General features: G+C 42.1%; 1 protein-coding gene across 2 annotated transcripts; it reads left to right on the top strand.

Moving 5' to 3' along the window:
* The first annotated feature begins 78,102 nt into the window (after window positions 1–78,102).
* On the top strand, window positions 78,103–143,316 carry PRICKLE1 (prickle planar cell polarity protein 1). Of its 2 annotated transcripts, none has more exons than XM_030480225.1 (8): window positions 78,103–78,493; window positions 133,828–134,007; window positions 136,267–136,380; window positions 137,218–137,355; window positions 137,855–138,058; window positions 138,614–138,800; window positions 138,941–139,804; window positions 141,047–143,316. In XM_030480225.1, the coding sequence occupies exons 2-8, from the start codon at window positions 133,876–133,878 to the stop codon at window positions 141,901–141,903; spliced, it is 2,496 nt and encodes an 831-aa protein (XP_030336085.1). In that variant the 5' UTR covers window positions 78,103–78,493; window positions 133,828–133,875; the 3' UTR covers window positions 141,904–143,316. The 2 variants fall into 2 exon arrangements, with proteins under 2 accessions (XP_030336085.1, XP_030336087.1); XM_030480227.1 differs by lacking the exon at window positions 78,103–78,493 and adding an exon at window positions 79,875–79,965.
* Window positions 143,317–144,179: the final 863 nt, after the last annotated feature.

The raw sequence follows: 144,179 nt of genomic DNA, 5'->3' as shown, positions 1-144,179 counted from the left end.
ACCCGCAGGAATACCTGGGCAACGTTTCTACCAAACCCTGAAAACCAAGCTAAGGGGCAGGCAGAGGGGAACAGGGCAGCAAGCCTGAACACCAGGATTCATCAGGGCTGTTTGCTTTTGTGTAGGTTGAGGACTGCCAGCCCCTGCCCAGCTGAGCTCTTCAAGCTGTAGCTAGGGGACTGCCTCCAACACACTAAAAATACATCCCCTGCACCGGTCAGTGACAGCTTGTTTGCAAGTGAAGGAGGAGACCCTGGATGCTGCTGGACCCTGGCTTCAGCAGAGGGGGAGGTGGCCAGCAGCAGAGCCTGCATGCCCAGCACGAGTACACATGGCTGCACCCATCATCCTGCCTTGTCCAGGGCTGCCAAGGCCAGTCCCACTCCAGCCTCATGCACTGCTGCCCTCACACAGGTGCTGCTGACCCAATCACCACCAGCAGATCAGTGGCAGTCTGCTGACCTCCAGCCAAGCAGGGCAGAGGAGACCATGCAGAGCAGGAGGGACATGGGGCAGGACCTCAGGGCTCTTCCTCATGGGAAAAACTCACCTGGTGCCAACCAGCTTTTCCTTAGACCACCAGCTTTGGCCGTCATGAAGCCCAGCTCTCTTTTCTGTACACCAGGTCAGGAGGATTGAGCATCTGAAAACTAGAGGGGACATCCACCCCTGCCTTCACCACTGCTATCAGGCTGCAGGCGATGCAGGGATTCTGTCCCTCCATCAGTAGGCTGGAAAGAGAGCCCTACGGAGCCTTGGGGCAGCCACACATCCCATTTCCAGCCAAGTATACAGACAATCGAAGCTGATTTTTTGCCTCCACACTAACCAGCGCAATGCAATACGGTACTGGGAGCTGGACTGTTTGTGGTCAGAAGTGGGAGGATGGGTTCATTTGGGTCATCAGCCAGTGAGATGCGCTTTGCTCACACTGAAAACACAACTCTGATTTAGCATGAAAATCATGCTAAAATGTATGCCAGAAGACAGAGGAAATTTTTTACCAATTATTCCCTATTAGTGCTGCCGTGCATATGGTGCCAAGCTAAAGGTAAGACCCACAGTAACCAGTCATAGGGTTCTGCACAGAGATTTCACTGTCTCAAATTTCTGCAGATATCTGCGGCTATTTCTAAATTCCCATCCACATACCAAGCACACACCTTTGCAACACAGCAGTATTTGGTTTTGGGAACTGTGCTTTCATAGTACAGCAGGAGCCTTGGGCAGAGGAGCTACGAGGAGCTGTATGTGCCATAACCACAAAGATACCTTTGATGAACTGGATCTCTTGCATATGCACATTTATGGTTAAACTTAGTTGGGAAAAAATGTAATTTTCTGTAACTAGAAAAATCTATACCTCCCGTGTAACATTAGTATCCATGGAGATACAGCACCAAAAGCTATTCTAGTGTTGGTTTATGACAACTTTGTTCAAAACAGCAGAGAAGCACAAGCACTAATACTAGTTTAGTTGCCTTGAAATGAATAATGTACCACGCCATTCTGTGCACATGGATGCATACAGCCACAAAGGCATCTTAGCCTCCTTCTCCCTCTGTCCTCAGGACTTTGTTCTATATTTCATTTTCAGTATTAGTATCAATAATTCTTAATATATCATCTTACAGTAATCAATGGAAGTTTAACATCAATCAGTTTCAGCATTTCAGCTATTGTTACATGCTGGAATGAGCCTGGCAGCATTTGGATGGGATCTGGGTTTGCAAGAGCACAAAAACAGGTTTGCAAAGAGGGAGTAGCTAATGGAACACAAAAGATCACAGATTGCATACATTTATTTGAGACACAGTACTGAAGCAAGGGAGGGGCCTACTTAGTGTTGTCTTTCCCTTTGTATTTCCTGTAATATCCTGATCCCTTCAAGCTGTTAGTCATAAGAAGAGCTTTATTAAAGTTACTGAAGATATTATAAAGGAAAAACAAATAGAGTGACCTGATAGAGCAGGAACTGGCAGAAGTTTGGAAAGCCTGCCTGTTGTTTTCCCTTTGAAATCTTGGCAGGCATGCAGAGTGCTCAAACCTGCTCCTGCAGCCTAGTTGTCATTCCCCATCCTGTGCCGGCTACCTTTATGATACACCAGGTATGGTCCAGAGATTTTTATGACTTTCACAAAACGTGTTGCACAACCTGGAGACAAAACATAGAAAGAATACATTAGCTCTCGTAGACAGTCTTGCAGACAGCGGCTCCCCCAGACAACCACATGACTGTTTACAGTAAACGGTATCGCCTCTTAATCAGGTATTCATCTGAATCAAGACTGGAGGCTGCTTCCTGAGGTCCCTTGGCAGTGCAGAACCTTCTGCCTGCACCAGTTTTGTGGCTGGCTTTGCTATTGATAACCAGCTGTTTTAATGTTGTTTTCTAAAGTACTGAAAGGCTCTATCTACCTCAGGCAAAGCTGTGTTTGAAAACACCTTTACTTTTCTCAAAGACTAGATGTGTCCTTGATCCTTCATCCTTAAATGGATAATTAAAAATTTTTCTTTGATTCTTTGTGTTTGGGGTTAACTGAGAAGGAGTCTAAAAAGCACATTTGAATTTTATGTATAAGTCTAACTGGTTGGCATTTTCAGCCAGACTTGCCAGGGTGACAGTAATATCTCCTTTACCCTTACTGTCAGTGTTGAACTCAGTAGTCCTGCTTGTGTGGTGAGGTCGACCAAGTTCAGCACCCATTATAGAAACTGGTTGTCAGCTCTTTGTTTGTACAGCTGCTTGAGGTTTCTTCTCCAGTGTTCTGGGGGTCAGGTGCTTTTTGCTGATGACCTGTGACTGCTAGCACCTTGTCTTCATTGGGAGTGTGAAAGGATGCTAGCTGCACACTCCTGCAGATGCCCTAGCCCAATGGGCAGCATGGAGCTGCCTGCTACACTGGTGTTGCCATTGGTATAGTTATGAGATATCATAAAACCTGAAGGATCACCTAGGACACTTGCGGAAGTCTAACTGGGGAACACAGATGCAGAACAGTAGCTTCTTCAAATATTCAGATGATGTTTCTAGCAACACCCTCCTGTACTCTTTTGTAGACTTCATAGTTGAACCTGTGTACACATGAAAGTGTACTTTAATGCATAATGTTTAATAATATTCTTGGAATAAGTATCACCAAGACACATTAATTTATGGAAAATATAGTTTTCCACATGTTGCTGACTCCTCCACTTTCTCACTTGAAATTATGCATATATATGTGTATATAAATATATATGTTTCTCACAGTCTTTTCTCTACTTTTTAATTTGAGCCCTTCCCATGCTGATGTCCCTCCTGTTTTCAATTTCCCTTTCAGTACTGTTCTTGGTATACAGCTGTAACACGAATCATCCTCTTCCCAAATCCTTTCAGAACACTTCGTATTGTGGGCAGGTTTGGGGTTTTGGTTGGTTTCCTTTTTTCTTTAACATGGTCATGAGGAAGCCTGAGTACTTTCTGAGCTTCCTTGGTATGATTATAAAAATCTCTGAAGCTGGTTAAGGTGGGCCCATCCCAAGCCTTTCCCCTCACTCAGAGCTTGAAAACCTTATATGAATTGCGAAGGTAGTGACCCTTTCTGCAGCTGTATACCCATAAGCAATATCTGCTTAAAGAAGCAAAGGCGACTGGGCAATGCATTCTTGGTGAGTGCAGGGTTTGCACACCCCTGGTAAATCACACTAATGTCTCCTGTTCAAACACTGTCCTTGCAACATTAAACACAGGAACAGTTTTCCTTTAAAAAAGAGCACGTACTTGTAATTTCTGAAATATACAGTCATCCATGCCTCAGAGTAAGACTAAGGAATCTTTGCAGGAGAAAACATTTGAGAAGATAATTATTATAAATAAAGTGACTAGCATATCTTCCACACACTCAAAACAAAACAAAAACAATCAAACAAAAAAAACCCACAAACCAAACGAAATTGAAAACAAGCAATCAAAAAAGCCCCAAACAAAAGGTAAACCAAAACAGCCCTCTTGGGATGGGTGAGAGTCCAGATGATGCTTTTTTGCCCATCTTAGATAACACAATTATGCAACAGCTGCAGCCATCTCACCAGCCGTATTCTAGACAGCAAATAAATACCTTGAAGTGCTGGTCCCCATGAGGCCAACCATGTCTGTCCTAGCAAGAAAGACCCCACACCTATGACATGGGGATGTGTTGGAGAGAGGGATATATTACACACTATGACAGCCACAGTGAAGTGGTGTTGGCCATGACTGATTTGGAAAGGAACTGTGTCATTCCTTATCTTGAATAACTTGTCTTATCTCATGTATATTTTGTTTTACCCCTATAAGAAAACAGTGGAGGTTTGCAGATGGCGTGGAGCACAGTTGGCTATCCTACTTCAAGCAGCTGCGATTTCTCGTGGTCTAATTTTAACTGAATCACAATATGCATTTGTAATTGAAACCAGTCATTTTACTTTTAGGATATCCTACCCTATCAGGGCTGCACGTCTGTTTTAATAACCCTCAAAATGATCTTCACATCTATGTAAAACCACCTTTTCCTGTGCCTTTTTACTGTTTTTACTGTGTCTTCCCAGCAAAAAACACTGGTTTCAAATCCGCAGACTTAACTCAAAAATATCTTAAACTATATGTAGGTTTTTGATTCGTGTGGCTCTACTTCTTACTAAATATTTTTATTCTAAATCCATACCATTTCAATAAAGGAATATGACTAATACATACAGGTTATCTCCAACATCTGTCATGCAAAAAATGAATTTATGAACTCACCCATAGTTTTTATGCTTTTCTAATACACAAGCCAAGTTTCAACTATCAAACTAAGCAGACATGTGCCAAACATCATTTAAGTCTGTTCAGCAGCATGTGTTACACACCTTTTTTGGTTTTAATCCCAGAATCCATCTATCTGTGATGTTAATGATTGACTTACTTAGAAGCCCCATTCATTGAAGCTCAGTTTTCTCACCTGCTGCTTATGAAGAGACTCACTTTGGCTTTCAAATTCTCAGCCTGGACCAAAGGTTGCAGATGGCTCTGCTCATGTTTATAAAACACTAGTGCCTGATTTGGATATTCTTGGAAGTAACATGACCCAAATCATCGCCAGCTTTTGCTGACATAACTAGATTTTAAAAAATCAATCCTTCATTTATTTTTTATAGCAAAATCCAGAAAAAACCTTAAAATGCAGAAGTTAAGACTTGCAAGCTTAGCTGATTAGTGAGTACCTTCTCCTGTCAATGTGCAATTTAGGGCAAAGCATGGATATTTGCATACTCAGTCCATGACAGTTTATATATCCTTAAAAATAGTATTATATTTCAGTATAATATTTCAGTATTATAATTTATTTCTCAGGTACCAAATTTGCAAAGAGAGCTAGGAAAAAGTCTTAGAAAAGTAGCAAAGGAATAAACAGACAACTATGAGATAATTTTAATTTCTGTTCAAAATATTAATGTCAATTATATAAAACTAATTTAAAATTGTGATAAAGACATTTCACTGGCAAAAAGAGTATTGCATATTGTTGCATACTATATTTCTGGACAGATATGTTTTCAAATAAAGCTAACAGGATTTAAATTATGAACTTGTAGAAGCAGCAGGGAGTTTACGAAAAACAAATTGTTGAATCATATTTTCAATTTGCACTTTTAATCACAGATTTTAGCAGAGTTCTTGTAGTGACAATGATGTTACCCTGAGAAATTCTTATTAGAATTTAGAAAACCAGCAGTGCTTCAGTCAAAACACTGCAGAAGCACCAAAATTGAAAAAGAGTTTTACTTTGTTCACCACTGCAAGAAAGGGTTGGAAAAGCCCCAAGGAAAATATATGTTTATTCATAAATCCAAAATTTTATGAAATGAAACAATTAAGTGGTAGTTTAGAAGCACTAACTCAAAGTGCTACAATGGTGTTTCAGTGCAGATTCATTAGTTGGCACTAAGCTTCGATTAATCGTGTTGAGGGACCAGCCTTCATCGTTAAAAATGATGTATGTCCTTTATCTGAATTACTGCTTGTTCTAGGGACAGTCCATCCATCCAGATGGAAACTTATCCATCTAGCTTTTGACAAGTAATTCGTTTAAAAGTTCTCTGATTGGTCAACATCAGGCAGGAAGGTTCAATAATTGAATGTGTATTGATTAGTGGTATGAATGGGAGTGGGAAAGCCTTCCTATTGTCCATTTGGATTTCTTTCACTCCCCGGGAGAGTGCTCTAACATCCTCTGCTATCTACTCATTGCTTGATAATCGAAATTGTCAAGTACCTGCATGCTACAATTAATTCTAAGTTTTTTCAGCAGGTGCTGGAAATTCGGGATTAAAAAGTCTATCCAAAAGTTTCCGTCTTTTCACATGTTCATGTGAAGGGAAGGAAAGACAGATATACAGGTCTGAATGCCACAGAACAGGCAGTGACACAAAAACAAATGGAGCATGAAATTAAATTTTAGAACTTGTGCAGTGTTTTCTACCGCAATGATAGTCAGGTAATGAAACTCCCCAGGTTCAAGGTATCAAATGATTTCTAGAACCCCACACACTTAATCCTGGAACTCAACCAGGTAATGATTAAACCTTCCAAAGATCCAGGAGAATGTACATATATTTGACAAGTCAGGAGTTTGAAGACATTTCAGACATTGAAATAGCCTGGACACGTCTGGTCCCCAAGCAAAGGAGTGTCATTCTTTTCCAAAGAGACAGGAACACTGTTTACTGATCAGGGAAAACATCCGTTGAACACCATCACTGGAGGAGCCCGAACAGGGCTTTCAGGAAAAAAGGAAAGGGCAGTCATTTCAAAGTTCACATTTTCAAATTCTGGTTGGCATAAGCAAGACTGAAGCAGGGTTTCTTTTTTCTTTCATTCTTAAAATACTACTTCTGTGAACTTTTACTCAGCTCTTGTTTTTACTCTGTCTTCATTCTCCTGTCAGGATGGTTGCATACCAGGGGCAGAAAGTTTTTAGGGTTTAAGTAGTCTTCCATGAGAAGATTCAATAAAGCTGGAACTTTTCTGCTTTATTCAGTTTCAGGTCAGGTAGTTTTCTGCAGGAAAAGCTTCTAGCTACATGATCCAGCCAGTCAGACATCTTTCTGCACACACAGCTTTCACTCTGTCTTGAACTTCTAATTTGTCTTATTTACTTTTTACTAACAAGAAACAGAAACCTTTAATGCATCTTTATCAAATAAATTTTGAGAGAAATGTGACAAATGTAAAAGCAAGAAATCATAGCATAGCTGATCCAGGATAAAGCAAGGGTTTCTTGAAATAGTCATCTTTTTCATATAAAAGTTCAGGCTTTATTTGTTCATTTCATTTGGACCATCTTTTCCTCAAATAGCTGAAATGTTACTCCAGCAGATAATAAATCAGTGCATTTCTCTTGATTCTCTTGTCTGGTCAATCACGTTCTTAGTCTGGTATTTATTCCTGCAACTATAGTGATTAAATAAAATCATTGCCCAGAATCACGAAACTGAAATTTCATCCTTGTTTGTCGTTACTGAAAAATGCAGCATTTAGAATTGGGCTTTTTAAATAGTGACTTTTTCTCTTCCTGCAGTTTGCAAAGCATACCCAGCAAGCTTGGGGTGATGTAAAGTGATGCACAAATAACTTCTGATCTGGAGTCTCTCATATGCCGTGTTTACTGTCACCAAGGGATTAGGTTCCAAAAAAAAACCCACAGTGAAATTTGTAGCATTTCAACAGCACATAGCATGCATGTCAGTGAAATGAAATGCCAGTGCATCCAGCAGTGACATGCCCCAGCTGAAAACACCTTCCGTGACATGCATTTCACTTCTCTGAAAGCCATGCCAAATGTTATAACATGCTGAAACTCTTTTGTCATGTGAACCCAAGCCATTCCTTCTCAGCAGTGGTTTTGACACAGGACACTGTGAAAAAGAACAAAACAAAATGCAGAAAGGTTTTTACTCTATGCAAGTGAGGCACTTTTGCTGCTTGTGTTTCTTTGGTATCTCTCCTGACTTACTTCACATGTTAAATGTATTGGTGCTGCCCTGGATCTCTGAGTAGGTGTAATGCAGACATTGATCTGAAAAACTACAATTTGACAAGAAGGTCAAACCGCAAAATGCTCCCAAGTGTTAGAATTTACATTTAGTCACGAGCTAGCTGGAGCAGGGGTTCAATGGTATCTATCTCCTTGTTAATACGAATCTGAGGAAGCAAATGAACCATCTGAATGGAGTAAAATGCACTTGCAAAATCTGCTCCCTTGTTCAAGGACACTTCTTTTGTTTGTCTGGGTACATGTTCGTAGGTGCATTTCTCACAGCTCTTTCCCCTCTAGGCTCAGCAGGGAATAAATGAAACATGGACTTCAGAGTCTGTGCTCTCGGAGGAGGAACCGTGACAACCTGAGGGTTTGTAGCGTGGTCTCCTCAAGCAAAAGCCTCCAACTGAAAGGATCAGGCTTCTGTAATAACATTTTTTAAAAGCAATAAAAGAAAATTTACTGCAGTGACATGATTTAGGAGTTCATTGGGAAAGGCGTAGCTCTGCATGCCAGGAAGTGCAGGCCAGGTCTGCATGGCACAGCACGGCGGGGCTTTGCAGCAAGGATAAGCCAGGAGAAAGGAAGGGCGGTATCTCCCAGATGTACTTTAAAATAAGATCCTTGGAGCTGCAGATTTGTTACGGGAAGAAGGAGGTTTTGATTGTATCGCATCCAAGTCTGTTATTGGTTTAATCCCTCACTGTCAGGATACCGGCTCCAGCCATCCTTTCCTGGTGTTTCTCGCCACTGCCACGCTGCTCACAGAACAAGGAATGGGATTCAGCCTCACACTGTAAATCACAGCCCCAGGCAGCTCCCTTCACAGGCGTGCCTTGGGAGATAACAGAGCCTGGCAGCCACGCCGGCTTCCGGGAGCTCGCCAGCTGCCCGCCCCAGCCCCGCTGCTGCTGAAAGCACGGCGTTAGCGGCGATTAGCAGGGAAAGGGCTAGGCAAGGCTGGCAGTGTCTGAATCAAGGTCAGCGGCAGCACTCGCTTCAGCCTTTGCTGAAGGCCCAGGGAGCTGCACTAGTGGCAGAGGGACCCCTCAGGTGTAAGAGAGAGGAGATTTGGGTTCTAGGACATTGCAGTAGCCTGTGTCCTCAGAGCAGGCTCTTGCTTCACTCTGATGCAAGTTTTGTGTCTGTTTTCCCTTTGCTCACTTAAAGGGAGTGTTTCCTGTTGTGGTGTTGCTTCAGACAGGAATTCCCTTATTCTGCCTTATCTGCCTCCAAACTATATGGAGGTGGCAGAAAAGGTCAGCCTGACATTTTTCAGCATAAGGCTTCTTGTTTTGATGACCTGCTTGCGTTCTCTGCAGATACTTTGCTACTGGGACAATCATCCATGGCACGTACAGAATACATCCCCTCTGCAGAGACCAGCAGACTTCACAAGTGCTTCTGAATTAAGCGTCCCAATACCCTTGCTAAGCACTGTTGTCCTGTGTCTCCGGAGGAGCTTTAGGACAGAAAGATAACTTCTTCAAGGTCACATAGCAAGTGTGTGACAAAGCTGGGAAAAGAACGTAAATTACAGCAACTCACCATCCTTTGTCTCCGTTAGCTTCCGCCTTTTGTTGTTATTGCTATTAATAAACACAGACAGTATTACAGCAGGCATGGTTTCCAATGAGGAGCAGAGAGCATTGCTCCAAGCATTGTAAAAATACAGATAAAAGGATAGCCTTTGTCTTGAAGAGGTTGAAATCCAAAAATAAGCCTTTCGGTTCCTCACATTGCTGGGACGATCCTGTCCAATGTTGGAATTTTCACTGGCCAGTCACTCCGCGTTTTACAAAGGCAGCTGTCTCTATGAGAAAAAACACATAGCCCTCCTGTGCAGGGGAGGCAGGGTGCCAGGAACAAGAGGGGCACTGAATTTCAGATTACCTTTACTTACGTCTTGTATTGAAAAGCACTCAAAGCAAGACTGGGTTTTTGCTCATTTCCTGTGAACAGAGCTGAGAGGGAAAGTTACTGATAGCACTGACTGACCTACAAGAAGCACACACACAGCTATGCAGGGCTGTGCTCAAAATTTAACTCAATAGCAAGCCCTATACTAACCAAGCCTGATCTAACACCAATATTACAATGTGCAGTGTTGCCAGATTCAGGCCTGGCTGACTTAACAGATTGGTCACAGGTTTCTCTTTAGTTATGAAACAGCTTCCAAACTTCAGACGTGAGCGCAGTGTGCTGACTCACTGCCAGGTATGTCATGCACAGGACAATATGTCTACGAAGTGCAAGAATCTGGATTTATTTTTAAACTTATTTTTATTTAACAACTTCTTAAACACAATAGCAGTAAGTTTCTGTTTTTTCAATTCCTCCTTTTTCCTGAGCTACAGGCTAGGTGATCAGGCAATAAGTAACTCCAGGCACTAAATTTACAGGGAAATTGTTGCACTTTTCAGGTGGTTAAAGTCATTAACTCATACCTTATTACAGCAACTGAGGCGTGCAATAATAAGCCCCAAAAGTACTGCTCTTTAGGTCTAAATGCTCAATTAATTTTCTGGAATCCACATCAAGAAACAAAGGAATGAAACCACAATAAGAAGAACCAGGGGAAGAGTTATTGTGTTTCCTTTATTCTTTAATTTCAGTCTTGGTTTATCAGAATTATAAATACTTCAACAAAAAGCCATGTAGGTCAAGCCTTCCTGCCAGTCCAAATTGTGCTTCTATTTTTGTTGACTCAAACAGGATTAATTGCAGAGAGCAGCCATGCGGGTCAGACCAAAAGTCTGTCTGCCCCAGCATAAGTCTCCAAAAATGCCCAACAGTGGATGCCCGGGAAACAGCATATGCATGGGACAAGCAGAAAGTGATGTTTCTTGGGATGTCCTCAGTGTTCAGTGTCTCTGTGAATCAGAGGTGGTGTCTTTCCATCTAATATCCCACAATGGACTTTTATTCCCTGAACCCATCAAATCCTTTCTTGAACGGGTCTATAATGTTAGCATCCACAGCATGCTGTGACATGAAGACCTATGAATAGGTCTTCAAGATACCAAGAGGTGAGTCCTTCCATTGGTTCTGCACTTGACAACCTCCAGTTTTCTTTGACGCCATCACTTTCTCCTCAACTGTGTGTTGCTGGGGCATAGCTGAGAAAAACTATTTAGTGGTTATCCAGCCTCACAAGATCAGTGGTGTTCCTTTTTGAAAGTTAGCAAATGTTGTTTTCAGTGTAAGAGTATTACAAATATTTATGTGCATAAGAAAAAGGGATAAAATTAAGGACAAAATGCACTTGTGCATTTTGCACAGGCCTGCAGAAGAGGTTTTATGTCTGAAACACTTAACAGAAAGCCTTTACCAATAAGACACACTTCAAAGTAGTGCAGGCAGGCAAGTTTCTGGACCAGGCTCAGCCTCCTTTACTAGAACAGCTGCAGAGAAATGTTATCAATGCAAGCTCAGAAAACAAATATGCAACTCTATATTCATAGATTCTATGAACTCTATATTCAGTACTTCTGATTTTTCCTACTGCTTACAAGGCCAGAGACTGCCTTTCTGATTCTCTAGTCTGATCACATGGTGATGAATCTTAAAACAGGACTTCTGTCACCAGACCCATTTTGTTTTAGAGATAAAAATTACTCATGCTAATTGGGAATTTAAAAACACTCTCTTGGGTGCCAAAATCCGCAGTTGAGAGAGACAATGTTCTGCATTGTTTTAAAAAAATAAAAACAACTTAGGAGGAAAATGTAATAAAGAAAGTCACGAAATTATTAAAACAAATGGAAAAGTGAGAAAGTTGACAGAATCAAATATCATGGAACAGTGGGAAGTGAATAAGGCAGGAAACAGGACACAAGATAAAATCTATAGCAAAAAAAAGATTAAGGACAAAACAAAATTTTAGTATAAGTAAAATAAAAGAAATCTTAACAATGGTTTTAATACAAGAGGGCAGAAGTACCTAATAAATATTTCTGGCCTTGTGGTTGGGAACAAGACAGATTTATATATACGATAAAATACTTTGCATACCAATTATAACCATTTCTAAAGAAGATGCTAAGCAGCAGATTCCAAATGAAGATTTAGTATCAACAAAATCAGATAATTTCCATGTATGAATTTTAAAAGAGCCAGACAGGGATCTCTTTAATATTCGCCATCATTTCTAGTAAGTTTTGGAACACTCAGTAATTGCAGAGGATTAAAGGAAAGCTGACTTTGTGACAATACCTTAAAAGTGTAAGCAGACATCCTGAGCAATCACTCCCAGCCGCCTGTTATCAAAGGCAGTGGAACAGCTACTGTTGGTTTCTATTAATAACAAATTTTAAAAGGTAATAAAAGAAATGCCAATCAACATGCATTTATGCAAACTACCTTTTGCCAAATTAACGTGGTAAACATTTTCACAGGGTTACAGGTTTGGGTTATTCTTTATACATTTATACATTGCTTAATATCAGTGCTGGAGGCAGACAGCACGAGGATGTCTCCCCCAAGTGAAAATGGAGGGCACTGGGGGAAGACACTGCGGGAGCAGGCACCAGGCACAGCGTGCAGAGGGACAAGGGGCTCCTCAAACCCTATCCTATCAGAATCAGAGGGATGTGTAAACGGCCTACAAAGGCCATTTAAAGGCAATTAATTAAGCAAAAGGCCACTATCACAGTATCAGAGTTTCAGGCAGAAGAAAGGTCCATCTAGCACAATACCAAGTCCTAATGTGCCCATCCCAGGCTGGGCACACTCTTAAACGCAGCTTTGCAGAGTATTGAGGGAAACCAATATGAAGACTGTACTTGCAAATATTGTACTTGTTACTTTAAGGTTTGTTTATTTCTTGCTTCTCTTTTTATGGATTTTATATGTGCTTTGGGTCATGAACATATGACAATGTAGTTTGTTCAGGGTTATGCTCTTTTGCTAATTTAGTTCAACACTTATTGTTTTATAGCTGATCTTTGCACATGGTTAACAAATACTGCATAAAACTATAAACTCTTCTTTTGACCAGCTGTGAGAACGTGCTGCAGTTTGTGTATCCCAGAATGAACAGAGAGCAAGACTGTTTAATTAGATCCAATCCATGCAGTTTCTGAAAAATTAATTTAGCAGTTACATTCCCAAGTAAATGTTGATTAGCAACTATTGCATGCATTATGTGTGTGAAATGTGTATAAACTGTGTTTATGTTGCAAAATTGAAAACTTAGCTTACTTTTAATTTTCTACTCACTACCAGATGACCATTTTTAGCAAATTAATCACTTAATATGTTCTAAAGCATTCCTTTGCTTTATTTATTTATTCAGGCCTTTGTTCATTGTTAGTTTTCTAATAAAATACAGTCTTTCAAGTCTGGTTTTAAAATAAACCTAATTTCTCTAAGTTATGAAAAGCCTTTAAGTTTTGCAGTGAATTAACCCATGGATATACTGTCACCATTTCACTTTTGTCATTTTTGATCTTTATGAAATAATCATATATGAGAGAAGGAAAATAAAATCTCAGCTGGCCAGTGCTTGTTATAAACAGGTCTGATTTTAGCAAATACTTGAATTTTCTAGATGTCACTTAGTGAAGCAAATGTTTCTCCTCCTTTAGTCCCTGAATGTTTTTACATCCCCATTATAGAGTAACCAGGATTTTCGACTGTTTAAGGCATGCAGAAGGAATGTAAGGGCAGAGTCACCAGGCAGCGCCTGTCAGATACCCAGAGTGGAGGTCTAAGATGCAAGGCAATGTAGCCTCAGCCGTTGATACCAATGAAGGAAGCATTACCCTAAGAAAATGCAAGTCAATGAATCTATCAGCTGCTTCTGACACTCAGTTCCTCCCTCCATTTCCTGCTCACTCCCACTCTGCTGACCTCCAAATCCCCTTGTTTCCTATCTTGCTGACTTCTTTTTCAGCATCCTCATCACTGTTATCTTGAAGCGTTCCGCTGCTGGCCCTCCGTCCTTATTTTCTGCATGTCGTTTCTAAGAGACCATTTCTCAGTGAGAGCCTAATAACCATTATGTAAAGTGGGAGGCAGCAAGGGGTGAATGAGTATAAGATATTATCAATAAAAAAAATCATTAAAAACATGTTGGACTGATTCGTGTAAATCCCCAAAGGTGAGAATATCTTTACAACAACTTAGAAAGAACTTTGCGGGAACAGCATTCTAGCAGGGACTGAAGAAATAAGCTGTGTTTAAAAATGCAGACGGCTGAATTAATTTCTTCAATTCTTTTAATAGCTAAAACAACTACTGAAAAAGTTCAGATTTCTGGCAGCTTTTGTAAAGTCAGATCTTATTCCATGGATATTTTGAATGAGTAAAAATGGAAATGGCAAAAATGCTTTACATTTTAAAATTTGGGCTTTTTGAAGGATACCATTTTAAAGGCAGAAGTAACTTAGAAATGAAATATCTAGTGAAATCTTCAAACAATCTAAAACAAAGCTTAAGCTGGACACTGCTCAGCTACAAAACAAAGTATGTCCAATGTATGCCTGGCACTAACTATAAACTTGCTCTGTGTTGCTGAAACACAAAAGAATTCTGCAGATTTAAAAAGGGCACAATTTGAAATAGTTTCCTCTAGTGCTATAGCAACTGGTACCTAAACCTAATACAAATGGAAGAGACAGGCTGAACTGTTTAGTCCTTTTCTTTCGAACACTTGCTGTCAGGGTTTGCCCCATTGCAATGACTTGATCGGGGTGGGATGTTTCCCATCTTTACACTTCTTTTATGAAGCAGCAGCACAGAAAGACACTGCTCCGAATGGAGCAAATGTGCTTGCAAAGCCCAGAAATGTCCAACGGGAGTGTGAAATGGTGGTTGCTTTGCAGTATTCTGGAACTGACACTGCTAGAGAGAAGTACTGTTTTATTAGATGCATTTTGAGACCATTTAACAGAGAAGTTTATCCCAAGCTCTAGATAATCCTTTTTGAACTCCTAAAAATAAAAATCCATCATGTACAACCCACTTCCATCCATCATCAGTGTGCATGTAGGGAAGAAACCAGTCTGTCCCCAAACCTCGGCTACAATCACCCCATCCTCCTACATCCTCCTTCTTCCCCTCCCCTGCCAAAGCCTAGGGAGAAGCTTTGCAGCGTGCCCAGGTTACAAATGTGGGCTCCAGGGCAATGCGCAGTCCAGACATGATGGGCTGACAGGGAAAGCTTCCCTTCAGCAGCCCCTCTGCTGAGGCAGCCAGACAAATGTTGTGGCTGGGGAGTATGAGAAGAAAAGCTGTCTCCTAGGCATATGAAAAGGTGACTCCAACTTTTTTTGAGCTTTCCTAGAAACAGAAAGATAAAACCGTTTGCAGCTGAAACCGTGGCTACAGCAACATGGTTGGTATGTGTTTCTTCAGTCTCATAGTATCAGCAAGTATTCACATTGATGCATCACTTTTTACCTTTTTTCCCACTTATTTGTTTCAGTTAAATGGCATTAACTTACTCTGAATTTTAGCAGACATCACCATGCAAAACTAAGACGTGCCATCCTCGCACTGATTGGCAACCTTTTTAATCTGCGATCCAGCCTCTGAAGGGGGAGAATAACAAAAAAAAAAAGAAAAGAGAGAAAAGTGAAAGAACATTTTCTGTTTCACCAAGCCCTATTTTCTCTGAAAGACTATCATTTTAAGTCTCTCTACAAATTTCCCCACTATTAAGTTCTGCTAGTACCATTTCTGTCCTTTTAGCATCAGAGTGCTAACAGCGTGGTACAGCTGTGTCCACAAATTCATTCCCTCTCGTGAAAAAGTGCAGCCTTTTCTCAGCTTTAAACTTCTTGCTGCCTCCTCATGAAGTGTCCTAATTACCTTGCCTGCTGCAGTCAGTATTTCATACACAGCAGCCACATTCCCTGCCATCCCCTTTCTGAGCTAAATATAGAACAGGCCATTCTGCAGCACTAAGGGCAGCACAGCTACACTAACAGCAGCTCCTTGGCCACCTGCAGTGTCCGAGATGTCTGCTGTGCTACTGCAATATCTCTTCAGGAAGAGATGTCTTTAAAATTTCCTCAAGATCCATTTTCTCAACAGAATCCAATCATTGGATGCATACATCAGCCAGAAAACAGCTAAGCAGGCCAGCGGAAAGCAGGAATTCAGCCTGTCCCCAGAAGAGAGGAAAAGGTAGCACTCTGCGGCGTGTGGGGCCCTGGGCCAAGCCTCTGAAACAGCCACTTCCAGTGAACCCAGTGATTCTGGGTTCACACAGAACAGTCCAATAAGAAGTATCCTAGAATCCTAGAATGGTTAGGTTTGGGAAGGAGCTTAAAGATTGTCTCATTCCAAACCCCCTGCCATAGGCAGGAACACTTTCCACTAGACTAATGCTCAATGCCTTATCCAGCCTGGCCTTGAACACTTCCAGGGATGGGGTAGCCACTTCCAGGGATGAGGCAGAGTAAGATCGCATTGAGAAAAGCATCTGACGATGAGTATTTAAAAAAAATCAAAAAAACAAAAAACAAAAAAACACAAACAAAACAAAACAAAACCAAAACCACCAACTTTTGCTAAGAATTCACTGCTCATTTCTCTAAACTGTACCAGTATAATTTTAACCTGTTTGAATGCTGGACCATATCGTGGCTGAGAATCAGAAGTGTGTGAATTGCGTAAGAAAGTTTTACAAGTTTTTAACCTTGGATTTAATGAGAACTCCAAAATTGTACCTCTGTGACTGATGGCACTGGTAACTCGATTTAAATTTATGCATGAAGATAGATAATCTGAGGGCTTTCTAAACTGAATCAGATAAACTTTAAAGAGATTTTACCTGACTTTCACTTCCATTTTGGAAAGCATTAACAGAAAAAGTTGGTTTATTCACGTCCCCTGGCTGACTCTGTCAATTGTTCTTCTTTTAAAAAGTAAGATACTTTCCATAAATAAAGTATTTCTCAAGCCAGTGACAACAGCAAGGAAGTGAAACAAGTTCAGCTAGCTGGCACTCGCTGCCGGCTGTTTGCTATGCATGCCAACTGGTCACATTGAGTATCGACTATCAAAAGCTTTAAACCATGTGTAGACAAATCCAGGATTTTGAACTCTAGCATAAATGTATTCCCAAAGCCCAACTGTGTGAATTTGAACACTCATAAAATCATCCTTGAGGGGAGAGATGGTAGGAAAAAGTATATTCACTTTTGCTTTCTTGTTTATTTTAACCTCTGATCTGTTCCTCTGTGTGTGCTATAATGACTCTAAACAGCAGGTTAAATCAGGTTTGCATAGAAAGGAGGAGAATCTCAATAAAAATGTTTGTACATCCTTCATTTATCTCATAAAGGTGTTTTTTAAGATGGATTCAGAAATAACCATCTTCATAAATCTACCAGCTCCTACTTCTGGGAAACCACTGTTGCCTACATGTCAGTCATGTGAACTAGGACCAGTATTAAGGAAGTTTCCAGAATTTTTCAGTTTGGTCCACAAATTTATGCCGCAAACTGGGCAAACTGTGACTGGATCCCAATCTCAGTCACAGTCCGTGTAGAAATTGTGTCTCCTCACTATGGGAAGAGCTTGAAGAACCACTATGCTAAGAATGCACTTAATATAACTCTTGGTTCTTGTGGCTGTAATTTAGTGGCTGGAAACAACAAAACAAAGAGGTGCAGTTAGCATGTGATCAGCCAGCTCTCCAGAGGCTGTTGTCAAATGCTCTGGGAACCACAGCCTGGCAACCCTGTGACCCCCACTAAACCCCAAATTCACGGCTTTCCCAACAAACCTCATTCCAGAGCACAGCAAGGAGCTACGCGTAATTATTTTTTATATATATTTATATATTAATTTATCATTATGTTTATATAATTGTGCAATGCTATGGAAATGATGCTGTTTAGCTAGCAGTGCTGGCTGTGGCTGTTGATATTTCTTAGTTGCTGAGGTCAAGGTAGCCAGTCCCTAGAGTTCTTCAATGAAGACCTGTGTTCTTTTTCCCCTGTCTGTCCTCACTTGTCATTCTATCCCATCCTATCCTATCCTATCCTATCCTATCCTATCCTATCCTATCCTATCCTATCTTACCCTATCCTATTCCACTCTACTCTACTCTACCCTACTCTAATTAATCATGGAGCCAAATGCACACCTACCCGCTGTGACTACACAGGTTTGCCAGGAATGCCCTCTCTTGCCCTAAGACTGCCGCATGCACTTCACAGGAACTCAGGCCACCATCTGGGGCTGGGGCAAGACAGATGAATCAGCCAGAGACATCTTCCTAACTGGGTCTCAGGTGTGCAGCAGTGCCCGTGGGATGAGCCTCCTGCCTGATCTCCACTGTCCTAGCAATGGCATGGAACCTCAGCTCCTGCGGTGCTGGTGCCCTCAAGCTGGCAATGTGAGCGCATGAAATATGAGCTTTAAAAGCATTTCCCTTGGCCAAGATGTTTTAGAAAGCTATCTGCAGGCAACAAGGTGAAGGAAGGTTTAAACTGTCATCCAGTCTCCTTAAGTTTTTGAGTCTCTGCTCATTAGCTGGAGACCTCAAGCAAAAGCTTGGGGTCTTTCTGGCAAAAACTGCGGGAATCCTGGTTCCCAAGCATGCGTGCTGACCAGCAAGAAGGAACACTGCTACATCAGTTGGAAGTAGAAGATCCAAAGTACCAAACCTGAAGGCTGTAGACACTTAGGAGGATATTTTGGGGGAGCAAAACTACATGCTTACCCTTTTTTTCTGTCTTCCCAAGCACACATTTTCAGCTGATATCAGAGACAGACAAGGGCTACATGGATCTCTGGTTGAACATGGTATGGCCACTCTTATGTGGCCAGGAGGGCATGCCAGCTGTGGGAAGGTGTGCTGGGCAGCCCCCTTGGCACTCCTTCTCCTTTGCTCTCCCAGCAGGTCACCCTGCAGCTCCCTGTGCCGCCTGCATGCTTGGGTTTTGTTTGAAGGGACCCCAGCTCTGGAGGGGCATGGCGTGCAGCCCCGTCTCCTTCCAGCATGGAGTCAGGACACAGAAAGGGGGTCCCTGGGAGTGGGTCCATGAGGCACGTCACAAAGAAGCCGTAGTATAGACACAGCCTGCGTGAGCTGCACAACTGATGTCAATAAGAGAAAGATCAGACCCTGGTGCCTAAAATTACTTGCTTTAAGTTAATGTTAAACATATTGCCAAAGCATCTTACACAATTTCAATTATGCACCAAAAGAATCTGCATTGTGGAGTTCAAGTTTAATTATATTGTCATTTACTCCAAGGGATGCTTGCAGTTTAATCACTGTTTATATTTATTATCTTTTGGTTTACATTTTTTCCCAGATTAATAGATCATAAGATACCACTGCATCAAGATTTCACATTAAGGCAAGATGCTATTTTAACATTATGTGGTAACTCTTTAAAAAACAAACAATTGTCAACCTCATCCCGCTGAAATAACGCTTTGTTCCAAGTTCATGTCCCTGGAAGCACTGGAATGTCCTCATGGCAAAGTGGCCTGCCAAATCGCTGAGTAAGGGCTGGGGTCAGCTCCCCTGCTGGTGTAACACTAATGACTCCATGGAGCCATGCCAAAGGGGCCCTCCATATAACCCCCCTCCCCCAGGATGTTAATTGTTTGATTATATGAAACATACGCATGCTGTGAACATGCAATGTCAATGTCCTTAAAATAAGCCACCCCAGCAAAGCAACTTTGGGAGGCTGGTTAATACACAGAAATGAAGAACCTGAACTGTACATTAACCCCATGAACGTGGTCCCAAGTGGCTGCAGAACCCGTCTCTGTAACCAGTAATTTCCATCACAAACCAGCCATGTAATTACAGACTAACCGCAGAACTAATGCTCATCTCACAGCAGTTCAGTTGTGCTCTGGATCCTGATCGTGCTGTCAGATACCAGGTGCTTTCCTATACTATCCAAAGGTCGGCTCTGACCTATAAATGCTGGCCTGGGAATGGAAGGCGCTTGCACATGCTGGCATTCATAGGTAGGTGCATAGACAAGGGCTGTCCAGAAGGAATTGCATCACCAGGTAGGAGAGTGCTGCATTATAAGAGCAAGACTTGGTTTATGCAATTTATCAGTAACATCAGTATCAATAATATCATTATGGTAACTGTAAGAAAATAACAGAACTGAAGGTATCATGTAAAAAAAATTAGTCACAACACTTCAAGCTTCCAGATGGTGAGTAAATATTATAAAAGAGAGGAAGAGAATGAAGCCATTTCTTCCACTCTTTCCTACCTAGTTTTTTTGGGGAAAGACATTTGTCCACATGTCATACATATTCATTAATACACATGAATACAGAAGCACATGTATGGGGCTGTTTTTACCTTTTCTCATACCAAAAAAACCATAGATGAAGTGAGCTTTAATATACACTGTGCATTTGTGAGGACTGCAGAATCTGGTCATATTAGCAGTAGTAGTAATGTCAGAGTTTGTTCACATTCCTCAGCTACGTTACATACTAGAGCAACGTACAGAGGGCTGTCACCTGTACTAATATCTTACTAAAATACACATGGCTTGATCAAATCTATATACCTAATTCATATTTCCTTTTTTTAATTAAATGACGGATGTGCCCCATACAAACCATGAATGTGCGTGGAGACTGTTAAACTGCTCATTATAAATGCAGACATTTCTGAAGTCAGTGAATCACTTGCAAATAAATTCTGATTTCATTCTAATGCATTCTGCATACTCAAGGATTCACCAAATACTTTCAGTGACAAACTTTCAGCTGATGGGTGCTACTCAACATTCACTGAGCACAGTTAGTAACCCACTGTGTAGTCCTTGCCTTGATTGGATGAGAAGGAAGACTTTGTCAACAAGAAAATAAGGAAGAATGATTAATTCACTTCCCATCTGATATTTCAGGCATTCAGATTCATTCATACTGAAATTCATGAGACTTTGGGGATTAATTCATACCAGGAAATTCATTTCAACTCATTTATACAGAGACTGTCTTAGTGAATCACAGACCAGTGACCAGCTCAATTCTTTCACAATTTTTTTCATTCACCATTTGTTCCTGGCTTTTTTTGCTCCTTTGTTTTCTGCATTTGACCAGGTCCAAAAATACATTTGTATGGTTTTATATATATATAAATACAAGAAATACCTTAGTAGCACCATGGCCAGGAAAAAACATGGTGGCACCATGGCCAGGGAAAAAAACATGGTGGGGATAGGAAGCACTGGGGTGGGCACCTCCTTGGAAATCTGTAATGAGGGGATGCTTTTTTGGCCATCCCCTGGTGGTCAAAAGTCTTCCCAGGCACTCTGCTCCCCTGAACTTTCTTAAATGGAAAGCTGAACTTAGAGGAGAATGAATCTCCCATCTGTGGGAAGATGGGACTGTGGGGAAAACTTAGGCAAATGGCTTAATGAGAAACTTAAGTTTTATATAGTTCAACATGTCTGATGAATCTCACCCTTTTTCTGAAGTTGGGAAAACAACCAAGGAAAATAAGGAAGTCATAAGAGATTCAGTCTTTTTTTATTACGCTCTACCAAGCTTTGTGTAAATGCTGGCTAAGGAATTTCTGTATCTAGAATAATAACATGAACTGACATTGCTGGCTACGATTTTCTCCCCCTTTCATTCTGAGGGGGCTGAACACGGAAAACAAGTCACTGGAGGGAGGGAAGCATGAAAAATGTGTCTCTGTCTGCAACTGCAACCTTTCCCTTATTAATTCTCAAAGGACTTAAGACAGAATCTCGTGGAAGTTTAAAATCTGACAAAGCTTAAGAAAGAAGAGGCGAGTCCTAAAACTTTTAAGGTAATAAATCATAGATTTCAGCTTGCCCATATCTTAGAATGTCAGTTACGATGAAAGAGCCCGAGAAGGAATAAAGTACCTTATCCTCTTTAGTTATTCTTCTTCCATGTCATCATTCCTGTGTTTCTTTTTAATTTACCTAGAGAAGATCCATTTCTCTCTGTGCAACTTAGCTTATTTGCCAGGGTCACCCTTTCCATGGCTTTTTTTGCAAAGAATGTAGAACAATATCTGTGACAGACTGTCACGAAATAATATCCTAATGTACCATACTGAAAAATTATCTCAACGTTATCTCCTATTAGACAGAAGAAAGATACATCAGATCACACATCTATTACTCAAATCAGTCGGACACTGTATCACTCTATTACATATGCCCCTAAAATTGTGGAAAAAGACCATTGAAGTTGCAAAGTACAGCATACAGATGCTAGAAAATCCCCAAATTAAGGATGTCTAAACTGCAGTGTCACTGGGACTTCATTACACGTCGGTACTAAAGAGCAATTTAATGTTCCCATGCTGTGCACAGAACTACCTAGATGTGGCCAACAGAAATGTGAGGCATAGTGATTTTCCTCCACAGCTGACACAATTAAGACTGCACACATATATTTTTGCCCATGTGGGATCTCAAATTCAGAGTTTACTCTAGACAGGAGCTACCTACCTGTGCACGGTAGGGGAGAAAGGTTTGTTACCATGACTTGTGATGGGAAAACAAACGAATAGGTGAAGCACTTGACCAGGATGAAAAAAGAGCTTAATTAATTCTGAAGCAGCATTTGAACTGAATGTCGACCAGGAGACTCTGCTGACCACTGAGAGGGTCAGTTGGAGGTGGAGGGGCAAAGTGATGCCCTCCCCTTTGGAAAGCACACTGCGCTGCTGAACGTGCAAGCACCATGCTGCCAAGAAGACCGAGAGCGAGAAGTGCTGAAGGGACCAGGTGCTTTGGGCAGGCCTGGCAGACTGGCCTTTCCAGGGACTTAGGTGACATTTAGGGATGTGTCCACTCATTTCTCTGGATCTGTCCTGCCTCCAGCAGTAGGGCAGTAGCCTTCAGCAGATGTCCAAGGAGGATTTGGAGAACAGGGCAAGCCACACAGCCATGCTTCCCTGGCACCATGCAGTGTAATTGCTGATGTCTTTGTGTCTGATACCTCTTGATGGCTTTTCCTTCTGTGATCTCCCCTCTAATGTCATGAACAAAGCCCATCTCCTGCAGTCACGGGGATATTTGTGCCCTCACAGGGACCTGCAGGTCCAGAGTGAGGGGCCAGCCTGCAGCAGCGGGGGACAGGCTTTCCAAACAGTTCCCCACCATCCAGGTGCCTCGGCTCCACTCCAGCCTGCCAGAGGTGCCGAAAATAGCTAGACTCAGTCTGGCCTCAGGAGTTTAATGTTCCTTTTATTGTTGAAGCAATAGCATAAACCATCTGAACAACAGTTCCAGAATGTAATCTAACACATTGTTTTGTTTGCATCTTTTTAAAATAAAATTACTAGGGTATGAAAGACATTCTGTGAATTATGCGGGCTTTCATGTGCACTGGAATAGGATGTTTGAAGCCATTCAGAATAAAAGTCTGCTGTGGCAGATACTGTGTTCACACAGTAAATAGAGTGTTATCTTAGGATCTGAGAGAGGACATTCCCAGAGCTTTTTTTTTTTAATTGAGGTCCTGAACTCCATGCTATGATGTGGGCACTAGAGATACATCAGGGCTGCTCCTCCATCCTCCCTGCTTCAGACATCCTGCAGGGTGCTCAGAACCCCCCTTCAGCAGCCATCTTCACAGGTCACCGGTGTCTGACTTGTTCCCCCTCATCACCCCTCAGGAGCTCAAAGCAGACAGCGCAGATACCCCAGGGGAAGCTGTATGTTTCAATAGGCTTCAGCGCCTTCGAGCAGGGCCAGGTTTCTAAATCCACCCGGCATCTACGAGCTCCCGTGAAAGCTCAGAGCATTTCAAGTTTCATCACTTCATTTAGCTGCCTACATGGGAACTGGTGGGTGCTGAACTCTGTGGAAACGCTTGCCCTGTGAAACTGGCCTCCAAGCATTTTACATCACAGCTGACGGTGTCAGTGTCGACTTCGACATGTTAAGTAAGGTCCTGACATAATATGCTGTAACGACTCCCCATGCAGCCCTTTAAGGCTTTTATGTAAAGACACACTTAGACGTCTTAATAGCTCGGAGTTGTTACTTTTACTGCTCGTAGCTGTCTTACACATACGGGTTTATGTATCGATTCATGTTGGTGTAACTGCTAGGCAAACATATTCACTCAAGCCTTGGAACTTTTCTTGGAAAATGCACCAAAGCTTTCCCCCCTTCCCATAAAATAAATTACATCCATTTGATGGTGTGCTTTCTCTGATATTTAAAAAGGCCATTGCCACAGGAGTTAACCAATTATCTGCTAAGAAATCAGTTGTAAAGGTATGCCTGTCTGTATACTCACTAAGTGTTTTTCAGTCTAGTAATTTAAAAACAAGTCAGCATTTAAGTCTCAGGTTTTTAAATTAATCAATCTTTGTTTTTTCATCTAACAGCTGAATTCCTGAAAAAAATAAGTTTTTGTCTAGATCTCTGTTGTAATAAGAGAAGCAAGCCTTTAGATTGCATGTATGCTTTAGACTACACATGTATTTTACAAACCTGCTCCGTGTGTCTATGTTTATCAAGCTAAAGTATATCGCAATGAATGAATATTTAAAAGTAATCATGTAAAGGACAAGGGAGATCTGGATTAATCACTGCAGCTTTTGGGTGGTCCAGGATACGCTTGTAAAATTTTATGCTGAGCAAATTTAATATCATGTAGAAAAATCATCTTTGCAGTGTATTTCACCTCTGCATTCCTACGACTGCCTTTCTCCCTACCAGAGCCAATGTGGGTTCAGGCACTAACAGGGGCTCAACCCCTGGGAGTGGAAATGTTGTGCAGACCCTTCACGGCTGTAGGACTGACTGTGCAGGCATGTATTTGTTGGTAGATGATGGACTTTTCCACTGGTACTTGCCGGACTGACAAACCAGACCAACTCCTTTCAAATGCATTCCTGATGCTGCCAAGACTTTGAGAAGGCCTGTACATTAATGTGTTTGGCTTTATTTTTGGCAAAGCAGACTCTCTGAACTCAACTCAGGATGAATGCTTTTTCCCCCTTAGCCTTTAGCAATATGTAAATAGGTGAAATCATCTCTTACATTTAAAATATAATTAAAAAGTTAGAATACTATCTAGCTAAATTCACCTTTTCAGCTCTGGCATTTATTGCTTTTGCTGTTTATAAAAACTAGGTTACGGTGTGTGTTCATTTTAAAGAAAAAAATTTCAATACACCTTTCAAGCACAAATTAAAGGCTTCCCAGTTATATCCTTTTATTGTGTTTAAAAAAAAAAAAAAAAAAAAAGTTGTTTAAAAAAATAAAAAATCTAGCATGGAAGTAATGAAAAAATTTTATTAAATAAGGAAGGCTATCATAAATTTACCAAAGCTTTAAAGTTATCAGTTCCTGTAAAAAGAGTGATAAGCCTAGTAGCACAACTCAAAGGATCAAAGGATAGTTTTATTGATTATGATTGTAATTATTACATAATTCTCAAACAGTATTGTGGTTTTGTGCAAACATGGAGCTATTAAAGCAATAATAACTAAAAAACTGCCCAGTGAACAAAGAATGAATGGGTCGGAAAGAATAATCCTTTCCTATAGAAGGATATGTTAACTGTCCTTGCTATAGGTGGCTCTCAAAACTATTCAAGGAGGAGAACAATCCAAAAGCAAACAAGCTCATCTAGCACTGATATGAAATCTTCCAGGATCTTCTTCAGCTGTGATGGCAAGTGAGCTAAAAAGAGAGCGGGCAGGGATGCTTCCCAGATATCAGGAACTGCACATACAGTTCAGCATTCCCTCAAGCCAGCACAACAGCACTGGGGGAGAAGAAAATACATAGTTTCCGCCAGATTATTATTAGTTTGCCAGTAATGAGTCAGATCAGAGGAAAACCTTTGGAAAAGAGCAATGAAGAGAAGAACTTTGTTTCTCTTACAGAGCTTGATACAGTTCTGGTTTGCCCCAGGGCCTAAGGAAGGAAAGCTGTGCGGATAGTTACCAGCACAATGCAAAATGCTCGTCACCTACAGGGAAATACGAGCTTATTCCCTGTTCAGCTGAGCCCTCTTGGCTGGATGTGAACAATATGGTGAGCGGCAGCGCCAGAACAAAGCGTATGCACACCTCTCTGTTTACTGCGGTCTGTGGCTAGATGCACACCAGCCCTCAGCTAACATCTGAAGTACGGAGTGACTGAAACAAGTGATCAGCTCTGGCACGCCTGCTGGTGGCCCTGCCTGCCAGAGTTATACTTCACCCAGGAGTGGGTCCAAGGCAAAACAGTCCTGATGATGCGAAGGATGCAGGGAGGCTGGAGGCCAAAAGGCCAAGAGGGAAACCTGCACTGCTGCTGCCCAAATTACCCTGGTAAAAAGCTTGCCCTTACAAGTACCCTGCAATACATTCAAGCTTTCCTCTCTCTAGCTTCTATCCCATGTTTTTAACTATACACAAGATTTCAACTCGTTCTTAATGTTACAATGCTGAAGAAGGTAATGAAAGAGGATAGATGCAGAAAAACTGTTGCTGATGTTAGCACAGAGGTTAACAGGTTTCATACTGGATGTTCGTTTTGAGAAATCTCTCTAGCATTATCATTTTCCCGCTCACATTCAACATGTAGGACTAACAACTCATCCTCTAACTCACTGGCTGCAGAGGATACCTCTGTGTGTACACCCACAGACAACCACGGATTAATACAATCACAAACAAAGCTGGTGTTCCTGGCCCCTATTGTTTTAAACTGGCAGAAAACATAAAGCAATAAAACTGTTAATAAACATTTTGAAATACCTACTCAGTCATAGCTAAACCAGACCTAAACCCAGTCTTTTTTGGAAAGAAGGAAGAAACAGACACTTCATTCCTGCTCCTCAGCTAGTCATGAGCACAGCCCTTGTTTGTAAACCTGGCAGGCTCAGGCTTATGGACCTTAAAGTTACAACAGCATTATGTGCAGAAAGCTGTTTCCTTTTGTCCTTGGGAATACATCATTCTGGTTGGTGGGGGTTTTTTTGGCTTGTTCCACAGTAGATAGAAAGAGTGCTAACACGAAAATGCAAAATGCCTGGGACATTGACAGAGAGGTAAGAACTCAGAAGTCTTTTTCCCTCTGCCTGGAAGACTTCTTCAGGAAGGTAAATTTTCTGGGAACTACCAGAATTCAGGACCTAATTCAGCTGCAGTTGCAGATTAAAGCATTGTCATCAAGTATGAGGTGAACTGGGTCAGTCTTTGCTTCAGATGAGCTACATATATTTGCTTGTGCCTTTGCCTCTCCTGAGCAACGGAGCCATCCCAAATAATCACTCCCAGAGGACCCAAGCCTCACCGATCCAGCGACTATACATACAATGAAAAGACTGTCTAAAGGAGTTTAGTCTACCTAACATACAAGATAATCAGAGAATCAGCTGAATGCCAGCTGTATTTACTTAGCTGTTTTTTCTATCCCAAATATACACAATATGTGTAATTTCTTTAAAAATCAGTTGCATATTAGTTGAAAAATTACTTAATAAATAAAATCAGTAAAATATATTTAAAATACATTCATTCACTGATTTCTTACACCAGTTATTTAAAATAATAGCATATGATTAAAAACTGTTTTGGTTAAACCAAAATATCAGTTGTCCCAACCATTAATATATCCTGGCTGTGCTCCTAGGTGATGACAGTACTATATTTAGTCACTGAGTACCACCAGCTGTCTTGCTAACAGAAGTCTGGCATTTTCCTTAATTGAGAGATGCAGTATGTGTGAAATGATACCACTCACACTCACTCATGATAATACTAGCATGACCTAGTTGAAAGCTTTTGATTTTTTTTTTTTTTTTTATTCTTTGTTCAGAAGAATAACAGTTGGTTCAGTACAATGTTAAAATCTGAAACCTATCCAAGGGGTTTATAAGGAATTCTCTGCAGATTATGATCTAGAAACCTCATTTTTCTAAGTCACCAGCAGGGAAGGGAAGGTGAGGGGGAAGAAATAGAAAATGTAGCCTTCAACACTTGACAATTACCTTCCCAGTCACCCATATCTTGCAAGTTTGGGTGATGTTTTCTTAATTTTTTTAACTTTTTTTTTTTTTGTCTAGCTGAACAGTGGGCCAGAGGTAGTTCAGGGTGTTACATTTCAGTGGACGTTACTGATTTCTGTCAGCCTTCTACTTTAAAAGTCATGGTATAACTAGAAGTGGATGATGACTTTTACTGCTGAATAGTTGGTAGCTTTGGGTACAATTCGCAAAATTCTTTGTGAATTCTAGTTTGAATTGCTAGAGTATAAATTTCAGGGAGAAGCCAATGGTCCCTTTTCCCACTCTCACCTCAACACTGTATTGCCCAGTAGGTAGGCCAGACATCAAGTCAGAAATGTAACTAAGTGCACTGCTTCCCACGAGAGCTTCTTTGCATTGGGGTCTGGGCAATGCGTAAGGTAGCTCATTTATTCTCTCTTGTTGATGTTCTTCCACTCGTATTCACAAATAAACATTCACTGAAGCAGCAACTAAAAGTCTGAATTTCCTCTTGGCAAATGAGCTTGTCACCGTCTTAGAGAGATGTATATTATTTTTGTCCAATAAATACTTAAGTAAGTTTTTATTGTTAGGTGGTCCAGGCATAAAAGAAGAATCTGAGAACCCCACCTCAGCACACACTGCAGTTTAATACTTGTGATATTTTCTGAGTGGGGCAGCCTGGGATTAAAATTCCTGCTGTGGGCCAGACAAAGAGGGAATTAGCCCCACGGTTTCCCACATATGATGTGAATGTCCAGCACCGGGATCTAGGGCACAGGAGGGAGGAACAGCTTCAATATCTGCTTCTCCTGATTACCTCATTCCTCTTGTGAATCTGGCCCTTGGGGGTTTTTTAAGATGTCCCATAGTGAAACCAAACGATTTGAGGTGAAGCAGTCCAGAACTGCTGTTTTTTGATTCATTGAATATGTTGAAAAGCCTTTGGCTGGGGAGCAGTCAGCCAAAACAGTCAACAAAAAATGGAAAGGAATGGTTATTGAGCAGGAAACATCCTTGTCCACTGTGCCTGCTCCTGAAGGGCCAGCTGGAGCTGACATGTGCAGCCAACCATCCTGACTGAGAGTGTGACGGCTTGTGAATGGGCAAAATAAATAATGGGATTTACAGGCAGGTGAGGAGGCTGAACCTGAGCTGCAATTCCGAGATGTGAATTCAGTTCCCAGGTGGGCCACAGGATTTCCACCTCAGGTGAGTTTTTTACTCCCTGGATGTGCAGGTGCAAACTTTTGTAGCTCTGTCAGAGGTTTCTCTGCTTCCGTTACACCAGCTGGAGATCTGAGCCCTGACACCTCATGTCCCTTCGTACATCGAGGTGGGTAATGTTTCTTAGATCTTGAGGATCTTGGACTATTGACAAAGTCACTAATGTCTCATGGCTGCCTATTGTGATGGGCTGATACAGACCTAAAAAAACCCAGAATGAGTGAAACAACATGCAAACACCTTAAGGAGCAATTTATTGTATGCTACATAGCAATTTGGGGTGTACAATATCACACTGCCATCATGGGCTTTTAAAATCTTTATACACAAGGATGTTTTCCTGTTCTCACACACTTGATGTTTCCTCCTAATGGGAACTCCTGGTTCCTGGCAGATCAGCCATTCACATATTCATTGTCCCATGAAGTCACATTTTTCAGGACTGAAGCTGTGACTTTTTGCTTCAAAAGTGATTAAGATGACAGCTGAACCCATACTACTTAGCAAAATAATGTAGCTCTTTGGAATTTCTCCCCATGTATGAACTGTGAAATGTACTTGAAAATTGAGATTTTAATTAAAAATCAGTGTTCTTACCTGACATCACTGGAGGGTCACTGAGCAGCACAAGAATGCAAATGAATTCTGGCCCACTTCAGCAGTGGTAAACAAGCCAAAGGACACTATGGTGTCTCACAGAAAGCCCATAGAGCTAAGTAGGAAACACACCATGCTTCCCAGCCTGCCAGTACATAAAGATCATCAGATTTGTTTTTCTGTTCCAAACCTGTATCTGCCAGGGGGGGAATCTGGAAGGGATGAGCAGGATCTCAGTCTCTGTTTAAGTACCTTGCTTTTCATAAAAGCATGAAGCAGAAGTGTTCTGTTTTCCATTGCATTTCACAGCTTCTGCACATTAAATGCCTTCAGATTCCTGCAGAGGGCTAAATCTGGCGTGCAGGCTGCAGCAGGTAAACAAGGTATATCTTAATGAACTGCCAAGTAGTAACATGAGGGAACTTTTTAACACAGCTTTACTTTCATTACTCATGCTGAACTCCATGACTGCTCCTACAGCCTCTAAGCCCTGAAAAAAAACAGTATCTGTCCCTGTGATTCCTGATATAACATGACTGAGAGGCATGGAAGGCACAAACCTGACCCTAATGTAACGCAGCTGAGTCACATGTCTTTACAAAAAGACTGAGTTAATTATGTTTTAATTAATTTTTTATTTTTTTAAGGGAAAGAGAAAAAGATCTACATTTAACTAGAGAAAATGCTTTGTTTCAAGAATATGCCCAGCAGGGTGACATTTAGTAACAGCACTGTCTCTTCTAGCAGTACCTTGTCAGATTAGGGACACCCAGTTCTACCTGCTGTTCAAACACAGTCTGAGAAATAGGTTCTTTCCAGAACACTTTAGCATCTCAAAATAAAATGTGACAAGTTGGTGCAAGCAAGCAGAGAGGGCTTGAAACAGAGAAGCAGGGAAAAGAAAGGTCATACAGCAGGACCACTTGGCTTAGTGCAGCTTGGGCACATGCCTCTTTAAGAAGACAAGCAAGAGATCCTAATAATACCAATGGGCACCTTCCATCAACTAGCAGCTTGGCAGTGGTCATTGTGGTAGTAAAGGGTCTTGAAACCGACCTGAAGGAAAAGACAGAATCCCACTATCATGGAATGGTTGGGGCTGGAAGGGATCTTTGGAGGTCATCTGGTCCAGCCCCCCCTGCTCTGGCAAGACCACCTAGAGGCAGTTGCTCAAGACCATGTCCAGATGGCTTTTGAATATCTCCAAAATGAAGACTCCACAATCTTCCTGAGCAACCCGTGCCATTGCTCTGGTTACTCTCACAGCAAAAAGTGTTTCTTGATGTTCAGAAGGAATGCCCTGTGTTTAGTTTGTGCCCATTGCCTCTGGTCTTGCCACTGGACAATCAGGAATAAGCAGGATGTTCTGTAGGAAACAGTTTTCACTCATAGATTGCAAGACTCCAGATTTCTATGTTCACAAAGCATGAGATGGATGACTTGATAGATTTTTTCACTAGGTAACTCACAAAGCCCAGCATTTAGGAAACAACAGGTCAGCCCCAGACACTATAACTTGAAGACCTTGTTTCAAAAACAAACACAAAGGCTGAATCACAGAATCATAGAATACCACATTGGAAGGGACTTCAAGATCATCTGGTCCAGCCTTTCTTGGCAAAAGCACAGTCTAGACAACAGGGCCCAGCACCCTGTCCAGGCGAATCTTAAAAGTATCCAACATTGGGGAATCCATCGCTTTCCTGAGGGGATTATTCCAATAGCTGATTGTTCTCAGTGGGGAAAAAATTCTTCTTGTGTCCAACTAGAATCTCTACAGGAGTAACTTGCACACTTTGCCCCTTGTCTTTTCCATGTGACTCCTTGTAAAAAGGGAGTCTTCATCTTCTTGGTAGCCACCCTTTAAATACTGGAACATAGTGATATAATCTCCCCTAAGCCTTCTTTTCTCTAGGCTGAACCAACCTGCTTCTCTCAGCCTGTACTCACACGGCTTCCCAGTCTTTGGATCATCTTTGCGGCCCTTCTCTGCACCCTCTCCAGCCTGTCTTTTTTGTGTAGCAGGGACCAAAACTGAGCACAGTATTCCAGGTGTGGCCTGACAAGCACTGAGTAGAGTGGGATAATGACTTCTTTATCAATGCTGGGGGTGCCCTTGTTGATGCAACCCAGCATCCTGTTGGCTTTCTTTGCCACAGCAGCACATTGTTCACTCACTGTTGTTCATCAGGACCACCAGGACCCTTTCCACAGAGCTGCTCCCCAACTAGGCAGATCTCAGCCTGTGCCAAGCTCTTGGGTTGTGTTTTCCCAGGTACAAGACCTTACACTTGTCCTTGTTGAACTTCATAAGGTTCTTGTTAGTCCACTTGTCTAGCCTATCCAGGTAATCCTGCACGGTGTCTCTCCCTTCCAAAGTGTTCACTTCCCCATTCAGTTCGGTATTGTTGGCAAACTTGGCCTTTCTTCCAGATCATTTATGAAGACATGGAACAGCACTGGGCCCAACACCACTCCCTGGGGGACCCCACTTGTGACAGGTCACCAGTTTGAAAAGGAACTAACTATTCACCACCACCCTCTGGGTGCAGCCAGTCAGGTAGTTACTCACCCATCACACAGACCACTTGTCTAGACCATAATGCATCATGTTTGAGCATATTAAAATCAGAATAATTAACAGTAAAGAAAAATGTCAGGTAGCCATTATAAATTCTTTGACGTTGAGAACACTGTGAAAACAACAGCTTTGATATGTGACCTGCACTCTTTCATCTCGATGCAATATTAACAATAGAATATTAATTAGAAGCATAATACTACTTCTTATGTCACCATTTTAATCACAGGTCACTTTTGTGAAAACCAGCTGATGGATGCAGTAGCAAATGTTATGGAAAGATGCAACAGGCAGCTTGCTGTTGTCACTTATGCTGTAGCTCTCGAGCATTCTTTGCCAAGGTATAAATGACTTACTGGAAGGAGAATATTCCACAGCTTTTCCACTGAAACAATCTGCTGCCTTCTATTCCCAAAAATCACAACCAGGTTACATATCTCTGTGTCTCTCAACCTACTGCTTTTCCCAAGACTGTTTCCACAGGGCATCTGCAGGACATAATTGAGTGATACCAGATTCAACAGCTGACCAACAAGTAATTTAGCACTGATTATATTGTTCTAAGTGATGGCACATAGTTCACTCCCCTCCAGCTGATGTCAACTGGCCCTGGGTTCTTTGCTGACTCACGATGATCTATTTCTTAACAGACAGTGTAAATGGTTGCTAGCAATGTATCAGACAAGTAGACCTACACAGCAGACTATCTGTATTATGCTCTCAACACAGGAGCCAGATGCCTAATACTATATACTAAAGGAGAAAAGTGGGGTTGTGGTTTTTCTTCCCTTACACGAAGACCTAACTTAAAACAATAAACATCTGGTGGAATTTGCAAAAGAGCCTTATGAAGCTATTGGGCTACCATGAGTACTGCTTAGGCAATGCAAAGCCCACTGGGGTATGTTTGCAGCATCTGAAGTTGCTTTAAAGACTTCAGAACTGTTAAAGACCTGAATCTCAATACTGCAAGGAACATTTCTGAAGGGTGTATTTTGAGAAATTATTGTCATCTAATTCAAAGGGCCACAAACTGCAAAAGATGAATTTGATGCTCCCAAGCCTGTGGGAGCAGGGAAGGAAGTGATCAGAGGGCTGCAGGGTAAAACAACACCTAACCAGCTTATAGAGAGCTATGGAAGCCCGGCTGTGAAGAGCATCTGAATAGGAAATAGAGCAGGAGCAGGAAGACTGGAAGTGAAAGAAAAATTACTGTTTGGCATATTCTCCAACACATCAGGAATTGGACAGCTGATTTTAACGGAAGATGCCAGGAATTGCTTTGAGCATGCATCTTTTCCAAACACAGTGACTATGCAAAAAGACTGTCCACATTTCTGTCAGGTGTGGACTTACAGGGATGCAGGTGATATATCTGAATCACCAAGGCTGGCATCTGTGGTAGGAAAGCCAAGATTTGTCTAGCTCAGAGGCTGTGTGCCAATCTAAGAATATTAAACCCTCACTAGCAAAAACCTGGTCATGCTTTAGCTTTTACAAGTGGGTTTCTCCCCTTCTCGATGTTCTGTCCTGAGGGGGAAAAAGGCCAGTTCCAAGCTATGCACTTTTTTCTGGCTTTGCTCTTTCTTGACTAAGTAAGCACAAATGAGCAAGGAGAGCATGATAAATCATGTGATAGATTATTCTCAATATCTGAAGAAGAAGCCACAAAAATAAATACAGGAATAAATAAATAAAGAAAGAAAGAAAGAAATGGATGTGAAAGTACAGCAGGATCCATTTATGAAAGTGTAAGCCTCATTTGCACTGTTCGTTCCTTACTTCCATATGTAAATGGGATGTCCCCGATATCTTATGATATTTTCATGGATCCAACCTCTTTTTTTCTTTCTGAGGCATCTCTAGCACTGTGGCTGAAGATCCCAGCTGGGATACAGCTGTGTTCTGTCCAGTTGATGAGCTATAAATATTTTCTCTTGTGCTAACGTTATGTCATTGCCCACTGCTTTGGTTTCTTGAACACTGGTGGTTAAAAGGCAGATCTGAAATCCCCAAAACTGCTCTTTTTAGTCAAGTATTGCTCTCCTTTTGTATCAGTGGTTTCTAATTAAACAGCACCATACTGGAGGGCCCAAAGATCATTAAAGGTGCACTTGGGGTGTGCAAGAATAGAAACACAATGCAGGTGTAGTTCCCTCAGTAGCCTTTTCAAAACCAACCGGTCAGTCCCCTCATTGATTAGCAATTGCACTAAAAGTCTTATAAAAGTCTGACCCTAACACCGCTGATACCTTTGGTCAGCCAAATAAATTATTTCAGACTTTCACAGTGGAAAAAGCCGCCTATTTTATGATTTTATAACCCTGTCATTAGCAATCTTTGAAACAGCATTCCACCCCCAGGTTGCGTTCTGTGGTTATGAACTTCATTTGATCACTGCCCCATCAATTTGACATTAACTGCTACAATTTACAACTGCTCTGGCTTTCTACCTATTATTGTCGTACCTCTGCAAGTGCACAAAACTGCTGCCCAGGGGAAGTCTGAAAGAATGCAACGTCTTGTTAAAACCTGAAAGGGCAATGGGGGTGGGGAGAAGAACCTCCTAGAAGAGAAAACCAAAGGTTTGATAATGAATAATGCTTCATTCTCTGCTGTGAACATGGGTGACCTGGCATGTAAACCACAGCAAAGTAGTGAATAATTCACTGAGAGAGTCATAGACCTCCTGGTAGACCACAGCATTGCTTTGTCTCACAAATATGTTCTCCCACAGAACAGGGCTCAACAGGATGTTTCAGTCTACAAATGTTTAAACAAAAGGCGGGTGTGATGGGGTATGCAAGGGGAGTACCGTGCATGGAGCAGGCCAGTCTGCATGACTATTTTTCCATTAGCAGCAGTTGATTGATAATTCTATAGGCCCTGCACATAAGGGCAATGGAGAGAAGAATGGCTTTGATAGAGTTGAGGCATACAGGTCATGTCCAATTTCTGACTGAGACAAGAAACCAATTCCACCCTCAGACAGGAATATTTAAGCATCATTAGTTGTCTGAGCTGAAGCCACAGGAGCATGGCCATTTTGAGCAGCAGCTGGAATCTAGGCTAATTTCCTTACCTTTGTGCTCATAAGAGTCAAAAAATCCAAAGGAGCTACTGGGGCTCAAATATGGTCCCAGTTTCCATGTGAGTCACTTTCTTTGCTTTTGTGGTTTCTCAGCCTGAGACACAAATCTGAGACCAGGTTGTTTCTGTTCTAGTTTGCAAAAGGAAGAAGACTCTTAAGTCACTGAACACTATTCAGGCTCTACCTCTTTCTATCTCTGAGCCCAGGACTGTGAATATGGGCCTGGGTCCTGAGGGCTGTGCTGGGGACAGGAGAAGAGCAGTGCAAAACCCGCTAAATCCCAGCTCTGCTCTGGGTTTCAGTTGCATTTGGGAATAAAGCTAGCAGGCACTTTTTGTTAACTTGGATATCGAACTGTTTACAGAAGTTTTTTGCCATTTCTCTTTTGCTTTTCCATTTTTGTAGCCAGAAATATTTTGAGGCTAATCTCATGGTATATCTGAAGTTCAAATTGTTTGGTCTGATGGGACTTCTGAGTAAGTCTTTCATTCCTCTTCTCTCTTGGCACCATTTCCTCAGCACCACTGCTACTGAGTGGTACTCAGTGTGACTCAGTTCCACTCAGAATCACACCACACAGGAAAAGAGATATTGCTGTTGTCAAAAAGCTTTTTGGTTTTTCCATTTGCAGATTATGGACTGGTAAGAGTGGGACAATTCATTCTGAATATGGCCTTTCCAGTCCATGCAGTTCAGCACATGCTTGCAGAAGTCTCTACTGAAATGCTCACAGTAACCTGGTTTTGCAACTAACTAGAGAATTATTTTAACTGTTTTCCAAACAGATAATGTTCTCAATTTTCACTGTATACTACAAATGTGTCTAAAAATTTAATTTTTAAAAATGAAGCTTTTTTGGTGTAAGTGACTGCAGAAAGGCAGCTATTCTACCCTTTTTATGGTGCTTTCAACTCTCGTATCATACTGCTTCTTCTACTACTTAGTGAAGCCGTAAATGCTTTATAATATCTGATAGTTTTATTCCCGATTCTTGGAATTATTTTGTCACCATTTTGACTGGTTTAAAGAGATTTTAGAGGCTACACCTAATATTTACAAGCTTCCACTGTAATATTATTACTTTTCCAACCAAGTCACGCAGTCTCCTGCAAATTGGCTCATGGAACACCACTTTCTCAGTATCTTTTTTCTTATTTCCATCTATTTCATACTACCCTCAAGCTGAGAGGAAACTTTAAAAGCACACAACTGAAGAATCTTTGTTTATTATTAGGAAAAGCTTGTCCTTTGGACAGATTTTACTGACTATGACTGGAGAGCTAAATGCCCCTGTTGTTTCTAGTAAATAACCTTTAAAATACAATTTTCTAACCCGTAGTAGATAATAGCAGATAACACTGCTATTGGTATCAAATGAGCCTTCATATTTTCCCAATCGGCGGATGCCTAGCAGAGAATTTTATCTGAGAACAGACTTACTTATTGTTCAGCTTCCAACAGCAGGACTCACAGGCAAGATCCTGCCATTCACTGTCTCCTATTTTCCTGCTTTCTGGAGGGGCCGGTTTGGAGCCCAGCTCCCACTGAAATCCAAGGGAGCCAGGAGCTCTCTCAGAAGTCACTCAGGGCCTTCATGGGGTTGAACCATTATTTTCAAGGGCTACTCTGACAACCTGAATACACCACAGAGACAGAGCTGCAATCTCATTTCAAGCAGAGATGCTCTGAGTGTCACTGCACAAGACCTCCTGCAGATTTTAATAGGCGTCCCACCTTCAAGAGAGACCATTACCAATGCAGTACAATTCCAATGGTTACTACACTGGTATTTAAATCTGCTCCTTTAACAAGGTGTTGCCCCTGCTGTGCAGGCATGACTCTCTATCACTGACCTGTTAATGAGACTTTATCTACTGACAGAATATATCAGACTCTGTTCCCATGGTGCACACTGAGAAGTGCTTTCCTTCTCCAGTTACCCCTCAGAAACAAGATCGACAGAATCTAACCCTTTGTCCTATAAAAATTGCATGTTGTTCTGAAAGTCAAAATGCAAATAATTCATGAATTTTGTAAACATCTCTAAGGGAAGAGAAAAATGGTAGGCAGAATTGGAGTCTGCTATTTTTACCCGTGTGCCTAGTTGATTACATGTCATTCTTCTCACATAGAACTAAGTATCTTAAATGCAAATAGCCAGAGGTTGTTGTATGTTTTTTGCCCTTTCCACAGCTGTTCATTACAGAGCTCAATAGCAGCTGACAGCAGGTGAATATGTGGATGATGGGCTATGGATATATTCTGTTAAATAGAATGAATAAACCATTAAATGATCTTATTTCTTGATATGCTTGAATGCATGCTGAATCTAGAAGCAAAACAACATTAAACTCTGTAAGTTAATCCCTCTTGTATTTTTCAGCACATCAGTCATGCAAATCTTATGCTATAATCTTTTAAGCAATTATAGCCTCCATTTATTTTTAATGATACCAAGTATCCTTTTGCTTTTAGTTCTAGACAATTGAAATAAGGATGCATGACAATGGAATATTGGACTACTTACATCTGGTTCATTTTGTAAACTATTTTTGGTGGTTTATATAACTTGTTTGACCTAGGTAGGAATGTGTGACAATGTGTCTTCCCCTTTTGAGGATCAGTAGCTTTGAAATTCTCTAATACACTAATTTAGCTGTATGTGTGTATGACACTGCTATTATAGGAGTTGAGAATGGAGAATGCCATTTCAGTCAATGCATATGGTATGTATGTAATACATATGCATGTATTTAATATACACATAAATTGCACATTTTAGGCAAAAGGAATTTAAAAATGAAAGAGATTGTAAGACTAGTCCTAAAGTATCATCTCCAAAAAATAACCACAATATTTGGAACACTTTCTGATTTAGATATCTGATGCTGGATTTGGAAGTGTCTCTCTTCAATTTAAAAAGTTTCTGTTTTCTATAGGAAGCATTACTTCAAACGTAGCTCTGCTCTCCATTTGCTCAAAAAGAGATTTATTTCCCAGTAGCTGCACGAATACAGGACTTCTAACTCTTTCCACAGCATGTTGTCACACAGGTATGACCCTCTGCCAATACAAAGGCTATTTGACCTGGTCCATGAGAGTATGGGTCAAGCAGATCAGGGCACTCCTCCACAGAGGACGAATTAAGAGGGAGATGTGTAGGACCAGACTGGGTTGGCAACTCCACCTGAGGGATGATATCACTGCACAGCTATTGTTCTACCTCCAAATGTGGCACTGGGAAAAACAGTGACCAAAAAGCATTAAAAAGTTAACCATCCCTGCCTTCAGGGGCTCTTGTGCCTCACTGCTTACTCTCCCCATCTTGCTTACACAGCAGAGTTTGTGTCTGGACTCCAAAACCTGGGGAGTTTGTGTCTGGACTCCAAAACCACCTTCACAGAGACCAGAGTGGCATTACTCACAGAGAAGGCATCCGTCTTTTATTAGTAACACCTACCTCTGTAAAACTTGCATGAGTGTTGTGAAAACCAGAATGAACTGCAAAAGTGAGCAATTCCAATAGCAGTAAAGGCTGGGTGGAGGAGGGAGTATTTGATAGAATTAGGAGATTTCACGTTCCTTCCTTGTGTGCAAGCGGAAAGCAGTGAATATATTGTCCTTCAATTCCATAAAGCTCAGATACAGCAAGATTTACTAAAATCAGAAGTATAGGGCCTATGAATGCAAGCTCTAGTAAACCAGAGATATCCCACTGGCCCGCATGAAAGACAGACTCCCACCAGTATAATAGCCCACTGCTGTTATACTTTGTGAGGAATTAGGTTGTGTTGTGCAGCTGGCCTAATACTGTTTCTTTGCAGCCAAATGTGGACTAAAATCAGGAGAGAGATTTAGTTAAGTTTAATCTTTTGTTTTCTGGCAGCTTCAGGAAAGATGTTATGTTCTCTACACTTGGAGTTTCTTTCTTTAGAACATTCTTCTGTTACCAGCTTCCAGGGAGCCCTTTTTTCCAGTCATACTGCTGCAGTTTGGCCACAGTTTTGATCTAATGTGCTTTAAGAGACGTCTGTGCCATTTCTTTTTAACAATTGAAATCCATAAAAAAGTACAGGTATCTGCAGAACTGTCACAGGTTTAAAGGAGTGGGTTTTGCCATTAGCAGAATTAAAGAAGAAGCCTGGCAACAGAAGCATTTTATATATGGTAATAAGAAAGTCTGAACATAAAGAGCAAAAATAAAAAGTAACATGTAGACTACAAAAATACAAACTAGATAATATTTATATATGAGAACGTATTTTAGTAATGTACAGGCAAGTTGCATTATAATGAAAAGCAGATACAAAACCGTCTAGCTATATACAATACTATAGATTTGTGCATGTAAGGACTTATCATAAAAAATGAACATTGAACTAAACCCAGTTGAACAGACCAGAAAACAAAGAGCAGCCCTGTCAGCATACCAAGTTTCAGGAAGATTAATCTGTGTTGCAAGTGTTGCTCCAAATGTATCTCTCTTCACTCATCCATCATCTCCCTACTTGAAACCAACATGAGCTTGAGGCCTTTTTACTGCCTAAGGCAAACTGGTGTATATGTGCTTGTGTGTAAATATAGATTATTTGTCCAGTCCCCAAGCCAACAGTCCTCATGGAGTTAATAGCCAACAGGACATTTTGCTGTTCCTTCAGTGGGAATATCCAGGTCTTCTCCTGCTCTTGTATTCATTCAAACTAACTTCAGCTTTGAAAAAAATGGTCTTTAGAGTCCCCACTAATATCATTGGGAAAAACTGCACAATTCCAAAGGAAGGAAGTATTTTAGACTTCTACTTCAAAACTGTGGGAGAGTCTATGTTGACTTCAGAGGAAACCTAAAAGTGTAGCTCTAGCTAGACATGAATTTGTATACAGTTAACATTAAGTAAGAGAACTTGGTGCTAAGAAAGGGGCATCCAAACCCCACTCCACACGAGTAGCTCTTACAGTTCATCAGAACCTGCCCATAGTCCAAGAACTCATTGGACCAGCACTTGAAAACCACCATAGGGCCCATCAATAATTTGTTCTCTCTCTGGCACACACTGGCTGTGCTTTGAAATTAGCTTAAGTTAACTTGCTTCCTACTTTTTCATAATAACAGTAATTCATAGTGACACTTTTCAAAGCCTTATATACAGCATTAGTCTCAGCTCCAGATTTCCCCTGTCTATGTGGACAGAGCCTGGAGTATGGCCCACATCCACAGCAGAGTTGAGGGAAAAGTAGGAATTCTCAGAGCCCTGTTCCTGCATGGTGCCATCTTCTTCCTCTCTCCCCAGATTTCCTCTGGTGTCATCTCTAATGCCATTACTAGCACAGAGTGTGGCTAACACATCTCACAGGAATGTTGTGGGCTTTAATTAATAAATGCTCGTAAAATGCGTGGAAACCTTCCAGCTCAAGAAAGTATAAAAACTTTCCTAGAAATATTATTTTCTGCATCCAGATATTATGTCTCTGGAGGTCTCTGCAATTTTGAAGTAGGTCAAAATTCATCTTTTAATAAGTTGAGTTGGGAACTCTGAATCATTTTCCTCCCGACACAATTTTGTACTGCTTAAATTAAGAAATATGAGGCCCTTTTCCCTGCACCCAAACACTGCTGTGCAGCCACTGAGGACAGCAATGAAGAGACCGGGAAATGTGCTCTGCATGCCCTGCGAAGGTGCATTTGCAAGCCAAATGTCAACCTTAAAGTCTCAATACACCCTGTATTAACACACGCCTTGGCTTCCATAGGCTTCTTATGGTTTTATCATTTGGCTCCGAAACAAAAGGCACCCATATAATATATCATTTGCATTAAACCCTTCCTTTTGGAGGAGCCATGATAAGCCAAGTGGATGCACACATTTGATTCATGCCATGTTAAAATTCTCCATATGTACTGACTGGAATGGCATCAACCCTCCAAAAGAAATACATGGCATTATGCTTTTCTTTCCCATTCTGTAGGAGCAAACACGGCTGAGACGCAGGGTGTTTCCTGAGGTTAATGATAACCTGAGGTTAATGGTTTCTGGCTGAACTTTAGGCCCTCAGCTCCCCCTAACCTGTCATTAATCCCCAGGAAATGCCTGAAACCAAGCATATTATTTAAATCTGGCAGCAATTAATTTATCTCTGGACTTTACAGATGCTCATATTAAATTAAAAAGAGGATGATTTATGGAGAGCGCCAATAATGTCCAGATCTAGGCAAAGATAGATGTTATCCTTACTATTTAAAATTCGGGTTTCCTTTTTCACTGAGACATTGGCTATCAGCTGTATTAAAGGTTTTATTTAATTATTCTAGCAAACAGGATCTTTTCCCTAATTATTCCTTTTAGAAAACACTTTATCTTGTATATCCTGCCAGCTGCATCAGGATTTTATCTTTTTTCCTCTTTAGGAGTGTTTCATGAGCATTGTTCACTGTTGCTTCTGAATCAGAAAATAAATGTATTTTTAGTAATTTAGTTTAAAAAGAAGCAATCAGAACAAATGCAGTGGCATGTGTAAGAAATAAGAATTATCCTCTTGCTCAGCAGTAGATGTACAAGTCTCAGACAAAATAACAGCTGTGATTTTATTTCCACATATTAAGAAGATAGGCCAAAAACACAGTATAAACTTGTCGGTTTCTGAGAGCCAGAAGGTGAAGCTCTGCATCGGATTCTATTCTCAGTTTATCTCTGTTTTTTAAGATGAGGCTGCCAGCAGCCTGCACACTCTTTATTTAGGCTTCTGAAGCCTTACCAGAGCTCTCAGTGATGTGGTTTGGCAGTAGGTACCACTAAATCAGAGACGCAGGCATCAGTGCAGTCGGCTCTGTAATTGCAAACAACAGCCATAAATCCATTGAAGCTAATCCCTGTACTAACTGAAATAAAATCCTTAATCTCGCCCCCTTTCTGTTGTTCAGCTTTCACTTTCAAGTCTTATCACAGCATAGTGCCATTAGCTCTACAGATAAAATGGAGTCTTCCAGACTTCTTAAGATCTGAACTTCTGCTGTAAAAACAGCTTAAGAAAAATATTCTGGACCTTCCAAGCTAAAGGTGAACAGCAAAAATCAGAACCATGGATTTTTTCCTTCTTTGCAGAGAATTCATCCGGTGATATTCTTCATGATAAGATAGTTACTAAAAAAAACCCCACACTTCATGCTTTAATATTGCTGTAAACTGATTAAACCAACTCCCTACAGAAAAATTACTGCCTGCATTGCGATATGAGCTCTACTGATATGCGGGATTACTCCAGCTCTTCGAGAGTAAGAGGAACGATCTCGCGTGTGTATATGTGGTCACACATCTGGCTTTGTGCAGCATTAGCACTCCCTTTTCTGAAATCAGTCTCTCCTGAATATTTTTTTTCTTATCAGCTTTTTCCCGCATGCTGGTTCTACTGCCTCTCAGCAGTTTCTGGTATAACCCACCCATGGAGAAGAAGACAGGGCAGGTGCAGTGATCATGCTATTTTGGTAAGGCTCCTCCTCACCAAGGTGAGTCTCTGCCCCAGCACTGCCTTCTCTGAAGGTGCTTCTACGACTGGTAACACCGGACTGTACATGTGGCGAGTACACGTACACTGCTGTATGTATGTGTCCATGAATACTGCTATGAAAATTCTGTATGAGAACCGGAAGGCAGACTTCAGCCTCCTCCACTGACACTTGGCTCCTTCATGTTTGAAGAAAATAATCTTTCTCAGGATTTACTGCAGAAACTGTTCAGCAATGCTTTTTTAACCCACTTTTTTTACAAGCTTAGTTTCATATAACAGAACTTCAGGATCTCTTTTTGTTAAAATATTTTGTCTTCCTTCATTGTGAACATGTCACTATATGTGTTCCAGCTACGGGTGTTGCCCTGTTTAATAACAACCACTTAAAATACAGATTCTGCAAGATAATTTTCTAATGGCTACAAACGGGTTACAGAAACATGGCTATAAAATGCCAGCCAGGGAAGGCAAGGGCAGTGTCTGCCACAGCTGTACCTTCCTCTTTCCTGCAGAGTCATGTACGGTGCCCATTTCTTCCACTATGCAATTGAGCAGGTAATGAGCATCATCAGTGCACTGGAGCCTTCCGTTCTATCTGATACAAGTAAGCTTCATTTTTTTCCCTTGGAGCAGTCAAAATGTCTTAACCATGACTGAATAATTGAAATGCCCAGAAAGTTTTAATGAGCTAAAGAAAACGCATTTCTCGTGTTCCTCTAATCACATAGGGACCAATCTGTATCCTACATCACTTAGGAAGGACTTTGCTATGCACTTCACTAATTCTTGGTGTGAAAGATACAGAACATGCTATCGTGTTTTGTGGACATCTTTATGGCAAGAGACAAATTCAGTGATGTTTACATGGTGTTTGGTAAATGGTTCTATTTCAAGGAAAAAGAAACCAACTATCAAGATACAGCCACATTTCTTATGGTTTCCTGATTTTCTGCCTTCTGTAATACCTAAACCCTCTAAATATGAGCTACTGAATCAGCATTTTGTATGCTCAGATGTGATTAGAGCTATTCAGAGGACAAGGATTCCATTTTGCTGTAGATTTCGAGGTTTCAGAATTTGTTTTCACTATTCAGAGGAATGAAAATAACCCCCTTAAACATTTTTGCAAATGGAAATTGTTATGAAATGTCTGTTTCGGGATATAAAACTTGATCTTTTCAGCTCAAGTTCTTTCTCCTCTGGCCATAAGTGACAAGGGAACCCCAGACAAAAACTTTCTCAAGAAATGTTTGTCAAAACTGATATGTTGATACAACATTTTGGCTTTGATGAAGTGACATATTTCATTTCACTGAAAATATTCTGACCAGCTCCAGATGTGATTGACTTATTTAAGCTAAGAAAATGATTCATTGTGAGAGTCTGAATAACCTAATAAAATAATACAGTAATGCAATGGTCTTCAATTCATCAGCATTGGATCTGAACTCTTGTCTTTATGTATGGGATAAATTCAAAAAATATAAACAAATCTATATAATAGAAAGGATGTTTATGTCCATCCAATGTAATCTCCTGGATAATATTGGCCAACTTCTTTAGAATCTTGAAGTCACAGGAAGGTAAGGTCGGAATCCAACTTTCTCCTCTGCTGAAAAGCTTATATACATAAGAACACATCTGAGAGAATTTTGTGTAAAATGTTCCTAAAGTTTCCTAACAGAAGAGAGTCTAAAACTTTCCCAGATAGTAGTTCCTGTACTATCAGGATGTACTGATCATTGTTTTCCTACTACCTAATATACACACTTTTGATGAAACTTCAGCTAATTAGTTTAAGTCAAACTTTACAACTGATCATTGCCCTCAATTATACCACTTCCAGGTATACTTCAAATATAATGAAACTTCAAGGTCCCCACTTGTTATTCCTTTCCTTAACTAAATAAAGCATTTCTTGAAGTGTTTCCCAGCTACCTGTGTTTTATAAACCTGTATTTTTGAAGAGAAAAACAAATGAATTAATTTTATGGAATGATTACTGAATCATATTCGTATTTCCCGATTAGTTATTTCAATAGTTACATAATCATATATTCTAATATTTGGGTTGTATTTTCTAAATCAGGTTCAGATACTACATCACCCTTAGTAAGGGGCCTCAACCTCTATTTCAGCCGGAGGAAGGCAGTCAAATCCTCCACCAGTTCACCTCCTCAGACTGGCATAACGATGTCTGCTGTTAAGTGGAGTTCTGGTCACCAGCATATGTCATGCAAGCCTTAACACAGCCACCAGATGCAGAAAATGTGGGGTGGCTGACTCTTGTGAACTTCACACTTATCAAGGATTGGAAATCCCTGCCTGAACTAGAGCTTTGAGTATCGGCTCTGGAATTTCCCAAGGCATCTGACAAAGTGCAGGCATCATATGAATAGCTCCCGCCAAGCCATAGCAGTGATCCAAATGCCATTGCTTTCATAGTGTATCAAGAAGACTGGTGTGTTATCGGCCTGGGCTAGAATTAAACCACAGAGATGGTTTGCCATGAACAGAAAAGAGAGGGCAAATAATTATTTGCTTTGTTTTCAAAACCAGCGAAGACCAAGACTTGCTGCATTGATTTTATCTCAAAATCTATAAACAGAAAATGCCACTGGGCCTTAACAAGGCTTTACTGCAGAAGATAACTTTCATAATTAATTTATTTCAGATGTTTGCCTGATTAATATAATTGCAGTATCTCTTTGATCCAGAATTGATGCAATTTGGGTGGGGTTCAAGCTCCAATAGGAAAGAAAGCCTGATTCCTCATCATTTCTCTGGGGAACAGGCTGTCCAAACCCACACAGATCAGAAAATCTGATTTTTACTGTTTTCTCTTCCAGGAGACTCCTGGGGCCAATGGAAACTTATGAGGTTTCATATCAGGTCATTAAATTGTCATGCTTTGTCCTTTGATTTAATTAAAATCTTCTTAGTTATTCAGACTTCTGTGCTGCAAGCTGAAATGTAAATGAATAATAAGATGAATGGTTTAATAGAACATCTGCAATTCTATATTTCTTCTTACCTGAGAAGCTAAAATTTGATAATGTATTATTTCTAACTGTATACAGTCATAATTTCTCAGTTGTCAGAATAAATGCTTGTTTTGGAAAACTAGAAAACATAATTTATATTTTCGGTAACACAAATATTCCCTAAAAAAATTACATCTTCTCTTTTTCTATCCACCAAATGTTGTTTGAAATGCTATGAAGTTTAAAGGACTGAACAACATCATACAGATCATTTTGATGTTTTTGTATTTCGCCTAAATAAGCACAAAATCAGATTTATATCGTTCATAATTTTATATCCTCCTTTTTTACTCCTTTGGTGAATAGGAAGACACTTGGTCCCATGGCTCTAATCTACTTTTTAATATACCACCAATGATTTATTATAGATGTCTCTCAGGAAGAAGAAAAAGATTTTTCTGCATTCTCCCTCTGCTGACTTCAGCAATATAATCAGACATTTTATTTTATTTCCACTGATACCACTAAGTTCTAAAATCTAAGAAAAACGAGTATTCCTTGATACCACTGGAAACTAACATTCAACACAGATGTGTGCATTCTGCACATTTGCATTCTCCATATGTATTCTGTTTTAAAAATCTCTGCTTAGTGTAGATGGCAACCTACTCAATTACTCTCAGAGTATTTTGCTCTTCTAGACATAACATCTGCAATTCAATTAAATGTTTCATCTATTTTCTTCCTATCATTCCAGGATATAAACCTTGATTCTGTTAATCCAGTGTTGATGCTTGTTTCATTGTGAAAAGGACATTTTGCAAATCTTTAAAACAATGCAATACTACAGAAGTGAAAAGAAAATGAATATTTTGGAAAAAGAGTATTTTAGGAAAAGCTACTATGGGATTAGATCAGTGATTTCTTCATAATCACAGCTTTTCCCTGGCAGACAATTAGAGATCATATATGCTGGGTTTCTCTGAGGGCACTGAAATGCTAGTTTCTGTTCCAGTTTAGAGTAAGAAAAAAATTAACAGTTCTATAGCTTACAATTCTGTGAACCTTCTCTGTTTTTCCTCTACTTTTTTAGATCATTTTGTAATAATTTATACAAGAACAAGTCATAGCTTTCAAGCAGTGGATTTGCAGAAAGAGATCTCATATGAATTGCTGTGGAGTAGCCCAACACTAGACACCCTGCAGAAATAGCCAGTATTTCTGCAGATAGGCTAAGAAATGCCTACTTATCCCACATAAATGCTTTTGCAGGCTATTCTGCATTGCATGGCTTTTACAAGACCTTGTCATTATGGTATCTGAGCACATCCAGACATGAATTAAGTGACAGCATTAGTATCTATTGCATTTTCTTTCATTCTCTTTCAGTGATCATAAGGATAGCACTGCACACAGTAGAGGACATTTTTCTTTCCAGGTCCATTCACTTAACGTGTGTCCAGTGCTTGTATGAGTCCAGTGAGTCTGGAAAGTCAATCCACCATCTTCAGGGAGGTCCAGCTTCTCCAGGAGGAGGTACTCGTCTGTTGGACCGGGAGAAGCACGGCTTCTACTCATAGTCCTCCCTCGGGACATCCCTTGGGGTGTCAGCCCCAGGCTGCTATGTGCCCTCAGCACTCATGGGAGCAAGGCAGCAAGCACAGGGGAGCGGGAGCACAGACAGCAGCCCCAGGAGCTCTCTCCTGGCAGAGGTTTCCCAACACTTCTCTGGTCACCAGCTCCCTGATGCTGCTCGCTGCCTTCCCTGGGAACCCTCTCCTGGTCCCTTCTTTGAGGTGTCTCAAAGAGTGGCTATAGAACCTGGGTTCTGCCTTGTATCAAGAAGATTAAATTTTGGTACTCACTATCTGTACAGCTTCCCAGAGCCAGATTCCCTCTCCAAGCTGTGTGGAATGGGTTAAATTCGAGTTCTGCACCCCAAAACTGTGTGTCCTTTGTCTGAAGTATGTGCTCACTTCCCAGATTTATCTTTTTTCTTCTTGTTTCCATCATGCTTTTAGCTTGCTAGACCAATGCACTTTACACTCAGTCTACAAAGGACAAATTATTCAAACCAAACAGTACACAGAGGAGACAGCTTGTGACAATAGCATCAAGTGTTGATACCAACGGATTATTATTTTATAATAGAAGCTAGAACAAATTATTTTCTGTGAAAGAAAGTCTGCTTTCTCAAATGCATAAAGTTTATATAATAGTCAGAAACTGGCCAGTTCAGCAGATTTTATACACATAAATGTTATATGTAATATTTTATGTATAAATGTTCCAAGTTTACTTCAGTGTAAAGCTTTCCTTTAAAGAGTAATTCTCACCCCATAATTCACTTTTATGATTTTCTTAGGGCTTTAAGTGTAAAACCTCAATCTGGTTGTGTTTTGTTCTTTAAAAAAAAAAAGGAGGCACAGAGCAAGTGAATTTTTACATTGAATCTGCCAAAGGCACGTTGTCAGATCTGAAGTTAAACATGTCACTTTAGCAAACACATGTGCGCACACACGTGCACATCGAGATACACAAACAGCTTTTTAAGGCTTAATGACAATAGGAATAGTTTCACGTGGGTGGAAGAAGGGAGGCCCCGACTGGAGCCGATGACTGCAGCAGGCTGTGCTCATTCTTGGGCTCCTCTCCAACCCTCCCTCAGGCCCTCCTGTTTCACATCTAGTGTAAAGATGTTTCTCTCCCCCAGACAGTTTCTCACAAATCTGAAACTTGGGCTTTCTGCCAGACGCTGGGTCTTAGGCAGAGTCCCTCACCTGACCGCGAACCCTTCCATGTCTCATCCCCTCTTTTCAGTCTCAAAGAGCTGCAACATACAGCAGCAGGCACGTTCTTCATTTGTTCTTCCTCCTCCTCTCCTGCCCCGTACACACAGAGGAGAGTGCTGACTCCTGTTCAGCCAAACCATGTGCACACTTTCTCAGGTACTTTATTACAACCCCAAAAGAGAGGAGTTGGTGAGGCTAACTGAGGAAATTATACATGCTTGCGCTGGAATGTTATCAGACCACATGACAGATTTTGAGCTGTCTCTGGATACATCAAAGCCAAGGAAGAGGCTGCTTCTTTAGGAGAACTGTAAGAATGACTAGCAGGGGTGTCTGCTTCTTCAGACTCCTTCTTTCTTCAATAGCTGCCCAACTTTCAGACATACCATGCAACCAACCCCTTTTTGCCCCCCAATAGTCTATTTCAGACAGAAATTACTCTGAATATTTTCTAGTATCTAACCTATGCCTGCTCCCAGAACTACAAAATCAAAGCCATACATGGTTTGCAATACCAAATCTGACTTTGCTAGGATCTCAAGTCCTAAAGCATTTTCTCCCCATGTAGACTGCACTGTACTTGGGAGCTGCAAGGATTCCTCTTGCATTCCACTTTATATTTAAAAATGCTTTAGCTCATGTACGGGCTGCACAAGAGAAATGCTTTTACCATCAGGATGACATATGAAAGAGTTTAAATCCCCTGCTCATCCACACAGGGGTGACAGCACAAATAATGGCAGCAGCCACTCTACTGCCAGTACCTCTAGAGTCACTACCATCTTATTGCTGTGATAATTTCTTGGTGACAAATAAAGCAACACTTTGGGATCAGCCAGTAATGTGGTCCCAAGTTTCATGGCACAGCACAAATACAAAGCAACTTACAGGATTCCTGCTGCTCTTGAGCAGTTTACAGTTTCTGATGTGAATATTCCTCAGTTATTTTACCATTTTTCTTGACAACCACATTTATAGAGGTGGATCTGGTTGTGTAAAAGTCAGTTTTCCAGGAAAACAGAGATTTTTTCATTAAAAGGATATATGCCCAACTCAACAGGGACAGTTGAGTTCAGCAGTCATCCAGACACTACCAAAAAAGATAAATCAGCATTGGTCTCATGGGATTGCAGAAGATTCCTCAAATCACTTAGACCCATGATTATCCACACTGCTCATATGTTGGCTCACTTTTCAAGTGCAAAAAATGGTGCTCCCTAAAGCAAAAGCCGAGTGCAGATTTGGGGATAGTTTACTCCAGGAACTGCTGCTTACTGTGAGAGGTTTGGTTCCCAGCAAGCCACGTCATACACGATCGCATGTAGGCATACAACTGACACCCCCAGTACCATCATATAAAAACACCAATCTGCAACATTGCCTTCACATTGCAGACACCTTACATTGAACAATCGTACGTAAAAATATGTATACGCACATGCGAACACACATACATGTCTTATGGTCACAGAGATGCCACTGGTGCCTCTATGCACTTAGCAGAGAAACTGCCCCAGTAGAGTGTGATGGAGATCACTCTATCTATACTGTTTCGGCACCGTTTGGTATCACCTTGAACTATTCTTGCTGTCCTAGAAAAAAGACCTTTCCTTGGAGCACTTCAGTTGCTCATTCAGCGATTGCTGTATATCTGCTAAATAAGGTGTGTGATCATGTAAAAAGAAACATGTAAAGGGCACAGTAAAGGAAGTGAGGTAATGTTGCACAAGCATCTTAATTTGGCATTTCATAGCTTATAAGTGACTTCAATGTAAGTTTTGTATTTTACTTTATTGTGAGAATTCCCATCCTCATTGTAAACATATTTCTCAGCTACAAAGTTTGATTTGAAGTGCTCCAAAATGGGAGCACACCTTCCTTCCATCTTTAATTGCTTCTGCATCCAAACCAGAATGATTCGATAGTTTAATGTGTCACCATAACAACTGCTGAGCCCTTTGGTTTAAGCATTTTTCTCTACTCTTTTGGTCAAAGAACTAGTTGCTGAGTCATAGATTTCATACTCTTATTCTGAAACAGACTTAATCAGACGAAGATGACCATTTTAGTCTGTTTGTCCTTGGTACACAATAGATCACAGGCCAAACGTTTCCTTGGTTCCAAGGGGTAAGTCCATTGAAGAAAAAATTTTAAATGCGTTACTGCTATTGCGTGATCAGCAGAAATGCACGCTTCTGACAAAATCTTGGTAGCTTTTGATTTAGTTACCATTTTTAAAGATTTCATTTCCATTCCTAGCAAATCTTGGAACAACATAAACAAATACACCTAAGGAAGAGATTTCATATATCCATCCTTGCAGGAGGATTTGTTTTTTCTAGTGAATACACCTACATAGATTTTCAGATGAGGTTTAAAATCTTGGTTCCTTTACAAACAATTCTCTTACCGGAATCAAATACTGGAAAATGTTTGATAACAAAACCTTTACCTAAAAAAAAATCATTGTATTTGAAGTCAGTCAGACATGTTTCATCTCTGAACAGTTTAAACCGAGCAGGTTTCTTAGTTTTAGAAGTATTCAAATAATATCTTTGATAACCAAGACTTATTCATATAAACAATATAAAATCAAACATACACCCCCATCTAAATCCTCTAGAGAATCTTCTTCACATTACTCAGGTGCGGTTGCAGACAGCAGACACTAAGACACAAGTGGAGACCAAGCTTCTACTTGCTTTTACAATTCAGGTACCAAATTACACAAATAATGTTGAATCACTGTGAAGAAGTAAATCTCAAAGATGAATGATGCAACATAATTTGGAAGAGGATTCCAGTTTTGTCAGATACAAACATCAGGACTAATGTAAGAACGGAGGCAGTTCTGCCACTGTCTACAAATAGCTGTACACATCAGAAGGCTGGGATGCAAGACAAAATATTGGCCAATATCAAACAAAAGTGAATGTGTATCACACCCTTGTTTCTCATGCCACCCCTTTTGAGTGGCTGCATAACATGAATAAATTTCAGTTTTTATGTTGGTGATGTCTCTGGTGATATAAAAAGCCAGGATAACATCCTGAGTGCTGGAATCTTAAAGCATTGTTTCTGACTTTGAAAGCTCATTTACATTAGCCCAAGTATCAGGTGTGGTTGTCAGTGAGTGAACTTCTTAAAGACATTATCTAGCACATTGTGAATGGCTAAGATGTACATGAGCTCAACACAAATCCTCCTTTGGACTCTACAGATGAGACCACAGCTGAACAACTGTAGAAAAGATTATGTATAGATGTCTTCAAAGATTCAAACAAAGAAGAGCATTAAGGAAAACAAGGTGCTGGGAATTCAGGAAACTATATTTGGTTCACTACAGTTGCCAGAGCGCTACAAAAGTCAGACTAATTTGTCATCTAGAAAGCCACAAAAGCTAGATCTGTCAAATAAATGTGAACTTCCACCAGCCCTTATCCTGTTTCATGGCTGGAAATAGCATTTGACTAAGTAGCTGAGAAGATAAATTAATTAAAAAGTAATAAAATAGCCTGTAAGAATATAGCAGTGTTCTATGTCAAAACTGACTGTGAAATTATTTACATGCATAGGGATTATTCACTGCCATCTTTCAGCAGCAAGAAACAAACTTTAAAACAGCACACAGCCACATATATATTCACAAGCATTTTCTCCTGCAGACCAGTTTATTTGATTTTGAAACAGCAACTGTATCTCTAGAATATGTTGTGCTGTTTTGAGGCTAGACCTAAACCTCCTTCCAATCCCAATGTTACCTTATGCTCACACTGCTCAGACATAGGTCCCTAGTTTGTGTCAGTAACAGCCCTTTCACTTTCACACTTCAATGTGATTATGTACTGACTCATTGACAAGAATTCTCACAAGTTATTATTCTGAAATATTTATTGATTTAGGCAATTCATTCAAAATATTTCATCTCAAACATGGTTGTATTGTTAAAGTAGTTGAAAATATAGGACAAGCTTGTTTGGCTGAGCCAGAGATGAAATCACCAGAAACACATTGAAGTATGCTCTGCGCATCCTTAGAAATGGTGACATTTCCATGGATTTAATAGATTCTTATCTTCTCTAGAATCAAAAAGGATGAACAAATGCAGAGGAAAAGCGATTCAATTTCAAAGAAGGATGCTCCAGATATTCTTCTCTGACAATGTAGCTACAAATTCCTGCTTTGCATGGGATTCTCTATTCATAAAATAGTTTCTCATATTGCACAGGACATTATGAGGCTGTCCACACTGAATAGTGTGAGTGACTTCAGTAGTACAATAACAGAGTCACCCAAACTCCTAAAATAAAAATGAAAACTAAAATAAAAATAAAAATTAAAAAAAAAAAAAAAAGAAAAAGAAAAGAAAAGAAATAATAATAATAATTACAAAAAAGGATGGAGTTAGTGAACTCCATTCTTCCTCAGGAAACCCTTCTGAAGATGTCATGCAAAGACTTTCCACAGGGCACATCAGCAAATCTCTCAAATGTGACTATAGGAGACCCATCATGTGGTCTCAGCTTTTACTGATTTGTGCTAGTAACTGCAACAGGACCAGGCTGACAGGCTGAAAGGCCTGCACGTGGTTGTCCATTCTGTTTAGCTGTTAACAGATCTCAGTCCATCGCAGTTTGCACTCTTCTCACCTGGATGAGTCTTTATGAAGCATTCTTCCTAATTGGCAATGTAGGGGGAACCACTCTGATTTTAGGTGAAAAACACCATGGCTTGACCTGTGCCATGTTGTTTACCCTCAGAGTGACAAGGGCCACTACTCAATACAGAGTCCACGGACCACTTTACTCACTAGAATAGCCGTAAATCACAATCCCAGACCAAACACCTTCTTTAGCTGCTGAAAGGAAAATTCAACATCTTGGCTTTTGTTGTTGATGTTTCTGGTGCTGTTAGAATGTGGAGAAGCACAAGGCATAATTGGGAAATTTTTCCTGCTATGCCCTATTCCCATAACCTTCTTCGCATTGTCTTTAAACCCCAGGCATGCATTTCTCTTCACTATGGAAAATGTATGCTTAATTTAAGACCCAAAACAGAAATGCTGCTTACAGTAATGCTTTCTTGATTCCTATTAACTTACGAACTCTTGGTGAGTTGCCCAGCACTCAGAGCAGCTTTTCTGCTATTTTCCGAGCTACATCAAAGTGTTTGTCTCAAGAGCCTGAGGTTGTTTTTTTTTAATTGTCGGTGAGCGAAAGCCCCAAGAATAATGTTCTAATGTTAGTCATGTGTGCTGTAACTGCATTTCTCTCTTTATGCTAAGCTTAGCAGTTCTTCTACACATAACACAGAGGGGAAAGAGTACTCCAACAATGAACACAAGTGATGTGCATATTACAAGATCATGTGGCATATTACTGCTTCTAGTAACCTTGGGAAGAGGACCTCAGCCATGCAGTGCAAATCTATACCCAAATTTGCTTCTGCTTCAGTGACTCAGGTTATCACACAAAGACCACAGCAGACTCCAGCTGAACTTCAAGGCCCTGCAGCAAATATGACACAAGCTTTTTCTTTCAATAGGCCCTATCATTCCCACAAACAGTAGAATCACATCCACGAGAAGTATGTGTAAATCCAAAGTTTGATCTCTAGCTGGCAGCATCCACATCTGAAAATGAATCATGAACAATATGGTGTGCACACTTAGAACAGTGATGGACCTTCCTTTTCCTGTGAACCTAATTTGTACAACCCGCCCTTTCACTCCCTGAACTGCGTGAAAGCACAGCTGCAGTGTAAACACATTGCTGATGAGATCTGGAAGGGTTAGAGATACACTGGACAATATTTAGGCGATTAGCATCCATGCATTTCCTGAACTGTGTAGGGCAAAATTCACTTAATTACAGTCACTGTCCTGTGGAGAGGCTCATAAGCTTCCCCTGATGCCTGAAGAAGCTGCAGTGTCGCTCAGTCAGGGATGCATGAGCACTGGGAAGCCCTTCTGCCCAGCTGCAGATGAAGGAGGACCACCGCTGCACATCCCAGTGCAACATGACTGTCTGTGCTCAGATTCAGATCCTGCTCACACCCAGAGCTAGCAGCTGGCATATATTTCGCCACTATATTTTACCTCACCAGTTTCGGGAAAACTCAAGAACAGTTTTTAATTCTTTCCACTATTTATCCTTGTCTTGGCTGGGAGAAAAGGTCTTTTTTTGTTAGCCTTTTCAGATGCATTGCATGGCTAGTGATACAGTGAAGACTTCAAGCAGCAGCACATAATGATGCTGGCAGTTCTGAACATTTATTCCCTCAGCAGGAGACTGCAAATCAAACACAGCGAACCAGCAGCTCTCCTTTCAGCAAACAAATGTCCTGCCTTCACTTCCCAAGAGATCAGAGCTTCTCAGCCACTGGCCTCTGCTTCTTACAGAAGAAAACTACTTACATCTATAAGCCCTAGAGATCTGTTTGACTAGAAGTGGTCCTTAAAAGCAACCTGGGTGGACCTAAGCCCACAATGTGATTGCTTAATGTTGCTATAAGAGATGAAGAAGTTACAGTGAAGTCATCAACTACTCTGATTAAGGGCAGATTTGTGCTAGCAATAAGCATTATGGACATGGATCTGCAAACACCAGCAGGGTTTGCTGTCTAACACATACCACAGAACAGGTACAGACATACGCTTGAGAGGAGATGGGAGAGAATATTTCTACCATTTGTTGCTTGTTTTTTCCTGTGGAGCAAGGGATCTTGGGGATTAATCAGTATGTGTGCAGTGTGGGTGATGAGAAGGCATCAGCTCCCACGGGACAGGGTGAGATCCAGCCAATGACCAGCCCCATGCCTGGGGCACCTGCATACCACTGCCCTGCACTGCCCCGGAGACCTGCACAAGAAGGTGTTATCCCATGAGCCTCCTGCATGTAGCCGAGGATGTGCTGAGGGCAGGAGCAGCTGAGGTTAGCTGTTCCTGATCTCCCCCTGAAAGCCTCAGCGCAATGCTCCACAAGCAACACAACGTCGAATCAGTCCTCTCAGCATTGACATTACCCAGATTGGGTGAACTTTGAGTCTCAGGCTGGGCTTTACAGCTTACAGTCAGCTCTTTTAGCATGTGCTGACTGATTTTATGCTATGTGTAGTGTATTGTAATCCACTATATATCCCCTTTCGCACTGCAGCTTCAAAGAAACACACTTAAGTGATTCATTCACCTGAAGCTACAGACAACCTGAAGTGACCCCAAAGGCAGAGGCTAGTAACAAAGACAAGACCTAATCCTGAAGCACATTAATGCTGTTTTGTTGGGAATTTTGTCTGACCTAGGATGAGAGGATCTGGCCACAGCAAGTTTGTGGAAGCACAACTCCCTCAGAAAATGTAACCTATTGAACTCTTTCCAATTAGTAATCAGGCTCCTTTCATTCTTCTGAATTACAAACACCAGCAAGAGAGGGAGGGAGAAATCCACACCGATGCTTTACATCAATTAATTCCAACAGAATGCCAGAATTTATCTATTATTAAACCTGCCATACAATTATAGTAAAATCTCTTGCACTGGTTTGGTAGATATCTTAAATAATGTCTTTTTTCCTGCATCACTCCTCCATTTCTTTCACAATTTTATCTGTCATTAAATAATTATTTCACTTTTTTAAAATCTCACAGTTCTTTGGAACTGATTAGACACCTTTCATCACTAACATTGCTCTACTACCAGAAGAAATACAGGACCAGACTGTGCTCCCCTTACTCGCAATACCCAAAAGTTGTGTGAACCTCTGCTGACTTCAGTGTAACCCCTTGTGTGAGCATCTGTTCACCAGTGGAAGATGTTCATGATCTGGCATGTGGTGTTTTGTTGGTCACTGGCTCACCGGCACTTCTGATTTCAGAGAACTTTTGAAAAGATAATAACCTATTGCTTATTCTGTCATTGATTTAAATCTTGACGGTCTTGTAAATAAGTGCAGGTAAAAGAAAAATATTACTATTAGCCCCATTTTATTGATGAGAAAAGGTGCAGAAGGATGATGTACCACTTCTAAGCCTTTCTTCATAGGTATTTTAGGAATAAGACAGAAAGTGACTGCAGCACTCAGTACTGTGGCTCATGGGCCATAAGGCAGATTGTCAGGAGACTACTGTCTGCAGCTTCTGGGTTCATGCCTTCTGAGGCCAGGATGAAATCCAGACCTAAGTTGTTCCTATCTATTATTTGTATATTTATAGGGTGTCAGTCACTGAAGTACTGAAAGGCCAGACTAGCCCGAGGCCACAGACTCAGCATCTGAATGGAGTTCAGATCTCAGGAATTCCGCCATCCCATTCCCATGCTCCGTCCCCTCCTCTGTGCAACATGAAAATAAAACTAAAGATCAGGCCACCATTATCCCTAGGACTTTTTGACTTGATATAATAGATACAAGTATGCCATCCCCACTGCCAGTAAGTATTTACCCATTTTTTCCACATTTCTGTAGGAATTTCATGATGCAAAAGAGCAGTGCTGCAGTCATATAAATCAGGAGATTTATTTCAGGATTGCCATGATAAGCCAACTGCCTTCCCCTTGCTTGGAGTGGACAAGAAGGAGTAAAAGAAGCATTGGTGACAGGAAATATATGTTCACATTCAGCCACATCTCCAATTTGCTCAGCAAGTCTTGTTCATTGTCTTAATTCATTCTCATGGTTTTTTTTTCCCAGTTCAAGACAATAAAAAGTGCAGCTTGGGAAAAGTGTGAGGCAGTGGAAGAAGGGAACAGCTGGGGTTTTTTTGGTACTCTTTTGTTGCCCTAAGTTATTATCTTTTTCTAGTAACAAAAATCATGTTGTGAGCAGTGAAGGTGACCTTTTATACAAGTCTTGCAAACTACAGGGACTTGGGAATCTCAAATCAAAATGTGCGGAGGAATTTACAAAAGCTAACTTCTTTATTCTTCTCTTGCCTAATCCACTGTTAGAAATGAAGAGAACAGGGCTCACTAAATGAAACATATTTGACTGTATCTGAGTTAGTTATCGATGTTCCCTTTACCATTAACAGAAAGAAATAGGCATCTCAGCTAATGAAGGCCAGGTAAATCCTACTGTCATGTTTCCTTCTCTCTAGTAGTTAAGTAGAGAGTTTGTTGGCTACCTTAAACATAGATAGCTATACTAAAGTCCTATGAGACAAATCCCAATCTGAGTCACCACAGTTTAATCAGTTTTATCCTTGTTGTTTCTGGATTATGAACAGTTTAACACAAGGCATGATGTGTAAACCCTTTATTTCATATGCTTGAAATAAATACCATAGTTTATAATTACCCTATTCTCCCTGAATGGCTCCACCCTAACGGCCCAACTCAGCAGGTATCGCTCAGCCACACTTTCCTTTGATGAGTAAGAAATGAGGGCCAAAGACCTGAAGAGGTTCTCTCCCCTCCTGTCTTTTAACTTCTCTCCATATTCTTCTCTCTCACCTAAGCTCTCATCACCATCTACAGCTTTTAGCAGCTGGTGGCCATGATAAAACAGGTCAGCTGCTGAAATTCTTCAGATAACTTTTGACAGTCAGTTTGGATCAACAGCCTACAGAAATAGTGCATTTCTGAAAGCCATACTCAGTTTATACCCCAGTGCAAATGGCTAATGTTCAAATATGTCAAACAGCTCAGGATTAACTGTACTGGAAAGTATGAATTTAATTTCCTCTGTTTAAGAATTAGAAGAGAAGCTTGTTTTTAAACTTCACAGTTGCAGAATAGTCATTTCATTTTACTTTAGGGTTGTTTTCTGTTGGGTGGTTGGTATCACGTACAGCACTAATTCAACAACATGCTTAAGCACACACATAGTTTTAAGCAAGTGAGTAGCCCTAATGAAGTAATGAATATTGGACTATACTTCAGTAGGCAAGACCTGAAAGTCTGAAAAATCATTTATATTTTTTCCTCACGAAAAAGCAATAGAAAAACATTTATTTTTTTTAAACCTGTTCATGCAGTAACTAATGGCTTGACTTTGGACTGTGGTATTGTCTTGCAAAACTTTCTTTCCAAGGTACTGCTTCGTTTCCTTCAGACCAGGAAGAAAGAGAGCAAGCGAGAAAGATTGACACAGGGTTGTGTTTGAGGCCAGATTACCCAGAGGCAGAAACTGGTGGGCAGCCTTCCTTGGGACCCTGTTCCAGTGACATAGTATGTCTTTTCATTAGAGAAAAACTGCTTTCAAAGGCATCATAGCCACTCCTGAAGGACGCTCTGACTTTCAAAAATGGGACAGAGAGTTACTGTTTAACACTGAAATACTATTTATTAGATAAACATTACATTTAAATAGCAAGAAAACACATGAGACCATTGCAAAAGTTAATGCATTTTCTTTGCTGCAGCTTTGTCTTTCATGTTACTTTTCTTGAAGGAAGAGTTTGGTATAGGAGCAAAGGTTCAAAAAGCACCAATAACATAAACTGCAATTTACTTTCTCAGTAATACTGTGTATTCTCCACACTGATCCATCACTGATTTCAATGTTTACTCCTGAATGACTGCTTCCTTTTTCACAACCCGAGGATCTTCTCATTGGTGCAAGAAGAAAGTAAAAACTTGTGCGTGTGTGACATCAGTCTGCTGCCACAGCAATGCGTGTCATCTTACATGCAACCTTTCAGGCTAAATTCTGCTCTTAACTATGCTTGATTCATGCATTTGGCTTGTGTTCTTCTGCAGAAATTTAAGAGAGAAGAGAGATCTATTGCAAGACTATTATGGGTACAGCTCTGCTCCCATGCTAATCTTACTTCACTGGTTTCAACCAAGTTGCTCCTGATTTATATTAGTTTACCAGAGATCAGGTTCAAGCATGAAAATTATCAGGAAGCAATAGGCCTTTATGCAAAATAAAAATATTTTTCCTCATTAATCAGGAAAGGCCATGGAAAAAGTAAAGAAGTGACTTTACATTTCGCTGATATGTGGGAACATTTGCCGAAGTACTAAATCCCCCTTTAAAGAAAAATAACATGTGCTAAAGCTTTAAAAGGAGTCCAAACAGAGGATTAATTGAGGAGATTGATTTCAGTTCTCCCCACCCTGGTTTAACAGGCTCTTTCCCTCCTGGGTTTTGGGGAGTTTGGTCTTTTAAACCACTTGTTCTTAACAGCAGTAAGGAAGAAATCTGGGAATTGATTTATTGTGAGGATTTTCCATTGTACTCAATGAACATTCTGTACTGCTTTTTTTTTTTTTTTTGCATACTTTCTAGCTAATACAAATCTGTTAGAGTTTATACTTTGCATCTACTAGTATCATATATCCTACTTACACATTAAACACGAAAGACCTGGAGCCTGTATTAAAAAACAGAAAGAAGAAAAGAACATTTCTTGCCAACATTTTATTGCAACATATAGCTCTTATTTTCAGGTTGCTTGGGACCGTAAACTTGCTGATACACTACTGTGCTTTAGAAGTGACATGTATTAGCTGAAAGGCATAGAGTTAGATTGAATCTGAGAACCAAAAATCTTCCATAACAAATGTAGCATTTGACCAAAGACTAAATCCTGGTTTCGTTTTGGGTCATAAAGGTGCAAGTCCCTCATCAATCAAGTGCTTTTGAACTGATCTAATTCCAGGACATTAACTCTTAAGAGCCCCAGGAGCCAAAATAGAGAGGAAATTACTCCTTTTAACAGAGGATGCTCTTGTAACTGCAGCACTGTGACCCACTGACAAAGACAGCTATGTCCCACGCTGCAGGAGCAGGAGCTCAGGGCAACTCTGCCCAGGGAGCTACATCTACTCCTGGTCATGTCACAGGTGGGACAAGCAGTCGGAGGCAGCTATTTCCCCACGTTGCTCTAACCTCCTGCTATTTAAAGCTCTGGCACAGAGCAGTCTGATCCAGCTTTACTGCAGCTCCGCTAGCGGATTTGGTCCTGCGCTGCATATGCCAGTGTAACTCGGACCAGAGTCAGGCACGCCAGGCCAAATCCTTGGCTGCGTTTGCAGACCACACACCCAGCAGGCTTAGCCTTACATCAGCTAGGAACAGTGAGAGCTGGTCAAAAACCAGAAGCGGAATACTCCTGGTTTTTTAACAGCGTAGTTATTAATTGTGAAAATATTCTTCCAGGTTTATTTAAGCCACAAGAGATCAGAACAGCAGGCAGGGGATCAGCTCCCCAGAAGAGGGTTCAAGGCCAGGCTGGACAGGGCTTTGAGCAACCTGGTCTAGTGGAAGGTGTTCCTGCCCATGGCAGGGGGGCTGGAACTAGATGAGCTTTAAGGTCCCTTCCAACCCAAACCATTCTGTGATTCTCTGATTCTATGAAGACTATCCCAGGCACACCCCTTTCTCTCTAGGAAGAGATATGCCCATACTATGGCCAGAAACTGCCGACTCCCTGATGCAAAGCACATGATCTGGCCCCTATACTACATTTTCTGTCAAAGCTGTACCTAGAATTTATGTAACTCTGGTGATTTTTTTCCCCTCTGTTCTGTTTTAGATCAGGCTGAGAATTCATCTGAGCATTCAGAGATTTTTAATATCGCCTTTTTCTGGCTAAACAGGCATAACGTTTTATTATTTTCCCACATTGCAGGCTTTCCAAAATGTATTGCTTTTATAAGTATGAATGTAAGAAGAGGGAAAGAAAATGGGTAATTATATGTCCTATCCTTTCTTATCAAAGCTGTGTGCTGGAAAAGAGGGAGAAATTGAGAAAAATTGAGAATAAAATTTATTGTAGACATTATTTCTCAGCTGAATATCTTCCAACTAAGCTTCCTCTCCCAAACCTCGTGATTTCAAAGACTGTGTATGATGCATCTTATGTGCAAGGATTTACTTGGGGTTTTTTTGCAATGCAAGAAAATAATGTTTCCAGTCTAACTCAAATAGCAGGAAAAAAAGTGTGTTCAGTGATATCTCCCAGAACTACAGCTGCATTATAATTGTACAGAGAATTTAAAATGCCTGGCCTGCCTATGGAAACCAGCTGGTAAAGAGAGAAAAAAAGAGAAAAAAAAAAAGAAGACAAAACCCTATTCCTTCAGGAACCTGAAGGAAAACACAATTAGTGGATGTTCTCGCTTACTCTCCAAAACGTATAGCATGTGCTCCTTTCCCCGGGACATATATTAATTATTTCAAAGGAGCGTTTGCCTGTCACATTACACCCTGGAGCTTTGAATCAATATTTGCCTACTCCCGTCAACCTCAAGCTCTTAAAAGTCATGACTCCTACCCCAGGCCAGTATGTGATGAGCTCCTAAATCCTTAGATGCTTTTCCTGGCTTTTTCATTTTTCATTAGAAAGTTTAAATCATATTTTTAAATGATATTTTCCCTTGCCAGATATCCATACGGCATTTACAGTGCTGCCAGGTCTAAAATAGTGAGAACATTGAGAAATACTTTTAGAAGCTCTTTACAAGACCTCTGCTTGGGAGCCCCACCTGTGGTCAGGTCACAGTGGCTTTGTTTGGGTGTTATTTCTCCCTCAAATCAGTTCAGTGACTTCAGCCCCACATCTACAACTTAACTTTGCAAGCAGCTCAGCCCAGAGAGCAAGAGCATGCACACACTCTCCAGCTATAGATCAGTTCATCCCCCAGCCTCACATCTGTTTCTTGACCTAGCATCACCCCTGCTCCTTCTACAGCACTGGAGGCTCCACGTCTGATGGGGTCAGTCCAGGGAGGGTTCAGCTCCCTCCCCTCCTCCTTGTACTGAAGGGTGCTCCTGCAGATGCTGCCTTCTGATACAGAAGATGAGAAGGGCAGGGATGGGGCAGCAAGGCCCATAGACCTTCTGAACTGCTGGGTCTTTTCCTGATCCCCTCTTCTTCTTCCCTCATGTGGGATTAATATGGGGTTCTCCCTCTTCCACCTTCCTACAGCAAATGTCACCAGCTCATGCATAAGAGCAAAGGAGTCCTGTGGGCTGCCCCGAGCAGCCTCACTGGATTCCCCATGGCTGCTGGGGACATGGCAGGGGCAGCTAGCCAGGACCACAAAGCATGCAAGAGCTGCGACATCTTACCCCACTGGGATCTCAGTGTCTGTTTGACATGCTCTAAGTACCAAGAAGTCTTAAAATGGGGTGACACTGTTTCTTCCCACTGGTCCTGGGCAGCCCCTGTCAGGCTGGACATATTCAATCACCCTAGCAGGAGATGTGTTGTGTCTAAAGCTGCTTTCCAGTGACTTCTTTTATCTCTTCAACTAGAAATTCCATGGCACTCCCTTTAATAAAACATCCACTTTATCACTGTTTCTCATTACTTCCAGTGACCAAGCTGTAGTTAAACATGCAGCTATCAATTACAGTCACAGTTCACTACTCAAGTAGTAAAATCAGCTAATCAGTCATTCACACGCGAGACAAGCTTGAAGTTCGGCCTCCGTTTTTGAGACAGATTATTGTAGTTCTTTGTGCAAGTTGTAATTATACTATTCAGTTATAAGCAGCTACTGGAGTTCCCCAGTATAAGTGAGAAAACAAGGAAATCTAAATGAAAACAATACATTTTTCATGTCTGCATTTAGGCACAGAGCATGGATCAAATTCCTTGGATGAAAACTGTGCAGGATGACATGGGTATTACAAGTTAAGACAAACCCAGAGGTTTATATGAAAGATCATGTACCTCATGGAAATTCAGTTTTGAGGTGAATGTGTGTTTTGGGTTTGAACTTTACATGGGATAGACTTCACATTTTCCAATGCACTCAGCTCCTATACAGCTGCTTTGTGGTAATCTATTGATTTTCTGATACTACAGCATTGCATAGGTAAGAAAGAGGAAAAATGCTTACCTGTTTATGAATCCTACCTAGTCAATGTTATTAAGCACAATGAATACTTCCACAGACAGTGTCTTTAAAATGAAGTCCTGCCTATTGAGTAAGGCTGAAGAGAGAATAGCAGGGGAAGATTGTTGATGTGTCCCAAATTGCAAGGCAAGATACTTCAGTATCTGGGAGATTACGAAGAAGATCCAAGCAGTGGAGGTCCCCATAATATTCAGAGAAAGAATATGGAAGTCCTACATGAAATCAGGATGAAACACTCAGGAGAGTTAGGAAACCGAACAATCTAGAGACAACTGCCTGGAATATGTTAGGGAGAGAAAATGGAGAAACAGGTTGCCTATGAAATAGTAACGGTTGAGAAGTTTGCTGCTGCTGAGTGGAGCAGCAATAGGACAAGAATTGCCGAGGTGAATATCACCAGAGAGGACGCCTTTAACACCGGGGCGGGGGGAAGCACAGCGTCCCGGAGCCTCAGTTCGGAGCGGCAAGAGCGACCGAGGGAGCCTCAAGTCCTCGACAGGACTTGCCCAGGAGCCGGCACTTCAGCTGACGCGAGCAGTGACTCACAGGGGGCGGCGCCAGGAGTGACGGCACCAGCCCTCAGTGGGTAAAAACCCACCCCAGGGAGCGCGAGCGACCAGGAGCGTGGCACGTCAGTCAGGGCGTGGCGCGGCAGTTCGCGCAGGCAGCGAGCGGGATGGTGAGCACTCGCCTCAGGACCAGGGCCCGCTCTGGGAGCTCTGCCCCGGCGGTGGCCAGCGTAGGCACCCAGACAGAGCCGATGAGAGGGGAGGCTGCGGCGCAGACCTCAGAGTGTAGAGAGTGCCTCGACTGGTCTCTTGAGGCGAGGGTTCGCAATGGGCAGGGCTGCACTCGGTGCGCCCTGGTGGAGGTCCTCCTGCAGCAGGTGACTGAGCTGCGGGAGGCTGTTGGAGAGCTAAAAGATGCCAGGGAAGCTGAGAGGAAGCTGGGCTGCTTGCTCCAGGCCCAAACTGTGCAGGGGCTGCAAACGTCCAGCATTGCTCATATAGGAAAGAAGGAGGGCAGCAACCCAGGAAGCTGGGAATTAGTCACGAGGAAAACGAACAAAAAAAGGAGGAAGAGGACAATTAAGGACAAGGGGCTTCCTCCTAAATCTGATGTCCCCACCCAGAACCGCTTCACAGTTCTGCAGGGGGCTAACGAGAAAGCACCCACCACACCTAATGAGCATCCTGCTGATGCACCAGTAAAGAGGATCACTACTGGTGCCTCCAGGAAAAAGCGGCGGGTCATAGTAGTAGGGGACTCTACTTTGGAAGGCACAGAGGCGCTCATCTGCTGGCCTGATCCAGTCTCGAGGGAGGTGTGTTGCCTGCTAGGGGCTCGGATCAGGGATGTTGCTGAGAGGCTGCCTGCTCTAGTAAGTCCTGCTGACTATTACCCCCTTCTAGTGGTCCATGTGGGTGCTAGAGATATAGATAGCAGTAGCCTGGAGAACATTAAGAAGGACTACAGACCCTTGGAAGAGGTGGTTAGGGGCTCTGGAGCTCAGATAGTTTTTTCATCGATTCTCCAGGACAAAGGGGAGGACCTTAAAAAAGCTAGGCGCGTTTGGCAGGTTAATAAATGGTTAGAATGGTGGTGCCATAGTCAGGGGTTTGGCTATTTGGATCATGGGGCTCCATTTGGGAGGCCAGGTCTACTGGAGGCTGGTGGAGCTGGTCTGACAAAGAAGGGGAAGAGCTGTTTTGGTAGGAGGCTTGCCAGGCTGGTCAAGAAAGCTTTAAACTAGATGTGTTGGGGGAGGGGAGCATTGATCCATCCCAACACTCCTGGTCAGTTGCCAACACCTGTATTAAGTGCTTGGAGCGATGTAGAGATGTTCCAGCTGCCCCAGCCATTGAGTCGGCTGCATTTGGAGCTCGGCTAAGGTGCCTCTATACAAACGCCTGTAGTATGGGGAACAAGCAAGAGGAATTAGAGATGTGTGCAAGGCTACGGGAATATGATGTCATTGGTATCACAGAAACATGGTGGGATGGCTCCTACGACTGGAATGTCGGAATGGAAGGTTACAGGCTGTTTAGAAAAGACAGGCCAGGCAGACGGGGAGGGCGCATTGCTATCTATGCCAGTGATAGGCTAGAGAGAATGGAACTCTGTCTGGGGACGGGTGATGAGGTAACAGAGTGTTTGTGGGCCAGGATCAAAGGGAAAACAGCAATGGGGGACATTACGGTGGGGATCTGTTACAGGCCGCCTGATCAAGAGGACTCTGTGGATGAAGCGCTCTACAGACAGATAGGAGCAGCCTCACGCTCGCAGGCCCTGGTCCTCATGGGGGACTTCAACCATCCTGACATCTGTTGGAGGGACGGTACGGCCCGGCACAAGCAATCCAGGAGGTTCCTCGATTGTGTGGAAGACAACTTCCTCTTTCAAGCAAGGAGCCGATGAGGAGAGGTGCCATGCTGGACCTCGTGCTCACCAACAGGGAGGGACTGGTTGGAAATGTGACGCTCCAGGGCAGCCTTGGCTCTAGTGATCACGAGATGGTTGAGTTTGAGATCCTCAGGACAGTGAGAAAAGCATGCAGCAAGCTCACTGCCCTGGACTTCAAGAAAGCAGACTTTGGCCTCTTCAGGAACCTCCTTAGTAAGGTTTCATGGGATACAGTCCTAGAGGGCAGGGGGGCCCAAGACTGCTGGTCGATATTCAAGGATCACCTGCTACGTGCTCAAGAGTGCTGCATCCCGACTAGAACAAAGTGCAGCAGGAGGGCCAGGAGACCTCCATGGATGGACAAGGAGCTGCTGAGGAAACTTAGAGGGAAAAAAGAAGCTTATAGAAGGTGGAAGCGAGGACAGGCGGCCTGGGAAGAATATAGGAGCATTGCCCGAGAAGCTAGGGACCAGGTTAGGAAAGCTAAGGCCCAGCTAGAATTAAGTTTGGCAAGGGATGTAAAACAGGAAAGGATTCTATAGATACGTAGCAAATAAAAGACAGACTAGGGACAATGTGGGCCCTCTCCAGAAGCTATCAGGAGAACTGGCTACCATGGATTTGGAGAAGGCTGAGGTTCTTAATGACTTCTTTGCCTCAGTCTTCACCAGCAAATGCTCTGACCACACCACGAAAGTCTTGGAAAGCAAATGCAGGGACTCTGAGAATGAAGACCTTAGGCCCACTGTAGGAGAGGATCAGGTTCGAGACCATCTTAAGAACCTGAACGTGCACAAGTCCATGGGACCTGATGAAATCCATCCACGGGTCCTGAAGGAGCTGGCGAATGAAGTTGCTAAACCACTGTCTATCATATTCGAAAAATCCTGGCAGTCAGGTGAAGTTCCCGATGACTGGAAGAAGGGTAATATAACCCCCATTTTCAAGAAGGGGAAGGTGGAAGACCCAGGGAACTACAGACCAGTCAGTCCCACCTCTGTGCCTGGCAAAATCTTGGAACAGTTCCTCCTGGAAAACAGGCTAAGGCACATGAAAAACGAGGTGGTTGGTGACAGCCAACATGGCTTCACTAAGGGGAAATCCTGCCTGACCAATTTGGTGGCCTTCTATGATGGAGCCACGGAACTGATGGACAGCGGCAGAGCAGTTGACGTCATCTACCTGGACTTGTGCAAAGCGTTCGACACTGTCCCGCATGACATCCTTGTCTCTAAATTGGAGAGACATCAATTTGATAGATGGACCACTCAGTGGATAAAGAACTGGCTCGATGGCCGCACGCAAAGAGTTGTGGTAAATGGCTCCATGTCCAGTTGGAAACCCGTAACGAGTGGCGTCCCTCAGGGATCGGTGTTGGGACCAGTCCTGTTCAACATCTTTGTCGGCGACATGGACAGTGGGATTGAGTGCGCCCTCAGCAGGTTTGCCGACGACACCAAGCTGTGTGGTTTGGTTGATACGCTGGAAGGAAGGGATGCCATCCAGAGGGACCTTGACACGCTTGTGAGGTGGGCCGATGCCAACCTTATGAAGTTTAACCAAACCCAGTGTAAGGTCCTACACCTGGGTCAGGGCAATCCCAGGCACTGCTACAGGTTGGGCAGAGAAGAGATTCAGAGCAGCCCTGCAGAGAAGGACTTGGGGGTGTTGGTTGACGAAAAGCTTAACATGAGCTGGCAGTGTGCACCTGCAGTCCAGAAAGCCAACTGTATCCTGGGCTGCATCAAAAGAAGCGTGACCAGCAGGTCAAAGGAGGTGATCCTGCCCCTCTACTCTGCTCTCGTGAGACCTCACTTGGAGTACTGTGTACAGTTCTGGTGTCCTCAACATAAAAAGGACATGAAGCTGTTGGAGCGAGTCCAGAGGAGGGCCACAAGGATGATAAGAGGGCTGGAGCACCTCCCGTATGAAGACAGGCTGAGAGAGTTGGGGCTGTTCAGCCTGGAGAAGAGAAGGCTGCGTGGTGTCCTCATAGCAGCCTTCCAGTATCTGAAGGGGGTCTACAAGGATGCTGGGGAGGGACTCTTCCTTAGGGACTGTAGTGGTAGGACAAGGGGTAATGGGTTCAAACTTAAACAGGGGAAGTTTAGATTAGATATAAGGAAGAAGTTCTTTACAGTGAGGGTGGTGAAGCACTGGAATGGGTTGCCCAGGGAGGTTGTGGATGCTCCATCCCTGGCGGTGTTCAAGGCCAGGTTGGACAGAGCCTTGGACCACGTGGTTTAGGGCAAGGTGCCCCTGCCCATGGCAGGGGGGTTGGAACTAGATGATCTTAAGGTCCTTTCCAACCCTTACCATTCTATGATTCTATGATTCTAAGATAGGACGACGGTGAGAAACCCAGTAGGCTCTGGTTACCCTTTTTAATTACCCTTTTATCTTGGAGGTTATTTATATGTTTTCTTCAGTCACTTGGTCCTAAGGACTGGATTAGCAACCGTACATCTTTCATTATTACTGTACTTGTCAAAGAAATTGTACTTAAGTTATTTACATCTTTTCATCTCTGGAAGTCATTAAAGGACTTCTCTGTGACTTGGATCTTGCATGTGCGGCACAAAGACTCACACGCATCTCAGAGATTCGGGGATATAGCCATGGAGAGCACAGAGCTCTCCACCACGCTGATGTGTAACTACGAATCCGTCAAAGGGATCAGGTGAAGTGCAACACCTCCAAAAATATCCCACAATAGAATTTATTTTTATGATTGTTTCAAGATTTATCTCAAATGTTTCATCTCCCCCTCCTTGAATGTATTCACTGGGCACACTGTCTTGCCCTCCACCACACCTTCTGCAAGCCTGCTGCATCAAAGAAACATCATTTTGCACACTGATAGTAACTCAGCATCTCAAAGGTACCTGTGCACAAGCTCAGATTTTTTTACTTGTATTGGGGGGAGGGAGGGAGGAGGTGAAGAAACCAAGACTAGCAAATTTCTAGGAATGAAGAGAGTAGCATAGTTTCTACTAAATTCTGTTTTCCAGGCAAATTTCTGCTTTCAGAGTTACACAGCCAATTCTTATTGACCTCAGCAGGAGTCATGGGTGAGTGTCTTGAGGGCAGAGTTTGTCCCCTTGGTTTTTTTGTGAATCAAAGAGAGAGAAGGTGGTTGTTCCAGGATCGCCAGGTCCAAACCAATGTACCAAACGTACCCATTACTTCACATATATTTTGTACATACATATTACCGTGCACCTCATATTTCATTTCTGTTTGTGAAACACACACAAAAAAAGGAGCATGTTTCTCTTCCATTCCATTTCTGTAAATAGTAAATCAGACTTCAGAGAGCTCATCATTTTTGCTCACAGCAGTCAGACTGATAATACCCATTCTGGACACAGCGCTGTGCCCCTCATGTTTGGATGCTCTTGTCCTGGCATGGAATCTGTTAAACAAGAGCCCTGGTCCCGGCAGGCACCTCCTGACAGTGACACGCGCAGCAGCAGAGGTGCTAAGTGAGCAGGTGGTATGGGGATGGTATGTCAGGGAGGGAACCTAATAGAAAATGTCATAGAACAAGGTAAAAATGAGGGCCCACCTGTCTTCTAATCAGCACCCAGATACATGCCTAAGTGATTTAATGAATGACAGCCTGAAACCTCATCTGGATTTAGACACTTAAGCTATCCTTTTGGCTCTCAGTGGCTCACTCTTCATTATTTTAAAGATGTCCTGCAGTGATTATCCATTATTTACTTAATACCTTCTTGTTTAAAGCACTTGGCTAAGTGACAGGCCTAGGATGAAGTAATTTCCCTGAGTAGAGCAACAACGGAATAAGGGAGAGCAAAACTGTTCGCTGCTGCTGCTGTCAAAGCTGTATCACCATCCAGCAAACAGAGAGAGACTTGTGATGCTGAGGAGAGCAAAGCTAGGGTGTGACTGTGCTGCCCAGGGGCATGGGCAGCCCCCAGCCAAAAGCAATGCTTTATTCCTCATCTCAAACTTCAGGATGCTCATAAAGCAGGAATTAACAGTCACTACTAAAATAAAAAACAGTGCTGGGAAGGCAGATAATCCCGGATCTTCAGTTGGGTTTTCTTATACCTCTACTTCCTTACTTGTCCTCAATCTCACTCTCTCTTAACCCTCCCCGGTCAGACGAATGGCTACTTTCCTGCCCCGCACCCTGCGCCCTGTTTCTCCAGCATGGTTTTCAGGTCATTCCTCTGCAAGACAGGAGATAATGAATTTTAGCCCTTAAGATGTGGATGGAAGAGAAACAAGGCAGCCAAGCCTCAGGTTAGTGTTTTGGTGACCAGGCAGATGTACAAAAGATGGGAATCACATTCTCCACAATCAGCTATGTGGATCTGCGCCTCAACTTTTTCCAGTTGGCATGCACCCCCTTGATTTTCTAAGCCAATGCTGCTTTTTAGGAAGTATCAGTGCAAATAGAATTTTTCTAAAGAGAGTGCTCTCCTCACTTGGTTTGGTCTGCAATGTCTCTGACCAAGTCTTAACTTCAAAACTATTTGACTTGGAAAATGAAATGTTTTCACTTAATGAAAGACATTTCTTCCCTCTTCCCACCCTCTTAAAATCTGTTTTCATTTGGGGTGTGTGTGTTTAGCTACATTTGATAAATCATGAGCTAGGGGTCAGTGAGATATTGCCATGGTTTGACATAGATTTGACAAGTACTAACCAATCCTGACAAATTTCCCACTGATTACATTTCAAGATACAGTTTTGATACTGGATGAAAGAATAGGACTTTGTGGGTAAGCAGATTTCTCAGATTATCACAACGAGAAAAATGAAAAGGATCCCAACTAACACACAAAGAAAATACTGGATTTTAAGTACAAAGGGAACGTGCCAAAAGTTGTGATTCTGTAATTTTTGTACCCAATTTTAAGTGCACTGACTCATGTGCTTTCCTTTGATGCGATTAAACAATGCAGAGAATAAAATCATATTGTATTGTAGAGAATCTCAAACCAACCTGAAGTGTACAGGCGGTCCTCAGAAATTTTCTTCCCATTAGCTTAAACTGGCCAGGTAATTCAGTGTGAGTTTGCCAAATCCAGCTCCACTGACTCCAGTGTTTTGACTTTCTGGAGTTTCCATTATATCAGGTTTAACCACATAAAATGCAAACAAAGAAATATAAGGCATATTTAGCTGACAAATCAGGTGACTTGACATATTTTCACGTCAACCTTGACAGATAGATAGGCAGTGCCTGAGAAAATGACACCTCCAAAGGAACAACGATGTCCTTTTACATGCAGAACCTCGGCTTACTTAATTGTTGACACTTCACAGAGGCAATTAATGAACCATACAGGATGGAGAATGAAAAACTACAAAATTTGGCAACACTCCCCTCTAACTAGACCTAGAAGAGACTTAGTGCTAAAGGGAGCTGTCAGGGCTGTAGCAAATTATGTTGTGACACTCAATGGAAGAAAAGAAACCTGAAAAATAGATCAGTATTTACTTACCAACTGTTCAGGTTGCATCTTCAGTGAAGTTACTCAATATCTGAATCTGGTAAATACTGGGGGAGGAAAAGAACAAGCATTCGAATTCTGTAAACATTTTTGATTTTCAGAAATGCGGCCCACTCATCATCCCCTCTTGCTTCTGTTATATTTCTGGCTTTTTACCATCTCAAAAAAACCCAAAACATTCTTTCATTTATTTACTCACAGCTTTTATGTTTCCATGAACTCCCATGTTCTTGACTTTTACAACTCAAATGTTTTCTAAAAATGCATTTCAAAGTCATTTCAAACTGCTAAAAGGAGCAGAATCTCAAATTTGTCTATGTGTACACTAGCAACATAGTGCCTTTACCCCTAAGAAAATAGAAACAGTATCATGCAGCCTAATACATGGGAACAAATAATTTGAATAATGAACATCGAATACTGAAAACATGATATGCATTTAAAACACAGAAAGCAAATCTATTGCATGCTTTCAATACTATAAATCTGAGTGGTTTTTACTTTGTTTTGCGTCTCGTTTTTTCATATTTACGTTCCAAAATTACTTTCAACAAATGTTGAAAATCATTCATTTGCTGATACTCAATATAAAGACGAAGTAAAACGTATTTCGTCTAGCAGAGAGGAGAGAGAAAGTAAATACTTCTGATGACATTAACATTTCTGCCTCACTTTAGAGGTCTATCTAAAATGCTATTTGAATCTGATTGAATTCTGTTCTCCCTTTTCATTGTCAAAGCAATGGCTATTTAGGCAATGGAATACATTTTTCCATATGTATGTTACCTGCAAGTTTTGCCTTTATGGCTTCTGAACTGATTGTTATAATACATATTATTGAGGCAAAAAGACCTAAGAAATTGTGAGACAACTCATATATAAATCATAGTCCTAATCATATCTGAAAGTGTATTCCCAGTATATCAATTTTAAATCTACCTGAATACTTGTACTCTATTATCGCACCCATCCTATCAGCATCAAACCAATGTCATGTAAAGTTGCTATTTGAAACTAACAGCTGCATTCAGTTATATAGCTTGAATAGAGACTACTTCTAGAGAATAGTGCATCCCTCATGTTAAAAAATATCCTAACTTTATAAATCCTTCTGAAATATTTTTTGAATTTGAAAAATAAACAAAATTTGCCACATTAGTGACCTTCAAATTCACTTTTTCAGGTGGAAGACTGTTTCATTCTTTTCACTTTTAGTGTGGTAGTCAAAAAATGCTGACTATTTCAAGACAGCATTCGCACGTGTTGGGGGCTGCTGTCAAGATCAGACTTCACTTTCCCCTGAGTCCAATTGACTGAGAAATTATTTCATTAACAGTGGTTTTGATGAAGACCTAATGCTGATGTTTTTAGTGTTTCCTAGAGATATTTTTCTAGGTGTATGTTACATGACTGAAGACAAAAGGAGATTTTCCATTGGTTCAAATGTCCAGCAGGCCAGGTCCTGTATTTGTGGAAATAATAAATAGATTAATAAAGTCAAAGCTCCATAAGATTTGCAAACCCAAATCCTTATAGCAACGTAAATTTATCCATGTTCATTTTGAATCTAGATTCTGGGTGGCACAAACAAATTAGGCTAAAGATAAACCTAGCATGGGAATTAAATGTTTAATTTGTTTTTAAGAATGTGTTTTGCTTTTTGTAACTGGTGCATCGGTCACATAATAATGGAGGAGACTGAAATCTATAATCATAATAGCATCCTTGCATTAGACAGAAGTAATGCATGAGGAAAAATAGAAAATATTTCAGGCAGCAAATGTCATTTGTGTCCCCATACATGAATAGGCTCTAGCAGATTACACTTTTGTACAATCATTACTCAGTGCCTCAATCAGGCTACTCACATTTTAATTTCAATTTGATTTAATTGCAAGAATTGTAATTTCAAAAGAAATTATCAGTACAGAACCCAATAGTGTTTTATCTTAATTACACCTTATTCTTCATGTCATCTATTCTTCTCTGAGGATGATGAATAATTGATTACATGATTTGCCACAATTATTTGATGAATAATCAATGGTATTCAATCAATTTGTTTAGCGATTGTACTTTGCAATTTACATTTAAGTAAAGGATTAAGATCTTCTGCACAGTTAAATAACGAACTATGTTTAAATAATGTTAAAACCGTAACACAGTGAAACAAAAGCTAATCAAGTTAGAGTTGTGATTTACACTTGTGCCATTATACAGAAAGAAAAGGACAAACGGTATGGTGCATTATCCTTAACTTCTAACACCCTGGATTCTCAAAGTGTAATTTTTAAGTAAATTGGATTTAATAAGAACAAAAGATTCTTAAAATTATCACGGATATTTATCTAAAATAATATTTATTACCTTCTATCATTTTTTTTTCTGTGCAGTACTTATAGATCTGGGTTGATCTTATGAAACGGCTAATCATCAAGTGTCTCAGTGGATGTGGGATCAGACATATGCTCTCAAAGCTGTTTCATCTCTCGAAGTGGGGACAACAGAAGGTTGTTCAATCTCAGTGTCTCCTGTTGAAACATAAACACCTCCAGGCAATGAAATGGCCACACTCCTGGGGAAAACACTGTGAAAAATCCATAGTAGCCTCATAGGCATACAGGTAGGAGACTAATGCCTGCTGGGACTGGCAAAGGACCACTGGGTTTCTGAGTACTCATTTGGAACTAGAGAAATGCGGGAGTTTTGCCACTGCTTCTTGAATACAACTAGATTTATCTGAGACCACTTGGAAGGCAGAGTACAATCATCTATGGCAGGAAAACGTGGGGATGTTTTCCAAGAGCTGCTCCAAATGCCACCGAAGCTAGCAGGACTGACTCCAGCTCCAGTAGGAGGGAGCACAAGGCACAGCAGTGGATCTCAGAAACAGGACTGGGATTACTTACATGTATTGTAAACTAAAGAAAACTAAACTAAACGTTGTTCTTTTCATCTCAGTCAAGTTGCTGATGTTATCCTAGTCCACAGGAGATAACTAGGCTAGAGGAACCCAGTGGAGAAGTCTGTGATCAAAGGCAGGGTGCGAAGCCTTCATATAAGGATAACTGGTAAAGAGGACAGAGTTAAACAGCTAGAGAAGATGCCTGGGAATTAAATCCACAGGAAACCTTTTTTAGCTGGCCATGCAAGGATTCAGCTGACTTTTAAACAGAGATTAGGAAGGACCATATACCTGAAAAAGTTATGGAGCCATAGGTTAAGGCCAAAACGAATCAAAACAGGCAAAAATCAGCAGGAGAGCTCCCCAGAAGCAGCTGGTCTATGCTTCACACCACGGAGAAAAGCTAAACCAAAACAGGACAGTATAATCTGAGCTTGCAAAAAATCAATATCTTGCCCCTCATCTAACACATTTTGTTTTAAATACACAGTAAAACCACCAGGCAGACACCTGTGAGGTGGCCTAATGTCAGTGTGGAGACTGCTGTGCTTCACTCAAACTCTCCATCTCCAGGCACGTCTTTTTTCTATTCCCCAGCACTTAAACTACTTTACGAATTTGACAGCATAGTTTGACTTATATCTTCTGTACTGGCTGAATCCAACAATGGACCAGGGTTGGAAGGGACCTCTGGGGCCCATCTGGTCCAGCCATCTCTTCCAAGCCAGGTTAGCCTCATAGCTATACCAGTGTTAGATTACACTTTTGCTGCCTAGCTAAGGAGATATTTTTGTTCACCTATCTGCAGTTGCAGTCACAACTCTGTATGCAAGTTTTTAATATGAAAACATAGAATACTTTAAAGATAATAAGAAATATTTAAAATATTCACTGGGAGAGGTAAGATTGGAAAAGAAGATCTGATGGATTGCTCTAGGCATTTCCTTACAGGGTACCTGTGTGAATTTATATGGATGCTTTTCCCCCTGCTTCAAAATCACGCAAAAACTTTCCACACTTCACATTTTTAAATGGTAAGCTTCTGCAACATAGGCAAAAAATTGCATTCCTCACATGAAATTCATAACTGTCAGCACTACTTTACAGAGAAAAATCCTAAATATAGAGCATATTTTAGATACATTTTTCACAAAACAGGTAACAGTCCCATGAAAGTTGGAGGTTTTGCTATGTTATGGTAACAAAGCTGGGACTCCGGCCCTCTTTTAAACTTGCTTATCAGTTGTTTATATGTTTTTTTCTTGCATAAATATTTTTGAATATTTAATAAAAGTTCAAGATACATAAATAGATATTGTAATTCCCAGCATTTTTAATGTGCACGTTTTCCTTATACTCTCAGCCCACTCCAGTGGCAGAGTAGACCCCATCCTCACATTATTCAGACTTCGGGTGAATGAAAAGTGCCTGCAACTAAAAACTGCGAGCAGTACCCAAGGGTTGAATGCAACAAACTCACAGGAGAGCCAAGTAGCTCTCACAGAAAGTGCAAAAAAAATCATGGAGAATATTATAGACCCTTCACCAAAACTTGCATTTGCAGATTGTAATTTTTTACCCTGTTTACTACTGTTCGCAGGGTTCTGGGCATGTATTTTCTCTGGCACAAGTAAAGTCCCCTAGGTTCAAAGAGAAAACTGTCTGTGCTGTTTCATCAGGACTACAGTTGGTAAATTGGACAGGCTTTATTTCTGTCCATGTTGTGAAAACCAGAGCTGGTTACAACACTATTAAAGCAGTTACGCTGGATTTGCATTGCAGACATGGCTGTAGAATGGGTAAATTACATTACTGTAGCAAACTTCCCAGGCTGCCCATATGGTTAAGTAGAAACTAAGAGTTTATAGCTTAATTAGAGGCATTTGTAAGTGAGGATCAGATAAACAGATACACAACTTAAAAGAGTGCATTGGCCATAAATTCTTTCATTCCAGATTCAGATCTGCTAATATATGACTGTAAACACCTTTGACAAGGTTATTTAAAAGCCAAGCAATCTTATTTCCTATGCCTTTGGAACCTGAAGTGGGAAGAAGTAAATAACAAAAATCATGCAATGCTGCCAGCACAGTCTAAGCATATTTAGATCTTGTTGATAAGTGCTACAGCAATGCTTGAATAGGTGGCAGGGGGGAACACAGGGCAAGGGACAAACAGCTCTATAGAAGCAGCAGTACAAGCAGCTCTCTTGCCATCTTTGTCATCCTTTTCTTCGCTTTTCCTTTAGAATGGATTAATTTTTTCACACTTCTACTTCACCCTTCATGTTTTTTCTTGAATCACAGGAGAAATCCAAATTCATTCTGATGGAAAGATGACAGAGGCTGCCTCTTTGAAGGCTTCACCTGTCTGTACAAGTGTTTGTGCTTTCTCTCTGAAAACTTCCACACAGATGCAATCTGGAAGTGACTATTTTCAGGCTTGGTTAAGATTTAAAAGGAGTTGTTGAGCGGTGTGACAGTGATACTACATCCAGGATGCAAGGAAACGGCAGAGCAGAGCATCCAGGGTTAGAACTGCAGCTGAAACTTCTAAGCTGATAAGTAGGTTTAACACTCTTGCCTGTAATAAAGTTGTAGCCTAGGGTTGTAGCCTGAAGTTGTTTCCTGTGTGTTACATTTTTATTTTTTCAGATACAGAAAGCTGATTTTGACCAGATTGGACTCCAGATAACAAACTTAGGCTGCTAACACAGGAAAACTGAATGCGCGTCAAAGCACGAAGGGAAAATTGCCATTTCCTAACCGCAAATAATTCCTATTTAGAGAATCAAGAGAGACACTGCTAGACAACAGACCAAATTTCATCTTTACATTAAGTTTCCATGGTTCCAAACATATTTTTTTCACCACGTAGGGAGAGTTTCAAATCGCTTAGAAGTCACTCCAGTAACATTATCTCACCTTCCAATATGCATCTATGGAAAAAAAATCCAACATTGAGTTAAATGTCTCCATTGTTACTCATCCTTCTCTTGGCCTTTTTCACAGAGGATTAAAGCACTGCAAGACCACTAGAGAACCAAGAGCTCAACTCACGTTGCTTAAGGGGTGTGGGGTGTGACCAATTGAAACAAGGGCTGCCAACTCCAACAGTTTAAACAGACACCAGGAGTGCCCAAAAGGGAAGGGATTTAAATGCATACTTGGCTACTTCAGCATCCTTTGAATGCCCACCACATCCTTTAATGCCTACCACGTGCATCTTGCCATGGTTTTTACATTAACACTGGGGCTGCTTGGTTCTGGGATATGCCCGTCCCAGAAGGGGATGTCCCAGACGGCTGCCAGCCTTCTGAGGGAGCTTTCCTAAGCGGCTCCACGCAGCCAGGATGGCAAAGGCTTGATGACAAGGGCCGAAGGTAAGGGCTAAGGGCTGATGATGGCGATGACCCTGCACCCCATTCTCTTCAGCAGCGCCCTGGGTGCGATGGGTGGGTAGGTGTAGCCCACCACCACCACTACCGTGGCCCGCAATACCAATATCGCCCATCTCTGCGCACATTAGTAAGACAAGTTTTTAATTAACTTCCCCTCTCCTGCTCCGGCGGCGAGGAGCCAGCGATTGCCCCCAGAGCTCCGTCCGAGCGGGGGAAGCGGAGGCGTCCCTGCCCGCCCCACACTGGGGGAAAATCGGGTTTCCACAAGTTGTGCGGCTCCCCGCCAGCTCCGCGCCGCACCGCGCGGCCCCGCGCCTGCGGCACATGGGCGCGGCCTGCACGGGCCCCGCCCCGCCGGGTTTTCCAGGCCGCCGGCCGGCCCCGGCCCCACGGCGATTGGCGGGCGCGGCGGGCGGCAGCCAATGGGCGCGGCGGGACGCGCATGTCGCCGTCCCGGCCGCGGGGCGGTGGAGCCCCATTAGGGCGGGGAGCGGGCGCGGGCTCGGTCACTCGCGGCGGGGTGGTACGGCGCGGCACAGCGCACCGCAGCGCAGGTGGCTCAGGACGCTCCGGGCTGACCGTGCCCTCCGCGGCGCTGCCCGAGATGCGCGTGTCCCGCCGGCGCTGACTCCGCGGGGCAGAGCCGGGCACCCGCCTCCGCGGCTGTCGATGTGACGGACCCTGCAGCCGCTGGCAGCCCGGGAGTACGTCGCCGTGGTTCGGTCGCGCTGCGGGGAGGGTAAGTGGCGGCGGGCGCTGACGGGCAGCCCGCAGCGGCGCGGCGGGACGCTCGGCGGGGTTGGTGGGGCGACGTCTGCAGCCGAGACTGTGCTGCTGGCGGCGGTGGCGGAGCCCTTCCTGCGGCATCCCGCCCTGCAGGATGCAACCCTACCGCGGTTGCATCGCCGGGGCGGCCGTCTACCCAGCGCCGGCACTCCTCAGCGCCGTCCTGCGCGGAGTTGTTGGACGGGGGCTGCGGGCTCGGGGGCGGGGAGGTTCCGCCGAGCCCCGCGGCGGCTGCCGGGGGAGGGCGGGTGGCGCGGCGCCGGCTCGGTGCGGCGGGCTGGGGCCGCCGGTCTGAGCGAGGGTCCAGATGCGGGAGCTCAGCTGTTGCCTGTCAGTGGCGTGACAACTGGCCTTTCCCTGGCAGCCTCCGCCTTCTCTCCTGTCCCCAGCGAAGTGTCCGCGCCTGGGCGCCGAGCCGGCGGGAGGGTGTGGGACGGGACGACCTCGGTCCTCCGGCCCGGCGGCATCTTTCGGGCTCAGCGCTGCGAGCGTGTTGTGTTACTGGGGGGTGAGCACCGCTCGGCCCCCCACCCCCGACAGCGGCTGGGAGGCTGCACAGACCCATCCCGAGTGTGTGTTTATCTTTTTCCTGCCTCAACGAAGAGAGCTCTGGAAGGGCGGCGGGCACTCCCTGAGCCCCTTCTCCCGGAGAATGTATTCCCACCGCGGGGTTTCAAACTCCAGCAGCCACCATCTATCATCCGGGCCGGGTCCTGGGCGCCTTCGCTGTGGTCCGAGCCGCGGGCGGCCGGGTCTGGCCCTGGCCAGGGATCTGTCATTGCACCCCAGCGGGGGAGCCGGGGAAAGCAAAATAAAGCACCCGCCGGTACCGGCGCTTCGAAATGCCATCCACCGGAGAGCCAGGAAACGCAGCGGGGGGTGTTTTACAAGCTCTCTGAGAAATGTTTATACAGAGGATTTAGAGGTTAACAATGCATATTCCATACATGCTAAAACCTAAAAGGTGGCAAAAGTAAATGGCTGGAGAAGGCCCCTGGTTTGGTTGTTTAGCTGGTAACTGAGGTCTTTAAACTGCATGTTTTGCAAGGCAAACTCAGTGGCTGCTGAGATTTTCTAGCAGGATGTGGTTTCACCCCTTTAGCTCTACTTATTAATATTTCTAGGAGGAATTGTCGCTATTTGTGTTACTTCTTTACAGCACAGGCATATCACGGTGGCCAGGTTTCTATCCCAAAGTGTCAACTGGTCAGAGCAGGCTTGGGAAGGAAAGGAAGGGGAGAGGGGAGGAGGAGAGCACTTACTCTGTCTGCAGTGACAGATTCTTTCGTTTCTCACCGCAGAGCCCCGGATGAGCTGGGCTGGTGCAGTTCTGCCAAGAACAGAGTTAATTGTGTCCTGTAAACCAAGGTCCACATTGCTGCTCTCGTTCTGTATAACAAAAGGTTTTGTAATGAGTAAGCCCAGGTCAGTCATATAAAAATTTTAACATCAACTAGGCAAGGTGTGCGTGCGGGGACCTTACAGGGTTAATAGCTAAACTATTAAGATTGGAGTCAGATGTGGGTAAAAGCAACAGGAGAGTCTGGGTTTTCCTAATATCCTGTAGTATGATAACTCTGAAGTAGGTAATTGTTTAAAAAAAAAAAAAATCTGTTTCAATTTAAGATTTATTAAGCAAGAAGAACCTTGTGTAAACATCAGAATCCTTTTCTTGTTTGGAAAGGCAAGAAATGGCTAGAAATGTCATCTGAACTTAAAGACTACAAACTATGTGTGGATTTTCATGCATATGTGCAAGAATGTTATTAATCTCGTTTTCAACTACGTGTTGGGGGGACCGGGGTGTTTAACTCGGGCTTTTGGCAAAATGGCTTCTGTGGGGTTTTTTCCTTTTTCTTTAGCAAGCGAGTTCTTTCTAACATTTAAGAAGATATTTATAATACAGGAGAAGGAGATAGCAAGTGTCTTCCAAAGAGAGAGAAATTGAGGGGGCGGGAAGCCAGGTTTTACTTACATATACAGTAAGTTGGGAATGTAAATTTGTATGTAAGGAAGAGATCTGAAGAATGACTTGGCACGTTAATGACCTGGCTTTTCAGAACTTCAAGAGTTTGGTCTGTCTCCCCCTATGGTTATAAGAAGAGATTAAATGCATTTGGCATATTTAATTAATTAGCATATGAAAATCGGATGGCTTTTACTTTGTCATTGTTTTGCTGTGAAACTTTCCTGTGCTAATGAATGTCTACATTTTACAGAGTAATTTAAATGGCTTTGGTTTGTATGATGTGTTTGCAGGTTGCTTTGACCCTTTCTAGTGCTGCAGTCTCTGTATCCCAGGCTAAAAATCCTTTCCCTCCGTAATATGGATCTTGCATAATATATTGTCAATGTGTGCCATATGCAGCTTCTAACAGAGCGGACTGAGAGTTGCACTTAAATGTAAAGCTTCTGTTTGCTTGGATGCTATGTCTTCTGCATTCCAGAGTTAATTGTATGGGCAGTGGTGAAGTCCATTTAAAACAAACAAACAAATGAGCTGGGTTTTGTTTCTGTTTTCCACCACTACCTTTTCCTAAAGTAAAGGGTTCTCTGCTTTTGGGGTATAAAAACATGTTTTGATACATTACTTTTAATTTTTTTTTTTTTTTTTAATTTTTTTATTTTTAATAATTACAAGGCATTGTTTGTGTTTCTGGGAAAATTGTTGTATGATGTAATATTGCATTAAGAATACTAGATTAGGAGATGGGTGCATGATAACCAAGTGGCTTGGTATCGATGTTGAGTTTACCCCCTTATATAAGGCGTAAGCTTCAGTTTTGCCAGCACTGTTTTCTGCTTAGGCTGTTTAAACAGAGGTAAACTTGAGGTTAGCTCTAGTCATTAGTATATCCTTGGTGTAAGCCATGCATGCTTGGGTCCTGCTCCTGGAAATGTTTACAGAAATGAGTAGCTTTTACTTGTGTGCTTAAATTGTTTGGATTAGGAGTTGTATGATGGGAAGAAGCAGCTTGGGAAGGATACAACAACAATCGGTCATCTTTTTCCCCCTCCCACCTTATGGGTGAAGAATGATGGGAAGAAACATGTTTTGCAAGTAGTAGCACAACAAAGTCGTGGCATTTCTGGTAGAAATTCCCAGATTGACTATCAGACCACAATTTGCCAAAATCACAAGTTTTTTACAGAAACAGCTCTTTGGCTGCTGGTTCATTGTCAAGGGGTATTTCCAGTTACTGAAGGAAATGTCACAAGTGGTCTGCTGCAACTCTTCCTCTGTGTTTTGCTTGTTTGTATTGCGTGCTAAATACATTATACTTCTTCTGCAAAACTACATGAGCAAATGACTTCTCAGCACACGCTGACAGTACTTTTCAAGCATGTTCTTGTGCAAAGAGGGTGGTTTTTTTTAATGTAGAAAATGAGTGAAGTGCTCAGATACAAGAGGTATGAGCCAATACAAACATTTTCAGTATTTTTAAAATATCTGTAAATGAGAGCTTTTTTGCTCGTTTACCTTTTCTTGGAACTCTGCCTGGAAGGCTGACTCCTTAAAAGTTCTTAAATTGAACTGTAAGATTGGTAAGTTGCTTTTCCAGATAATTTTGAACCTATCAAGCTCAGAGTGTTTTGCTAGCTGGTAAACCTGGGGTAGGCAGTCTCTCAGGCAGACCTTTCATTTCCAGTGGATTACACATCAACAAAAGCTGGAACTGTGTTATTTCAGATGTTCTGTACCAAAGTCATGTATTCCTGTCTAAGGTTTGTGTTTGAGATGTTGATTTATAGCACCTGATAGCTCTTGCTGTTCTGCGCTGTGTGTTTCTCTCCTTCATTTTCCTTCTTGTCCCTCTTTCTCCAAGCCCCTTACTCCCTTGCTCTCTAGTTCTACCAAATTGGCAATAAAGTGATAAGAGTATTATGGAGTGTGCTGATAGGTTTGTATCTATAATGGTTTTATTCAGTTGCCCCTCTTTTATCTAACCACAGATCCCACAGCTTGCAATTAGTCTTTGACTTCAGTAACAATTCTGGTTTTTTGAAATGTTTCCAGTTACACACAATATCGGCTTTGTGGAGCAGCTGCATGCCAAAAAAGCATTTCCAACTACCATCCAGATATTGAAATATGATTGCTTTGCTTTTATTTTAAATAAGATTTGTTTCCTGTGATGTTTTTGTAACCACCTTTTTGAGCTTGTTGCCTTCTAATCTTGCATCAGGTAGCCTCAGTCTTAATATGACATGATTCCAGAACTAGGCTTTTGGAACGGCAACATGCCAAATCCATGTCTAATGTTTGTGTTAATGTGGTGTATACAGAAACTGACTTCTCAGTGGATTTGATCACTGATTTATATAATTGCAATGAGCATGATTAAAAATCTGCATGTCAATATCATGATCCTTATAATGAAACTTATGTATTATCTTATTAAGCAGGGTGGTGTTAGTCCCTTAAATTTTCTTAAAGGGAGTCTTCATTGTCCAAACATCTTCATTTCTGATGGTGTTAGTGTTTTAGAAAAGAAAATAAGAACACAGATGCAGTTATGAGTATAGCAACATAGGCTTCAGATCGCGCTGCGTGGTAGAACTCTTGGAGCTCTCCTACAGGACAAGAGGATGCATCTTCTGTCACCAGTCTTAAAAAGTCTGAGATGGAAACTTGTGCATATCTAGACAGGTACTGCTGTACCACTCCTCAAAGCACACATTCCCATGCTCCTCATTGGAGCGATGCAAACCACCTCTGAGACAAGTGCTGTAATTGTTCGGCTTTACCTGTTTAACCCTCCCCTAATCTCTTCATTAACAGGGTACTCCTGTGGAGGAGGTGGTGCTACCTTGGCAAGAGGCTCCACCGAGGCAATCTTGCTCAACCTGTCCAGTGCAGGGCCTAGTCGGACACTGCCCTCACCCACGGCCCATGTCTGTAGCAGCACAAAAGCACAATAACCATGGCACAAATTGAAAGCCACCTTGCATTTTGAAGTGTGGATCAACTTGTCTAGCTGCAGTAAAAGCTGACTTGTTTTCAAGCATGTTAAAAATTAGTGCATGATTAGTGAAGATGTTTTATTAAAGATCTCTTTTTGTAATCAAGTGTTGAAGTTAATCACCCAGAAGTTCAAAAGCATTTATGTAAAGAAATTGCATGTGTTTGTGTGCATACTGTAGGAATAATATATTTTTATTTTTTCAGTCTCTTCGCAGGAATTGATATTTTTGTAGAAAAGTAAAAGCTTCACATGCTGAGATGACTACTCAAAGTGTGAATATTTATATACTTTAAAATGAATTTCATGAAAGCATTGAAGAAATGTCTGAACCTAGTGTATTTGCATCTATATATACAGACTGCTAAATGAATTATGCTGGGTTTAGAACTTCGCTGGTGAATTGCAGATGCCTTTTATAAAAGTATACATATGGCTCTGGGAGCTTTGAACTGTTTTCTCATGCTTTGCTCATCAGAAAGATCATATGGATAACTTCATTGTGAGAGGGTTTTTCAGTCTTGTTTGCAAAGCATGGTGGATCTGTGTGATAAATATTGAGTTCTCATTCATCCTAGAACTGAGCATATGGAATATGGGAATAAGATACACAGAGGATATGTTTATACTGAAGAAAATTAATAGTATAGTATAAAGCGAGTGCAAAGGAACTTGTAAGCCTAAACAGCTTGGCAGGCCAGTAGCCAATGAGTGTCTTAGAGTACTGCCAAACATGTAAAAAGCAAACTAGGCTCTCGTCTCTACTGAGGTACCAGGAAAAGTATGCAACTTCCAGCCTGGTAAGGATGTTGTTGTCTAGGTTGCAGCTTTGTTCTGTCCTCTCAGCAGCTCAGTCGAGGCTTGGATTTCAGCAGATACCTACTAGGTGGTACCACTGATATTCAGGAGAGACGTAAGCTGTCTAAAAAGCAAGGAAGCAGTTGTGTTAAGACAGCTCTTCTCTGCAGCCAGATCCCAGAGTGCAGGTCCCCTTTTGCAGGGCATTGGCCTGCCCTTAGGAGGCTCTGGGAAAGGCAGCCATGTAGGGGGGAGAGGCTGGAGAGAGCATCTGCACTGTAAGAGAAAGCCCTGTGTATTGCTGTTGCGCTGAAGCTGCCAAAAAGCTGTGGATGCTGCTGAGTACATTGATGAGGTGGATGGTTAATTTAGCTGTTTGTGAATCCAGTAAGTGTCAAGCTTTACCCCCTGACCTTTCATACAGACAATCTGCTTGGGCAATCTTTGCAGGGGATTTTGGGTGATGTGAAGCTGTAGTTCAGTGGTCCAGGCTAATAGCCCATTTCTTTCTCAATATATGATTTTTCCAGTTACATAAAACTATGGATTTCATGCAAGAACAGCTCTTATGCTTTTAAGAGTAGCCATTAATACATTGAATTTGAGCAATGCAGGTATTTGATTGAACTGAAGTGACCACAGTGACAAGCAGGCATCTGTTTCATTGCTGCAGATGTATTGCCTTTCAGATTTCTTTGTGAAATCGCCTCTGACACTCAGAGCTTTATTGTCTAGTTCTGAATCTGCTGCATTTTAGACTGTAATTTTGGTAGGCTGGTTCTTAATGTCTCCCTGTCTCTCATGTTGTACTGGAGCTGTTTATAAACCTTTATGACCTATTAGTTGATGTCTTATTAGCCTGGAGCTGGTGCTGTAAAGAGGTAGATACAGTGAGGACTGTGACTGTGGTATAGTAGCACAAAGGTATAATTGGTGACCATATTTTAGAAATTGAGGTGATACCAGGCTCCTGTTCATTTAAGGCTTCTTTTGTTTTTACTTTGATGTGCAAGTCAGTGTTCAGCATCTAAATACTAACTCCAAAACACTCAAAGATGGATATTCAAGGGCATATGTGTTTGTTCTTTCCACCTTCCCATGGCCTCTGGAAGGAGACTAATGCTTTGAAAGAACAAGTATCATGAAAATCAGCAGGTATATCTTGAATTATGTAACATCTTTTTCTGCAGGTAGACGTCACCCTCCTTTGTGCAATTCTGTGCATTTGTCTTCTTCCTGCTTTGTCTCATACTGAATCAGCCAATATTTAATGCAAGTGTGAGAAGAGACTCTAGACTTGCTTTTAACAGAAAACTGCTGCATGTCTTCCTACTGGAGTGCAAGGGGAGACTTAAAAACCAGTATGTGAGCTGGGACATTGGTTGTGCACATGAATGAAAGTCGGGGGGGGGGAAGGTATTTCCAAACAGGCAGTTACAGTAATATTCTGTCAGTGTTGGACTCTCAATGAGTATGAATTACTTCAGTCTTGCATCACTAAGGTGTATAGACCTGATAATAAGTCTGATTCCCTCTGTAAAATACTTGAGCTATTTCCCTTTCACTGTTGCTTAGTTGTGCTGGCACAGCTTGAGCAGGGGTGTAGAGATGATTTGAAAACAATTGTGGGTTTGGGGTTTTGTTGCTTTTTGTTTTAAGTGAGCTGCTCAAATCAGTAGAGACCCATACAATGGCTGTGTTAGTGCTCACCGGTGTGGTGAAAGAGGAGCTTCCTAACCATGTGCTGCTACCCAGCAGACCATAAAGCTGTAGCTTCTGTTGTGCCATAGGTCCAAACCGTGACGTGGTTTTGTCACCTATAAATCATCTAGTACTTTGTCTGACTTGAGTTCCAGTCACAAGTGTTGCTCTTTCTAACTACTGTAGTATTAGTTGTCCAGATGATCCTGAAGGGTTTTGGAAATCATCTGTTTGAGCTTGGGTGTGAGTAATGGTTACGCACCATTTCTCGTGATGCAAATAGTTCAGACCTCTTCCCGCTTCCCAGTTTCTTGGAATGGAAAGGCTGTGTCCTTTGCAAAGAAAATGGCCTGCTACTCATTTTATAGAATAGCTGTAAGAAAATATAAATCAGTTACGGCTGTTGGAAAGAAAATGCAATATTTATTTCTAAAATTGTAAAGCCAGTTTAATGTCTGGGCTTCTGACTTCTTAATACCAATCCCAAGTCTTAAAAAAAAAAAAAAAAAAAAAAAAAAAAGTCCCTGGATAAGCTGCAAGTTCCCCACCACCACCCCCAGCTAGAGCCTCTTTGCCTGCCTTTGCTTGTGTACTCTATCGGTTTCACAGTTCATATACTTGTGTTTTTTTTAAAATCTCCCCCAGCACTCTGGTGGGAAACATGTCTGCTGTTTCCTTTCAAACACACAAGGCTTGATTCTCCTCTCACAATGGCATAAATTGTGAAGAACTCCACATGAAATCAGTGGAAGTAAAGACATGTAAAATGGGGTGAGAGAAGAGCCCAGCCTCTGGTTTCTATTTTTAAGCGAGTCTGGTTAACCTAAAATTGTTCGGTGTGCCGCTGTGACTTTAGTTTGTAGATATCGGTTGCTATGCTTGTTTCTCTTCATACATAATTTTTCATTTTCATATATAATACATTACAGCTAGTACCTCTAATCATGGTGCATGTTTCTTTGATTTAATACCTCAATACTACTTCATCAATTTTGGTAGTTAATAAGCAATATGCATGGTAAAGTACTTGCCTTGCTAGGGTCAGACCTGACAAAGTCTGGGGTGTAGCTGTATTCCTGTGCAAGTTCTGCAGGAAAGAAGGCTGGATTGGCTCTATCTGTACAACTTAAACTTTATTTGTGGTTTTCTGTTGCTTTAGTAGTTCTAATCTGTGAATATTGTTCCTCATTGTCTGGGTTCAAGATACTAATTCTACATATACAAAACTTTCTTGTTGGTTGATGTTTTTCCTGTGCTTGTAAAGTGTTTGGCTCCATTCTTACATCTTGTACATACTCAACTTATTTCAACTTCAAATTTTCTCTGAACAGTGAGGTACTTGGCAGTAAACATGGAATATCCACACACAATTTCTGCCATTGCCTAAGTTTTGGTGGTTGCTCACACTTGTTTATTTTTTTGGCAATGGATTATGGTCCTTAACTACCATCAGTAATCAAATAACTGAATGAGATTATACAGCAGTGCTGTAAAAACTTTTCATGCTAGCTATGATCTGTACATGTGTCGATATCTTTGAAAACAGTCACCTCATTCATTAACCAGTGCAACAGGCTCCAACTTTACCACTATTTAGTTTTTGAAATTAATGCAGCATTCTCTACCTAACTGAAACGTTGCTTTGACTGCTTCTTTCTTTAGTTTTAAAAAATAACATGAAATAGTTGACTCTTGTAATGTATTCTAACTTGGAGTAGATCTATTGGCTTATTTGAATTCCTGTTCTCAGCTTGAGCAGCAAATCGCAGGTGTCCACAAGGGAGTCTCTCTTTAAGCTTGAAGAATGTGGTAGGCTTACTATGTTACTTAAATTTTTATCTCTAACTCTATTATGATGAGTGAGAAACCTGTGGCGTTTAGCCCCTTTTGCTGTACAGTCCTTGAGTTTTCCTCTTCAACTTTAATCCTCCACCCCACCAAAAAAGCCAAGAGGTTGCTTGCTAATATGTAGTAACTTTATGTATCGAAGAAGTATCGGAGACAGAAGATGCCAGAGAAGTTTGCTGTGCTGCACAGGGTTGTAGTGTTCCAGACCTCCATCTTCACTGTGGCTTCCCAGCCACAGAGGTGATGCACAACTGGCTTCAAACCTTTTGACTATATCTATTAATTCTAATAGTGAGTTCTGCTTTGCCCTCGCTGGGTTTTGCGTTACTTACCATGGGAAAAATCAAGCAGTTTAGATAGTTGATCTATCGTAGTGAGTTGATTGTAGCTTTAACGATGGCTTTTTTGAAATATAGTTGTCCAACAGTGAGGTAGCATGATAACGGAGACTAAACCAAGGTGTGGTGTTCACTGCTGCTGTGAACTGTTATCATGTGCAGTTGTGCTTGCCTGTAACTGATATGAGGAGTGGTGGGGGCAGAGAAGGGTGTATGACAGGGATACATATGCGAGTCAGTCAAATATGCTCTTCTCAGCTGGACACTTCTCAGCTTTGTTCTGGTAGAGCCATCTTTGTTGTGTAGTAGGGAACTAGCAGCCTTCTGAATGCAGAAGTGTGCAGGCGGTCTTCGTGGTGGCAGGCTTTTGTCAGTTTTAACCTGATGGGTATGAGGCTCATTCTGTCATACCATGTTTTGGAGAATTCTTAAGCTCTTCTGAGAGTAATTATTGTGGAGGCTGCACTATATATCTGGAAAAGAAACTACTTTTGGTAGTATTTTCAGAGCATGATGCCTGGCATGCAAAAGTCATCTTTAGGTACAAGAGAAACGAAACGGTGCTGTGGCTAGAGTATGAGCATTTGGGAAAATTAGTCTCTAATGCAAACTGGTGTATACAGCAAGCTTGAAGAAAGACTGAAGTCTTTGCCAAGCAATGTAAAATACCTTATCAGTTTCATGGACAAAGCAGCTTCCATTGAAAAAGATACAGGAATAGAAGAGCATGCTTCTGGCTCTTGATTAGTTGGTGGTTGATAACTAGTCAAAGACAATATTGTATAATGAGGTTGGTGACTAAAGGTTCTGAAGAAACTTCAGCTTTCTGCCTCTTGTGATACTGGTGACGTTAAGACTTGACCTCAGGAAATGGACATGTTTTTTGGAGATCTAGAGCTTGTACATGTTTACAGATAGTTTTGAGGAGTTCTCACCACAAAATAAAGAGCTGATGGTGCAACGCCTCTGCAAGACACAAATTGTTTTGGAAGCAGCAATAAACCCAAGGGAAATTTTAGAAAGCAGTCCTTCTAATAAATAATTCCATAGCCATTTGCTTGCAGTCTTGATTTGTATGTAGGTACCCTAAAAACTGTGACTACTGAATAGATCACTATATAGTGACTACAGGTCACTATATATAGCTTTTTCTCACTCAGATGCTTTCTGACAAGAGGCCTCTGGTAGATGCTTGGCACCCGTGTCTTCTGTGTCAGTAAGCAAAAATGTTTGGGATCAGGGGTGTGAACAGATTACTCCTGAGTAAGGCTTCTGTTAGTTACAGGTCCATGTCATGGTGTACACTGTAAGAAAGTGATTAAAATTCTCTTAAGAATATGCATGTGTTAAGGACAAGAGGGGAAGGGGGAATAAATGTTTTAACTAATGCCAGCAGGCATTAATGCCAGTAAGTTTTTATCTGGCTTTGCATCCTGTCTAAGGAAGGTAAAAATGATTAAAAACTCATACACTGTTGAAGGGTACATAGTAAAGATACATCTCTTGACATCCTTCCAAAATTACTATTTAAAGACAGTTTTGTAATGTTGATGTGTAACAGCTCTCTGCTAGCCTCAGTTTTCTTTCCAGTGGAATAGTTCCAGCCCTCACCTACAAATTAGTTTGTTCTATGATACTTTATGGAATAAAAAGAAGTATCAGGAGGACACACTGCAAAACAGTTATCCCTAAATTTCTGACCACAGTACACACATGGCTTGGTACAGCTATGACTTTGGGCCTTAAAGCATGTCAGAAGACATGAGCTTGCATGCGCACACTGCACCTGTAACACAATGGATGCACACTGAGGACACTTCTATAGGGAAGTCTGTGATCCACATCTCAAACTGAAGCGTTTCTGAAGCTGAGTCTGCGCTGGAAGGTGCGTTACCAGCGTGGAGGGCAGAGCATACCTGCCTGGGAAGGTGCAGGTGGATCTCAAGTCAGTGCTGTGCGAGCTGTCTGCAGGAGAAATGCTTGAGAACAGTCACCTTGAAACTGCATGGATGAAAATTATGCAGGATTAATGACAGTCCTGGGCATTTTCACTTAAATAGTGAGATATGGGGCCTGAGCTCTAGTTGCTTTTGTGGTTTTGCAAAGAAAACCAGACTGGTGTCATAGTGCCTGCCTGGGCTCCCTTGCTGTGGGTGGCTCCAGGGGCGGGCTGGGACGTGTGACGGGGAGGGCAGCAGCCAGGTCTAGTCAGGTAAACACCGCGCACAGGCTCCAAGAGGGCAGAAGGTGGGCTTGATCGACTTGTGGGGTACGGAAAACCCGTAGCCCATAGTGTTAGGGCTTCGGCTACTAGAATTTCTAATAGGGGCTTCATAGTCCTAGTGGAAAGACTCGCGTCTCCTCACCTGGGAGAGGTGTGGTGGAGCTGCAGCCACGGAGCTGGTGTGACTTGTGGCGGCGGTTTAATTTAGAGCCGAACGAACGGCAGGTCGGTGCGTGAGAGCGAGCTCGTCTGCCCGGCCACCTCAGCGGGGGAGCGGCGGCACCGCGCCGCCTCACGGCTCAGGGCACCGGCGGCCCCGTCCCGCAAGGTGGCGCCCGTGGGCTGGCTCTGAGCGAGCTCCCGCGGGGCCTGCGCCGCGGCTCTGCCCGGAGCTGTGGGGCCGGAGCGGCCCCGGCGGGCGCCGCGGGGGCAAGGGCGCTGCTGCGGGAGCTGGTGCGGGAGTAGCGCTGGACGCGAGGAAAGGGGGTCGGGCGCGCTTTGCAGTGCTCTCTGTGGCACTCGAGGCGCTTCCGCCGGACTGTATCTGGGACTGAAGTTCAGGGCTCGTGTAAGGCTTGTTTGCTGTGGCACCGAGAGCAAAATAAGACGTGTGCCTTTTAGCTTCCCTCGAGCTGTGATAATGCAGAGTGAAATAATAAATGGATTTGAAAGACTGACGGCAACCCGCCAATGCAAAAAGCACAGGAGTCACTATTTTTACCATTCCTCTACTTCTTTTCTCTGTATTGATTTTTCCCCTGTCCAAAATCATACTGAAACCCAAAGGAAAAGGGAACGAGCTTGGAGGCCCCAGCCCTTATGCTCAGCTCAAAGATATGTTTAGATGCATATCTCTTGGGGTGACATCTTGCTTTATTTTTTTCTCTTGGGAGAAGATGAACATGACTTACCTATCCCTGGCACTGTTCAAGGTCAGGTTGGTTGGGGGCTTGGAGCAACCTGGTCTGGTGGAAGGTGTCCCTGCCCATGGCAGGAGGGCTGGAACTACATAATCTTCAATGTCCCTTCCATCCCAAACCATTCTGTGACTTTGTGGGTGGAGCTGGAGAACATGAAGTGAAAGGAAGCCTTCAGCCTCAGGTTGCCCCAGCTGTCTGGACGGGTACAGAAGGACCCTGGCAGGCTGTGGTGCTCCGCGCCCAGAGGGTGAGCTTTTCCTCACCAGGCTTTCAATCCCCAGAAGACCCTCTGGCAGGACATGTTTTGCCTGTTGTGCAGTGGAGGCTCCATGAGGGTATAAGTGGTCCCAGTGCGTAATTGGAGGCAGAAGCCTAACAACAGCTGCTTCACAAATGGAGGAGACAACAGAGGAAAACCATGTGCTTTGATTCTTTCTCTAGGCCCCTGGTAAGCTGCCCAAACTAGTTTAACCAGGCATGGAGACAGCAGAGGGAGGAAGAAATGGGCTCTGCTGAATAGCTAAAGGAACGCTTCTTTATCGCTCTCATTCCTGGGGAGCTTTTGCGCTGTCGTGAGCCTGTCCTGAAGGTGTGAGAGTGAGATAGGCCTGCCTGAGACCGCCGGAGAAGTGTGTTTTGTTAATAACCATGAGGCAGAGGTAGCAATTCGGGGTCAGTAACTGTTGGCCTTCCTTTTGAAGGAAGGATGGGCAGGTGCTAAATTCAGGCCTGTAGTGTAATCCTGCTTGGCATGCAGGTAGCGGCTGCCACAGGTTCCCTCAAATGGCCTTGGAAGGAGAAGGGGCACCTCAAGAGGCTGCTGAGACTCAGGTGGGTTGTGCCTTCCAATACAATGTCTGTCTCTTTCCATGGGTGCAGGTGACCATCAAATAAAGGACAAACAAGAAAAAGGGTGACAGCCCGTGCAGCCTGCAGCCAGCTCTGTGGATCAGAGCCGTCAAGCACTGAACCCTGAGCTGTGTGTATGGTGAACTCCTTCCCCTGGATTGAACTAGTCTAACTGCAGAAGAATTGCACTCGGGCAAAATATTAAGTACTCAGGAAATCTCATGCAGACAAGAAATGGGGAGAAGTTGCTGGCACTGCAGAGCTCGGGCATCTAGCCAACTTGACCAAAATAATGTTTAAAAATAAAACTGTGGTTTTCTCAGAATTTTAGGCATATGGTTTGAGAGTTTTTAGCTAAATCCTTGTGAGCATTATCCTGTTAATGTGAAAAGTGTTACTAGCTTTATAGGCTTTGTGATGGGGCTGTGAGACAGCGGTGCTAAAATGAATCACCTGAATGGCAGGCATTGAAGCCATTCTCAAATAGCCCAGAAGGCTTTTTTTATCTTCTGCAAATACTGGATAGTGCTACACTAAACAAGACCTGTCTCCTCTTGTACCCGTCTTCCCACAAGAGAAAGAAAACATCCTTTCAGGGGGTTTTTTTTGTTCTTTGAATTCAATCTTGGGAAAGGAAACCCTCAGTGGTAAATAATTAGGTTAGGAACTAGCAGGATAGGCTTAAATGAAAGTGCCTCCTTCAGCGGTTCCTCTCCCTTCTTAATTGTACAATGGACTTTCTCAGTGCTGTTTCCTGGTATTCATCCAAGTTCTCCAGCCCCGAGTACCTGTAAACAATTAACATTCTCCCACATGGCACACAAACCCTTGATCAGTGTTTAACAGAGTATTTGTGTGTGGCAACAGTTTAATGCCCTTGAGGAATCCTATCCTCCTTTTGCCTTTCTCTTCCATGTCCTTTCCACACAGGTATTTGTTGCTGATGTATTAAATTTATATGCAGACTCAATGCAGCTATTTCTAAGTGGTGTTACGGATGTCTCATCTGTCCTAAGTAGCTATAATTGCACAAAACCATCAGGTTTTAATTGTACATCTCTAGTAGTCTCTATTGTTCACACCTGCTTCTCGGTTTGTTACAGGAATAAGCTGCTGATGGGAACACGCAGTTCCACTCTCTCATATTGGTAAAAATGAAGCAATTTGTGGGCCTCCTGTAAGGTTTCATTTATTGCTGTCATCCTGTTCTGGGTTTGAACAGAGTACACTGCCATTTGCCTCTTGACTGGGCAAAAGCACAACACAGGGATGTGGAAGCAAGAGCTACTATGAAATGTAAATTACCTGGTATGTAGCTTGGCCATTGGGTGACAGAGTTAGACCTCTGGTGCTGAGCATCTTAAAGGTGTTAAAATGGATTGAAACTTAACATGGAATGAGAGACTCTCGGAAGCATGTTTCTGAATCGCAGGCCTTACTGGTGTGGAATATGTACAAGTGAGCACAGTGTGGGAAGTGCTTATTAGCCAGTGGCAAAGGGTAAGTAAGTAAAAATAAACCACCCCCAGCTGAAAAGTAAAAATGGTCGAATCCTATGCAATTCTAGAAAACAGGAGGTCTCTTAAGCTCTCTCTGAGTGAAAGCTCGGGTGCTAGTTTTACCATGCAATCATGAGGCATCAAAAGTGCCATATAGAAAGAGCTCAGTGCTGCAGTACTGAGGAAACAAAACCCCAAATTATTCCATTGACATTCAGTTTTCATCAGATGATGCATGGCTTCAGATTCACCTGAATTATAAGGGTTATTTAAAAAAAAAAAAAAAAAACCACTCTCTCAAATGTGAGGAAGTAATAAAAACACAATTTCATCTAAAATACCAGTGCTTTGAACATCAGCAGCAGTTGAAGCGCTTCAGGATTCAGTGTATAATGATAAAGTGTGTGATGCCTGTGATCATCTTGGTCTTGAGCAACCTGCTCAATAAACTGACTTCTAGAATCGAAGTTGCCTATATTTTACACCAAAAAAGTGTGAATAACAAATAGAAATAATTCTGCCCAGAAACAAGTGTGGCTGACAAATAGACAAGAGACCTTCAGAACAAGGGGGGAATGGAACTGGCCCCTACTTCTTAAACAGTTGGGTTTTTTTCTTATAATGGCTAAAGTTTCTTAACAAATATGTTTTGCAATTAAAAGTATAGATATGTTTACAAAGCTAGAAGTAGATTGGATTGATAAGGCATAAGCCTGAAGCTGCTTCCTGTACATGATCTTTAGTGTTTTTTAAATTCTTTTCTTATCACATTCTAATCATGTCTGGCAGTGTGACACATACCTTCAGGGGACAACAGACTGTGGTCTTGTTGGTTTTTTGGATTTAAGTCTTCTAGTGTAAATTTTAGGAAGCTTATATAGATTAGGTAACACTTCACCTCTGAGTGGGTAGTGTGCCCATCTATACCCTGATGTATAAGGAGTGGTACAGGAATCCCAAAAAATGACAGTACAGGCAACAGTCTCTAGCTGATATGCTATAGTTCAATGTTTGTGCCATGACCAGAGCAAGCTTTGGCAGGATTGTTAGCTCAAGGAAAACCTAGTGATGTAAATAAAATTATTCTCATCTCAGTGTTGCTTCAGTCTTTAAAAGTCTCTTTAAAGAGTAGACAGCTCTTCCCCTTTACTGAAGCTTGTACTAAATGTCAAAGATGTTTCTTGAAATAAGACAAAATGCACTGAAAAACAAGGAAAAGGTGGTTTTGTTTCTTTTGGAAACTCAAATTCACTGGAGGGCTGACATTACATGGATGACTGCTGGTGATTGCTGTCTCCACACAGAACCTCTTTGCTTCATAAAAACATTTTTTAATGAAAACCTAAAATGTTCCCTGTCCCTCTGTGTAGAACGTCTAGCTCTGGTGCCATGGCTGCCTTTTTTAATAGGACTGAGTTCATGATGGACCTAGTTTGTGAGCTGCTTCTGTAAAGCCACCATATCGTGCATCAGGGCAGCATCTGGACAAAATGCTTCACAGAAATATGGAGTACTGCTGGGGCTCATAAAACACAATGAAAATCTAAACCGCTGAGAGAGGCCATCTTCTGTAGCATGTCCAACTCTGAAGAAGTTCTTAACTCCCCTAAGCTGATATTTCATGAAGGCAACTCTTGGGCATATCCATCTTGCATAAAAATAGTCAGACTTAACTTTGGACTACTACTGGCAAAGTCTTTGGAAGCTTCTCCCTTAAGACCAAATCCATCTTTAATCAAACATCTGTACCCTAACAAAGGCAAAAAATGTCACTTTAAAAAAAAATCCATTATTTTTCTTGAAGTGTTCATGCTCAATTTATAGACTATGTTTAAGCTGCATCTGTTCATTTGACTCGCCTTTGGCTTGGTCTGTAAAATGTTACTGCACTTATTGCTATGGAATACTTTAAATTACTGGGATAGACTGACATCTGGCAACTATTGGTTACTTTGGCAGATTTACACAAGATTGTGTTTATTCCACCAAAAGCACATTTTTCCATCTTTTTTTTTTTTTTTTTTTGGTGTTTTTTTTTTTTTTTTAAAAGCATCCATTAAAGGATTGAAGAATTCCAAGTGTGGATGTGCCTTCCCTCCCCCCCCCTTAGCAGTATAGTCTGTCAGGTTGACATTCAGAAAATTAAACTTAAGTAACTAGTCTCATTTCCATCTAAAATATTGTGTATGTTTTTTTCCTGCTACTGGCTAACTTTGTCAAAACTTGAGTATGCTCTTTTCCCACTCAAGGACTTGAGTCCTTGATGATTACAGTAGTAATGGCAGAAGGAAAATGATACTCATGGGAACACAGTAAAGATGCAAGAGGTAAAGACTGACCAACTCTCTCTGTCTTTCCAGATTCTCAGTCTTCACACCCATGGATCATTAGAAAACTGAGGTTTGGACCCCTAGACTTACCATTCACACTTACCTGATACAAATCCTGTATGAGAGCTGGCATGGTTACTGGCTGTGTTCCCCACAGGAGAAAGTACAGGTGCTTTTGTAGAATTGTTGGAAACAACCTCAGGAGTTGTATCTTTGTAAATTAGCATGTTTTTAGTAAATTGTGTTCACACTGGAAGAATGGCGATAATGGAAAAATCCAGCTTTCCTTCCCTTGTGTGTACAGTTATCCATCAAGGGTGCGGTACTGCACAATAATTGGTTGCAAAGAGAACATTGACCTGTTTGTATGGTTTCATTCAATCTTGTTTGCCTGGCTCTATGGTTGTCTAAGTGGCACTTAAGTAACAATCTTACAGCTGTGTTAGGAGGTGATTAAGATTCAGTTAGGCTTTTAAGTTGGTTTTCTTTTGAAAATAGCTTCTAAAATTCATTAGAATTTTATGTATTCTGTGGTGCTATATTTAATTATAGATGTATTCATTAAATATAGGGTTCATGTTACTTTTTAGAGATGCACTGTAAGTGAGGGACAGTTGAGCTCTGTCATGCCAAGGCAACTTGGCCATTGTGTGGGACAGCAGACCCTAGTTGTATGCATGACCCATGAATAATCAGGGTTCTCAAAATGTTTGCAAGATCAGAAAAGTCTTCAGAAACAACTGCTTATGAGTGCTGGTCTAGAGTACTTCCGGAGGAAAATATAAATAAAAGGCAATAAAGGTTGTCATCTGTGAATCTGCATGGTATGAAATAAGGTTGAGAAACTGGTCATTCTGAATGAGTTGAAATCTTGCAGCTCAGCTTGCAGCTCTGAGTTTGATTTGGTTTTATATTCAGCGTATCTGCATCATATTCCCTTGCAATCCCTTCCCAGCTGAAGTTGCACATTCTTACTATTTCAGACAAAATTTTTATGAGCGTGGATTCCTTCCAGCTAATTTGGCGGAAAAATGGAAGGTTGAGAAGTCATAGCCATGCTTTAAAGAACAACTCTGATACTTCAGATGTCCAAAGTTATGCACAGCAGTTTAGTGGAAATTAGATTTGGGGGGGGTGGGAGGGTGGCAATTGTCTTTTGATTCCTATGGCTCTTCTGGGCACCTGAGCATGGTTAGAGAACTGTTCAAGGTAGCTGAGTGTAACAGCCCTATTGTCAGTGAGTGCTGGTTGCGCTGGTAGGTAAGTTGACCATACAGGCAAAAGTCATCCTTCCGAGGAATACCGCTGTTCTGCATTGATATTCAAATCCAAGCTCCAAAGGAAACGCATTCTTTTCTTTTGTGTTATTATCTAGCATGTGAGTCTGTTACTGTCCAGTCAGTTTACATTGTTCCAAATAAGTAAGTAAAACTTTTATATTCTTTCTATGCTTAATTCTGTTTCTATAGAGTGAGTATTCAAATACTTAGGCCATAGAAGTTCACATATTCTACTTTAAAACTCCAGTGCTCTTTACTAATACAAACAGCTAATTCCTACCTACAGTAAATTTATTTTTGTGCCTTCCTCCCCTACCCCATGTGCAAATGCAAAAGGAAGACTCAAGGTGTAATTCTGAATGTGAAAGCAGAATCACTTGGCCTAGACACAACGATAATTGTTTGAGAACAGCAAAGGGAAAAGTGTGCTCACAGAGTGCCTCGTTCCACTGGCTTAGAGCGCTATTTAGATGAGTGCTGCTGCGGTCTGTCTTTCCCTCACAGTGGCGTTACTGCTTGTCTGAACTCGTGGTGAACTGGTTCAAAGAATCAAATCAACTTTGAAGGAAACTTCACTTTTTTTCTCTCTTTCATTTGGCAGAGTTAACTTTCTTGTTTAAATTCCCACAGCGTTCCACCATGCGATTAGCTGAGTGCCATTGCTGGCACAAGGAGGCTGCATGTGGTCAACACAGAGGAAGAATCATAGAATGGTTAGAGTTGGAAGGGACTTTAAAGATCATCTAGTTCCAACTGTCCTAATGGTGAAATGGTCCTCAGAGATGTTTGCATGTGCTATAACAGTCCGGGATGCTGCTACATGTGGTTATTGCTCTTGGTGGTGCAAAGATTACTAGGGGTTGGAACCCTTTGCCTGCCTTGTCTGCATCAGTATGGCTGTCATCCCTGGCCTCATTGCTGTCCCTCCTCAGTGGAGGGGGTGAAGTGTGGGGTGGGTTGGGTAGGTCTCAGCCACCTCAGGGGAGGTTTCAGTCTACACAATGGGTAAAGATGGTCTAAACCCAAATGGTATGTAAAGAGTACATACCCTGGGAAAAAAAGGCGTATCCTCAGATCTTTTAGGCCTCAGATGAGGGAAGTAATTACTAAAGCTGAAGTCTCCTACATGACAGACCTTTTTTTAACATTTTTCCTGTAGATAAAATCTGAGAACTTTTGTCCCTAGTGCCTTTGTTTAATGTGTGGTAAGCAGTGAGATTAAATTAATTCCAGTTTGAAATTTTTTGTTATTTTGGTGGGGTTGGGTGTGTGTTGTTTTTTGGGGGTTGGGACAGTGTCAAGGGGTTTAGGAATGCTTTATAGTAGTCACCAACCTCTGAAAATCGCTGGCACTTGCTAAATCTTGAATGCTAAAATTAGTTTCTCTTCAGTGTGATTGTGCTGTATGCTTTTGTAAACATCTTCTGTGTGTTCTTGTCCTTAGTTTGATTGCTTGATCTGTATTGTACCCACAAATGCAAACTCAGGTCTCGTGTTTATAAACAGCTTCTTACATACATCAGATGTGCAAAAGTAGAAAAACAAGAAGGCTTAAAAAAAAAGAAATAAGTTTAATGCATTCATACTGTGTGTCCACTGCTGTGCTCTTAATGAGGATTTCTGAGGTCCCACATCTGAGAGCTTGAGAGAAGTGCAGTGTCGAATTGTGTGTTGCTTCCTCGTTCAGCTTTACCAACTACTGTGGTTGGGTACTGACAGAGATGAGTTCCTCAAGGAAGGGAAGTGTTATAGAGCATTAAAGTTAACTGACTTATTTAAAAGATGATGCTCTTACAGGAATTTGTATTTTTATAGATACCTGCATAAAACATTTTGTTCAGCTTTGTGCTCTGGTGGTTAGAAACAAAAAAACCGAGCGGTAAGTTCCATGTGTATTTACATACTGTGAACACAACTACATTTTTAAAATACTAGTGTATTTTTTCAGAGAGCAAACTTGTTGATTGCAGTATGTATTGTGAGTCCCAAAAACTGCTGATAACAAACTTCATAAATTTTTGAACTAAACAGAGATTAAACCTGATCTAGGCAAGTTGTGGCTATGAAGTACTTGCCAAAAATTGTTACTTCATTATATCCTAGGGAAGGGAGATCCTGATCACAGCTGTGTAATAAGTAGGCCACACCATGTTTTGGCAAAGAAGCCAAGAATATAATAGGTGTAGAAATCAGTTCATTTGAGGTGATACCTATAGTTAAGTGATGATGAGCTGATATAGGAACTCTGTATTGCCAGAGATCTGTGCTGTTCTTGCTGTGTTTAAATTTTCCTGTGTACTCTTGTAAATATAAATCTTAAGAAGAAAAAACAGGCACCAGATTTATTCATGCAATTAAAAAATGCAAAGCAGGCCATGCATCCTCACATGTCCAGTTGAACTGTTACATGATCTCTTCTAGTGTTACACTGTGCAGAAAGTCTGATGTTAAAGAAAATAATTAATTACACAAATAGAGTAGGCGAGGACTGGAAAATAAAGTTGTTGGATTCTCCAGCTGCACTAAAAGCAAAGTCAAACACTAGTTGCTGAGGTTTCTACAGCGCTTGGCTAGTAATGCATTATCTTGCTGTATTCTTGACTTTGAGCAGCTATTGTGCTAAAGTGTGGGTCCCGGCTGTCCAAGTCTTTCCCACTTTCTGTGTGCAGGAATGGCTGGAGCTCTGAGAGAACAGATTGTCTGGCTCTTTTTTTCTTTTTTTTTTCTTTAGCCAACCTTGTTTCCAATCTGGTCTGAATGCAATCAGTTATCTGTAGATAGCAAGCAGTGACTGGCTATGAATAATGTCTGTGTTACTTAAAAGTGACATCTGTGACTTGCCAGACTGCCTACGTGAACTGCTTCCAATGATAGAGCTGTTGCTCATGTGCCCGTGTAGGAGGGGATGGCAGCCTCAGTGTAGGACCAAAGAGCTCAGTTTCGCTTTGCTGACCTTGATCGAGCACTGTTCTTGCCCGAGATCGCCAAATCCTGGTATATGTGATCGTCTTTGAAATAGCATCCAGGCTGGCACAGGAACACAAGCAGCTCCTGTTGCTAATGGCTGTGCCTGCTCCTGCCATCATATGAATGGTGGTATGCAGGAAAACCAAGGCTTTGGAAAGCCTGTGTTTTGACACTTCTTCAGAACATTTCCTTTACTGAAAGAGCTTCCTTATCGAGGTCAACTCATGAGAATTTCACAGAGAAAGTTGAATTTTCACTTCAAGGGTCAAAACTATCAATCTTTTGAAAGTGATAATATGGACAGTAGATCATCCCAGTGGTGGCTGAAGAGTCTATTTTAAGAGACTTCTGAGCCTCATCTGCCTCTAAGAAGGGAACAGAAAGTTATTTGCTCAGCTGTAATTAATGGATCTAAAGGCCTCTAGTTCCTCTGAGGTAAGGGCTTACATAGTGCAATATAAAATAAAGTCTGATTCAAAGGGCTGCAGTTGCTTAGTGCTTGCACTCATACTCTGGAGAACATACTGATGAGAGATTGCACTTGCTGCCATACCAAGTTCTTTATTCCCCTATATTTCATTATTCTGCTGTGCTTCAGGCTAGTGGTTGTGGTATCTTGCCCTGCCTGCACTAATGTGTGTGTAGTATTTGCACTGTTTATGTTTACAGGTGGGTCAATGTTTGCAGCCATTCAGAAGAGATGGAAATACCTTTTTTTAGGAGGGAGAAAAACTAACAAAGACGGTTAAATGAACAAAATCCATTTATCAGTAACCTCTCACATCTATTAGCTGTCCTGAGTGTTGGTTTAACAAGGAATCTAGACATATGGTCAAGTACAGGAGGCAGCTTGTTGGCCATGCTCCCATCTTTCTTCCAGGTTGGTAGAAATAAGAAAGTGACTTTTGCATATGGGTTTGTAGACATGTTGTGTAGAGAAGTGATTTTAGCAAGTGTTCCAATAGTGACTTCTGTCTTAGAAGCAATAATTACACCTTTGAAAACCTACTGAAGCAAAAAGCTGAATACTGTCTAAGGATGTTATTTCTGTGTTTTTTGTTTTTTTTTTTAAATCAAATCCACAACATGAGATATTTAGAAACTTAAAGAGGGTTAAACTCATCATGTTAACTTAATCATATAGCCTGAACAAGATCCCTGAAACAGAGCTATTACTTGTTTTTACCAATTGTTCATGGAAAGTCAAGGTAACTGAGTTTAATTATCCCTGTGTTATGTCTAAGGAAATCAGACAGGTTGTGGAGTGGGATGCCTCATAGTGCTGACCAGGTTTGCATGTGATTTGTTTCCTGGACTCTGGATGTTCTTCTGGGACTTCTGTTAAGGACAAATTGATAAAGTTTTACTGCTGTGTCAGTGTTTCTCAAGCCAGCAGGAGAGGTTTATAGCTTGGGGTTTTTACTCCAGAGTTGCTGTTAACATCATGTCAATACCCCCCAAAAACCTAGTAGCAAACAGAATGGGTTGTTCTCCATCATCCATGTAGTTACTAACTAGTTGATTTGAGGATCTATAGTATGCAGATATTAAGACTATCCTTTGAAACTGGCCCTTGCATCTGCACAAAGGATTTCTCTTGCAATGGGTGAATAGCTTGTTCACAGACATTCAAGTGTATATTTACAGAAGTTCTGTTTACTGTCTAGCCAGGAGATGGCTCTGTATAGCCATTCCCAAAGGACATCGACATATCTGAAGCTAGAGATAGTTGGTATTCCTTGGGAGAAGTGTGCTTAAAACTGATATTTTTATGCATGTGTTCCATGAGTTTCAGGCTACCTGTAGGAAAAAGCTTGAATGGGAAGGAATTCTGAACAGAATTACAGTAGGAAAAATGTATGCATATGGACATGCTTGCTGTAATTGTACATCTGTTGGTGGAAGGCCAAAATAAAGGCCTTACAGTAACCAGAACCTGGCTACAAAAGTCAGGTAAGCACTCGCAAGGTTGTCTTGCTGCTAGAAACACAGCTTTTGGGCTGCAGCATAAGCAGCTGCAAAGCATGGTTTCTTATTTCTCTACAAGTGTTGTTACACCTAGTAGCTGCTTCCATTGATCATAAAATAAAATACGGTGTATGCTGAGTGGCCTCATGCTGTAAAACCACTGATACTTCTGTCCATGTCACTCACAGGAAGAGAGAAAGGAGGAGTAAATGCAAACTAATTTAACACATTCAAGTGGCAAGATGAATACTTGGGAAGACCCATCATCAAAGAGGAGTTGTTGACCGCTGTTTGTTTGATACACTGCAAAAGTGAAGAGAACATATATTGAGTCTTACAGGCTGCACAGTCTCAACTGTGACGTGAAGGAAGTGTTAGGCGTACATAGATTTTTATAGTTGAAGGACTCAGCTGGAAGAACAGATACAATCTGACCATGCAATACTTGTAATTTTGAAGTATTAATACTGATGCTGATGATCACAATTCTTACCCCACCGGTACTCTTCTGTCATCTAAATGTGTGCAAGTGACTCCTTGCTGATAGGGTCAGGTAGAAGTTACTACTGGGTATCTTGTCTACAGTTGTAACTTCTTAGGTGTAAGAAAACTGTAGTGTTTTTCTGATAAGGAGTAGGCTATTAACTGTTACTTTTTTCAAAAATCAAACCCAGGTAAGTGGCTAGTGTAAAACTTCTTACTGTTCTTGTGTTGTCTTCTCTGTTGCACTGCAGATGACTTGCTTGATTTAGACCCACACTGATGGATCTATAGAGTATTCACCAAATACAGGTCTCTTTAGGTAGAAGATTTCTGTCTAGTTGTACTCTTTATTGGTAACAAATGTTGCTAAGATTTTGTATAAGAAAATATTGCTGAAAAGGGAGGAAACTACAAGTGAAGTCTTTGTCAGGATTCTTAAGTTCCAGACACAAAAATGCCACTTGGTGTATTTAAAAATATTGTTGTTAAGATTGCCTTAAAATGACTAATTTTTTTTATTTTTTTTTTTTTTTTAGTTCTCAATATTTGGTGAAGTTTTTGTCAGTATTTAATGCTGAGAGATCAGCCTTCAATTTGTAAATTAAAACCTGCATGTTTACACTCAGGCAGTTTCTACTGAAAAGAGAAAGGCAAAGTATAATCATTTGAAGTTGCAATAAATATGGCAATGTGATGGGTAGCATCTGTTCTCCAGGGATGAGACTCAATTTAGGATTTCTGGAAGTTGCTTGGTTTCTGTTTTTCTTTATTTGTTGCTTCCTTTATAGACAAGATGATTTGCATTTTTCTTGATACAAAGATGCCTACATGTTCTTGAGATAAGAATCTCAAATTATTCAACACTTCTGGGAAACCCTAGCTAGTAAATATGAGTAAGTTTGGAATTATTATTGTCCCAGTTCTGAAAAGCTGCCCTTCTCCAAGAGGTTTCATTAAGGCTAGTTTTTTTTCTATTGGGAGACATGTAAATTTAGTTGGGTTTTTTTCCCCAGGCGTTTCATGGAACTGAGTAGCTTTTGGGCACACAAGGCTGACTTGTTTGGGTGCTTTTTTTTTTTTTTCTACCTGCCCTGAGTCTTGATTCTTAACTATTTATATAAGAACACTCAAGTATTTCTGACCTCCTGTAAAATCTGTATGGCTGAATGGTCTTCTATAAAAGTTTTGCCATGTGACAATTCCGAAGATCTGATCAGTAGAGGGAGCTGTGTAGAAGACCAGTGTTTTCTTCCTTCGGTGGTCCAAGTTCTGTAAGGCAAGACAAGGCTATTTGAAAAGTTTCTGAGAACTGGCTAGCTTGCTGTAAAATGCCACTGGTGTAAACTGATCTAAATGCTTTAGGGAAGTGCATTCCTATACAGATAGGTATAACTGTAATTATCCTTTTTCAGATGTTCATGAAACTATAGGCTGATCATAGGAAAGTTAATTTTGAGATGCAAATCCAAACTTGGGCTGTACATATTTCGAGCAACAAGTTGCAAAAGAGAATGAAAAGTGCAAAAGTGCCCATTTTAAAATCCCTTTGATATCTGTAAGGTTCCTCAGTATGGGGCAAATCCTTGACTTAAATTTTCAGGGCTCACTCACAACTATGCAAACACTTACCCACTAAGAAAAGTAATCGTACTTGATTTCTTTCCCCTCTACCCTCTTTAATCCTTGTACTTTTTATAGCTCTGAAGGAGGATGGTTTAGAAGCTGCCTTGTGAGAAGCTGAGATCCTTACTACCACTCATCTTAAAGCAGGGTGGGAGGGGCAGGTGGGGAAAGAACATCTATGATTATATAAAGATAAGTTATTCTAAGCTCCTGGCACATCTAAGCACAAGAAGGTCTAGAAAGCAGACTTAAGATTGGGGTATTTTGTGAATCTTTGGTTTATTTCTTCTGAGTCATCTAACTCTATGAGAATTGATAAGTACGGCTTATAGTGCATCACAGTGATATAAAAGGTTTGCATTAGTAAGCTCTTCACTTGAGATGCACAACAGCTGGATGTCAAACATGTAATTTTGCCAAGGTTAAAATAAGACATTGAAGAAAGAAGTCTTTCCTCGTAACTTGTGCATGCATATAATTAGGAGGTTTAAACTTTTCCATCTGCATGATTGTTCTTTTTCATTACGTAAGTCTTCAAGAACAGGTTTAATTACCTAATTAAGGCTATGGTTATTATTTCCTGTGGAACGTTGTAATTACAAATAAAATCTGAGGTGAAGTATCTAATGTTGAAGGAGAAGGTTTGTTCTGAGATTTTACAGCTATTTATGCTGGTGTAACTTAGTAAATGTTTCCATATGAAACCCTGAGGAGCAGGAACTCTTATTTACATATATCCACCCACAGGAACAATTCCTCTAAAGGTAGCCTGCAGAAGACATTTCCGAAGTTGCTCTCAAGCCACCTTTGCTTCATACCTCGAAGTAGGAGGCCTAAAAACAGTTGTAGATAAGTGGTATATATTTTTTAAATAATGGTTTCTTGCCTTAGGTACAAAGGGTGTTGGGTTAGAAACCTAGATCTTGATGGACTGGTGGTCAGGTTCTCCACAGCGTGTGTTTCTGAAGGCTTGCCAAGGTATGGGACAAGAAAAGGAATTTCTTCAAAATTTAGATCACTGAAGTATTAGAAGTTATATTAATTAGTTCTTTTAATGACTAACTAAAATGACCTTCTCCTTTTAATACATTGTTTTTCTTCATGGTGAGAAGACATTAGAGTAAATATGTACTTACGCTTTCTCCAAGTCGTGCAGTCTCAGAAAAGAGGTTGATCTTGCAAATGAAGTGCTGAAACCTGGAAGCAGTTTGGCTGAATTGCTTTTCTGATTCTTCAGAATTTACTTTTCAAGAGAGCAGTGGCATTTTATGTGGGAAGATGCTCTCCTCCATCCCTCAAATCTGAAGAAAATCCAAGTGAAAAACCTATTTTTTTCCCAGCTGTTCTAACAACAAAAAGCAGATAATCCCCTTCATGATAATGATACATGAAGTAATGCTTATACAATCACCTGAGCTTTCTATTAGACAAAACCTGAAGCTTTAGTGTGAAAATAATTTGAAAATAAGAAAAGGTTACTCAGAAAAGGACACTATAAATGCCAAGTCCACAGATTGCTTTTGTGACTTGGAGGAAGCCATGTTCTTCTTTGTGCAGTAAAGAAAGTGAAGCAGATGGACCAAGTGGTTTGGCAGAAGCAGAAGGTTTAATTGTTGGAAAGGATTAAAGTTTAGGAATTTTGGTTTAGTGGCTTGCACACACCCTTCTGACTATGTACTTATTAATTTTTTTAATAAGGATGTGGTTTGAGATGCAGAATTTCTTGAGGGGGTTTTTGGAGAGGTAGGGGAAGTAGTCTTGCTCGACAATTTCTTTCATATGTGCTTAATACTGTGCACTAGAAATGCAGCACAAACAAGGCTCCAACGATGAGCTCCAGAAATCTCTCTCTTGCTAGGGAGAGGATTATCCATTACTTGTTTGCCCTGGTGAAGCAAAATGTGGTCACAGATACGTGCTTGCATTCGGTCTTTCCAGTGACTGTAAGAGTTGTGGTGGAAACAAAATAGATCTCTGCCACTCGCCAGAACGAGTGTGAGTCTGCTCACTTGGTAAGCCTGTTTCAGGGCTGGCAGTGAGAGAGTTTAACCTTTTTCTTCTTCGTTGGTGAAGCTTTATGAAATGTAAATTCTATGGATGGTACTTGGTCCAAGTGCAAGAGGATTTGCTGCTTCTTTAACTAGTCCACAGCTGGCTCACAGCTCCAGAGTACAGCAAACCAGGTGGCTGGTGGAAGAACTGTGACACCTGGCTACTAGGTTAGTGCTTTAAGAAAAGCAGCCATGGCTTTACACAAACTATAGCTATCCTATGTTCTAGCCATAGGATAAAATAAAGAATAAAACCCCAGCAATTTAAGGCTTGTTAAGCTTGGCAGGGATTTCAAGTTAACTTATAGTTCAAGTTGAACTCATCTTGTACCCACACAAATAATTAAGAAAGTTATCAGAAGCCTAAAACAAATTTTACTATATTCAAAATGAATTATTCCACCATAAAATAGATTGAGGTACTTCTCAGAATGAACTACTTTGCATCTTTTAGGTGTCAGCGTGCTCTTTTAAATTGTGTTATTACTTAACTTGTCTCAGCCTGTCTACTGTGGTGTCCTTAAGTGCTCTGGAATCATCTTGCTGGTGTGTAGTCTTGCCTCTGTGTGAGTGTATACATACATTTACATGCATCTAGTGTATATCTTCTATGTATAGCAAGAGCATGAAGCTGAGCATGTCTTTGTTGTAGCTCTCAGTCTGTGTGCTCTGCTTCCCTGTTGTCCCAGCTCAAGATCTTTCCCTCCCTGCACTTCAGAGAATAGTAGCCAAACTGTTGAGATTACTTCAGATGAAAGAGAGGGAGTGTGTCTGGATCAGTATTGCAGTGAAGTTGTAAAAACTGAGATGGCCTTGGGGAGAGAAATCTTAAGGCCTGTAGTGTCACTTCGAATAGTACAACTGATGATGGGGCAGGTCCTCTTTTTGCCATGCAGGCTGCCAGGGTTATTTTTGCCATCACAGAATAGTCAAGAGCTGAATCGCCGTTAGATCTTAAGCAGAAAGAAATCTGATGCAAAACCTGGTGGGGGTGCTGGGCATCCCTAATTCTTGGGCAGAGGAGTGAGCAGAAGGTGCTGGCTGTGTGTAAAGCAGAGTATGTTTTCCATTGAGCAGACCATCCTTTCTCACCATAGTGTGTCACAGCTTTCTGGCTTGAGTTCTGAAAGCTCTGCCTTTTGGGGGAAGGTGGCTCTGTCCCAGAAGTGTGTCCACTGCAAGGGCAGCCTCTGGAAGTGCAGATGCTGTTACTAAGCCTGCTCCTGCAGTCCTGGGCCCTGGAATCTACCAGCACTGGTGCAGCCTGGGGACCAGGGTCTTCCAGACCAGCACAGCAGGGTGCAGGGAGCAGAAGTGGGAGGACAGCATGGTGGTGTTTCTCTGCCTCCTGCCTTCTGTGCTCAAAAAGAAAGCACTTCAGGTGGGCAAAACAAAGAAAATGTGGTTGTGTTGCTTCAATATTAACTTTAATATGAACGAAAGGGGAAGGAAATGGAAAGCAGTCTCAAATAGCCTCCAGTGTTTGGTCAGACCTCTCTTCCCAGTCCTTTTCACTCCCTGTACGTAGTTCCAGTAATTTATGTGGCTTAATGGAAGTTGTCTTCTGTTGCCCTTCCCTTCCTGCTCTGCACAGCAGTGCCTTGTGTTTTGGCCTAGGGCTGCAGGCCTCCCTAAGAAGCTTTACTCCCAATTTCTGAAGTCCTGGCTCAATCTTCTGCGTTGGTGTTGGCTTTTCCCCAAGACTGCCAGTGCTGACTGTGCTGATTATTTATCCCATTGGACATAATTAAAATATAGCTTCACTATAAGTTTTAAGCTGTTCAGTAGGTCAGTGCTGTTTGCATCTAGAGCTGTCATAGTCTCACTGATAGTCAAAGGTTTACCTGAAAGCAACAATTCTTTCTGAGTTTTGTCAAGGACTGAAGTCCGATTTGAAACTGACCTTTAGCCAGCTTTGCACTTCTAACATTTTATTTTTAATTTGGTACCTTTTTTTCTTTGGTGAGCAGCTGTTTCCAGATCTGGACTGTCTGCACTGGGTCTGCTGTTCACCTGAAATCCCCCTTTTTCTCCTGGGTATCGCAGCTGCTTGTTAGGATGAGGAATGGGGAAGGAGGGTGGTTGTTAAATCTCTTCCATCCTTTAGCTGGCAGGAAGATGGTGATTCATCCTGTCGGCTTTGACTGAGCATTTCTAGACCCCTGATGTGTGTTCCCAGTGTTCCCAGATTGGCTGCACTTGGAAGCAGAAGCTGGTGGGGAATGCAATAGAGACATCCAAGTTTAGCAGCACAAGAGCTATGTGAATGCAGCGATATCATTGCTGGCCCAGGCTGAACATCCAGCTGCACTTCTTCATGTGGTTTTATGAGCATGAGTCTCCACTAGCTTATGAATCTCTCTTTCTGATCTGTTGCTTAGTGTAGGCACGCACATCTTTGCAGATGCATGCTCTCAGGGGTCCGGTCTGAGACGGTTGTAACTCTTTATATCTTACTATTTCACGTACTGGTTCTTGAGCTGGGTGAGGAGCCCAGCTGCCATATGGCAAAGGGCATGTTGCCTAATGCCTTATTCCCTTCACCTGACTGCATTTGGAGTCACATGTAAGTTTTAAACCCTCCAAACTTTTGGATGAACTGTCCTGGTCTTCTGCTTTGAAGCACTTCCCCAGGAAACAAATGAGCAACTGTGAACCTTAAACTGCAGAGGAAGACATAAAACTTTCTTCTTACTAACACCATGGAATAAACTCTCCAACAAGACTTTTCTTAGGGAGACATGCTTTGAAGGTGATGAGCAACATGAGAAAACCCAAATGGTTGATGGTGGAGTAACTTAAGATAATGACATTAATGAGAAGATCAGCTCTTCTTGATCAGTAGTAACTATTTTAGAAAACCTAATCTGTCAGTTTCTGATAAACCTTTACATACCGAATCTTGCTTTGTTCTGTTCCCAGGGTTATCCTGGCTTGCTTATATATTATACTATAAAGTTATGCATGTGGTATTTTTAATAAACACTTACTGCTGTATCTTGGTCCAATAAAGAGATGTTTCAGGTTAAGTTGAACATTGTGAAATCTTATTTCTGTGTTTTGTTTCTTTTTCTTCAAGTAAAGTTACAAGTGACAGGTTGCACTGAAGATAAAGCAGTGTTGTCAGTGACAGTCATCTAGATATTAGCTGATGAAAGCTTAAGTAAGCTTTTTGTGATAGAGCTGTTTTGTCAGTCAGGTCCCCGCTTATGTATGCATTGGAAGAGTGGCGTTAAATTGACTGTTCTCCCTAAGTTCGAAATCACTGCATCTTAGCCTGCTGTCCCATAGTTTTCTACAAGAAAACTTGCCAAAACCAGTGCACGTTGGCAAGGTGATTACATGCCCTGAAAATTACTTGTTTTAAACAGATGTATGCAATATAGGTGGAAACTTACAGCTCTGGAGAGCATGTAGTACTTACTGAACTTGAAGTCTTAACACTAGCTTTTTTCTTCCTGTAAGGCGTCAGGGATTGTTAGATCCCTGAGGATCATTGATCACTTTTCAATAATACTAGCTTAGAATTTCTTCCCAAGGGAGAAATAAATATGTTGCATTTCTCCCCACTGCTAATGGAGGGAAATGGCTGCATGGTCCCTGGCAACTACTGGAGTAATAAACCCTTTTTGGGCACAGGTTTAGAGCATCCTCTAGGAGAGCATGGATGTGGGTGGCTGGGGAAGTACAGCTCATGGGGCCAAGGTACATGGTTTGGTATTGAAATGCTTTCTGTTTCAAAGTGTGTACACCTAAACCAACATGTTTACAGAGGCACAAAGACTTACCTTACAGGTTGCCTCTGACACTCAAGTGTTGAGGGCTAAAGAAACTGGGCATCTGTAGAGTAGGGACTGCTGGTGTACATGTTGGTTGTATAAGCATAGCACTACTCACCTGGTAGACTTACGCAGAACTACTTGCCTTTAAGCTTTGAGAGGGTCCTTTCTGCATATATTTGATGGAAACAAGACTGATGTTTTTATTAGGAGTTGCTAGCGTGAATATTTAAAACAACTCCTACTTAATTCCTCCAATTTTGTCATCTTCATTCTTCTTTGAAAAGCAGGTTGTTTCTGAAAAGATTGCTCCTCCTAGAGAGAAGGCAGGTACTAATGTTTATAGATAAAAGATCATCTGATAGATCAGAGAACTGTGTGTCTTCCTGTTCTCCTGGGACTAATTGAAAGATAATGGAGTAGAAGGGAGGTGGGAGGGACAGGACAAAAGAGAGGAAGAGAGACTGCATGTGCGCAAGTCACAACCACAAGCTGTACTTCTTTGCTGCCTGAGGCATGGAAGGAGAGGATGTATAAACGTTAGCCAAAATGGAATAAAGCCCTAGGACGAAACTGTTTCTAACTTGCATGCTACATCCACATCAGCCTGTCAACAGTGGAGATTCGGGGTTTATTTTGGCCTGGTCAGTTTTATTAAAACTACAGCATGCCTCGTGTTACAGGCACGCACTGGGGAATACATGTGTTCCCTGTTCGCTAAGGCGAGGGAACTGCATTCTTTGCAAGATGTCATTTGTTGGCAAAAAGTGCTCTTACAGCTTTGTTGCTGGGAAGAGTCCCAAGTAGGCAGGGCTCTGCTGGTATGGTGTAACTTGCTGGGATGCGATAACACAATAGCTTGCATTTCTATCCCATGCCTTTCTTAACCATGCTTGCATAAACCAGGCATGGGAGGTCCAAGTGAAAGTTTCCTTTTCCCATCTAAAGGGAACTAGAGTAACTAGAAAAAGGATAATTCCTTCAGTGAAGATTGAATCTAGCCCCTATCTGAGTTTAAACAGCTTTCTAGAATTAAAACTTAATTTAATCAGTCTGTGCTTTCAGCAGGCATGTTTTGGAGTAGATGGCCTTCGTTTGCTGTGCATCACATGTTTGTTCCTATGTGTAAACTGTGGCCTGTTGATCAGACAGGAAATGTTTGAGACTGAAAAGCTTCCTGTCACGTCCTCATTCATGTGAAAATGAAGCTTCTTGCTATTGCAATCTTTTCTGGCACATCTTTTTACTGGTGTCCCAAAGGTTACAAGCTAACAGGTCGAAGGAACTGCACTGCAGAGATTCGAAAGAGATTGCAGAGCTCTTTCCAAAGGACACTGCTCCATCCAAGCAGATGGTTGGCCTGAAAAACAGGGTCGGGACTCTGGGACGTTGCTCCAAAGAAAGTGGGAAGAGAGCTAAGTGAAAAAGAACTTTAGAAGTTTAATGATGTGCAAATTTCTTGCTCTTAGGGCAGGGGAGTTTTACCTAAAACATGTGGTTTATGTGCAAGGAAAGGTCACAGATCAAATGCTGGGAGAGGTCTGAGGCTAGTCATCTAAGATCTAGATAAAGGTACATGCATCCAGCGCTGATGCAAACTGGCAGATGTTGGATGGTCGCGTATGCACCTTAACATGTGTGATCGATACCGCATGATCCTGTGATAACTGGAGAATGACCAGTTTTTCCACACTGACTGCGCCCAGTCTCCTCATTTTCATTCCATACAGCAAGATAACAAACCAACCCTGTGTCCCTTTAATCATCTGAGGGAGTACTGGCTCTCCTGCCTATGCAGCCAGCTTAAAATGAATCCAGGCTGGTGCCAGCCAAGCAGCTAATCAATAGATCTTCTCTTCTGAATGTCCACTCCTGCAGTTTCTCCTTGGCCATACTACTGTCCCTGTGTTTTCTTCTACCAGAAGGAGGGTTGCAGGGTTGTGGGATATATGCAAGTTCCAGGCCCTGGCTCCCTGCTACAGCAGGTTAGTTGAACTTCATACAATAGTAGTCCCATTTCTCTCTTGGTTAGGTACAGCCTTTTCTGTACCTAGGAAAACACGAGGACCTGTTTTAGGAGTAGGGGCACATGATAGATTTGCCGCATTTCACAGGATTTATTTTATTACCTGCTTTTCATTTGCCTAGTGAAGAGACTGACCTCTGCATGAAAAAGTCTGTTGGATAGTGATGGCATACAGAACTTGGCAAAATCAAAGCATTTACAACATCTATATCTTTGAAGTGCCTGTTTAATAGTGCCATTGTCATGCCAGTTGGAAGCAACACTTCTCTTTGCAATTGAAAGGCTCAGCAGAGCTAGCTGATAAGCACTGGTGCCCTGCTGGGAAATTGACCCTTTGAACTGAGAAGAATCTCTCCAGATAAGCAAGTAATGGAATTTTTATCAGGTCTTGCTTTTTATTGTAGCATGTTTAGAATTGTCAGTCTTTCTATGCAGCAGAAGTGTTTTCTCTCTAGTCTAGTAGGCGTGTGGGTAATGTAATATTCACACTTTAAAGATGCTGCTTCCAGGCTTGGAAGCCTGGAATAGCTGTGCCGTGCTCTCACAGAACAGAAAGGAAGCAATGACACTATAACTTAAATAATAAACGTATGTTGATTTAAGAGCCAAACTTGCTGAGCATCCTAACTCCCAAGGGAAAGGAGTCGTGAGGATTCTTAACATCTTCATAGAATACATATAAGGCTTTTTTCACTGTTACGTAAAAAAAAAAAAAAAAAGTGAGGAAGTGTATTTTACAAACCTTTGTTTTCATTTCACTATAGAAATAAATGTTGCCTTTTACATTAAACCTCATAGGTATGGTTGTCTTTAAAAATGTAACATTTGTCTCAACAGCATAACAATGTTTGCAAGCAAAGCACTGTTAAGCACTAGGCTGCTTCTGTGCGGGTGAGAATCTGCTTTCATTTAAAGCAGAGATCAAGCTTTTCAAGGCTTTTCTTTCTAAGCCATAAAACTGAACCATTAGACTTCTTGTATCAAATATCAATGCCAAAAAAGCAAAGAGAAGGAAACTAAAATTCAGACTTGACCTGCTTTTGAGCCTTGCTGTGTCCCATTCCTGGACTATTGATATTGCCAGTGTGACCATCCCAGGAAACCTCAGTGTGAGTCCTGTAGCAAGGCTTCTCTTGTCTGTGGGAGATGAGTTGGCTTTGCGTGTTCTGGACCATGAAGCTGCATATTCAGTCTGCACAATCTGTTTGGCAAAGCAGCCATCTCTGGCAGGCTACACACGAGTGCAGATGGTTTGAGTTGTGAAGTTTGAGACAATAACAGGGAAAACATGGCTCTATTAAATAACATCGATCTGAACAGATCCGTCTCATGGACAACCTGTAGAACAAAAGGAAACTGTAAGGAAGGGTATTGCAAAGCGATGTGGGAAGCTGCTGCCGTTGCAGTGGGGGACGGGACACATTGCTCTGAGTACAAATTAATCAAGTTCAGGCTGACATTCTTTCGTGTCAGGTTTCCCCTTTGGTCTCTCTGAGACACTGCTGCAGTGGAAAACCTTTCTTTCCAAGTAGTTTTATCCCACTTAATTGCTCTTTAAAATGTGCTTTATTCTTGCTAACAATATAGCACTGCTGTCTTATATTAATGAATTTGTAATTTAAAGGAGGGGGGCAGGGGCTGACATATGGCAAATATATGCTTTAGTTCTGGTAAGCACATGATTTTGAAGATAAACAAAGCTGTTTCCTTATCCTCAGCATGTACTTATTTTGTTTTGCTGATAACGAGGAAAAATTAACACTATTAAACATGATTGAAAACAGCAGTATCCTCTGAAATTAATATCTCTGTGAACGACACTGAAAGTCGCTTTGCTTCTTTGCATTTACTCTAAACTAGAGTTCATTTGTAAGTGTAAGATGCATTAAAAAAAAAAAAAAAATCTAACTCCAAAAAGTAGTTTCAAATCTCTCTAATTTTGTTTCCTTTTCAGTCTTGTAACAATGGTCTTTCTGCATTTGCTTCTCAAATGCGTATAGTTAAAAACTATTTTTACTAAAAATTTGATTCTATCACAAAGTTTCCAAATGATGGATGAGTTTCTAAAAGTATTCTATAACATAGATGTTTTGCATTGAAGTTTGTAACTACTTCCAGCACTCGGGTTGGAGTAAATCATGGTTCCAGAATTCTCTTTTATAAGGAAACTTACGTAAGCCTAAAAATTGGGGGAAAGCAGCAGTTATTCTGCTATTCCACATTTTAAATGTGTTTATAAAGGTCAGTGGAAGACTTCTCAGAAGCCCAAGACTAGATCTGCCTGGGCAGTGTTTTGTTTAGCCGTAACTGGTCCCCTGCCCCTGAGACTGCCCAAATCCATGTTGCGTACCCCTTGCCCGTAGTTGCACTGTGCTGTGTGCCCCACCACACACGTGCCCTTTGCAGAGGCATTGCTCTTTGGTGGATTGCTTTTTTTCTCATTCAGTGTGTCTGAAATACTCATGAGGGAGCTGACAATGTGTGTTGCGTGTGTTGAGGTACTACCTGAAACCACGAGCTGAGTGGTTCAAAGCCTCTTTGAGCTAGCACTGGAGGACTGTGGAGAGAGGGTGGAGAAATCCAAACCCAGCTCCTTCCTGGCCCGCCTGGTGGGAATGGTCCATGGCCCTCCCTATGCCCTACACACTGTGTCCAGTAGTGCTAGTTACTCACAACCACACCATGAAGTACCACTAGTGAAATGGTTTCTTGAGCTGGTGCCCTGGCCCACTTTAATTTACTAGTGCAGAGATAGCTGGAGTATGCTTCCTGTTCAAGGAGGGCTAAGGTACTTGAAGTGCCTCTTGACTGGCTGTATTTGGCACTGCACAAGCTGCAACTGCACCAAAAGCTCATGGCTCATGTCTCACTGGTCCTCCCAACCCATGTTCCAATGTGAGCGCTCTCCATTGCCCCCTGGGGTGGGGGCTGAAGGCTCTCAGCACTGTCTTCTAGCGAAAGTGCTCAGCGTGACCTGCACACCACAGGTCTCCACCCAGTCTGCCCCGGGGGGCTTCCTTTCTGGTGTTTCCAAGTGAACAGTGGGCCAGGAGTCCCCAGAACACCATTCCACACCTACAAGATAAATACACAGTTAGATTATTATGCATACGCAGTACATGAGAAGTTAATCTAGGATGTAAAACCAAGAACTGGGATGAGGAGGTGCTATGATGGGTGCTATTTCTGAGACTGAACTGCGATCAGTGGTCTATCCAGAAAAAGAGTTGGGCACCGCTGCGTTACAGTACTGTTGCAGAGGTAGCATCATCTCTAACTCTTTACTGAAGCATTCTAGCAGAGGCTCACTGAGGTCACGAGGAGGAAGGTTGAAGCCATCAAAAACAGGAACCTAGTTTATAAAGATCTCTGGTGTTAACCTCGGTCTGTTCTCAGTTTAAAAGATAAGACCCCTTTTAATACAAAGCTTACCCTCTGAAGTGGCTTCTGTACACCAAAGCTGAAAAATGTCTTTGTGCCCTGGAGTTGTAGGAGGAGAAAAAAAGAGCATGCAATTTGGAGGCTTTCTGTGATTTTTTCTTTTTTTTTCCCCCGTTTATCTTCTGAAGTAGTCACATGTTTCTCTTTAGTTGTTTCCATGGACAGAGCTGTAGATGTAAAACTTTTTGACCCCTTGTTGTTAATGATATGATGTTCTCCTGCAATGTGACTGTATTGTGAACATCACAGAAAAAGGAGTGGGTTGTATTATGCTGCTTCATCATTCTTCTGATTAATGAAGTCTAGTTTGTTCTAACCCCTCTCATATGAGGGTTCTAGCTCTGCTCTTTGAAACAGATGAACAACTATGACAGTAATTAGATCAACACCAGTGACTGAACTTGGCCCGCTTTTCCCAGAGGCATTTTCCTTGTTTGCTTACATTGGTGCCTAGGAGCAAGAGAGCACCATGCAGGGCAAAACATGTTATTTGGCTGGAAAAGTGGATTCTGTTGCTGCGTTGCTCTTCTGGAGAAACTAAAACCTTTACTAACCAAGTTCTAATCATTCAGAACAAACTAAGCTGATCGTTGTCAGTATTTTGTGGGTGCTGCTTTGCAGATAGTTTGAGGCAGCAGTGTTTTCAGCATTCTTGTGTCGTTACCTGTTATCATGAAACATGTTTTCTTGTAAAGTAACTAGAATTTCTCCATAAATTTGAATGGTGTGACATTAATTTCTCCACTGTTGTGAAAAGCTTTGGCTCCACTGGATAATGACAAAGTAATGAAATGTTGATAATACAATGATGCGCTATTTCACAGTACTGTCAAAGTAGAGTTCAAATAAGCAATGCATCTTTGCGAGACACGGTGGTGTCAACCCATCTTTCAGATGAGGAGAGTTGACAAAGAATGTAAAGGTTCTGCTGGAGATCTGCTAGTAGTTGCAGGAAGGTGATACTAAACTTTGATCTTTATTCAAGGAGCTGAGTTTGTATTGTGCACTCTGTTTTCAGAGCTGCCCTGTCTTTCTTTAAATGTTCTGTATGGGTCTAATGACACAGGAGCTTCATTCTGTCTCATTGATCAGAATTGCAAGGGTAAAGTACAAGTGTCTTGTTGAAAAATGTGACTAGATTTGATTATTTGGCAGTGGATACACTTGCTACTGCTTAGAATAACGATGAAAATGTACAGCTCTGCCTTAGGTAGTCAGTGGTGTCCCAAAAACCGAATGCCTCCTGTCTGAGGGATTTAGTCTTCCCCAAGACAGACCATGTGCTTAATTATTGCCTTGCTGTTCAGAGCAGAAATTGGCTTTCTAAATGATGGGATTTGCTTTGGGTTCTCATTAAATGTTGTATGTCGTAGTGTGACACACAATATGCCCTGCAGTGTGTCATGTGCTATGATGCTAATCAACATTCAATACCAAAGGAGGAGAGCAGCTGCTCTGCAGTCAGCATGTCTGAACAGTGCTGTGCCCAGCAGGGTATCGCTTAATTCACGCTAATGGTTAAAGAACTGGCCTCATAACACTTCTGTAAATGAGGCTAATGATCAGGGAAAAAAATGCAAACTAGTTTTCATTTATTCATAGAGGTAGGTGTAATTAGAGGTAATAGCTGGATCCAAAAACTTGCTCTCCAGCATTTATTTGTTGATAGTACAAAATGTGAATGGCTTGTTCTACTATTTGTTTCTTGTGAAGTTATTAACTTCACTCAGAAGTTGAAGTATGTATGATCTTAAATCCTCATTGAGAGAGTTACAGGGCTTAATGGGGAAAAGTTACAGGTAATTACATCTCCTAAACTTACCTCAGTCATTTCCACTGTGTGGTAACTGGGCTGTATTGAAAATCCACTGCTGGGAGCATCAGCATATTGATTCGGTTTGACCTTTTTGCATTAACTCCACTGTAGATTGGAGAAATAAAGAGCAGGCAACCTGTCCATTGCAGTTGTGGCAGGTGAGTAATAAGATCATAATTAGGTATGAAGGTCTTATTTTAGCATCTAAGCTGGGGGACTCTTCCATGTCCCCCAGCATTCTTCCTCATTCATCTGTTCCTCTCACAGGTATGTCATCCCAGTGGCACAACTGATGCCACTTGATCATTTATGTCTTGAAGAATCAATCATTTTATGGTGGCATAGTCTAGAGGTATCAAGCAGGAGTTGATCTAGCTGCAATTTTAGTAAGTCATCATCTCCTTGGGTACTTTAGGCTGTGCCAGGTGCGTGCTTCTGACCCTACAGTAGCTGGTTTTGGCTATGCAGATTTCTCCAAGAGTAGTGTTACTGGTATGATGAGTAGTGAAGAAGTAAATACAGCCTTAATCTCATTTACAAGAGGAAGCTGAGAAACACTTGAGGCTCTGTGGTCCCGACACAGAGCCAGTCTGGGTTGGTATGGGCATTGCTAATTTTCTGTAGTTTAATGTGGTGCAAACCAGCTACATAAAATACCGTGAGAGCCGGTTTTACTCCTGCTGAGCAGGCACCTTTCTGGACCTTTGCATCTTAACTAAGTCCTGCCAAATTTTAGATACTGTATGATCAGCACACCAAGAATTGATTGAGGAAGGACTTTCTAATCCAACTGCCTAATGGCACCAAGTTGAATGAGGAAACGTTCAGGATTCTCCATTCCGTAACTGAAGCCTTCTTAACAAAACTGTAGCTAATTTAACTAGGTTGTCTTTTTAAATCTCTTATCTTTTTTCTTTCATGTGCTCATTAGGAATCTGTTTCGGTCCTCTTTCTGTGAATGGAGCTTACACCAGACTAGAAGTGTGCGGGGGATATCTGTTGGTGAAAGCAAATCATCCAAACATAAAAAGTGATTCTTGCCCAAATCCCCACCCTGGTTTTTGTTGGGAAAAGTGTTTGTTGCTTTAAAACTTGGCCGGGACAAGATTCAGAGTCTTCAGAAGACTCAAGTTCTTGTTATGATGTGGAAATAAAGTCCAGGCCAGCTGTCAATCGATTGCATTTACAAAACAATGTAATTATCACTGAATTATCATTGACTCATTACTTCTGCCTCTCAGGGAAGGAGAATTATGAAGGAGTACCACTGAAGAGAAAGTAGATGATGACTGAGGAGGGAGGGATGTGCGTGTAACATAGAAATCCGAAGATTACATCAAGCTAGAGAGTCATGTGTACATGGCTGTTGTGAAACATTTATTCTCATCTTTCTTCTGCTTACTAATTGTCTGAGAGTTAATCTTGTTTCAGCAATGATTGTTGTAGGCAAGATAGCAAGTCAGGAAAATATGCAAGTGTAAAGGTACTAAATCGTTGAAAACTTACACTAGCACTAAACATACATGAATATTCTCAGGACTTTTTATAGATTCTGTATGTGACAATTGCCATTTCTCAGACCTAGAAAATTCTGTATCTTGACAAATCACCTGTCAGACATATCTGAAGCCATACCAAGCAGCTCTGATATTCACAGGTTTTGCTTAACAAAACCTGATTTGTTGAAATTTAGGGTTTTGCCTTGAGTTCGCATTGTTATCTCAAATATTTGCTTTCAAAACCTGTTTAAAAATACTGAAGCATTATGTAATGGAAAGGTTGGATGCTTTTCTGCTGCCTCATCCTGGAAATGATTGAACTTTTTCCATAGAAACTGCAGAATTGCAGAAATTAATCTTGAACTACCTTTGTGAAAGTGGCCTGACACCTGAGCAGATTTCCTCAATCTCTGATGTTGGATCTCACAGTAATGGTGAAATGCTTCACTTCATAGTGGCTGAATGTAAATACATTCTTAAAAAGGGGGATGGAGGTTGTCTGTTCCAGAAGTATGTGTTGTTTATGGCCATAGATTGCATTAGCACTTGTTCACTTCCATTAAACTCTGGTACTCTTTCAAAGCTAGGCATTATTACTTCAAGGGTAACATCCAAAAGAATCCATCCTCCTGAGCAAGCTGGTAAGAAAAGCTGGGACATGCTGGCAAGCCCAGGTGGGTGTAGCTTAAAGCTTGGAGGCTTCCAGCTGAGAATCCAGTGTCAGGTATTGTCAAGCAGTTGCTGTTTCAGCAGCTGACAGTACCGTAAAGACTTAAGGATAAATGGATGCTTGTACAAAGGTTACTTGTGTCAAGGGTACTATTTGAGTGTGCTTAAAGCAATCTTCATTTGTACTGTGCTTCATACATAAGGTTTTTCAATACTATAAATAATCTAAAAGCTTTTACTCTACAAATGTTTCTGTGAATACAGTTAAGGAAATACATGTGTATTAGGGGCTCCAGACTTGTCTATGGCAATGTCACATTGGTGATGAGGTGAAGCTTGCTATTTAGGGGACTTAAACTGATTTTCCCTGTTGTAGTTATATCTTGCCAGTTAGTGTGAAAATTAACTGGATTTCTATTTGAATATTTAACTGAGGTCTTTGCTGTTATCCTACTGAAAAGCAGGCATAACTCACATCTTGAGCAGACCCTGCAAGCCTATCTGGCCTTGAACTTCAAGTGCAGTGGAGATGCAGAGAAGGCAAGGAGCACTATTGTATCTCTAACCATTTGATCCTAAGCATCTAGCTCTGTGGTGAAGGGAATACTTGGAGGAGAAACTGGACTCTTTGGTTTGTGACTTTACTCAGCCTGGGGTTTTTACTGATCTAGCACTTCTTGCTTAATCTTTCTCCTTGGTTCATACCTGTATGCCCGTAATCCCAAGGACACTTGGCAGGCAATGGAGAGAAGTGCTTGTGAAGCCACTTCCCTGGCTGCCTTTTGATGTGGTTTTGATGTATCAGTGTAGTTACAATATCTTACTACTGACCAGAAGTGGGACTGTCCCTCTGGGCTTTCTTCCCATCCCCTCCCTAACACTGACAAATGCACTCAATTTATCCTGCAACAAACCAGTTTTGGGAGCTAAACCAGCAGAGAAAACCTAATCATGTCTGGGGGGAAGCAAAAGAAGAAGAAAGGAAGAATGTAACCACTCAGATAGGCATTCCCTCACTCTGTTGAGCAGAAAGCCTGTCTGGGTTTCCCAGAAAACATGCTGAATCATAATCCTCTAGGAGAAGAGACAGCAAGCTTAAACCTTGCATGTTTACCCCACATCTTATTTGGTCATACACAGATTAATGTTATTAAGGTGAAATTTGTACTAAGGGCGAAGCCCCTTTAGCATTTATTTTTTCCCAGGTATGTAAATAGGTACTGGTTTGGTGCCCATTTTGGGGTACTGGGTTACATTACAGCACTTCCATGAGGGAACACGGCAATGGGAATATTTCTAGCAAAATGCCAGCTTACAGACATTTCTAATGCATTCAAGAAGGACATGGAAGTGAAGGGGAAACCTTCGTGGCTCTCGCAGAAGGAACTTCAATTAGGTGTTCATGGCCAGGTAAGTGTTCAAGGCCAGGCTGGATGGGGCTTTGAGCAACCCGGTCTAGTGGAAGATGTCCCTGCCCTTGGCAGGGGCGCGGGATCTAGATGATCTCTAAGGTCACTTCAAAGCCCAACCATTCTATGATAGGTGGAAGACTTTCTCTTACTCCTCTTCTTCCCCTCACCACTCAGGGTAAGAGAGAATAGCCAGGGGAAGGAGGTTGGGGTATCATTCCTGTTTCAAGGTAGCGACAAAACACAGAAAGTCATTGTAAAAGTGCATTAGTGTATGGAGTCAGGGTGTCATCTAGATGCTGGCTAGCCCATAACAAGCCTTCTTAAACATGAAAAAAAGAAACGTAAAAGTCAAGAAAGCAGTAACAACATCAGCTGGCCAGATAGAAGAGTGGTGAACCTCTGTTGAGGTAGAAACTTGTCCAGCTTTAAGACAGGGTTTTTTGTTTGCTGAGCAAGAAGTGAGAGGACTGTTCCCATGCTTACCTGGATAAGTAGCTGTTGATCTTTCTATGCAAAAGACTGAAACACATATCTTTTTTTTAGTAATGCCGTTTGGTAGAGTTTCATGGCCTTCAGTCTTGACAGCTCATGAGTCTGCCAGTCTCTCTCTTACAACTGCTGTACTAAAGAAAGCTAATAAAGGTGTAATGCATCTCGTTATCCACCTGACATTTATTACATCCTCCTTGCATCACTGTCTGCCTTGAGGATGGCCTGTGAGATTAATTTGGTAAAATAAACTAATAGTTAATCTAAGCGTTGTTCTCTGCCTTGTATTTGTGCCGTGGGTATGGCTTCTGGAAAACGGCAATGTAGCACTGCTGGGTATACCTGTTTCAGTGACTGCTAGATTTCCTTCTCCCTGCAGATTTTAAGCAAAAAGAGTTTACCTCAAACCTTTGAAAATCTCATTTTTGGCTTAAAACTGGGTTTTGTTTTCTCAGGATGTAATGCTGCAGCAGTAGTAGTAATCATCCATGTCAAACACTGCCTTCGCTTGATCTCAGTCACCTGGGTTTTCCTCCTAAGTTTGGGCTGTTGAAAAGCATCGCCACTGACAGAGCAGACTGAGTGTAACCAGAGCATTACTCACAACAAAACTGTACTCACAAAAGGCTCAAAATACTAGTTTAAATATTAGTTTCTTTACATGGATGCCCTGCTCCTGGGGTAAGTCTCCCTTTGTTTGTGTATGTGTATGCGTGTTGACCATAGTAGAAGAGCCACACAGTTCGCACAACTTCCTTTTTTAAATCTAAATCAATTTCCAAACCAATTTAGATAAATTGCGAGGAGTTCTTCAGAGGCAAGGCCTGAGAATGGGGCTTCACACAGATAAGAGTGACATCATTCATCACCCGCACATGCTTTGGCACAGTGCTTGGCTGCAGAGTCCCTCAATAAGCAAACAGCGCATTAGCACCATCCCCATTGCATAATGATGTTTGCGCTGGGGTGTTATTAAAAGCCCAAGCAGCGATTCCACCCTGCGTCAGCCCCTGCTACCAGCGAAGCGTTGCAGACGCGTGCTGTTGCAACGCGCTCTGTTGTGCCTCGTGCAGCCTGGGAAACGGGCACTAATGAAGCGAGGGTGTCGGTGTGGGGAGGAGAGCGCCGCTGGCACCTGTCAGCTGGTGGTTGCGGCGGGTTGTGGGCACCCAGGCAGTTGCCTCTGCCCCGTGTGACTGTGGGCTGCACAGAGCCAATTACGATAAAATCAAGATTACTCCTCCAGAAAAGCCTGTGGGGTTAAGAGTTTCCAGATACAGCAGCAGACTTGTCAGTTCAGGAGCAAGTCCTGGCCCGATCCAACGAGGAAGGGCATTTTAATGAAACTTTAATTCTTTGCTGCTGAAGCAAAGGAGGATCCTGGGTTTAAAAGGTGGTGTTGGTCTTCAGCTCTGAGAGCATTAAGAAAAGGAAATAAAATAAACCTTAGACATGCATTCCGAATGTGCGGTCGCTGATGCTGGCCAGTCCTCAGGGCAGCTGGCATAGCTCTCTGCAGGAAGCTGTTCAGGCACTGTTTCTCTCCTTGACGCCTGGTTGCTGGATGCCTCTGCAGCTCCCTGTGCCATGGTTTGGTGGGTAAAAATGAGCATTTTCTTTTAAAGTAGTATTTATTTTCTAGTGCTAGTTGGTTCTCTCCTAATTTATCTGATGTTAATGTGTCCATTGGATGTTATCACGTACTTTCTACAGTTGTTTGGGGCATTGTCCCTGCTCTGTCAACACTGAGGCAGGTAGAGGGCAGACTGTTAGGATCACAAGGAATGCAGAAAAGAGGAGTTGGAAACTGAGCCATCTGACTCAGTCAGCTGTGGTGGGCAAAAGTCATTTTATCCCATTTTTTTTTTAACTTGTTGCATTTCATATGCACGCTTCCTGTTAATCCCTGTAACTTCTTCTCTGTTGCATATCATCTCTTGTCTTTTACATGTCTCCTACAGAGCTGGTTTACTCTATAATTTAAAATGTTATTTAAACATTGGCAAAGATTCTGACTTGGGAGCCATCAGAACTGACAAGGTGCTGCCTCCGTGCCCTTCCTTTGCAGCTTCAAAAAGAAAATACAAGAAGACACCAGTCAGTGACACAGTCGAGAGGCCCCGATGCATCAGTAGCAGCACTGCTCTGCCTCTGCTCCCACAGCACATGGTGATGTTCCAGTGGTGCCAAACTGCCCTGTCTGGGTGGGCAGGAGGAAGCTGTGTTGAGCAGGGAGAGCACTAGGAGGTTTCTGAACACACCAAGGTGAACATAGTTGAATTTCACTCGTATTTGAGCATCGTGGAGGTCAGGCTGTTTATGTACCAGCTGAGCAAGACCCTCTTGCCCTTGTGTTTGCAAGGCCCACAGCTCTCAGTTTTCACAGAAGAAATAGAGAACAAGATTGACAACTAAGCTTGCACAAGAGTCCAGCCTCACAGGAGTGGATCCTGGTTTTCCTTTGTGCCAACACTGGCAGGTCCAGGGAAATAAAGCAGCATTTTTCACTGAGTTGGGTTTTTGAGTAGATCAGCTCAGACCATGGTGGAACTGCTTCCCTTACTCATAGAACCATAGAATGGTTTCGGTTGGAAGGGAGCTTAAAGATCATCTAATAATTCCAGCCCCCCTGCCATGGGCAGGGACACCTTCCATTAGATCAGGTTGCTCAAAGCCCCGTCCATCCTTGCCTTCGAACACGGCCACGGATGGGGCATTCTCAACTTTTTCCTAATACCTAATCTATATCTACCCTCTTTCAGCCTAACACCAATTCCCCCTTGTCCTGTCACTGCAGGCCCTTGTAAAAAGCCGCTCTCCAGATTTCTTGTAGGCCCCATTAGGTACTGGAAGGCTGCTATAAGGTTTCCCCTGAGCATTCTTTCTCCAGGCCGAACAAGCCCAACTCTCTCTGTCTTCACAGGAGAGGTGCTCCAGCCCTCTGAGCATCTTCATGACCCTTCTCTAGAGTTGCTGAAGCAGGTTCTTGTCCTTATGTTTGGGGGCCCAGAGCTGGATGCAGTACTGCAGGTGGGGTCTCACCAGAGCAGAGGGAGAGAATCACCTCCCTCGACCTGCTGGCCATGCTTCTTTTGATACAGCCCAGCATACTCTGGCTGCTTTGCTCCCTCAGGACATAGATTTGGGGCCACTGAAGGTGGAAAGGACCTTGGTGCTATAAACACGTCCTAGAGCTCCCTGTGCTGTAGCCTGCAGGCAGGACCATACATGGTCAAGTCGCCGTCCCTAAAATTCCTGAAGAGCCTACCCGACTTGTCAGGCACAGGCTTTGATTTGTGCATAACGCCTTGGGGAGCAGTTGTAATTCCTGCTCCATGGGTGACTATTTGCTGTCAGAAACGTGCAAAACCTTTCTTGGTTTGTTTTGTTTCAAAACACGAAACCTGCTTCATTTTGAGTAGTTTTCTCATTGACTTCTCTGAAAGAACTCACAGGGTTTTTTTTTTTTCTGTTGTTCCAGCTTCCATTCACTTTACTGCATGCTTTCACCTGTCATAGCTGACTCACAATTTTTTACTTTAAATGAACAGGTGAGATGATGCCTAATTAAAACTCTTGGAGTGGAGGTGGTGATCATTAAAGGGTGATGATGTAGAGGGTGAACTCCTCTGTTTATCCGTAGAACTAATCGGGCTTGAGAGGTGGGTGTTATGCCACTGTCCTGCCCAGAGAAGCTGCCTCTGAAGCACAAGAGGTTAATTCGTTTTCTGCTCCTTGGTGTCTCTTCTGTGACTGCCAACAAGGTAGCAATTAACAGTGTTATCTCGGGGGATGTTCCCTGATGTGGATAATTGCAAACTGGGAAACCGCACCGATATGCTTAGCAAATTCCTTACAGGCCAGAGAACACCCCTGGCCTGGTCAGTGGTACAAGAGGGTTGTTACCCAGACTAAATTTGTGCTAATACCTTAGGGCAAAAGGTTCCGTATCGATTACAGGTCGCTTGAAGCATCCGGTTGTTTGAAGGATCAGCTCTACCCAGCCACAGTCAAGAATGTAGAATGTGCCTTAGAGGGCAGGTCGGTTTGTGCCTGTCTTTTTCTAGCTTTCTGTTTTTTTAAGGCAACTTCTGTAGCATAGCTTATGCTTCACATAACAAGTATATATGCTGTGAGTTTGTTGTGAGAAAATAAAAAACATCTCATAGCAACACATTTGTTCCTGTGGAAGCAGCCTGAATCAAAAGAGATAGTTCAGGAATGACTTTCACAATTTGGAAATGCCTAGGGGCAGTTATGATAGCTGGTTCTTTAGCCTAACAGTCAAGGGTACCTAGGATCCAGCATCTGAGCACTGAAACACAGCAATCCAAAAAAAAAAGTTGTTTAAAACAATTGGCTACTTAAAACACTTTAACAAGGGCTGTAGTGGATTTAGCAGGAGTTGTAGTGGGGTTTTTCATTGCTGGTACTTTTAAATCAAAATCAAATGTTTTGTTCATGCAGACAGTAATTTTAGGAAAACCTTATGACCGCATGAGTTCGGGATAGAAGATCACAATGGTTGGTTTTGGCCTGATAATCTCTAAGTGCATTGCCCAGAACAATATAGTAGTTTCTGTGCTCAAGCCAGAAAAGTCCAGGAAAAAGGAGCAGTGCAGCCAACTGTCTGTGTGCACCCTCCAACACTTCAGCGTCAGGGAAAGTGTTACCGAGATCAGGGACAGTTTGACTGCCTGGTAAAGTAAGGGAATGGCTTGTTTCTGGCTTCGGTAGGCTCTTGGTTAGGAAACTTTGCAGAACTTATCTGCAGCCATTGAGGTGGTTGTGCTGCAGAAAGTCCCCATGTGAGATATTCTCCTTTTTGCTGTGCAGGCGTGATGAGCCCTCGCTGTGGGGAGCTACGAAGAAAAGGTCAGGCACCCCTGGAAAAGGAGTAGACAATATATGCAAATTGTTGGTATTTAATTCAGTTGTGTAGTGGGGAAGAATAAACATTATTCCTGACATTTCCATTTTTGATTAATGATGAATGGAGTTGGCAGATGTTCAGCTGGCCACCAGATGGGGTCTGCTCAGTCCAACAAATAGAATAGAAACAGTCGGGGTCTTGTAAAGCCGGGCCTGACAAAAGATCTGACAAAATCTCTAGTTCATCCGAGCGATATGCCAACTTTGACCTCAAAACAACTTAGCCGCTTAAGAATGGAGGTGGTACAACCAGCGAAACTGCTCATGGAAGTGAAATGGGGTGTGGAAGGATCGGAGCTGGGTAATTTGCTGGAGTTCCAGCAGGCTTTTTTCCGCTGCAGGAGCCACGGACTGTGGCTTTGATTTTATGGGGTCGGATCTGCATGGGCCCTCCTTCGTTCACCTACAGTTCCAAGTGTAATTGCAAGGACTCTGGGCACACGCACCTCATGGCACAGTTGGTTTGTGATGAGGATCGGCTGGTTTTGACATCGTTAACCCAGGAGAGGCTTTGCGACTTGGGATCAGATAGCCCAGTACTGCTGTGGTCCGTCAGCCTGGCTGGCAGCGTCTGGCGATGGTTAATCAGCAGGCGGGAGCGGGGCTGAGGCCTCTTCCCGGCTCACCTTGGAGCTGGGTGGGCCCACGGGAACCGGGGATGGGGACAGGGATGCAGCCGCCGCTCCTGTATCCGTCGGGGCTGACTCCCCTTAGTACCCTGCGGGCAAAGCCGTTCCAATTCAGAAGAGTGAATTTAAATGTATGTAAATTCCGCTCCCGGGGGAAGCGATAAGCGTCTGCAAAGTGCCCCGTTGCTGTCCCGCACGGCGGGTCAGGGCAGATAAGGGGCCCCCGGCCACGGCACCTCGGGGGTGTACCGGGGGGGTCGGGTTGCTGTTGCCCGCTGCCCCTCACAGGAGATGGGGTGAGGGTGGGGTGGGGGGGATTTGCCGCTTTGACCCCGAGATGCAATTCCCTTTGATAATGACTTCCCAAGGGAGACAAAGAGCGAGGGGAAGAGGAAATTTGACCGCGGTGTTCACGGTTACATTCACGGTGCCGGGGGGGAAGGGTTGAGCTGCTCGCCAGGCTTTGAAGCCGAACAACCACCCCCCGGGGCTTTTTAGGCCCACGGGGGGTTTGTGGGGGGTGTAAAGGTGAGGGCTGGTCTCTGTTTGTCAGCGGGCATATGGAAGATGCCCCAGTAGCCCAGGTGTTACTTGTACTGTGTATGTGCGGGGGCTCGGACACCTCCTTCTCACTTGAGATGTGCTAAGGGAAGCGGTGACGGACATCCGCTCGCAGTGGTCCCAGCTTCGCACTGGTCTTTATTACTTTTATTCACCCACAGCGATCTGCAGCAAGTGTTTTTCCGCCCGTATCCGAGTCCTCAGTTTCTCGGGGCCGGGCCGGGTCAGCCCGGAGCACGGCGGCGGGTGCGGTGGGAAGTCTATTTCTGGCGTAAACACGAACAAAAGCGCTGTCGCTAACCCCGCGTCCGTCGGGTCCCGAGCGCAGAAATTTACTGGTTCTGCAAACGCCGGCTCGGTGCCCCGGGTGGGCCGGCGGCGGGGTCGGCTCCCCTTGCTCTCCCTCCCTCCCTCCTCCCCCCGCCCTGGGCAGCGCTTGGAAGGGAAGATCGCCGGTAGGAGGAATTCCTCCCGCCGCCTGACGGAGCAGCGGTGAGGGGCCACGGCGCTGGGGATGCCGGGGGGCGGCGGGCGGTGCGGGTGGGGGCTCGGGGTGCGGTTGGGGAGGAGCGCTCGGGAGGCAGTTCCCTCCGCCCCGGCCTGACTACCGGGAGAGGGGCGGCGCAGGTACTCCCCGCCGCGCTCCCAGCAGGCGGGACTCGGCAGGAGCAGGAGGAGCCCCCCCCCGCCCCTCTTTTCCTGGCGCTGGCCGCTCCCCGGGCCCGCCCGGGGGGAGCCGCGCTCCGGCCCGACGTGAGCAGCGCGTCCCGGAGCCGGCCGCTGTCGCCGGGTCTTTGGGGCTGCACAGCTCCAGGGCTCAGTCCGAAGCAGCGGGGGGCGCCTCCGCTCGCGGCTCCGCCGGCATCAACCTCTCTGCTCCTTCGGTGCTGTACAGAGGTAATTTGCGGTTCCTTGTATCCGCTCTCCCGTGCGGCTCCCCCGCCCGAGAGGCGCGGTGGGCGCCGGTGCCTTTGCGGAGCCGGCACCGGGGCGGTGTGTCCGGGGGTCTGGGGCACCTCTGTCCCACCGCAGCGCCCTTGGAGCTTGGGCAGGACGGGAAGACTTCATGTATCCTGGCGAGCGCTGCCTGCTGAGGACGGCATCGCCTCGGGTGCGCTGGGATGAGCGCGGCCAGCTCAGGGTGGCTGTCAGAGCAAACTGGGCTATGCGCGGAATTTTGGGGGGGTTTTTTTTACAGCTCCAGTCTTGTGACTTATTGAACACTTTCTTGAAGTGTTTTCTCTGGAAACTTGTCTCAAATGAGGGCTGTGAGCCCTAACAAAGAAGGGTGTTGTTCGGGAGCCAACAGGTGACGGGGTGAAACCTGAGTCTGTGTGTACATTGGAGTAAAGTCTGGCTGCTGTTTAAAATAGAATTAGAAAAATCAATGGGAGACTGTAAAAGGCAAGTTTTCTGTCTTTCTAAATCTGTACACCCCTCTCTTAAGGAGAGAAGGGGGGAAGCATCCGTGAGAATACCGCTTCCTGGGCTAGAGGTTTGGTTCTTGCCCAATTGCAGCATGTGCTTGTATTTCCATCACTGCTACACCATGCCAAGCATAATACACCCAAATCAGATGTGTTGGCGTGGGGCGATGCTTTGTCACGGCGCTTCCTCCTTTTGTTGATGCAGGTAGCCTGTCTGTGCAGTGCGGCTCCTCACCAGAAAATAGAGAAGGATCGTCCAACCTCCAGTTGGAAAAGTGATCTTTGTGCTGGGATGCTGAAAGAGGAAGGCAGTTAACTCTTCTGCTGGTCCGTAGAGGGTGGCTAAGGGAAGGGAAAGAAATTCTTACTTCTAGGGTCCATCTAAAGGTCTGTTTGAATGAACAGGCTTAGTTTTTTTCGCTGCTGCTCTGGGTGGTTCATTACTCAATATGTTACTTGTACTGTAGCTAGGGAATGGGACTTTCTGATCATTCAGGTAATATGTATTGGAAATAGCCTTTAAACTATTAATAGTTATTTTATGGTGGTTTATTGTTGCTCTATTACACCCTTCCTCTTCTAATGTAGTTACCGTGCACCAGGGATTAAATAAGCAGGTGAATGGGCTGGCCATGCTAATCTTAACTCGTTGAGCCTTCATTGTGATATGCATCTTGTATCCCCTATAGCCTTGTTAACAAGCCTTCTAACAAAAAAGTTGTTAAAACAATTTGCCCTGCAGGACAGAGTAAAACAGCAGGGGATGGGCGAGGAGATGTTTGTCTGACTGTGCTCACAAATCCTGACCTCTTCTATCTGGTCAGGGGGGAACATAATCAGTGAGCTGGAAATCTGAGCACAGGGATAACCTTCCTATGGTCTTCAGCAATAGCTTTGCTCTAAGTTTGATATCCTAAGATGTTGTGTACCAAGAGGTTTGTAACTAGGAGTGTAGTTTGCCTTCACTTCTAAGAACTTGGATCGTAATATAGTCGTTTTAATACATCAGTGGAAAAAATGTATTAATTGCTTTTCTTTTTAAATCTAATTTAGCTGTTTAATTCAATAATGTTATTCACAGTTGTCAAGATGCCAGTGAAATACCTCCTTGTAGGCTGTGAAGCTTTTTTTGAGAGGTAGTATTTGAGCCGAAACCTCAAAATGTTCCACAGACTTTAAGAAAGCAAAACAAAACTTCCTTGCTGTGTTTGGTAGATGTCATGGCAGGAGTAGAAAGACCACCTTTCTACTCATCCCTCAGAAAGCATTTATTTTTTCAGATGTTGTTTATATTCATTTGAATCCTCCTAAGGATGTAATCATTTTAAACAGATCACTTTGAAGGATGAGTGCGGTTGGGGGGTGGGGAGGAAGAACCCTGTCGTTTTAAATGTAAACCAAATTACACTGGAGCAGGAGAGGAAGGAGAACTCCTAAACAAGCAATTGCTAAAATAGTTGTGCAGATAGCCTGCTGTTGAGCTGGGCCAGTGTAGAATCCAAGCTCAGCAACACTGCAGTATTTGTGACATGGCCATGCTGATAATGTGTGGTATACTGTCAGTCATTTTATAGCTGGCTTAACATTAAGGGGAGGTTGGAGTAGATGACCTTTGAAGGTCCCTTCCAACCCAGGCTGCTCTTTGATTCTATGATTAGCTATGTGGTAGTGTTTTTCTTTTAAAGTGAATGCTGTCCTTTGAGTAATCTTAGTTAACTGATAGTTATGAATCACACTTTAAACATTTCTAATCACCTTATCTGGGGACAAGCACCTTGACTGTAAAGTTGTATTTTACAGTTGGAGGTAAGGTATATTTTTTCTTTATTCTCTACCAGCCATGCTTTCAACCTGCCCTGTATCACTGGGAAATGGGCCTGTGGGTGCATGTTTTCCTCTTGTGGGAGCTGGAGCATGTGCTGTCTGAAATGGATGGCTCAAAGGTGGCCCAGGCAGGATCAGTCTCTGAGGAAAAGCAGCGTGGTCTCTCTTGTACCAGTGCCTTGTCTTCCTTTGGAATTGGGCAATGCTCCTGCACTTATGTACCTTTGCAATACTTGAAATCCCCACTTTATCCTGCCACACAGAAGTAGCATGTAGCCTTAGTGTTCAAAAATCCTCAGAAAAGCTAACAGGTCTTCATGCGTTCAGATTTTGGTTTCCTTGTCTTTCAAGAGAAGAAAGTGAGTCAGAAGTTAACCTTTGATCCTATGCAGAGAGGTTTTTGAACAATCAATATGAAGCAATTACTCAATTACCGGCGTGCTTGTGAGTGTTGGGTGCCGTGTGGTGAGCCAGGGTACACCCGCTTGAGCGCCTGGGGACTGGCAGAGCTGAACCTGTCTCTCTGCCTAAATTACATTTCAGATCTGCTGTCTGCGGTGCAGTTGAGGTAGGGCTGCCTAATGAAGTGTTAGCAAGGGTGTTTCACCAAGTGACTCCTGTAATTCCTGGGTTATTGGGCAGGAGTCAGTTCTTGAAAAGTGACGGTTTGACCAACACAAGTCCTTAGCAGTGCTATAAGAATTGGAAGTACCACTTTAGGTGTCAGTGAGTGGCACATTATTGTAAACCAGGTATCTACCTCCTTCTGAAGGGAAATTGTAAAACAGTTCATTTGCTGCTAAGATCATCTTGGAAGGACTTGGGCTTCTCAATGATACTCACAGTGATTTTATACTGAAGAATTATTTGGGTATAGGTGATGCAGGACACAAGTTGCCAGCCTGAGCATCTCCATCTGTCTGCAACAGTGAGCACTGTTGTCTTTCTATTTTCCTAGTCATTTCTTAACTGCATCATAGTATTCCTCTGTTCTTCCTTCTTCACACCCTAGTTTTATACAAGTAGTTACAAAACCATACCTGACACTTGTCTTCATTTCCACTAGTATGTGGAGACAGGAAACAGTTTTGTATCACTTGTGTTATCATTTGTTTCTGAAGGAAACTAATTCAAGAGATCTAGTATGTACCAGGATGTCTGTCTTTCTGTTTTAAATATACAGGACTGAGCTTTTAGGACCGAGTTTGTGTTTACTCACCTTCCTTGACAGAGATTGTAATATGGTGGTGTTAAGCTCGGAAGCTGTTTTGCTAACCTTAAGTTGTTCAGCTAGACTAAGATTTCAGAAGTTTGCCTGACAGCTCACAAGCTTTGTAGCAAAAGCCTCTTCTCAAAGGGGAGTTTGGCAGGTTTGCTTGCCCCATCAAATATTAAATCAATCTCCTGTTGCAGTGCAGCTATGCAGTGAAACAGTGTTGGCATCTTAGCAGTGCACCAAAAATGTTTTCAAACCAGAAGCTTCTGGAATGAAGTTAACAAACCAGTTAACTTTTTTGCACACTAGCCCAGTGGAAGAGTTAAGTAATCCCATCTCTTTTTATTGGGTGTGGGAATGTATAGACTTATTGAAAACAGGGGTAGATAAGGCTGTGTAATACTGAATATCGTCATTTCTCTGAGTTTGTAGCTTTGGATGCACGTGGCCACTTTTTATGGAGCTGGTTTGGGTTTATGTACTGAATCAACACAGCCTGGCACTAACCGGTTCCTCACACTTGAAGAAGGAGAAACTCCTTTTGAGTAATAGCAGAATTCTTGGGTACACAGTCTTAAACCTTTCTTTCACCTGTGGTCTAGCAGTAACTTAGTTTCTCTAATATAGTGGTGATGAGACTGGAAATGTAATGTGGGACCCACTGGAAGTTTTTAGATTGCTCCCCCCTTTAGACCCACCAGCAAGGTTATATGTCAAGGAGATAAAAATTTTCTGCAGCTCAGATCTAGCACTGACAAAATTGTATCTGTGTTTAAATGAATAGGTGAAAGAATTGCCTAAAATGGGGAAGGCCCAGCTCATATGTAATGTTGTACTGTAAAAGCCAACTTGTTTCTAACCCAGTGGTCAGGGTGTCAGTCATGGCAGCATACATCCTCCTTGCTTTTGGTTATCTGCATTTCACTGTAATTCCTGGTGTGAGTTTCCTAAGAACTTCTGCTAAAGTTAGTGTAAAAAATTTATCTTAATAAGCTTTTAAATGCAGAATGCTACAGATGTTGGTGAGAGCCACCTTTGCCAGTTGTGACTCAAAATGATCCTACTGATACAAACCTTTGCAGGCTCCATGAATAAAGAGAAGCATCTTCCCATAGCATTTTACATTAACAGAACAATCGTGATGTATTTTACAGAGCCTAATCTGGCCTAATTGGATTTCAGATATTTAACTGGACCACTCCCCTTCCGCTCAGATACAGCTAAAACAAAGTTCTCAGAGGAATTCAGCTGGATTGTGACAAACAGGATGCTACTTGCACAACTGTCTTTCCTCAACAATTTCTTTAGTTTTTGACAAGTGTTTGTCGTGTCTTTTGTGTTACTAGATTGGTAGTAGTAATGACTTCAGGAAGAGCTCGTGTCATTCCTTTTGTTAATATCTGCTCAGTGAGTCTTCCTAGATATACCTACATGTAACATGTGATGTGAAATGAGCCAAAGTGTAAAAGATTACAAGTGTTAATCCTGAAACACATTGTGTTCGCCAAACATGATAGTGTGTGTTGAGTTTTCTTCTTCTTGAGTAGTTGTATTTTTATAATTTTAAGCACTTCTGAATTGCTTGTAGCAAGTTGTAATGATGCTTCAGTCATTTATTTGTCTGGGCAATACAAGGAATAGTAAACTGTTGTAAGATCATTTACACTGATAATTAGTTGCTGCATGTTCAGATTTATTAAAGCTCTGTCAATCTCATTTTCCAGATCAATTGCTTGATGAGCTGCAGCTGAAATATTTAACGCTTCACACTTATGCCATTGGAGATGGAGCCCAAAGCCAATAATCTCGTTTTCGGGTGTCAGCGAAGCTCAACATCTGATGATGACTCTGGCTGTGCTTTGGAAGAATATGCCTGGGTCCCCCCAGGCCTCAGGCCAGAGCAGGTACCATTTGCTGCTGCATTTTTACAATAACCCTAGTAAGGACTGTCTGAGGGAGTGATACACTGCTCCTACATGTCTCATTAAATTCTTGCAAAGCTTAAAACTTAAATTCATCTAGAACTCTTCACTTCCTGATTTGTTTCCTGTTCCAATAAGACTGTGTTTAGGGAGCCTAAAATCCTCAACATTGAGGAGTTTTATGCTCCAAATAAAGTTTCCAGTCAAGATCTTTCAATAAATACATGCCACAGAGGTACATATTGTCAAGTCTAAAAGCAGCATAGAAATTTCTCTTTGAAATAAGTTATTAGGTTAAATTAAAGCTCATGGCATACCTTGCGGTGTTGTGCTGCTTGGCTAGTACTTCACTGCACTTGTACAACTCTTAAATAATTTGACATCTAGACCACGTATATTACTACAGCGCACATAAACTCAAGTATTCTGTCACTGTGACAAGTAGTGATGTATTTTACGCTTGTTTAAGTAGTTGTACAACTGCCATTTGTTCATGCCAGGATTTCACTTGTACAGTCTCTGGAGCTGACACTCGTGAGTTGGTTGGGCTGTTCCTTCCCCTCTCCCCTCTTTCTTTTATCACATCACAAATATCATGGCAATGGAAATAAAAGTGAAATTGTTGATGAGCAAGTTGCTATGGGAGATCAAAATGGCCCTCTCATGGTATTCATTTACTTGATGATAGTGCCAACTGTGCTGAAGCTGTGCACTCAGTAGTGTCCAGATCTCAGACTTCAGTGTGAAGTGGACAGACTGTACCATCCGCTGACGGAGTTGGAACAGCCCTGCTTCAGCTGGCAAGCTAATACAGTCCATAGTTGTAAAGGTGCAGAAGATGTCTCCTTTTTGTTATGCAGAGATTTTCTTCATCGTGAATAAAGTAACGAGTCAGCAGGAATGGCAAATGGTGGGCTATTTTTAGGGAAACTCTTGTTAGCACTTACTTGAGCATATAGAAGAATCCTGATGAATCAGACCTGAAGGCAAACAGCAAGCTAACATTCTGCCAGAACAATTAAATGCCCTAAAATACCCTTATAATCCAGCTAGCTCAAACTCACTAAAGACTTTTTCCCAAGAAGAGTGACTTGTTTTGAGAGTCGTGCAGTAAACTTAAGAAAAGGGCATAAAGCATCTTTAAAGCATCACTTCTTACTGCATGTTGTTATCTTTTCCTGCAGCTTCTTGAAATAAACTCAGTAGCAAGTGGGCTTACAGTAGACTTCTGATGTTTAAACTTTGGCTAAATGAAGACCAAGTCATGTTTTGTACAACCTGTCCCATGTCATTTTGATTGCTTCCTGAGTCAAGTGACTGATTACTGCTTCTTTTTCATCTGTCTTGCACAGTAATAAGCTGTTGACCTGAGCATTATTTAAATCTGGATGGCAAGTAATATTTTTGCCTATAGTCTGCTCTTATTTACAGCCCCAGGCCTCGTGACAAGCTGGAAACTGCATAGGAAAAACAATAAATCTGTAACTGTTCCACAAAAATATGTTTTGCCATTGGGCTTTGTCATGGTGTTCATTACAGCTTTCCTGTCATCATTTTTTTCTGGGGAAAAAAAAAGAAAAGAGTGAAGATTTATAAGTGTGTACACCTAATATTAATTTCTTCATCAAAAGCCTGTGAAAATGTGGTAGTTAATTTGCATCTGATTGAAATGTGGCTGGATCCAGCCTCCTCCCAAGGGAAGGATGTTTCCACCTTCCTACCAAAGCCCACATGGAAGCAATGAAAGCTGATGCTTTGGGGTGAACCTGATCAGCAGGAGACTACAAAACAGCTTTTGTCTCAACAATGTGTAAAATGCAGAGAGCAAATTAAATCTGTTTATATAGTGGCTGTTTTCTGGAAAGCTTCATGCCTTGTGTGGTAAATTGCAGAGGGAAACTTGGAATTTCCACAGGGTTGTTGACCAGCCCTGAAGGGGGTGGGAATAATGAGAACATTAAATGTGCATAATTTATGATACCCTCCCTAATTGTCACTGCAAATTGCATTCCAGAAAAGCAATTCAGCAGCTGGGTGCTAGTTTTATCAGAGACAATTCAGGTTTGCTGAGCTGGTTCATGTGGGTCTCGTATTTTCAGCACAAACCCTGTCAGAGGTCTAATGTAGCGTAACCTTCTTCCTTCGTAAATGAGACCTGAGATAAAACAGTAGCTGAAGGATGCTTGCAGTGCTTGGGTGATATGTGTCCCTCAGTCTGAACTCTGCGTTCCTCCTGGCCAGGTCCAGCTGTATTTTGCCTGCTTGCCGGAGGAGAAGGTCCCTTATGTTAACAGCCCTGGAGAGAAACACCGAATTAAACAACTTCTCTATCAGCTGCCACCCCATGATAATGAGGTAAATACGGAATTTAGGATGCACTGTCAGGGCTCAGGTCTCCCTGGTGGCTTTTATGTGGAGAATTACCTACCTGTGTATTTTATTACAAGCTTAAACTGTGGCCTGCAGTGGCATCTGGCCTCTAAAGCAGCACGGTATGTACACTGAGCCCATTGTTTAGCTGTTGGGTTGGCTTGTGTGCAGATAAGAGCTGTCTGGAAGGACACTGCCTTTGCTTGTTAGGGAGGCTGGTGTCACTGCAATAAACTTAACACAAGTTGGTTTTATAGTGTTTGCAGCCACCCACCAATTACCAGGAACCTACAAATTCCTGGAATTGCGTTGTAGCACACAAAAAGGATGCTTTGTGATAGTAAAAGGTTTGCATCTCAGATATGCAGTGCAATTTGGAGTAGAAGTGGAAATAACAAACAAGCTCTTTGTAAGGAAAGGGGGCGGGGGTGTCAATACTTAAGATCTTGTGTATACTGCAGTACTTAGTTGTGGGCACTTAACCATAAACCTAAAGGACAATGTTATGGCTGATTTAGGTTCATACCATGATTTTAGGGTAACAGCAGGCTTTGGGTTGGCTTTTTAAAATCTCAGTTCTTGCCTGGGCAACCTCTTAGTTCAGTATGGGAGGTTTTTTCCCTGTAATACAAAATGTCTCTCTGTACTAACTTTGTGTTATGCCATATTAGCTAAATACTAAGATGGTAGAGAAGACAAGTTGCAGAAGTTTAGTGATGATTGCCAGCACGCCTGATCAATTTCTTGCATATATGCACTTACTAATCTGTTACTTTAAAAGCTCAGTATCTAAAATAAGTTCTCCTTTGTTTTCACTGGAAGGTGAGATACTGCCAGTCTTTAAGTGAGGAAGAAAAAAAGGAACTGCAGATGTTCAGTTCTCAGCGCAAAAAGGAGGCACTCGGCCGAGGCACTATTAAACTACTCTCAAGAGCAGTGATGCATGCAGTGTGTGAACAGGTAATAAGGCTGGTGCAACAAGCCAGCTAGCAGGCTGAATAATGTAAAACTACAGTATCTCAATATTAAATGTAAGCTTGTCTCTCTCTAAACACCAAAAAAAGCCAACAAAACCAAAGACTGTTTTTCATACTGCATGTAAATAGAAATAAGGCAGTGCTTGGTTAAGCAAAACACAACCTTTGATACTGGGAATGAACTTGACCTTTGACAGATTTCCTACTCAAAAAACTCCTGCTGCTGCCTCATACTAAAGTAATGACACGCGAAAACCGGCATATGCTTAAAAACGTTGTTATGTATGAAATAAACGGCCATGCACAAGAGGTTTGTTGATGCACAGTTTGTCCAGACCAAAATTGAAAATACTTTTTTCCTCTCTTATCAGAATTTTCAGATAAAACCTGTATTATTGGGTTTGGTGTTTTAACTTAGTTTAAATGCTAGAAGCTGGTACTTTGGGGTGGGAAGTGTGTTCACTTTCTGGTTTTGTTCCTAGTGTGGTACAAAAGTAAATGGCAGTGAAGTTGCAGTTTTTGCCTCGAGAGCTGGGCCTGGTGTGTGCTGGCATCCCTCATGTTTTGTATGCTTCACATGTAACGAGCTGCTCGTTGACCTTATCTACTTCTACCAAGATGGCAAAATTCACTGCGGCAGACACCACGCTGAACTCCTCAAGCCTCGATGTTCAGCCTGCGATGAGGTAAAGAATTCACATTTTATAGCCTATCTACACTCCTGTTGTTCAGTCAACAGACTGCATCACTTTGGCAATTATTGTCTTCAGATCCACTCGTTCAAGTCAGGACTCTGCTGCATAGACGTGTTTGAAGGCTGAGGGGTGTTTCCTTTCTTGTCAGACAGGCAATATTGCAAGCAATATGATGGTATTTAGAAAGCACATACCTGTTTGTATTTAGACTTGAATCTTGTAGATAAAATTAGACGAAGGATCTGTACAAATATTCCTGAATACCATCCTGATAGCAACTTCTCTACTGGTTGAGTTCTTATGTTCTTTTTGTTTGTTTTTTGCTTTAAAAAGTAAAATTGGGGGGTTTTTTGGTTTTGTTATAGAAAAGGTCAGAATGCCGTAGTTGCTATGGGAGATTGTTGCTTCTATCTTGGTATTCAAAAGACAGCTAAATAAAACTAAATTTAGCATGTGAACTGCACAGCTAGGATGTTTTGCATGCGCTAACTACCAAGGTGAGGTTTTGGCCACTCAACTAAAAGTTTATTTTTTATCTCTGAAAAGATCATATTTGCTGATGAGTGCACAGAAGCTGAGGGTCGCCACTGGCACATGAAGCACTTCTGTTGCCTCGAGTGTGAAACAATCCTTGGTGGACAGAGGTACATCATGAAGGATGGGCGACCATTCTGCTGTAACTGTTTTGAATCTCTCTACGCGGAATACTGTGAGACGTGTGGGGAACACATTGGTAAGTACGTGCTTTCTAAACACTGGACTTACAAATCAGGGGAAAGCCAATTTATGAAACGATTTCCCATTCCAGAAGTGGGGATTCTGTGAGTAATTTTTTTAGAGAAACCCAAAGGATTGCTTTTTCTCCCTTTCCAGGTGTTGACCATGCTCAGATGACCTATGATGGACAGCACTGGCATGCCACAGAGACTTGCTTTTCTTGTGCTCAGTGCAAGACCTCTTTGCTTGGCTGCCCTTTTCTTCCAAAGCAAGGGCAGATTTACTGTTCAAAAACCTGCAGCTTGGGAGAGGATGTTCATGCCTCCGACTCTTCTGACTCTGCATTTCAGTCTGCTCGATCCAGAGATTCCAGGAGGAGTGTCCGCATGGGAAAAAGCAGCCGGTCAGCCGACCAGTGCCGCCAGTCTCTCCTCCTGTCGCCAGCCCTCAATTACAAGTTCCCTGGCCTTTCAGACAATGCTGATGATACGCTTTCTCGTAAGCTGGATGACTTAAGCCTTTCAAGGGACGAGGCAAGCTTTGTTAATGAAGACTTCTGGAAAGGAAGAGTAGAGCAGGAAATGCCTGAAGACCCTGAAGAATGGGCTGAACACGAAGACTACATGACTCAACTTCTTCTGAAGTTTGGTGATAAAGGCCTCTTCCAGCAGCCTGCTGAAGTAGATATTAGATCAAGCGAACACTGGATTTCCGATAGCATGGTCAAGAGCAAGCTGGACTTGAAAAAAAATAATCCAAGCCTGGCAAGTAAGAAGTATCAGTCAGACATGTACTGGGCCCAGTCACAAGATGGCTTGGGTGACTCTGCGTATGGCAGCCACCCAGGCCCTGCCAGCAGCAGGAAAATCCAGGAGCTAGACATGGAACACGGGGCGTCGGGATACAAACACGACCAAACGCCGTGGTATGGAGGTTCACTCGAATGTTTGTCTGACCTGAAGCAGCAAGAACAAAGTGTTCGAGACTCAATGGATTCTTTGGCTTTGTCTAATATAACAGGTAATGGGGGAAAAAATGAGTGGTTTTGAGGGAGAGGTCAACCAAAGCATGAATGTTGGAGTATTTTGAACTAAGACTTTTCAGATCTGTGATTTATAAAAAGCCTTAGTAGCAAGAGGTGCGTGTAAAGTAGGCAATTGCTTTTATCAAGCACATACCCTTCTACGAGATACATTTCTGCTATTTACATTCTATTTATATTCTTCTCCCATTCTATTTATATTCTTCTCCTTTCTTTTTAAATTCTCTTTGCTTATTAAAAAAATCCATAATGTTAAACAGAGTAAAAATGGTCTTGAACTATGCATTTGTTATATACAAACCACATTTTAAGCAAATGAATTAATTTTTTTCCATACCTTAAGTGCAAGAAGTTGCATTATATACTAGGATAATATTAATCTGTAAAACACTTTAGGTAATTTCCTTGCTTGTAAAAATATGGAGAAAATCTGAAAGGATGGTAAATTTCTTAGCCGTAGGAAATGAGGTTTATGGGATTATCTTTCTCCATTGACTAAAGAGAGACTGATAATCCACTTTTGTGAACCTCCCTGTCAAATGTGATTGAAATTAGCCAAAGGGATAAAAGTCAGATATGCAAGTGTCTGTGTCTATATATGTATGCATGAGTGTGTGTATTAACTTTCCTTTCCTATTGCCCTACAAAAAGCCCAGAGAGTTAGGTATGAGGGACCCATTTAAAAGTTGTCCTGTCCTCTTCTCCGTTCCCTTCCTTCTACAACCTGAAGTATTGCAGCTACTCATGTAGCTCAGGCCCGACCACATGCTGCATTGCCCAAGTGGTAATGAAGGAACTGACATGGGGAGCTCGGTTCAAGGGGCATAGAGGTGTTGCAAAGCAATTTAGCAATACAAGAAACATTAAATATTTTAGCCTTAAAAATGGCAAGCATGGACTGTAATGTTAAGTAATTCTTTCTTCTCAGAGGCTTAGCTGTATACGTGTTAGAGCTGTTTAAAAATTTTAAACTCATTAAACTTCTTCCACTCTTGATATCCTAATGTTAGCTAATTCTTTAGTAATCAGAGCTAATACTTAAAGGTTTTAAGTCAAAACAAGCTTATTCTTCTATGAAGCTAATCCTTTTGGTAGTAGTTCCCAAGCCCACCAATAAGGTCTGCTTTAGTGAAGGAAATGTTTAATATTTTATTATAATACTTATCTCTTCTGATAGTACTCTCATTTTCCTTTCCCTCTTTCCTCCATTCCCACCACAGGCGCTTCAATGGATGGAGAAGGCAAACCACGGCCATCTTTGTACTCTTTGCAAACTTTCCAAGAACTGGAGGTAGAGGACTGTGAGAAGATGAGCAACATGGGAACTCTGAATTCTTCAATGCTCCATCGGAGCACGGAGTCCTTGAAGAGCCTGAGCTCAGAGTTGTGTCAGGAAAAGGTCTTGCCAGAGGAAAAGCCAGTGCATATGCCCGTATTGAGAAGATCTAAATCCCAGTCTAGACCTCAGCAAGTGAAGTTTTCAGATGATGTTATTGATAATGGAAGTTACGAGAACCTTGAAATACGTCAGCCTCCAATGAGTGAAAGGACTCGTAGGCGCGTTTACCATTTTGAAGAGCGCGGAAATCGACCTTCTCATCATCGTAGAAGAAGTAGGAAGTCTCGTTCAGACAATGCACTTAACTTGGCCGCAGAAAGAAGGTGCTCTCCAAGAGAGAGATTTCGTTATTACTCCCCTCAGGATCATGAAAAATTTATTCAGAATAGAAGCTCGCGTGAGCTTCGGGCGTATATTCAGAATGCGGAGCTGTATGGGCAGTATGCACATAGTAGGTCTGATTATGCACTGCGGAATCAGGTGGTGGATAAATTCTTTGGGTTGTACGGTGAGGAAGATGACTCCTGGTGTTCAACTTCATCATCCTCATCAGATTCTGAAGAGGAAGGATATTTTCTGGGACAGCCAATTCCACAGCCACGATCACTGAGGTATCCGTACTATACAGATGACCTTTCTGGTCCAACTGCTGCGTTATCTAGTTCTCAGTTTGGACAAAGGACAACCAAATCAAAGAAGAAGAGGGGACACAAAGGAAAAAATTGCATCATTTCTTAATTTGTTTTAACAGTTGGGAAGACCAGTCAGCTCTGTAGCTACAGTTTGAACCACATCTTTTTATATTAATAATTGTACTTAGGCAAGTTGCTAAGGTTCTTAATGCTTTGCCAGTGTAAATGATAACCCTGCCAGAGTTTACATTGTAGAAGTAATGTTCAGAAATGTCACCATGCCAAATGATGATCTGCTCAGATACTGCTAGGTTTACATACTATGTTTCAGCTGTCAAAATACTGTTACTGCAGTCTTGATACAGACTTTTTGTAGACATTTAATTTTATGCTCGCTGTTCACTTATGTTGAATTATCTGAGAGGGGGAACTCAGCAAAGATCAATCAATAAAGTCGTCAGCCCTGTGCTGTAGCTATATCCACACAGGGAGATCTTTGATTTTTTTCTTCTTACCGCCAAGAAAAAGAAGGCTCTGTACTGTGCTGTTTCTTCATTGATAAAGCTTACTGTTCCTCCCTCAAGTTTCCTTACTAAAACTGGATTTTATCTTGGTTTTTCATTTGGGAAAATTCTCCTTTTCCAAAGAGTCCACTATTAAGGAGGCAAAATCAGACTGTGGGAGCGGAAATGCTTGAGGCCTTGATGCATCCTAAAGCATCAGTAAATGGTTTATATGTTTAACTTCCATGTTTTCCCTCCACAGTTGTTTAAGAATTCCATCCCTCTGTAAGGGTTGGGGGGGGTTTGTGCCTGTTTAAAGGAAGATGTTAATTCAGCTGCTGGAATTGGACTTAGCTGCCAATGAGTAGTGACATCTTTTATGCTATGCCCCCCAGCCCCCAGCAGTGAAGGAGAGAGGTGCAAATGCTGGAGTCCTTTGCTCTGGCATGTAACCCCATTTAAGTCAGTGAATCTACTTACATAACAAATATTTTCATAAGGGCTTAAAGGATTAGGCTCCAGAATTGTGTCTTTTCAAATGCATTATCCAGGTTTTAAAATGTATTAGCTGCAATTCTAAATCAAAAACATTGATATTTATAATGTAGTATTTCATAGGCTTAAATGTATTCATAATTTAACAGTGCAAATACTAATGTACATATTGTACAGTTAAGATTTTAAAAGCTGAATATTTTTATATCCCTGAATTTGAAGAAGTTTGTTACAATATCAAACTAGATTTGTTAGGGGTTTAACAGCAGCATTATGGATGAAATATTGCTTGTATTTTAGTCAGGGGTTTTAAGTTGAAAAATATGGAAAAATGTTTAGTGCAAAACAGCTTAATTTTGTCTACTAGGTATTAAAAGCTCTGTATGCATGGTGGGGCTATGTAAATACTCTCTATGGCCCTCTTAATCTTGCAAGTGTTATTTATGGGTCAAGCAAAATGTAAACTATATAAATGTAAAAACCACACAAGCCTGGAATATATCAGTACAACAAATATGCAACTCCTGTGGATGTGGATTTTTTTATTGTTGTTGTTCCCCTCCTTTCCCCAAAATAGTTCCTGAAGTTCTCCTACATAAAGAAAGACAGGTGCTGGGTGGTTCTATTAGGTAGGCTGGCAAAAAACTGTGAAGTAGTAGGTAATCTCAAAAGTTGCTTTGAACTTCTACATGGAACAGGAGCTATTTTAAGTTCTAATGCACTTCCACTGTTTTAAATGAAGGACAGAGATTTGTTAGTTGAATTAATAGTGACATCCACCAGTTAAGGTAGTAAATGCTAAGGCCATTGGCTTTCTGACCACCTGAAGAAAGGTAATTAATGAAATAATAGATGCTTTTTACCAAAAGAGCCTGGCAAATTTAACTAAGCCTGCCCATCTTGAGGCTATAGAAGTTTGGAAATAAACACAGCTAGAAGTAAGGGAGGGAAAGGCCACATTGAGTATTGGCTCACACCAAAGAAAATGAAGTTAACCAGCAGTTACTACAAGCCACTACAGTTGCTTGTAGTTCTCAGGGTAAAATAAGCAAAGGTGTTTTACTCCCAGAGGTGGTATTCACCGTATAAGTCATTTTTCTAGCACAAACAAGTCTTGCGTATATGAAGGCTGATCAAAGTAGTATCATACCCCATCCCATGGGTGGCTCATGGGATGCTTCCAGCTGGCGGGCTGCTCTGGTGGCTTGGACAGTGTTTGCTTTCCTAGCAGCCAAACGCCTGTTGTGCCTAAGTATATTACAACCACCAGCCTGCCAGGACTTAAAGCCCTTGAGGAGAGATGCTGACTTGTTAATACTCTCCCCAGGACCATATGGTCCATAATACAGGACCATAGAACCACAGAATGGTTTGGGTTGGAAGG

Source organism: Strigops habroptila, chromosome 3 (genome assembly GCF_004027225.2).
Source record: "Strigops habroptila isolate Jane chromosome 3, bStrHab1.2.pri, whole genome shotgun sequence".
In the NCBI taxonomy this organism is placed as follows: Eukaryota; Metazoa; Chordata; class Aves; order Psittaciformes; family Psittacidae; genus Strigops; species Strigops habroptila.
This window is presented reverse-complemented; position numbering and strand designations above follow the sequence as displayed.

Coding starts and splice junctions, on each gene's coding strand:
- PRICKLE1 (XM_030480225.1), top strand. CDS start 133,876: ATGCCATTGGAGATGGAGCCCAAAGCCAATAATCTCGTTTTCGGGTGT. Junction 136,381..137,217: donor TGCCACCCCATGATAATGAG/GTAAATACGGAA, acceptor TTTCACTGGAAG/GTGAGATACTGCCAGTCTTT. Junction 138,059..138,613: donor GATGTTCAGCCTGCGATGAG/GTAAAGAATTCA, acceptor ATCTCTGAAAAG/ATCATATTTGCTGATGAGTG.